Below are 127,880 nucleotides of genomic sequence, written 5' to 3' on the forward strand. Positions count from 1 at the left end.
GAATGTATGCCTTTCTTACCCTTGTGTAGTTGATAGGCATGCAGCTAAACCTTCTTCATAGTTTTCATTCATTAAGATGCCAACCAGCGAAATTCTACTCCCCTGTTACGTTTTCCACCCTCAGCGATTATTGAGGGAGCACACGAATCTACAGCTTAAGCACTACAAGAACGGCTATGGTGGAATACTTTATTGATCTCCATACCTGTTCAGTGAAGCTTGTAATGTTGGGGAATCGCCGAATTTATAACGTGAACAGCATAGAATGGTTATCTTGAAATTTTGGTGAGCGCCATACCTGTAGAGCTTGCCATGTTTGGATTTTTTTTCGAGATAAAAAAAAAAAAAAAGTCGGCTATGAGAGCGGCTTTTATTGGGCTGTATGTGACTTGTTGTAGTCCTTCCGTTCGAGGGCGTTGTCATTAATTCTTCCCATCTTTTTACGAGTTTATTCAGTTTAGGAGAGACTTTGAACTGGAGGGGTTAAATACAGCCTTCATTGACCCATTCATTACCAAGGGAGTGGGGGTCTTTCTAGTAATTGGTGTAATTAAGTGAGAAGAAACTAAGAAAACATATTGAAGAGCTTAGCCTCTCTCCACACGGCTAGGTTAATTTAGTCTCATCCTTTGTAATATTCCACAAGTGAATGTGTTTTAATTTTGTATTCTCTCAGGTGTGTGTGTGTGTGTGTGTGTAACGTTATGGAGGATGCCAGATGATACTCGTTTTGAAAATAAAAGTTGTATTTCTTTTGAGCGTATAATTTTTTTCCGTTGGGTATGTAAGGTGTTTCTCTCTCTCTCTCTCTCTCTCTCTCTCTCTCACACACACACACACACACACACACACACACACACACACACACACACACACACACACACACACACACACACACACACACACAACCTTAACCCTCTTCCCCTCTTGACTACACAATCTAATCAGCACACACACACACACACACACACACACACACACACACACACACACACACACACACACACACACACACACACACACACACACACACACACACACACACACACACACACACACAACCCTAACCCTCTTCCCCTCTTGAGTCTTGACTACACAATCTAATCAGCACACACACACACACACACACACACACACACACACACACACACACACACACACACACACACACACACACACACACACTCACAAACCTAACCCTCTTCCCCTCTTGAGTCTTGACTACACAATCTAATCAGCACACACACACACACACACACACACACACACACACACACACACACACACACACACACACACACACACACACACACACACACACACAAACCTAAACCCTCATCCCTGTTTGATTACACAATCTTATCAGCATCTTTGTTGTACTTCTAAAGATAAGAGCCGACCTGGTTATCTGTAGTTTATGGGGTAATGTTATCTGGTGATAGAGAAATGAACGTATCTATATATGTTTGATCGTATTGGGTAGTGTGTGTGTGTGTGTGTGTGTGTGTGTGTGTGTGTGTGTGTGTGACAACCTTCGAAGCCTCCAGTTCGTAAATTTGTATTACTTATTTGCTTCGTGCACAAGAAATAGATCCAGCACTTTTACTTCTAATTTTTCCAATGGTAGCCGCAAAATAAAACAGAAATGTTTTAAAATCACGATAATGCATTTTCAGTTCATACTCTGTCCTCAAATAAAACTCGTCTGAAATCTGTTCAGGTCATGCTCCTTTGGTAATTGAAATTATTACGTCATTTTCCCTCCAGCAGAACCATGCAGTATCTGAACGGAGATGCATGCAAGGTGTCGGCCTGAAACTTGGGTCTCTGTCTTCTGATTTTACTTATGGGTTCTAAGTAGTGGTATTTTAGGGGAGATTCATTATTTGATAACCGTTCCTGTAATGTCAGCTTATTTTCGAATGTATGAATCTTATTAATGAAAACTTTCATTGTATGCATAAGGAATGTGAATATTCTTACGAAAATTACCCAAAACTATTATTATAAAGTGAAAGTCTGTTCAGATAATATGATTTTGAAGAAAACTCTCGCCTCATGCACGAGAGGGGTGAAAATATGCATTGTTTGTTTTTCTGTTAAGCTCTGGCATCTGTCGTAGTAATAATAGTAGTAATTGATTTGCCCCTAAAAAAGAAGGGGGCTGGGTCACCTCGTAGCCCAGTGCCACTTTGTCGCAGTGCTAGACTGCTGTGAATAATAATAATCTATCTGTTTATCTATCTATTGCCAGAATAATAATAATAATAATAGTGAATTCCACCACCAAATTCTACTGGCACCAGTATAAAAGTCAGTAGCAACAGCAATGAAAGTGGTTACTTAAATAACACCATATTGAGTCTGCTTAAGTTGCTCCGCATTGTTTTGGTTGGCACACACACACACACACACCATGCCTGAGTAGCTCCTTAACCCCACCACCACCAGATACGGAGGGGAGGTAGTGCCTGAATACAGAGCTGCTGAGGCCACGCACATGGTGACAGCTGACCTGGTGAGTCGAACGTTTATGTATTTGTTTTACTTTTCTGTCTATTTGCTTGGTTATCTGTTTATTTATATTTATCCGTTCAGTTTATATATTTATTTAGGTATCTGTTTATTTGTATTGCACCCTTTCAGTCCAATGGCATTATTATTATTATTATTATTTTCATGTTAGCTTTAGACTGGCTTACTCATCTTAGGGGGAGAAATTTTGTTGTTGAAAGGTTAATGGAGACTCTGACACCATTTTTTTTTTTTTTTTTTATAGGATTACTGTACTTGACTTGCATAGGGGGATGATTACGTAGGATATCTCTTCAACTCGTTCAAATCCCCCCATCCCTCAGGATCTGTGCCCATGACTCCCTCACCCACCCACTTTCACCCGTTCACTTCCCCACCCACCCACTCTTTCATCCATCCACTCCCCCACCCACTCACTTTTTCACCCATCCACTCCCTCACCCACTCACTCTTTCACCCAACTACTCCCCCCACCCACTCACCCACCCACATTTTCACCTATTCACTCCCACACCCACTCACTTCCCCACCCATCCACTCACCCATCCATCCACTCTTTCACCTATCCACTCCCCCATCTGCCCACTCTCATCCATCTGCTCCTCCACCCACCTACTCACCCATCCACTCTCACCCATCCACTCTCCCACCCACCCACTTTTCACCCATCCACTGCCCCACCCAGCCACCCACTCTTTCATTTGTCCACTCCTCTACTCTCCTACTTTCACCCATTCACTTTTACAACTCACCCACTCATTTCTCCATACCTGTTCCCCCAGAATGCAGCATCCCCCAGTGGCTTTAAGGGACATCTGGTGACAGTCAACTGGCTTTGGGATAGCATCAAACTGCAATGCCTCCAGTCCACTGCACCCTACACCTCCTAGTAAAACGATCGCTGGCCACCTGGCATTAAACTGCAGTGCCTCCAATCCATTACGCCTTTCATTGCCTGGTAATACAGCTGTTGGCCTTCTGGCTTCAAACTGCAGCATCTCCAGTCCACAACAGCCAACACATCCTTGAAGCTTGTTCCCTGTTCATTTCCTGATACCTGCTCCTGATATCCTTGTACCTCCCTTGGCCTCTCAGTACTTAATTATTTATATATATATATATATATATATATATATATATCCAATCCTACATTGCCCCATGAGGAGCGTAGGAGCCCGGGGCTAGGCAGTTGTATATATACATATATATACTGTATATATATATATATATATATATATACAGTAATTGGTTATTTTGTTAGTCTTCATTAACCATATATGCAGTAAAGGGCATACATCAGGGTTATTTAATTTGTGTGTAAATTATTTATCAGAAGAAAGGATGTACCATACTAAAGAAATTATTAAGTAGTGGATCATATACTCAGACTTATCAGTCCTTCTGAGTGAAAGGAATTTATTGGACCCATGGGTAAAGATAGTTCCTTTTCAGGTGTATAGTCTCTCCTCCTCCCCCATCCCCCACCTTTAAGCCATATGTATATTTAAATGGTGAGTACTGGTCACTACATAACTATGCCATCCCAGCAAGCATTTTAATAATGCTTTACTGTTAAAAAGTTTTCCTAAATATAGTTTATAGTCATGCTTTTATACAGACTGTGTGTATTACCTTTCAGGAACACTTTGATCTCCTCGTATGTACTGGCTAAGTAATGATGTTTATATTTTATGAAAAGACAGTAGCCAAAGTATTTGATGGTGTACACTGCTCAGAACTATTTTTTTTTTTTTTCTGTAGAGTTTGACTGAATTGTAATTCGTTATAACCATTATAACAGATCTGCTTCTGATATAAGCAAGTTTTTACTACTGTATATTGGAGTTTATACTATAACAGGCTACAGTACAGTCCATTACAGTATACTGTATAGGGAAAAAGTTCCAGTGTAATCACATGGAACTGAAATTGTAAACTAAAGCAAGCATAAGTAATAAACTGCAGTTGCAGAAAGAAATGCTTGTGGATATTACTGAAGCTGTATTAACTTTGGAATTGAAAAGTATACAGTACATTAAGGTTTAGCTTTCTCTCTCTCTCTCTCTCTCTCTCTCTCTCTGTCTGTCTGTCTGTCTGTCTGTCTGTCTGTCTGTCTGTCTGTCTGTGTCTGTCTGTCTCTCTCTCTCTCTCTCTCTCTCTCTCTCTCTCTCTCTCTCTTTTGTAATGTACATCAAACTGAGTCAGATACATGGGAACAATGTCAGGTAGTTTTAAGATGCATGGTATGACAGAAGTCCAGTACAGAATAGTCTGGTATAGGTGGGGTATATTGCTTGTGTGAATATTGATATTGTACTGAGATGGAGTACATCATGTGTTCCTATATTGTAAACTGGATATTTATGAGTTACTGTAAATTTTTTTTTCCAAGATGCATATTTTCATCACATGTATGATGTTTTATCATAGTAAACATTATCATACAGAAGTGTTTTGCAAATCAGACAGAGGATAGATAAATAAGTACAGTCAGATACTAATGTCATTTCACCTCTCTTGCCTGTCTTTCGTCACCGGGTTCATGGATGCTTGAATATGTCATAGTTTATCAAAGTGCATATAGTACTACCTTCCGTATATGTGTGACCTAGCAACTTTTTCCATTATGTCTGATTCAGTCACCTGTGAATCCAGCATTGAGAGGCAGAGGTGGGAGAGGCAAGTGGGCTTTAGTACTGTATTTGACTGTACAGTGAATATGCTTGAGCCACCATATGTACCATGTACCAGTAATACAAGGTGGGATGTTTTAGTACAGTAATGATAATGGAAGGTACGTGTAATTGTGCTACCTCCAATCCTTCCTTTCTGCTTCTAATATTGTTACCATTATTATTTCTCTCTTCATTGTTAGAACTTGTGATAGCACTCATTGTAGCTGTCGTTTTCTCATTTTCACTTTTTTTTTTCATGCAGAGTATACAATCTTGTTTCCATCATCCTCACTGTTGTTGCTTTCATTTTGCATATTTTTTACCAGTTCAGTACAACTTTTTTTTTTTTTTTTTTTTTTTTTTTTTTTTTTTTTCTCCATTGCTGTAACTGAAGACCTGATCAGATACATTTGCAGGTATGAACATCACCATCTCGGCTTTACTTCAAACTAGCGCCATCACACATCATATACCACTAGTACTGTATATATTAGATATGCTGTTGATTAGTTCAAGTCATTTTTTTCTCTCTTGACCTTGCATTTTGGACCACACTTTACCCTACTTGTGGGTGGGTGGGTGGGAAAAAAAGGTAGGATGATGACAGTGATGAATCAGTATCTAGTTTCTGTCACCTTCCCAAAGACTTTCATTTTTCCTTCTTTTATTGGCATTTTTTTTTTTTTTACTCATAACTTAAGACTTTATGAGATATGATATTCACTTATGGTAACATCACCATCTCTACTTTGCTTCACACTACCACCATCTTCACACAAACTGACATCACCATCATGTGGACATCTCATCAGTTTCATCCCCATCCCTTTGCATTCCATTCCCCTTCCACAGATTGTTTCCCAGACTTCAAGGATGTAACTTTTTTTTTTTTTTTTTTTTTTTTTCCCCCCCTGAAAGTCCACCCTTCCCTCTAGCTTCTTAGTTATCTTAACATTGATAATACAGTATGTACTTTGACATGTCATTCCAAATACTAACAGATGTTTCAGGTCGGTTGCTACAGAATTATGATGTAATACATTTTTTTCTCTCTTGGAAACTCCCCCTTGTATAGTATATGATACACCCTTGAACCCGACACCCTTTTCTTTCCAACACCTTTACTCCTTCAGTACACTGTACCATGGTGTATTTTTTGTTTGCTCTTCCTGCCATCAGACTGTTTTATTTAGTTCAGTGGTGTAAAGTAGGAACTGGAGGGATTTGATACAACTTTCATTAACCCTGTTCCCAGATTATTATAATCTAGTTGTAGCCTGAGCAAATATATAAAGTATTTCATCATAGCAATGTAGTTAATTCTTTATACAGTATTTCCTTTCTTCAGGCCTTCCACTGGTCTTAATTTTTTTCTGTCTTTTTTTTGTCTTCCGTCTTAATTACCTCAGTTCCTCGCAGTAACATACCTTTGGGGACGAGAGGGAGCCTTATTGATTAAATTTACAGAATATGGTTGCAAATCAGTGGCTGTCATATCATTAACAAAACTGGTATTCAGAGTACACTACAGATTTTAGCAGCAAATATAAGCAAAAACACTAGTTTGCTGAGTATTAAGCATGGAAAGTGATTTGTATAAGACTTGGGCCCTAGCTGTTCATCATCGTTAACTTTTGTTTTGTTTTGTTTTGTTTTATTTTTGGTTAAAGAATTTTTACACCCACATGTCTTTCCCCATAGAAAATATCTCGGTGCTCCTCCAGATCTTGTCCTGTATACCCATATCCCTCCCACAGCTTTAACCAATTTTATCCCTTCTTTATTGTATCCCATGTATGTACACCATACTGTATAATCAACATGTATGCTTACATAAATGGCAGTTTATTAGACTCATATACTTTTTTTTTTTTTTTTTTTTTTTTTATGTGTCCGACTCTGGGCATAGGCTTCACAGCCTGCTATCAAGGCCCAGCAGTCCTCCTACATACCATACACCTCTACATGTCACCACTTCGGCGCTAACACCCACCGTCCATATTGAACACATGCTCGGGCTGTCTCATACAGGACTGGTGTATTGGTATTAGCGGGGGTATTTTTACGACATGTCTGTACAGGTGTGCTTTTTTTTTTGTGTGTGGTTGTGTTTATAGTAAATATGAGTGAGATGCAGGTTTGCAAGTGTTGTACCATAGTCTTAAGATGATTATTGATATGTGTGAATGTATTTATATTGTTACTGGTGTGAACTGTATTTTCGATGACTTTTTTGCAGTTGAATAAATGTGTTTGACAGTGGTTTAAATTTTTTATACAATGCCTTGGTGTCATGGTTTATACAGTAATAGAAGATGCTGGATAAGGGTACCTTCATTGGTAACACTCATACCACTAGGCAACCCTGCAGCCTCGTAATACAAACTTCTCGACTCCCTTTTCATCCCCAGAAAAGGTAATGGTGGACATTATAAGCCTGCAATATTCCAGGGACACGTTCAGAGCCTGGGGCTACTACAGTAACAAACAGATGATGGAAAATAAGTCATCATCCCAACTCAGTATCCTATATTCATGTGGAGTAGGGACACTGAAGATCCCACACTGATTCTGAGCTGGTTCATTCGTTTTAAGATATCCTTCACCTGTAGCGAAGGCTGGGCCATACATTACCCCGGTGTTTGGGAACACTTAAGTAACCACTTCTCTATGACAGTTCAATGGGAAGGGGTTTATTGAATTTACTGTTGCCTGGCAATGCAAATGTCCCTCAGCTCCCTCCCTATCATAATAAGTCTGCAATGTTCCAGGGACACATTCAAAGCCTGGGGCTACTACAGTAACAAACAGATGATGGAAAATAATCATCATCCCAACTCCATATCCTATATTCATGTGGAGTAGGGACACTGAAGATCCCGTGTTTGGGAACACATAAGTAACCACTTCTCTATGACAATTCAAAGGGAAGGGGTTTATTGCATTTTATTGTTGCCTGGCAATGCAAATGTCCCTAATCTCCTTCTCTATCTCCTGAAAGGGGCATGGTGGACTGTAGCATGGGGGGAACCAGCCCGCAGCTACTGAGTTCACATTCAAGTGAACCTGGGGTTATAATTGCTGCTACTGCTGCTTTGTAACAATACAAGAGTGCTAGAAATAATCAGCCTCCACTTTTTTTTTTTTTTTGCCAGAAAATTGAAAATCTAAATGCTAATGCATTTTATTTAATTTTCTTTTTTTATACATTTTATGCAGCAAATTGAGAGAGAGAGAGCAAGTTTTCACTTTAATATCATATAACCTTGCGCCATATACTAGTAAACAAACAGGCGTGAATTCAAAACAAAGAAGAAGAAGACTGCCAAGTTGTGTGCTGGTATCGTGACCAAGCTTAACAAACTGTGAAAAATAACCAAATCTAGACCATCAAGACATTGGCTGAAGTCATCCAGGCATTCACGAGGAGAAAGGAATATAACCATCACCACGAAAAGAGGCTATGGCGTCGCCTGGCATCCGAAATCTGTACACAACAAACTTCAGCCAAGCTAGCTCCCCAGACGCAGCTTTATTGGCAATCGGCAATAATGAAGGGAAAATTGCCTTGTTTGAGTAAGGATCTAAACAGATAATTTCATTAAGGATAAGGAATATGGGTTTAGGAGCCAATACATTCCCAGGTCTAGTGCAATCTGTCTATATTGGCAAATTTGTAGTTTGTCAGTGTAGTTTACAAACTCAGTCTCAGAAAATACTGATTTTTTTTTTTTTTTTTCTTGCTCCCAGCAAAGATTATTCATTAATATAAATTTCTTTTCTTCTATGGAATTTCCTTTGCAAATTGGTCTGTTACTGGTATTAAAAAATGCAGGTTTGGGGGAGGGGGCAGAGCTCTCCCAGTTAGGTATCACTTGTGATAGATGGCAATGCCAAAATCAAATTAATCACACAGTAAACTATTGAGTGAAACAGTTTTTAACTTAAAAAGTAGGTGAGTGGACTTGTAAATCTTTATCTCATTGTCACCTGGGTCATGTAAGTTTTGCTTTGTGCTGCAGCTGTGATTTCAGTATTTATATTGTTTTAGTATCATTTTCTTTGCTAGTCAGCAATAAACAATTGTAACTTTTTAATGATAGTGATATTTATCAGTGTGGTGGTTGACAGGGCGACGTGGAAGTGATTTGTTTGTGGCCATCCCGTATATAGATAGAAAACAGCACTTCAGGCTTGAAATATCAGTTCTGTAACAGATAGTATCATTTGTTGTTTGACTCAGCTGTACAGAAAATGTTTTGTAATGTTAAGGTTTCAAATAACCTTCTGTTTCAGTTATCATATTTTTGGTACTTGCCTGTAAAATCATCCTTTATTTTTCTTATGAATTTTTAAAGAAAATGTTCTGTACTGTGGTAAAAGAATTATATAAAGAATAAATGAATCACCTGCTTGCTACAACTGTACATTATTGGTATTTTAAGTTTTTAAACTTAAAGTAGCAGACATCATCAAATTTGTGACATCCTGGATACAACCTTGTCAACCAATTGGAAAAGGAGGAAGAACGATTCTGTGTCACAAAAAATTGCTCGTTGTTGGAGTCCTAATTGTGCACTTGTAATTAATGACCATTCCTAATCATTGATCTTCATTGCAAAATTCTGCTGGTCACAGTTTTAAAAAATACAAGCAGGAGCCCTTTGCATATGCGAAGATGTAAACTGCCTAGTTAAAGGTGGAACATTTCTAAAAACAAGTGTTGACTTCAGCTGACAATGACAAGATGCCATGCCAGTAATTGCCAGTTATTGTAGATGCTTGATGTTTAGTTATTGTTAATGACCTAAAGCAACGTTGGGTCTGGTTAGTACTTGGATGGGTGACCGCCTGGGAACACCAGATGCTGTTGGCATCCCTACGTGTCAAGTGGGGTTGGTGGAGGATTAGTGCCCCTCCCTGTAAAACAATTAACTCTAAGCCGTTGGCCACCCCGTTTGGGATACATGGCGTCTGGCAGTGAATGAAAAAAAAAAAAATTTAAAAACAAGTGTTGACTACAGCTGACAATGACAAGATGCCATGCCAGTAATTGCCAGTTATTGTAGATGCTTGATGTTTAGTTATTGTTAATGACCTAAACTAGGGATTAATATTTGCTTTAGAATTCATGTTGATAGAGTATGGTCTGTATGTGGGGATTTATGGGCAAGGTTGAATGATGATCTGGAGCAACTGGATGGAGTTTTAGTGGAGTGATTGATTAACTTAAATAAAAAACTGGCGTGGCAAATGCCAGGAAGTTCATTTTAAATATTTTTAAAATTCAACATGTACTTAATAGTAAAAAAAATGTGGCATGAAATGAGCACTTGCCTACCGTATACAATATTTTTATAGCAGCGCAGTATTGTTACTATTAACCATATGGTACATTTTTGTTACAGCCTCTCTGGAGTGACAGCTAGCCAAGATACTGGCATGGGTGAGAGGCTGAAGGGTCCATGTAAGGTGATTAGTGCCCACAGTGATGCTGTGTATGCTATGGTGGCCACTGACGCCTTCTGTATTTCTGGAACAACTGGTCTTATTGCTGTAAGTTTTATGGGGGTGCAATGATATACTGAATTGGCACTTTTAATTGGAGAATATTATAATTTTTATCACCAGATAGGTTCATACACACCAAATTATCTGAACTCCAGTCAAAAACTTGTGTTTAATTTAACTGTTAATAAAAACTCAGGATTCAGAACAAAGAGTTGTTAAAGGTAGCAGAAGTGTTTTGGCATTAGTTCAACAACATGCCACCACAGACTTCTAGTTTGTATAGATATTGATTTATCATGCAAATACATTGATTTTCACTGTAAATCAGTTTTTATGCAAAACAGAAGTCTGTCAAGGCATATTGGTAATGTAAAGGTGAAATATTGACTAGCTTTAGCACATTTTCACTCTGAATCCTTATTTTTATTATGGTAACAGTTAAATTAAGTATAATTTTTTGACTGGATTTCGGATAAGTAGATGTGTATGAACCTATATGGTGATAAAACTTTTAACATCTTCCTAATATAAGTGCTGATTTGGTTCCAGTTCAGTAAATGACTGATGATTCGGCATTTTGTTGCACTGGTTTTATGGTGCTAAATCAATTTTACGAGTTATACAGTCTTTGCTTTTAATTCTCAGACTCCTGTGATTCACTCTGTGTGGAATAAAATCATCTGACAATACCTGTAATAGAGTACAGTATTAGTGCTGTTCTGATCTTATAAGAGTAAATGATGACATTGTAAATTCCCAGGCTATTATGACTCACTAGGCAGATTCCATAATGGCTGAATGGTCCATGTAAGGTGATCGTTGCTCACGGTGATGCTGTACATCCAAAGATACCCATAGTCGTTATCTGTATTTCTGGCCTACATGGCTATATTTAAGTAAGTTTTGTCAGAAATGGCACATGATCATGTTCCATTTATTAGTGAAATTTCCCCAATCTCTACATTTAAATCTCTCAGGCTGCTATGATGCTTTAAACTCTCTCAGGTTTCTGTGACTCACTGTTAGCTGAATACAATCATGTGGTATCAGTTGGAATTTACAGTACAATAGTTATATTGACCGTGACATGGTTAATGGTGACAAACATGAACATAGTACACTGTAATGCATCTTTGCATACGGTACTCAGATTAATAATACTGCAGTTGTTAAGCAGATTTGCTCACCCAAGCTGCCTTTCCAGGGTCGGCGATGGTCAGAGATGCAACAACCACAGAGCCAGGCAGCATGGACAATCTCACTCGAATGTGATCAAGCAAATTTTGGGGTAATGTCCTTTGTTGTCACATGGGCATATTTTTAATGGTCAAGAAGGCTGCCTAGTAACTCTTTTTATCTTTTTATTTCTGTAACTAGTATGCTATGAGTAGTACATTCTTGTTTGTTATACCGTATATGAGATTTTGGTCACTATGAACAGACCTTAAATAGCACAGAGGAGAATAGTAAAATTTAATCACAGTACACACAGTACTGTATGTCATTATGAAAGAGAAACTAGAAAGCAGAGTTGATGAGAATATTGCCTATAGTTTAACTACACTCCATTAGGAAAAGGAAAGCATATTTAGTCCCTTTTAAAAGTGGCATTTCTGTATTTCATTATTTAATTACTGAATTAGCACCTTTTATTCACTTGAAGTTGCCTGTGTCTCATTGTAAAGCTGTTTTAATGTCAGAATATAGGAGGTCCTGAAGCTACTAAACTATGATGTCAGTTTGTCAATATCTGTTATGTAAAATTGCAGCTCCTTGATAGTAGTTTTGACTAATCCCTATTGAATTGCACATATTTAAGATTATTTATTTAGTTGATATGTCTGGATAAGCAAAGGTTTCCCAGATGCATTGCCCATCATTTCAGTTTAGTTCACCGTATGCCTTTGAATTCCAGAATTTATATTGCGTTGTAAACTGAAGATGATCTTGAGCGGGGAATCATTTGCAGTTACTGGATTGTTGATGCCCTTGTAGGTAATATTTTGTAACAGCTGAACTGTGGTTACCAGATAATATTCTGTAAATTTTAGAGTCTGACTGGTTAAAGTTCAATATTAATGTAAGGGTGAATATGGCAACAATAATGCTCATAGTAGTAAAAGTTCTATCTGTTGCCAGACACCTTAATCCCGTAAAGGGTGGCCACAAACAAATCGCCTCCATGTCGTCCCGTCCCCCGCCATTTCACTGCCCTGCTCTGACCTCACACCCCCCTCTCTCACATACCTTTCCACTCCATCCCTCCATCTCTTCCTTGGCCTCCCCCTCCCTCTTCCCTCCTGCACCTCACTCACATACACTTTCCTCATCAGTCTCTTGCTCTCCATGCTCTCCACATGGCCAAACCACCTCAGTGTGTTTCTTCTAACACTTCCTATCACATCCACATCTACACCACAACACTCCTTCACTTCCTCATTTCTCAGCCTGTCTCTCCATGTGACTCCACATGCTCCTCTCAATTAACTCATTTCCACATCTGTCACTCTTTGATATGTGTCCCTCCAACAATGTCCAAGCTTCACTTCCGTTTATTAGAGTTGGTATCACAATACTGTCATGCAGGAACTTTTTCACTTCCATGCTCACTTCCCTGTTTCTTATCACTGCAGACACCTGAGGTAAACAGTCTCAGCTATGATGCTGCGCGGGGTGTTATTTATGCAGCGTGTGGAGACTGGAGGACACATGTGTACGATCTGGAGACTGGTAAACGTACGCAGACTTTAGAAGGGCACGATGATTATGTTCATGATGTTGTTAACAGGTATGGTTCTGGTTTTTAACTTGAGATGTGTTTACAGTATGAGATGGCTGTTAAATCTCCATAGTTAACAGTAGAGCTGATATGCCAGCTTATCAAATATCTTACAGCAATACATGTATAGCAAAAGTTATGATATTTTCAAATATATTACATTACCAGCGTATAACAATAAGCTTAAAATATTTCCAGTGGAGAGCTAGTGGCTAGTGCAGGAGAGGATGGGCAGGTGCTGGTATGGGACGCCAGGGCAGGCAGGGAGCCACGTCACCGACTCACACCCCATACACACTCACAGCTGGCCCGGCCTAACCAAGGACGTTTTGTATCATCACTAGACCTCTATAATGACTGGCTGGTGAGTCTACTTGTATCCCTTTCCCCTCCATTTTTTTTTTCTTTTATGGCTTGAATAATGAGTGAGAATATGGGCCATCTAGCTGAACAGGTTTTGGTTTGTTTCTCCTGTATGCTTTTTATTCTAACTTGGCCAAAAATTCTTTTTTTTTCTAACTTGGCCAAAAATTGTCATCTGTCCATCTTCCATGCTGAGTTGTAATAACAGATTAATGCTAGAATGTGATGCTAGTCACAAAGGAGGCCTGTGGAAAGGATGTAGAGCAGTAGTATTGTCTCAGTCTGCCACTGAGCCATGTGAAATAACTTGCATGAGGGCAAAAGTCAGGGTCTTTTTTTTCTTTTTCCTGGACCTTACCTGACCCCCCTCCAAGGGTGGGCAAGTGGTATGAATGATGATTATGATGATGTGTAGCTATGCAGGGGAGGTCTTGATTATGTGTCTGACATTAGTTGAAATGTACAACATTGTAAAGTAGGTGTTTTGTAGCCGAATGGTCAAGTGAGGACTGATTGTACTGTATGTTGCAGGTGTGTGGAGGAGGGCCAAAGCCAGGAGTGTTCCACCTGCGTTCACTGGCCCTGACCACTGTGCTGCCCCTCACCAAGCCCACCATCCATGTCACCAGATTCACCCGTCATGCCGAGGGTGGGGACAGGGGTGGTATTGTTGTAGCTGGTGAGTGCATGAAAGTTTATAGTATTTACCAAAGGCATCATTGTGCTAACAATTTTCCTTTCTTTTTCCTGAATATTAATAGTGCCCTCATATGGGAAATATGGATAGAAGAATGGTAATTTTAATGATTCGGTAATGATGCTGTCCATGCAGCCTTCTTGATAAAGATAGGGGAGAGTGATGATGGTTCGGACACTTTTTAATAAAATATTTCCTAGAATTCAGGTTTAAGCAGTAGTGTAATCGTGTTTATTTTAAAATGTTGCTTCATCATTTGGGTCTTCAGCCTGGTAATATCAAACCCTTAGCTCATTTCAGTTTTGAACTATAGTTAACGAAACACAAGTTTCTAAATCGTTCGATCCATCCCTACCAGTGGTGATGGTTCAGACGGAAGGGTGGGATGGTTCGGCCCCGTGTATTACTTGGCACATTTTTAAAATTATGGGACTTCCATTTGGGAACTACTTACTGTAACGTTTTTACTGCTGTTGGTACTCTTAGGTATTTATTAACACCAGAGGATTTTGTTTATCAGAGAAATTTTAGAAGTCAGAGGCTCAAAATATTGCCTTAGATGACCCTTTCTGTTGCATTTGTTCACTAGGAATTTTATTTAGGTTAACACCAATCAGTCTTGTCCAGTCAAGGAAGTCATATCAGTTTGAGTCATGGTTCTAAAGCTTTATTCCTTGCAGGTGTGACTCCACACTTGTATGTGTGCAGTATGGCGGGGATGGTGACTGCTCAGCTCCCGTCCTCATCTCCCTGCATTTATACCGTCAATGTTACAGAGAAACCTTTCACTGTGAGTTTTTATCGTTTTGTGTTCCAGCATTATGTTTAACCCTTTCAGGACTATGAATTTATTTTCTGGCTGCCACTCAGATGGTTTGGTATTGTTTATAGGAGACATGTTGTAGTTCAGGGGTTAATTGAGATTATATCTAACCCCCCAACTCAAAAAAGTCTCATAAATTTACTGATATCCTGTGATGGCAGCAAGAACATAATATTAAAGACTTCATTGCTGTGAAATAGTTAAAATTTTCTAGTTACTTTATAAATAGACTGCATTGATTCCACACACCAAGCTGCAGATGCTGGGGGAGGGGGGGAGTGAACAAGCATTTCCAAGGCTACATTATAGTATGAAAATGTATCTGATGTAGTGGTGATTTGTACAGCCAGGGATAGTAGGTCAAATACTCCACCACTGCTCCTTTTCACTGTCTTCCGCTGGTGAACATTAGCAAGATGAGAGAGATTGTGAATGTTATTCTGGTCTTACAGGATGCTGTTTGTTATGATGCATGAGGGAGAAAATAAACTGATGTGCCCCTAGCATGAAGTACAAGCAGTAGTGTATTAGAATTAATGTCCTCATCTATATCTTTATTTGTCTGTACAATAACTATTCCTTTCACTTTGCTGATGTTAGAATTGGATAGTGGTGTTAAATATTGATATATGGTATATTTAAAGTTCTGTTAAGTTCAGCTCCATTAGGTCAGGGTTCACCTGTATAGCTGTTTTGAACCTCAACCAACTCTTGTTCAAGTCACTGTCCACAAACACCCAGTAACTAGTATGTTAGGTTTTTAGTCAATCTCTTGTCTCTTTTTCATCAAACCTGGTCCTCTTTCCCATACATGCACTGTTACTCAGGTAACTTTTCAGATGATGACATATGGAGGTGCAAGTACAAAGGTTGATGTATGCTTCAACCTGAACTACCGTGACCACACTGTCTCTGTGCTGGAGGAGTGAGCACTGGGTCTGTGTGTAGCCTATACAATATTACCTTGCATCCAGTACCAGGGATCATCCTGAGTGGCTGTGACACTAGGTATAGTATTAATATAAATAATTCAGAAATGTAATTGCTCTTAAAACATTGAAAATTAGACCACAGTGTAGGATTTCTACCATTTTTTGTTTATATTAATAAGAAAATTGGTAAATGGTTCCAGCTACCTTCTGGTAATAATGATAAAAGTTGTCTTAATTTTTGCAATATGATATGTCTCCCACAAAGTGAATAAAATTGTTTGGTGGTAATAAGAGTAAAATATAAGACATTATCATATGGAAAAGGCTAACAGATATAGTTCCTAACTCAGTGACTTCAAGAAGTCATTTCTGAGTTTTTTAATACCTTCTGCTCAGTATTCTATATAGGAGTAGAAAGATGACATCATGATGAAAGGGTTACAAAAAACAGTTTGCCATATAATGTAATCATCAAATGCATCAAAGCTTTCATGATATTAGCAATAAGCTGTTATGTTTGTTAGGCTTTTCTGAAAATTCATTCAGTCATATTGACATAAACTTTTTTAGACTAACAAGTCACAAAATTCACTTTATAAATGGCAGTGTTCTTTGTTACCATAGTTATTTTTACTATGGTACCTATTTATTCCATATTATGGTATTTTAACAGCTGACTTTTTTAATAATATTAATGACTTGTATCTGCTTGACTTTCAATAACCTACCATAAACAGTGTTGTGTGTGCTGCAGCATACTAATGGCAGATGTATATTGATTAGTGAAGTATGGACATCGTCATAGAGAAAAACTGCATGTGGTATTTTAACCCCTTTAATAATGTAATTTTTACTTAATTATGAGGACACACTTTTTGAACTTGAGGGGTTAGTTATAGCTTTAATTATCTGTGTACAGCTAAATATGTATCCCATTTTAAATAAAATAATTTACTGGTAGCCTGACACACACACACACACACACACACACACACACGAACAGCCGGAGAGAGAAGTCGTCCCAGGCATCGCTCCTAACCTTGAGTAGTTTCAGGAATTTTGTCTGTCCTGTCTCCTAGGGTCTTTCTTTAAATTTAAAATAATGAAAGTTGGTAGACTACCAAAAATGTAAAGATTTGTTGGCAATAGTATACATGAATGTTTGTGGCTTATTCGGTAACAGCTGTTTAGGTACTTTACCGGTACGTTAAAGATGGCCGAAAATGTAAACAATGAGGGAATGGAATTTCAAGGATTTGATGCTAATACTAATGTCATGGACCTGGTGAAAACATTAATTATGAGGATTAGTGAACTCGAAAAAAAGTAGAGAATCTAGTGATAAAGGATGTGTCAGGAAATACGGAAACCACCATACAGAGTCTAATCCAGTCCAACGAAACAGCCAATGAAGAGATTAAGAATTTGAAGAGGGAAAATGTTGAACTGAGGAGGAAACTTGAAGAGAGTACTAATAAAACGGAGAAGGTGAGTAATGTACTAGAAGAACACAAGGCAAAGTGGGCACACGTAGAAGAAGAACAGAAAGAAGTGGTCAGCTTAAGAGAGATCATCCAGGAAGAAAGGGAAATGAACAAGAAAGAAATGGAAGAAAATGTAGTGAAAATACTGAAGAAAAAAGAGAAAATAGTGAGAGAAACTGTAGAAAGGAACAGATGTGTGGTAGTATTTGGAAACAGGGAAGAGGAAGAAAAGGTTAGGTTCGCAAGACTCGAGAGAGACACAAACATGGTGAGAGGAATATTAGGCAAGATTGACCCCGAAGGAGACAAGTGGGTAAAAGAAATTGAGGAAGTAAGGAGGATAGGGCCTTATAAGAAAGGGGAAACAAGACCAATGAGAGTCAAGTTTACATCAGAAAGTGTAATAAATGAGATACTTAAAGTGACCTGGAAATTAAGCAAAGAGGCGGGGATGGAAAATATTATAATAAGAAAAGATCTGAATGAAGAAGAAAGAGAAGTTTTAAAATCATTAAAGGAAGAAGTAAAGGAAAAAAATGATAAGAGGACAGAGGAAGAACGTAATACTTTTTTTTGGAGAGTATTGGATATGAAAGTAAGGAAATGGTATTTAAGGAAATAGAAGTGAAGGAAACTAGGGGGGATGGTTGTGAAAGATCAGAAGTTGAGGAAGTGGTACGGACAGAGAGTAGGAGAGAAGAGGGTATTAATAATGTCAAAAATAATTTGAAGGTGATATATACTAATGTTGATGGTTTCATATCGACAAGGATCGAAATTAATGATTTCTTGAGAGAACATGAACCTGATGTCATGTGCTTTGTAGAGACCAAATTAAGAGAAGATATTGATGTTCATTTGGGAGATGGTAAATACAAACTGTGGAGAAAAGACAGAAAAGAAAAAAAGGGAGGAGGAGTGATGATAGCAGTGAAGAACAACATAAATGTAGATACTGTGGAAATGGGAGAAGGCAGGGCTGAAGTGATATATATGAAATTAGAAACTGAAGAGAATGTTAAGAGAGATATGGCGGTAGTGTATGTTCCCCCAAAGACGAGAGCATGGAAGGATGATGAATACCATGAGATGTCAGATATGGCTAGCTACTTGCAAAAAATAATTGAGAAAAGCAATAATATAATTTTGGTGGGTGACTTTAATTGTAAAGAGGTGAACTGGGAGGAATGGTACTCGGGAGGCGGCGAGGATTCGTGGGGTACTATGTTATTAAATATAATAATGAATAATGTGATGACGCAGTGGGTTAAAGAAGAGACACGGTTTCGAGATGAGGACACACCAGCAAGGTTAGATTTACTGTTCACCAAAGAACCCGATGTAATAGAATCATTGGAATATCTCTGTCCTTTGGGAAAAAGTGATCACGTGGTCATTGAGTTCCAGATGTTAATAGGAAACGTCGAGCCAAGAGACGAGCTTCATAGACAGGGAAGATACAACTTTGGCAAAGCAAATTTTACAGGATTGAGAAACTTTTTTGAAAATGTGGATTGGAGAAAATTCAGAGAAACAAGAGAGATACAGAGGAAGTGGGATATCTTTCTAGACCTCTATAATTTGGGAGTGGAAAAATTTGTACCAAGAGTAAGAGGGAAAGAAAACAGGAAAAAGGAGTGGTTTAATAGAAGGTGTATGATAGCCAAAAAAAAGAGAGATAAGGCGTGGAACAATTGGAGAAAGAGATGTAACGACAGAACAAAGGAAGAATATAAAAGAACAAGAAACGAATACACAAGAATATGTAGGGAAGAAGAAAGGAATTTTGAAAAAGGTATAATTGACAAATGCAAGGATGAACCCAAACTGTTTTATAGATTTGTTAATGGCAAACTGAAACAAAAGGAAGGAATCACCAAGCTGAAAGTAGATGGAGAGGTCTTTAAGGATGCGGCAATGCAAGCAGAAATAATGAACAAACGTTTCCAGTCAGTTTTCACTAAAGAAAAGGAGCTTGTGGAAGGGGAGGGAGTGATTAGAAATGTTCCGGTGATGAAAGATATAAAAGTGGAGGTGCAGGAAGTGTATAAATTATTGGAAACTCAAGATGTAAGGAAAGCCCCAGGACCTGATGGAATTTCTAATTGGGTACTGAAGGAATGCAGAGAACAACTGGCGGATAAAATTCACAGCTTAATTGTATGCTCACTGGAAGAGGGGAAAGTGCCAAAAGAATGGAAGAGGGCAAATGTGGTACCAATTTACAAGGGAGGAAACAGGGAAGAACCCCTGAATTATAGACCAGTGTCTCTAACCAGCATGGTCGCAAAATTGTGTGAGAGAATCCTGAAAGACAGATGGATAAAATATCTGGAAGAGATGAATATTTTGGCTGAATGTCAGTTTGGATTCAGAAGTGGAAGGTCATGTGTTTCAAACTTGTTGAGCTTTTACTCAAGAGCGATTGATGTGGTACAGGAGAGAGATGGTTGGGTGGATTGTGTGTACTTAGACTTAGAGAAGGCCTTTGACAAGGTACCTCATAAGAGACTAATGTGGAAACTAGAATATATAGGAGGACTAAAGGGGAAACTTCTGGAATGGATGAGAGACTTTTTGAGAGACAGACAAATGAGGACAGTAATAAAGGAAAAGATGTCTGGATGGAGGGAAGTAACAAGTGGAGTCCCTCAAGGCTCAGTGTTGGCGCCAGTAATGTTCCTGATTTACGTAAATGATATGGTAGATGGAGTGAACAGTTATGCGAGTCTGTTTGCTGATGATGTAAAGAGCTTGAGGAAGATAGAGGTTGAGGAGGATTGTATAATACTGCAGGAGGATTTGGATAGGATACACAATTGGAGCCGGACGTGGGAAATGAAATTTAATGTAAAGAAATGTAAAATATTGGAAATGGGTAAAAGTACCAGGAGACCATCACTGAATTATTTTTTGGGTAATGAATTAATCACAAAAAGGAGAGAAGAGAAAGATTTGGGAGTGCTGGTCCAAGATAGTTTGTCACCAGAAAAGCACATTAACAAGATAATTGGAGAGACTTATAAGCTCTTGACTAACATAAGAGTAGCATTTCATTATATGGATGAGGAAATGATGAAAAAATTGATAGTGGCCATGATCCGCCCCAGGTTAGAATATGCAGCGGTAGTGTGGTCCCCACACAAAAAGAAAGATATAAACAAGATTGAGAGAATACAAAGAACAGCAACCAAGATGGTCCCCAGTCTGACAGACCTGTCATACAGAGAGAGGCTGGAAAAACTGGATTTGCCTTCGTTAGAGGAAAGGAGAAAGAGGGGAGACATGATTGCGGTGTTCAGGACCATGGTGGGAGTAGATAAAATTGACAAAGAAGATCTGTTGTATGGGATAAGAGAGCAACAAGAGGACATGGAATGAAATTGAAAAAGTCAAGCTGCTTGAAGGATATCAAGAAATATAGCTTTCCTTACAGAAGTATAGACTTATGGAATAGCCTGGACAAAGAGATCGTCCAGTCTAAAAACTTAAACGAGTTTAAAGTTAAATTCGACTTATTGAGAAACAGCGACGGAAACCCACGAGCATAGTACATTCCGTGTATATCACAATTAGGTATATTCTTAAATATTTGGAACGACTTAGACAAAGAGGTGGTGCATGAGAAAAACATTCATGTGTGTAAAGGTAGACTTGATAAATGTGGATATGGAGACAGGACAACACGAGCATTGCTCAATTCCTGTATACTACAAATAGGTAAATACAAATAGGTAAATACACACACGCACACGCACATGCACACACACACACACACACACACACACACACACACACACACACACACACACACACACACACACACACACACACACACACCGAAGGACTTATAAGTGAAACCACAAAAATGAGGGAGAAAGGTGTGGAAGAACAGTGACTAAGACGTTGGATGAGGCATTTAGGGACAAAGTAACCTGCTAACAATTTTTCCATGGCCTTCCCGTGCCAGGAGGTGTGCAGGGGGTAGTGACGGATCAGAAAATTGGAGGATGTTAAACATCCCAGAAACTACATTTACTGGCAGTTAACAAAAACTGACAGAGGGATTTACAATACTGAAGAAATATAGATATTACTGGAATTGCAGTACAGGTATTTGGATTTCAAGAAGGCATCTGATGGAGTACCACACAAAAGACTTTTATGGAAACTGTACAATCAAGGAGGAATCCTAGGTAAACTGTACGACTGGATGCAAGATTTTCTCAGTAAAAGGGAAATGAGAACAGTATTAACGGGAGATTACTCATCATGGAGAGAAGTGACAAGTGGAGTTCCACATGGCTTGGTGCTGGCACCAATTATTTTTTTAGTATATATAAATGACACAGACAATAACACTGGAAATGGAAGCTACCTAAATATGTTTGCTGATGATGCAAAAATACAAAGGAAAATTACAAACACAGACTCTTGCATAGCGCTACAAAAGGAATTAAATAAGCTTCATGAATGGAGCAATAGATGGCAAATGGAATTCAGTGTGGACAAACGTCATGTAATAAAATTTGGTAAGTGAAAAAAGACCAGACTGGGATTATAAGTTAGGAAGTTCAATCTTACATCAGAAAGGGAAAAGGATTTAGGAGTGATTATCAATAACAGACTATCATCAGAGTAATACTTTTACCACACACACACACACACACAAAAACTAGAAAAATTGTATGCAGTTAAACTTATGCAAATTTTTCTTGCCTTTTATCTAAATATGTTTCTTGGAGATCCTTATGCATTGTATCTCGGGGGCGCAGTGGCTCAGAGGTGGAGCGTCGAGCTCATGGTCGGAAGGTCAAGAGTTCAAGCCTCTCGCTGGTCACCATTCCGGGAGTGGTAGTGCGCTCCTGTAACCTAGCAGGGGTACATGGCCATAGTTGCCTAGCTCTGGGATTAAATCCCTTTATTTGTTTATTTATTTATGCATTGTATCTTCTACTGATGTGTAATCCTGTGTAAATGTTTTGCCTTATGCATTGTATTTTCCATTGATGTGTAATTCTATTTGTAAATATTTTGCCTTATGCATTGTATTTTCTATTGATGTTTAATTCTGTGTATTTTGCCTTATTTTATTTATTTATTTATTTTTTTTATGTGTCCGACTCTGGGCATAGGCTTCACAGCCTGCTATCAAGGCCCAGCAGTCCTCCTTTATACCATACACCTCTACATGTCACCACTTCGGCACTAACACCCACCGTCCATATTGAATACATGCTAGGGTTGACCTAATCCAACTGAACCCAATCCAACCAAAGATGACTAATCCAACCAAGCCCTGCCTAAAGTGACTTAAACCTAGGTTGATATTGGCTATCTATTCATTAAGAATTACATCCCTATGAAAGTCTACAGATGTCACACTCAAAGCTTTGCCTGTATAGGTGATGTGTGTGTGTGTGTGTGTATGTGTGTGTGTGTGTGTCTGTGCTTACATAATTGTATCTTTACAGGAATGAGTCAAGCTTGTACTGTCCCGTGTATTAAACCATTTTTATCATACATATCCGTAAATTTATGAACAGTTTTGGCACACACTATTTCATTCTGTAGTGCATTCCACTGATCAGTTGCCCTGTTTGGGAAACTGAATTTCCTTACGTCTTTATCACCTCTCTTTTTGTAGTTTTCTACAGTGTCCTCTTACTGCTGCTTCCCCATAGGTTATATATTCATTTATGTTTATTTTCTCCTTTCTTGTGATGCATTTATGTAGCAAAATCATGTCTCCTCTTTTCCTTCTTTCCTGTAGTGTTGGTAGATTCAGTTTTTCTATTCTTCATAGCTTAGATCCCTTAAGCTTGGTACCCATCTTGTAGCTGCACTTTGTACTTTTTCAATCTTATCTATGTGCATTTGAGATGAGAATTCCAGACTACTGATGCATACTCCAAGGTTGGTCTGATGAATGATGTTATTATTGTTCTCAGCATGTCTTCATTTATATAATATAGGAATTTTATTCTCATATTAGCTAGCAGTGTGTGCATGTTCTTTACTTTTCATTGATGTGGTCAGCCAGTGATAGTCTGTTATTGATAATCACTCCTAAATCCTTTTCCCTTTCTTATGTGTGTAGGGCTGAACTTCCTAACTTACAGTCCCAGTGTGTGTGTGTGTGTGTGTGTGTGTGTGTGTGTGTGTGTGTGTGTGTGTGTGTGTGTGTTTTTTTAATGTAACATTTGTCCACATTAAATTCCACGTGTGTGTGTGTGTGTGTGTGTGTGTGTGTGTGTGTGTGTGTGTGTGTGTGTGTGTGTGTGTGTGTGTGTGTGTGTGTGTGTGTGTGTAACCAAGCCCACTCTAACTATATCTAACCTCACATAATCTCACCTAACTTCCCCATACCTAACCTAACTTACTCCAACCCAACCTAACAAAACGCAGCCTAACCCTATCTAAAGCAACCTAATCTCACCCATTCTCACTTAACCTAACCATACCTAACCTAACCCAACCCAGCCAAGCCTAAAATGACCTAATCCAACCCAACCTAACCCAGCCCAACCAAGCGTAATGTAACCCAACCTCAACATATCTAAACCGACCTATTCTAACCCATTCTAACCTAATTCGTCTATACCTAATCCAACTGAACCCAACCCAACCAAAGATGACCTAATCCAACCAAGCCCTGCCTAAAGTAACCTAAACCTAGGTTGATATTGGCTATCCATTCCTTAAGAATTACATGCATGTGAAAGTCTACAGATGTCACACTCAAAGCTTCGCCTGTATAAGTGGTTGTGTATGTGTGTGTGTGTGTGTGTTCTTACCTAATTATTCTTACCTGCTTGTATCTTTACAGGAATGAGTCAGGCTTGTACTGTCCCTTGTATTAAACTGTTTTTTTTTTTCGAACATATCATTAAATTTATGATTTATTCCGGCACACACTATTTTATTTGGTAATGTATTCCAATGATCATTCACCGTATTTGGGAAACTGAATTATGTTACGTCTTTATCACCTCTCTTATTATGTATTTTTTTGCAGTGTTCTCTTCCTGATGCTTCCCCATAGGTTATATACACATGTCTATTTTCTCTTTCCCTGAGATGTATGTATACAGCATAATTATGTCTCCTCTTTTCCTTCTCCCCTGTAGTGTTGGTAGATTCCGTTTTTCTAGTCTTTCTTTTCATCTAAGATCCTTTATGCTTGGTACCCATCTTGTAGCTGCACTTTGTACTTTTCCAATGTTATCTATGTGTTTTTTGAGATGAAGATTCCAAACTACTGATGCATACTCCAAAGTTGGTCTGACTTCTCAACATGTCTTCATTTATATATGTGAATATGCTACCCTCATATTAGCAAGCAGGGTGTCCATGTTCCTTACGTTTTCATTTATGTGGTCAGCCGATGATAGTCTGTTATTGATAATCACTCCTAAATCCTCTTCCCTTTCTGATGTGTGTAGGGTTGAACTTCCTAACTTATAGTCCCAGTCTAGTCTTTTTTCCTTTTTACCAAATATTATTACATGACATTTGTCCACAGTAATTTCCATTTGTGTGTGTGTGTGTGTGTGTGTGTGTGTGTGTGTGTGTGTGTGTGTGTGTGTGTGTGTGTGTGTGTCACCTAGCCCAGTCTAACTGTGTCTAACCTCACATAATCTCACCAAACCTCCCAATACCTAACCTAACCAAACGCAGCCTAACCTTATCTAAAGCAACCTAATCTCACCCATTCTCACTTAACCTAACCATACCTAACCTAACTCACCCAGCCAAGCCTCAGGTGACCTAATCCAACCCAACCTAACCCAGCCTAACCTAACGTAATGTAACCCAACCTCAACATATCTAAACCGACCTATTATAACCCATTCTGACCTAATCCGTCTATACCTAATCCAACTGAACCCAACCCAACCAAAGATGACCTAATCCAACCAAGCCCTACCTAAAGTAACCTAAACCTAGGTTGATATTGGCTATCCATTCCTTAAGAATTACATGCCTATGAAAGTCTACAGATGTCACACTCAAAGCTTCGCCTGTATAAGTGGTTTTGTGTGTGTGTGTGTGTGTGTGTGTGTGTGTGTGTTCTTACCTAATTGTTCTTACCTGCTTGTATCTTTACAGGAATGTGTCAAGCTCGTACTGTTCCTTGTATTAAACCATTTTTATTGAACATATCCTTAAATTTATGAATTGCTTTGGCACACATTATTTCATTTGGTAGTGCATTCCACTGATCAATTGCCCTATTTGGGAAACTGAATTTCCTCACGTCTTTATCACAGTAGCACAGAAGCAAAAATGATTTCTTCTTCCTGATTAAATGTGGCCTTGGTATGGTTGAGGAATGGTAACACAACAGCCATTGATGACATATTCACAGAAGTGATAAAATGTAGAGGATAGAGCACAATGATCTGCTTACGAGAAATATGCCATAAAGTTAGAGTGAAACAGTTAAACAATGTTCTCATGGTTGTATAGTATTTTCACGATACACCAATCCTGTGTGAGACAGCCCTGGCATATATTCAGTATGGATGGTGGATGTTAGTGCCAAAGTTGTGACATGTGGAGGTGAATGCCCATTAGAAGAACCTGTATGGGGCAGTCTTAGCATGTATTCAATATGGATGATGGGTGTTTGTGCCAAAGTGGTATCACGTGGTGATGAATGGTGCTTAGGAGAACTGCTGGGCCCTGGGGAATTGGCTGTGAAGCCTGTGTTCAGAGTCAGACACATAAAAAAAATCAATGACTGAGACAATTTGTTTTATACTGAATGAGTTATGAACCTAGAAATGTTTGTAGCCATTCATCCATCATATTGCTCCATCAGGGGTGTAGGGATCTAGGCCTAGGCTATTCAGAAGAGTCCAGACATAAACCCCAACCATTCCTTGAACTTAAACCCATATAAGTCACTTCCAGTTGGAGTGCCATAACCCACTGGACCACAAGGTGTCTCTCATGAATTGAAAAGTTGAGGGGAGGAGGTTTTGCAGTCACCACCACATTTGTATCATACAGATTGTGACTGGCGGAAAAAAAAAAAAAAAAAAAAAAAAAAAAAAGCATAAAAAGTAATAACGACTTTCACTGTCACATTTATGCTCCAAGTCCCTATTTCTGTGCTGGGGGTAAAGAGACCATGCCAAAAGGTCTTATGATTGGCCTGGGAGTCAAACTTGGAACTTCTTTTACAGCTCTGATAAGACTACAGAAGAGAGAAGTGGTGATGGAGGGGAGGGAGAGAGACCACTGTGCTATTCCACCAGGTTCTTTCCTCTTGGAAAGTCACAGTGAGGGCTAAGGGAAGGAATGGAGGAATAGGAGGAAGCAGGTGAGAAAGAGGGATGGAGTGGAAGGTAAGGTATTTTGGGAAAGTGAGAGAGATGGGGTTACATTCCAGGATCCTTCCTGAGGATCCTTCAAAGGTGTGTTATACGCCCCTTCCGACCCATGCACTCAGGAGACATATGGTCCCAGCAGCTTTTTATTCTCATTGAATGCTCGGGAACACAGAAATGGTTCTAACAACTCTGCAAGGATAACTGCATCATTGTTAAGGTCAGTAACTTAAAATTGCCAGTTGATACTCCACAGTTGCTCAAAATTAACAGTCCAACCCAGCATCCATGCACATGTTGAAATAAAAGGGACAAGAACAAAAGAGATGTGAAAGGCAAGATAGGCTGAAATTTACTGGGACGTTATCAGTGTCATTATGCATGAAAGTGGAACGTTTGAACCCTCTGACCTTTTAAATAAATGATTCAAGACCATTACACAACAATGGCATTACACTTTATGACATATTTACAAGTCCTGAATCTTTAGGAAGTTCAACACGGATTCTGCCTGGATGACCCTTCCCTACGTGGTGCTTGTCATGTCGGCCCATTATGGTACATCGTGCTATTGTGTACGTACATTCACCATTGAGGGAGGATGATAGCCAGAAGTAACTCTTCCCATGCAAGTTATATGAATTTGGAAATAGTATGTGTAAGGAGAAAGTTCGTAAAAGTATACCGGTAAGTATATTTTACAAGTTGCCCATGATTGCTCTACCGCATCACGACCGATTTTGTGATTTCTTGAGTATACCATTCAGAGGTCAGTTGTTGCGTTTTCTTTATGCTTTAGTATGACTGTTGAACTGAAATATCAAAATTTTTCTGCATCCGTTACTTATCTGTTTGAGTGACCATCAGTCCGTCACATTCTTGTAAGCAAAGGAGGTGGTGGCATCCAAAAGTCAAAGGTAAATTAATTGCAAGAAAAGACACCTTTAACACCTCTGCCAATATCTTTGCCCAAAGATAACTTTAATTACTTTAATTCCCTCTTTTTCAGTAGTGTATGTATGCTTATCAGAAATATCAACAAAATATCAATACCGACATAATAATAATATATTCAGTTTTCATTAACAAACTGCAATCGTCAAACATATTCAAATATTCATCACTTTCCCGCCGTGAGTGCAGACGACATACAAACAAATCCCCACCACCGTCCCGTCGGATGTGTAACACCCCTGCCAAATCTTTGTAAGTTTACCAGTCGTAACTGAATTCCCCCATCATTTGTTGAACAGTCGAGCGTATGGATGTGTTGTAAGCTTGTTGTGGTTGGTTTGAAGAGTATGAAGTGTCGATCTCGTTCCCAAAGTTGAGTTGTAAAGGCCATGCGCCATTTTGGGAGCGAGACTATTGTTTTCATTCACGACCGAGGACGTGGTGCTGGAAGAGTTGTTATACCTAGGCTGTGGGGAGAAGTCTTATGAATGGAATAAAAATATGATCTCCAAATTCATATATCCGTGGGTAAATGCTGTTAAAATGGGGCACCAAAACTTGATGAACTGTTCACAGTCAGTACTGTATGGTTGGGTATTGTAGCAGTTTTGGATATCAGCGCGTGGAGATGGTTAACTTTGATTAGATTACCGGTAGTTTATGAAGACTGACTTTGAATATATCAGGAAATGTCACCAGAATAAACCTGACAGTGCAAATCTACCGTTAATTATGCCAGTCATATAATTTTCACGTTGCAGTTTACTTACCGACAAAAGGTTTAGCATCAGGTGGTGCTATATTTGGAGAATCTGCAGTTTAATCTGCTTTAGACCCTACTGGTGAATTTTTATTCCTCCCGTTTGTTTCCTACATTTTTCTAATTGGTGGTAAATAACTTAGGGCGACTTGGTTTCTTGGTTGTTTTTACCCATATTTTGCTTTCCCATTGCATGTTTCTTGGGCACTGGCAAATGCTTAATAAAAGCTACCCATGTCTCTTGGTTTGGTTAGGTTGAGACTTGGTTAGATTAAGTAAGGTTAGGCTAGGTTGGTCAGATTGTTAGGTTAAGTTACACACTTTATGGAATAGTGCTGCCTACTTCTTTAGCCTGTATCATTCTTTTTCTGTGCCTGCCCTCCTCTCTTCCTATTTCTCCCATCTTTCCTGTCATTTCTTATCATTTTTCTTTCCTTTACAGGTGGCTTTACATTGAGTGACAAGCCATATGGTTTCCTGTAAGCCAAGAAACCATATACAACGCTGGGTGGTAACCATATAACCAAACAATACGTGCTCCCTACGTGTCAGCAAGTGGGTTGGTGGAGGGTTAGTGCCCCTCCCCGTAAAACAAATAACTCAAGAGTCAAATGGCCACCCCTTACGGGATTATGGCGTCTGGCAATAGATAGATAGATAGATAGAAGTTGGGTTAGGTTATGGATATGTAACGTAAGGTTAATGATAAATTTCAGTAGGTTTTAGTAAGTCTGCTATTGTGCTTCAGAAAGAAATGCACTGGGAAATCTATGAATATAATACAACAGGAAAATATATTCAGGCAGTCATTTATTACGACAAAAATTATTAGAAAAATAGAGCAGACAAGTACAGCATATAGTATTGCCCGATTATATTTTTTCGTGCAACTTCCACTCAATTATCATCAGTTTAGTGTCGATATCTTGAGCTAGACAGGTTAATGACTGCTATGTCTAACCCTGCTGCTTTGAAGTCCAAAGCTGAATAAAATCGTGTAGAGACAGCTAGAAGGAAGTGTAAAGTACAGTATGTCATTGTATTGAAGGGAGTAATTGTGACAGTTATGTTAAGAAAGAAACCACAGTAAACCCTCAATACACAGAACCCTCTTTGAATGAATTTTGGTGTTTCACAACTACCTTGAGGTGGCTGAATGTTATGCTTATTTAATGAATTTTCATTCGGTAAAGGAATAGATGTGCAGGAAACACCGACCAGTGTGGCATCCCTACACACACACACACATTTCTGGATCCAGCAGAATGCCACATCAGTCTCTGGGTGACCAGCATTGTGAGAGGAGCCATAAATAGAGTATTTATTCTGAAAAAGAGCCATTTAGACCTAGCTGTATGTTATTGTGTATGATTGTATGGCTGAGTGACGCTAAATTTTTAATGATCTTCAGTAAAAGTCATGACGCCTGGGAAATTACTGAACAGCATGTTGTTCATCTTTAACATCAAAGGTCTGGTATCAGTTACAGTAGTTTGTTATATTGAGGGTGTACTGTACAACAGATGGTGGGCAGCCCAGATCTGTTATCATGCCAGCCCCCTAAATGCTGATTTGTATGGTAATCATTGAGTGCTAGAATTATAGTACAGTAGTTAAAGTACTAATTGATAAAATGTACTGATGTAATTTAACTGATATGTTATGCCAAGAGGTAGTTCAGTCAGCATAACTGAATAAAGCATCCCCCAAGGACAAGTGCAGAGCCCTCCTGAGGGTCTGTACTACTGATATCAACAACATTGTCTGATGAAGAATTTCAGTGATTTATTCACCCATAGGATAGTACAGTTAGTATACTTTTTATTGCTTGCAAATCATATTTGGTATATTTTCATTGGTTTTTCCTCATTTACAGGAAAAATGAGCAATCCCATAAGCTCCTTCATGGTTAGAGGGACTGACGAGGTCCGGGAATCAGCTGAATCATCTCTCTCAGATGGAGCTTTTCTGTCTAGCCTGACCTCATACAGCCCCCAGACCTCACAGTTCCTTGTTGGCCAAACAGGGCAACTCATCAATCTTCCTGGAACTGGTGATGGTGCTGGGGGTTTTGTGTCTGGGACAGGGAAAGTTATTCTGCAACCTGGGCCAGATGATTGCGGTAATGGGACCACCGAGAACGTTATATCAGGAGTTGAAGGGAGCACTGATGGGCAGTTCCTTTCTGGTACAGAGAAGGTGGTATGGCGAGCTGGTACAGAAGCAGGAGGCACAGGCAACTTTCTCTCTGGACAAGGGAGAGTCATAATTCAGGCTGGTGCAGAAGATGAAGGCAGTGAGGGAACATTCCTCTCCTCTAATGAGAAGGTGATCATGCAAGATGACTCTGCAGAAGGAGTTACTCAAGGTCCACTTCTCTACCTGGATTCCACAACTGGCCTCCATGTGTTGGTTCATCATCTCCCAAACTCAATGCAGAATAATGTTGGCCCTCAGGTAACACTTAGAATATTGTATTCTTTCCTGTTATTGTACCTACTTCATTAAAATTGTTTACATATTGGTGACTTATTGGTTTGGCCCTGTAGAGATGATGGAGAGAGAGAGACTACTGAGGAGAGTGTATATAAGTGAGAGGGAGGGGGAGACAAAGGATGAGATGGAGGGATGGACTAGAGAAGTATATGAAAATGAGGGGTATAAGTTGGGGGGAGGACAGGGCGACATGGAGGGAATTTGTTTGTGGGCATCCCTTACGTGATTAAGGTATCTGACTGTGGATAGGTAGATAGATAGATCCATAATCCAATTCATTATTGCACCATCAGGAATCTGGTTTATCAAAGGTGAAGGTTCAGTCCTGCAATGAACTTCATGCACACTGCTGGAGCTAGTAAGTATGAAGATACAGGTATTACTCCTTGTTTATCATCATTGCAAGGAGTTGCATCTTTCCAGTTAAGTCATAAATATGGCTATGTAAACTGTTCTTCCTGTGCTAGTTGTGTAAGGCACCCATCTTTGATCCAGGTGGTCTACTTTAGTTTACTTTTGCTGCTAACTAGTTATTTATTCAACATAGGAAAGGCTTCCTACAGCTCATTGAAGTTAATGAATGCAATATCTAATCCCTTTAGTATGACAGGTTCTAAGATGAATAAAAACAACAGGGGATAGCAAGGATACCAGTAATGCAAAATATATCCAATGACTCAGTAGGTTAAAGAAACTTGTAATGTCATAGTTTTAACTCTGCTTTTATAGGCAGGGCAGTTCATTATATTTTAACTTCATGTGTAGATTGTTACAGTTAAGATTTTACAAAGGTTCTGTAATACCAATAGTTTCTTTGATTTTGCTGTTTTTTAGTGTTCAACCTGTGGACTGTCTTTTTCAGCTCACCAAGTGTTTCTTTGTAGAGTGAAGATATTCACTGTTCATTTTAGTTTTTAACATACAGTAGTTTACCATATTGTCCTCGGTTTTGCTCAACTTACTGTTTGTTTCCAGGGTGAAGATGGATCAGAAGAACAGTTTGTAGTGGTGGGAGCACTGCAGTCAGAAGAAGAGCAGGCTGGTGGGGTGACAGAACAGCCCCACCACACCCCTCTCACGTCCCATCAGCCATTGAGCCAAGGAGACACCTGCCATGTTACTGTTGGTTAGTTGCCTTTCCTCTAACTTTCACTCTGTTGAGCACCACCTCTCCTCCTCTAAACCTCACCTTCTTTTTCTAACGGAGACTCAGCTGTCTGAGGCAGCTGACAGCAAACCCTTTTCTGTATCCTCCTACTTTCTCTATACTCATTTCAAAGCCAAAGGTGGCTGTTGTGTATATATACGCAACGACTTATCTTGCTCTCGTGTTCCTGAACTTAATTCTTCTGAATTCTCTACACTCTGGCTTCGCCTTTCCTGTCATCCTCTGACAAATATATCTGTGCTGTTTACTTATCCCCTAATTCTACTGACTATCAAAAATTCTTCGACTATCTTACTTCTACGATGGAACACATTCTATCCATTTCTCCTTTCTCTGAAATCTCCATTCTAGGAGATTTCAATGTTCACCACCACCTTTGGCTCTCCTCTCCTTTCACTGATCCACCTGGTGAACAAGCCTACATCTTTTCTATCCTTAATGACCTAGAGCAGCTTGTACAGCACCCTACCCGTATCCCTGACCGCCTTGGAGAGAGCTCCAACATACTTGACCGCTTCCTCACAACTAATCCTTCTGCTTACTCTGTTAATCTTTTCTCTCCGTTGGGCTTCTCCAATCACAACCTTATTACCTTAACCTGTCCTATCACTCCGGTACAGCCTGTGGACCCTCCAGGGAAACGTCATCTGTGGCATTTTGGAGCCGCGGACTGGGAGGCCCTCAGGCAGTACTTCTTTGATTTTCCCTGGAATGATTATTGCTTCCGTGGCCGTGAGCCATCTGTGTGTGCCTTGTGCATTACGGAGGTTATTCTCTCGGGCATGGAAGCATACATTCCTTTCTCATATCCTTTGACTAACGCAAGAAAGCCTTGGTTTAATCACGCTTGTTCTAATGCTGTCTGCAACAAGGAGAGGGCCTACAAAAGGTACCGGAGCCAACCCACCCCTGAATCACATCACCTTTACGTTTCTGCCCGGAATCGTGCTAAGTCTGTTCTTCGCTCTACTAAAAATAATTTCATCCATACTAAATGCTCTCAACTCTCCAACTCGAATTCTTCCCGCTCCTTCTGGCACCTTGCCAAAAATCTTTCTAACAACTTTACCTCATCATCCTTCCCTCCTCTTTTCTACTCTGATGGTTCTGTAGCTATTTCTTCTACTGATAAAGCAGATCTCTTCGCACAGACTTTCTCCTCCAATTCCACCTTAGACGATTCCAGTGCTGTTCCTCCATCACTTCCCCCCTCTGACTTCTTCATGGCTGACATTAAAATTTCTTCAGTTGATGTATTTTCTGCCATCACTGGCCTCAGTACTAACAAGGCATATGGGCCTGATGGGGTCCCTCCTGTTGTTCTCAAGAACTGTGCTTCTGTGCTTACACCCTGCCGAGGCAAACTCTTTCACCTTTGTCTGTCAACTTGTACCTTTCCTTCTTGCTGGAAGTTTGCTCTCATTCAGCCAGTCCCAAAGAAGGGTGACCACTCCCAACCCTCCAACTATCGTCCAATTGCTTTAACGTCCTGTATTTCAAAAGTTTTCGAGTCAATTCTCAATAGAAAAATTTTAAGGCATCTTTCCTATCACAACCTTCTTTCCGATCGTCAGTATGGGTTCCGTCAGGGACGCTCCACTGGCGATCTTCTCACCTACCTTTCAGACTCCTGGTCATCCTCCTTTCGGGACTTTGGCGAAAGCTTTGCCATTGCACTTGACATCTCAAAGGCTTTCGATCGAGTCTGGCATAAATCTTTAATTTCCAAACTGCCCTCCTACGGTTTCTGTCCTTCTATCTGTGCCTTCATCGCTAGCTTCCTTTCTGGTCGTTCTATAGCCGCTGTTGTAGACGGCCATCGTTCTTCTCCTAGATCTGTCAACAGTGGTGTTCCTCAGGGCTCTGTCCTATCACCAACTCTCTTCCTTTTATTCATCAATGATCTTCTAAGCTGTACATCTAACCCTATCCACTCATACGCTGATGACTCCACCCTTCACCTTTCCATTCGGTTCCCGCAATGCCCATCTCAACAGTTGCTTCAACAAACAAGGGATGAGGCTATGGCACACCTAATGTCTGACTTAGCTCGTATCTCTGCCTGGGGTAAAAATAATATGGTTGTCTTTAATGCATCTAAGACTCAGTTCTTACACCTATCAACCCGACAAAATCTTCCACAGGTATACCCATTAATGTTTAATAATATTCAGCTTAATCCTGCATCATCCTTGAACATGCTTGGGGTTTCATTTACTCGGGACTTATATTGGAAAGATCATATTACATCTCTTGTAAAATCTGCTTCCAAGAGATTGGGTGTGCTAAGCCGACTCCGCTCTCTCTTTACCCCTGCACAATTGTTGACTCTATACAGGGGTTTTATCCGCCCCTGTGTGGAGGACAACTCTCATGTGTGGGGAGGCTCCCCACATACAGCCCTTCTCAATAGGGTGGAGTCAAAGGCTTTTCATCTCATTAACTCTCCTCCTCTTACTGACTCCCTTCAACCTCTGTCTCTTCGCCGCACTGTTGCATCTTTATCTCTTTTCTGTCACTACTTTAATGGTCACTGCTCCTCTGAACTGTCTGCTTGCATTCCTCCACCTCTACGATGGGCGCGTAGCACCCGTCTGGCAGCAAACTCTCATCCCTTTTCTGTCCAACTCTCTAATGCAAGAGTTGACCGTTACTCCCAGTCTTTCATTTATGCAACAGGTCAGCTCTGGAACTGTCTCCCTCTGTCTGTATTTCCTGCTGCCTATGATCTCCGGTCTTTCAAACGCAGTGTGTCCAGGCATCTCAAAATGATCGGATCTTGAATTTGGCTCTCTATTGTATTTTGTTTTTCTCTTTGAGGGAACTGTTACTGTGGGCTCATGGCCTTTGGTTCCTTCTTCCTCGCTTTAAAAAAAAAAAAAAAAAAAAAAAAAAAAAAAATTAACGGTAATTACTCTATTTACTTACTTGGTGTGTAGTGTTTGGATGGCAGCCTTCCATGGATTTGATCTTCAAGGGGTGACAAGACTTTTTGGTCATGCACCGCCACCAAGGGAGGTAGGTTGGTCATCAACCCCTAAATGTACTTGACTGTAGTAGCATCCTAAGGTCCCTATAACTTGATGGGGTAAAATTAGATTGACTTACTGTTTTAACGGTACCATTCCTGTTTTACCACATTATGTGGCAGAAGCTGTGATCCCAGTAGCAGAGGTTAGAGCAGGACTCAGAAGTGACGTTGACTGTTATCAAAACACAAGATGTTTTAGTCTTTAGAGCTGATGCAAATTTTTTGGCACATAGTTAGACATTGATGATTTGGTGGCTCAGTATTGTATGCCTTCTTCAGATTAGTAAGCATGTTATTGTTACTTTCAGAAAACATGTTGGGATCTCACATTGTGACAGCTGCAGGTAGCACCTCAGAGTCTAGTATTACTGCTCACCAAATATTTGAGGCACATCTTGACCCTGTGGACCTTCATGCCACAGTGTCACACCAGGAGACCCCAAGAGGTTCCCAGAAGTCCATTACCACCGCAACATCACTCATCAGCATCGAGCGGGGGGCAAATGATGGCATAAGTAATAACACAACAAGTGACACCCTGATGGATTGTTCTGAGACCCCTGTGTTGACACTGCAGGTGCCCGAGGTGAAATCAGAGTCAGTTGAGATCAAAGAGGATATTTTAAAAGCTGTTCCACATATTAGTCTTGAAGATATCATTGATAAGTTTACAAGTGGACCACAGGAAGATGTAGATACAAATACCCATTGTACAGCTTCCTCTGATGCTTCCTTCCCTAGTATAACTCTGCTAAAGAATGCCTCACTTGAGCACCAGACATCCTCCCAAGACCTATTATTGCAGCACCACAGGGCCTCAGAGGACAGAACACTACATCACCAAAGGACATCACAAGAAACAAGAGGACAACATAGATCAGTGCAGAATAATTCACTTCAACATTACCGAGGATCTCAAAACATAGTATTACAGCATAGAGCACTAGACAACACCACATCACACCACAGAAGAGCATCCCGAGAAACCAAATTGCAGTACCATAAAGCAACACAGGACACATCACAACAGCACAAGAAGTCTCGGGGTTCACACCAAACACCTAGGCAACCAGCTCAAGGAATCTACTCAGCCAGGCCTCTCGCAAGTCTCAGTGGGAAATTGTATGAGAGATTGAGTGTCCGTGTGAAGGTTTTAGATGACCACCGTGACTTGATATCCCATACTGGCATACAGGGTAGGGAAGATAACAATGAACAGGATGGCATTGATGAGGAGAGCCTGTATGATGTGGTGATGACATACAGGTGCAAACTCTGTGCTCAAGTGTTCGAGGAAAAACCAGCTCTACTAAAGCACTACAGGGAAGTCCACAAACCGGTATGTTTTGTGCCTGATTTCAGTTTTCTTGAATGACAGCTGTTATATAATTTACCAGTATGATTTTGTGCTTGATGGGTAAAACAACACAACTTCCAAGTGATCCTGATCAGATTTGACTTAATATTCACATTGTCCACTCAAAGCCACCTTTTTATGTTCATTCTTAATTCATAATTTACCTCTCACCCTCCATCTTTTAATGGTATTACAGATGCTTTTGGTGTGGCTTATGGATCACATATATTAATATGATGCACTTCAGAATTCCAGCAATTGTGGTTGGTCACATGAGCTGCAATCCTGCCTGTTTATTTTTCAGGGAGGAACAGTGAAGATCCGAGTGACAACATCAGAGCAAAGAAAATCATCACTTCAGATGCCAGCCAGTCATCCTATTGCAACAAAGACATCCACCAACACCCAGGTTGCCAGCATCACTCACAAGCTGGGCACTGATGGCCAGGAGAATGAGGCACCAAGTACAGCACAGTTTTCAGATTTGTGTTCTTATCCACCCATAATAGTATTTTTACAGACTTTTCTCGTCCCGTCTGATGTTACTATTTAATCATGATTTTTTTAGAATTTACGAATTACTTTACTTAAAAACCTTCATTAGGTAGTTGATTTATGTGTGAGCTGTTATAGTGAAACTGTATTTCCTTACACATTTATCATGTGTGTGTGTGTTTGTATGCATGCATGCACCACTGAAAAAGAGATTAAGATAGAATAAAATCAAACCAGAATATTCTAAGAGTTTTATATTACTACAGGATGAAGTGTGATGGAACAAGTACAGAAGCACTAGATGCAGAAGCTTAACAGCCCATTGGGTAATGCATTGGTGTGGTGTGTTGTGTGAAGGGTTGATTTTGTATGGTGTGGTGTGATTTTGCTGAAGTCCAGAGGAGTAGAGAATTGTGCCTGAAAATCAGTAGTGAGACAGATGGATAGAGATTCTCCTGCATCTAAAAAGGGACTGCAGGTGAAGAAAATAAACTGTGGTTTAAAGTACATTGAAACTGAAGTCTGCATTTTATTCAAAACTTAGTTGCTGAATAGGGAAAAGTTTTGTGTGTGCACCTCTGATGCATCCATGTTTATTGTGCAGCATTTGTTTATTGGTGTCCTTCCTGGATGTGCTGATGTATCTGTTTCAATGTTTCTGGATCCTACTACATCCCATTAGTAGGCGGGAAAAGGGTACAACATGATGAAATCAGGTAGACAGTGAAAGACTGCATTTGCTTTTTTTTTTTCTTTCTTTCTTTTTTTTACACTTCCTAATTGTACTGTCTCCTCTTTTTCTTTTTTGACAGGAGAACTCACAATCATATCTTGCGGCTTCTGCTCAAAGGACCTCCTTGGGGAGAGAGAGTTCCAGGAGCACGTTAATAAGGTGCAGGTGATGAAGTTATTATTGTACATTTGCTCCTATATTATGGTGAAGTATCTCATCCTATATTATGGTGAAGTATCTCATCTTAAATGTCGGGACCAGCTGTCTAGCCCCGGGCCCCTACACTTCTCATGGGGCAGTGTAGGATTGGATGATAGATGGATTATGGTGAAGTGAGGGGGGTGTGAGTTGGGAGCAGGGGAGTGAAATGGCGGGGGACAGGGCGACTTGGAGGCGATTTGTTTGTGGCCACCCCAAACGGGATTGAGGCGTCTGGCAATAGATAGATAGATAGATAGATTTTATTTATTTTTTTTCCTGATGTCCCCAGATTATTATTATTATTTTTTAACTCCTTCAGTATGATGGTGACTATTTTCAGCTTATTTTTGCTACTAGTTGAGTAGGAGAGACCCGTAGTAGTGAATGAGTTAATGAAGGCTATATCTAGTTCCTCCAGTTTGAAACATCATTTTACCTGAATAAAATCATGTGAAAAGAGCAAAACTGAAATGAAAAAGTCGATTGTAGTGAAGGGATTTAGGAGAGGAGAGATCGCTGGGGCAAAACGTTTTGACATTGTAGGGAGTGAAAGTGGCAGTACAAGGCAGTTGGTCCATTATGACTGCATGTACATTAATTATATATTTGGGGATAGGGGGAACAAGGAATACCACCCATTGCTAAAGGAACTTGGACTTCTTTCCAGTCATTACACTGATATTCCTCAGGAAGACAGATGCTAAAACACATTAGTATGGTTGAGAAATACAGTACTCATAACTCTAACCTTACAGTTGTTTGGTACATCAGACAGTCTCATTGTGAGGAGGAAGTTAATGCAGTCTGCCAGATAGATCGTTTCGTTTCGTTTTTAAAGGCTCCAACATGCTTGCAGGTGTAGGCCTTGGTCACCTAATGGCGGCTCTCCACGCTGCACGATCCATTGCAGCCTCCCTGTTCAGTCCCTTAACCCTAAGGTCACACTTAATGACCTCGTCCCATGTCTTTCTCGGTCTACCCCTCATAACCCCACCCCCAATATTAACACTTCTCACCTTCCTCACCCAATTATCATCCCCCATCCTCTCCACATGTCCAAACCATCTCAATCTACCCCTCTCCTCATCACAACACCAATACACTCCAGTCCCATCCTACCTCTCAACTCTTCCATTGTAAACCCAGTAGTATACATATCACACTGAACAGTAATTATTCAAGAGGTAGGTTATACTCATACAGAAAAGAAAGCACAAGGTTCCTGTAGTTTTGGGTGGACATGCTTTGTGTATTGCAGACACTTACTGTACAGTATCTCTGAGTGAAATGCTTGTGTGTGTAAGAAGTTAAAATGTAGTTATGTATTCCAGTCATGATTGACTGGCAGCCATGAAGTGTTGTAAATGGTTAAGATTAATTAGTCTTCAGAAAAGTTTATTACATTTATCTGTGTATATCACTGTTCTTTTAGAGTGCTTTATTTTGAAAGTATGAATGATATTTAAGTGGTAGGTGGGGGAGCTCACCATCCACTTGCTCGATGTAGTGCTGCTCTTGGGTTACTGCCCTTTCCTCCCTTCCTTCCCTCTACCCTTCTGTCCTCTTGTGTCTTTCTTTCCTTCATTCTTTCCTCTTCCTTATGCTTACGAGTGACTCTGCATGCCCTTTTCTACTTTTTTTTTTTTTTTTTTTTTTTTTTTTTAATACCATTCTGCCTATGAGTGACTCTATACTGAGTGACAAACCAAATGATTTCCTGTACATCATGAAACCATTTACTATGCTGGGTGGTAACCATATACCCAGACTATGGTGCCTGGTGATTTAGTGGGTAGTTAAAGCGCTCCAGTCGGATTGAACCTGTGTAGGTTTCCATATCCAAGGGGTGGTTGGGGTTTATTGCTCACGTATTGCCACACAGGGATGAGTGAGGCTGGTCACTCTCATCTTAAATGTCGGGACCAACTTGCCTAGCCCTGGGCTCCTACACTCCTCATGGGGCAGCACAGGATTTGATGATGATGAATGATATTTGAATGCATGTATAGCCCACTTCATGAGATGCTGCATTGATAGGTCTCCAATTTTTATGGTATTCAGCTCCTATATCAGGATACTGTTGACCTCATGTATAAGTGGGAAATAGATTTATTATGGTGATATACATTCCATATGGAATATTTTATGGACTTCAGGAGCACCCAAATGAGTCACTGAAGAAAGGGGGAAGACGAGGAGGTCCACGACATTCCCATGGGTGCCCCCCAAGTTACCCCTCCCAGCCAGGCCTCCTTATTGGCCACCGCAAGGCTCGATCCTACACGCAGGTAGGCCAGAGATGTGTTTATTTTTCTGGAGGGAGAGCTCAGAATACTATTCTGTATTTCTTTGTTAAATAAACCTGTCTGCAGTATCTATCTTTTGCACCCATGCCATGTATTTGCCTTGTTTCCACATTCCATTTTAAATTGTCAGGGGGGGTACCCATTATCCACTCATTTGATATAGTGCTACCTCAACATGACTGAGTTATTTAATTTTATATCAGGAACTTATGTATTGATTTGGCAGATAGCCAAACCCCCAAAGTGGCTTGGCATCAGCAAGAACAAGCATTTGTACAATTGGTGATTTAATAAAGAAAAACACTTCTATGTTGAGACAGTATGGACACATCCAAATACTATACCTAGATAAGGTGCCAAATAAAGTTTTTTGGGAGTAGGATTGCTGGAAGATGTAGACCATATATAATTGGGAGGAAAAGGGTGGCACATTGTATTGGAGATGGAGGTGAAAGGGGACTGATGGAGTTAGAGAAGCATGTAAAGATAAAGTAACCTGGAGGCAATTCTGTCCTGGCCAAAAATGCAAGAATCTGCATCAGCAACTATAGTAAGAAATAGAGGTGCTTCATCATACAATTTGCTTACTGCTCTCCTGCCACTCAGCACATTATGCAACTCATTGTACTTGTTTTCTCACAGACACCTCAGACATCAAAAAATGTTTGAACATTGACATTTTTAGCAGATTTTTAAAAAGAAATAGCATTATCAGTGTAAGATGTAGAGGTGTGACAAAAGTCCAGTTTTTTATGTATACAAATTTTACTCAGAATCCTGTTAAGGGAGAACATACCGTGTTGAAGAATGGAGTGGGATGGTCATTTTCTCTGTACCTTGAGTGATGGGTGAAACAGCTGAAAAATGGGAAAGCAGCTGGGGTTAATAAGGTGTATGCAGAGATGATCAAGTGTAGTGGAGAGAGTGGAATGAAGTGCTCGGAGATCTGTAAGAAGGCTTGGATGAGTTAACTGTGCCTGTAGAGTGGAAAAAGGCAGTGATTGTACTCCTTGTACAATGATAAAGGTGAGCAAAGTGAGTGCAAGAATTATCTTGGCACAAGTCTGTTGATTGTTGTAGGGAAGGTACCGGTACAATAAAACCCTGATATAACAGACTTCAGTAGACCAGAATTCGCTTTTATCGGACTCGAGGAGCTACCGGGCTATATTCCTATATATTGGAAAAAGTCCAATAAAGCCAGAAGCAGTCCAGACTGCCTGACCACTTCAGCTATTTTCAACACAATAAGGTAAATAAAAGACATGTTTATCAGTATACAGTACAGTATTATTGTGTATATTATACCATTTGATTAATGTAGTGAAGTTATAACACAGTACAGTACCACAATGGTAGTCAAAACAGTTTAAAAACCGGTCATGCGATCCGGACTAATATCTGATGTATCAGAAAAAGTCCTGATTAGCAGGGGGAAGTTTGGATTTCGTTTTTATCGCAATTTCGCCTTTTTCGGAATGGTTTGGGCCCCAATTAGTCCGTTATAGTGAGGGCTTACTGTATATGGAAGAATTATTATCGAGAAAATAAGAGGGATATTAGAAGTCCTAGTGAGTGATGAGCAGGGTGGCTTTAGGAATGGCAGAGGATATGTGGATGAAATATTTACAGCGACACGGTAGTGGAGAAGGCTTGTGAGAAGGACTGTAAGGTGTTTATGGCATTTATGGATCTGGAAAAAGTATACGACAAAGTAGACAGAAAAGGATTGTGGAAGGTTTTTCATATATACGGTGTAGATGATAAGCTGCTAGGTACTGTCAGTTTTTATGATGGTAGTGAGGCATGTGTAAGGATAAATGGGCATCTAAGTGAATGGTTCAGTGTCAGTGTGGGCGGCAACAAGGTTGTGTGATGTCCCCATGGCTAGTCAGTATATATATATACAGTATATATATATATATGGATGGGATAATGAGAGAAGTAAAAACGTGAGTAATGGAGAGAGGGATGGCACTGGTAATGAATTGTGATGGATGGAATATCCCAGATTTGTTGTATGCTGATGATGCAGTGCTACTTGCAAATACTGGACAAGAGCTTGGTAGACTAGTGCAGAGTTTTGTAGATGTCTGTGAGCATTGTGCCTTGAGAGTAAATGTAGAAAAGAGTAAAGTGACGGTTATTGAGAGAGAAGGTGACTCCCAGTGTGTTGTTACAGTTAATGGAGAGAGACTGGAATTGGTGAGAGAGTTCAAATACCTGGGTATAGTGATAGAAAAGAGGAAAATGTTCAAGAGAAGTGGAAAGTAGAATGATGCAAGAAAGGAAAGTAGCTGGTGCTATGAAGGCCATGATAAGAAACAGAGGCTTGAGTGTTGCAGTTGTGCGAGGCTTACATGAAGGTGTGTTAGTGCCAACTTTAACATACGGATGTGAGGCTACGGTATGAGATGAAAATGAGAAGTCGAGTGTAAGTGCAATGGAGATGGGACTGCTGAGAAGTGTATGTGGAGTACAGATAGTGGATAGGATATGGAATAAAGTGATTCATGAAAGATGTGGAGTGAGGAAGTCTGTGGACACGAGAGTTGAAGAGAGTTTACTGAGATGGTATGGTCATGTGGAGAGAATGGATAACAATAGAATGGTGAAAAAGGTACAGTATATCTGAGCGAATTTGAAGGAGGGAGGAGGCGAGGTAGACCAAGAAGAAGGTGGATGGATATGGTGGATGAGTGTGTGAGGAAGAGTGTTACTGTATGGAAGTTGATGAGGCTTAGTGACTGACAAGAGATTGAGCTGGCTGGGTGAATTTTGTGCAGAGAACTGCATGACCAGGGATTTGGCACCCCTTTTTAACGTGACAGTATTTGGATTGGCTATATCACATTGGTATATGTGATATTACAGAACGTGGTGAAATTTTTTTGGCCTATCATTATTTTGAGGATGTGAATGATGATTGAATGGTAACATCGCCCATTGAATTGAGCAAAATTTGACAGTCTGGACGTTGCTACTCCCGATCCCGCCCTAGGGTGGGAAATGAGGTCCAGATGATGATGGTGATGATAGGCACCAACATGGACCCTACATGTGGTGGCACTGTGCACCTTGGTTGGAACGAAGCAGCTATTTTGTCTATCCAGGAGCCAAATCTTGTCATATTTCCCTACTCCTTGCCATAGGGAAGGATACTGGTTCGAGGGAGAGTCTTCCATAAGGGGGTGCCAGTTCCCTACACAGTGTACTGTATGTGCTGTACTGTGCCCGTAGTATAGCCTTGTTAAAGCACTTACTTAACTCTGGTTGACAGGTCTGTTTGGCCAGACAGGCTGAGATTAAGTAGCAACAACAAAAATCTTGAGTGAGGTGCTAGGATAATATGATAAGCAGTTGGAAGATGCATTAGGTCTTTCTTTTGTACTAGTCATTTTGAAAGGGACAGTTTTTGCATGCCCCCAGCCTTTGGGTCCATCATTCTTTGCATAAAAATATATTGGATGTCATAAAAGCAAATTTATTCTTAGCAGCAGGATAGCGCAGAAGAAGGAAAGGATCAAAGTGACGGGAGAAAGCGAAGAGTTCGAGCTCCCAAAACTCTCCATGAACAGTACTGGCTGCAGAAACAGAAGGTCAAGCCAGTGTGTTCAGATGATGTTGAGAAAAGTCACAGGTTTGTATTTGCAGTGTTGTTGTTGTTCATGGTAATAAGCCGATATGAGCTTAACTTCTGTGATATGATTAAATTATTTGTTACAGTCAAATTATTTTGGGCTGCATTGTGGAGATCTCTTGTAGCAGGGGAATTACCGTAGATAAACATAATCTGCTTTACCTGTTCAGTACCATGAAGTTTGATTACATCCTTGTTACTGTCTGATGATTTTATCCAGCTTAATGGAAATATCTTGTTGCGAAGGGATTAAAAGACATAGCTGCATTAGCCTTGTCTGCCCTCATATACTAGGTCTTTTCAGAAAGTATCTGACCTTAGGCTCTAAAAAAATAAATAGCTAACCTGTTGTATTAGGACACTAATTCCCCTCAAAGTAAGCCCTTTCTGACTTGACACACATAGCCCAACATTCTTTCCACTGCTTGAAACCTTTTTTTAGAGTCATTTTTTCGGTATCCTCTGCAGGTGCTTTGTTGCATTTGTGATGATCTCTTCTCTTGTCTCAAATCGGGAACCCCTCAGCGAAATTATGAGCTTGGGGAATAACCTAAAGTCATGTGGAGCCATGTCCGGTGGGTAGTGGGCCTGCCGGACCTGCGGGATGTTCAGCTTGGCCAAAAATTCATGAATCAGTTGAGAAGAATTGGCAGGGACATTGTCATGGTGCAGCTTCCAACTTGCCACTTCCCAAAGGTCTGGTCTCTTCCACCAAACTGGGTCATGAAGACAACGGATAACGTCAAGGTAGCAATATTTGTTGATGGTCTGACCTTCTGGTGCATACCAGTTTTCATGATGCACAACACCACAGTACCCGAAATATACTCAACGTGCATTTCACCTTGCTGTGGACCTGTCATGTTTTTTTTGTCCCTAGGCCACCCTGCATGCTTGCACTGAGATGACTGTGCTTTGTTTCTGGGTCATTTCCATACACCCAAGTCTCGTCTTCAGTGATAACAGGTTTCAGAAAGTCTGGATCTCGATTTGCACACTCCAGTACATCTTGAGCAACATTCATCTGCAGAGCCTGTTGTTCACATGAAAGGAGTTAGCTTTAGAATGAACTTGGCAGCAACTCTTTGCATACCCAAATCATCTGTTAAAATTTCATGTGCTGATCCATCGCTGATTCCAGCTTCAATAACAGTGTCTCTGATGTACCATGACCACATTGCAGACTTTCTTCACGTTTTCAACACTCCTACTTGTTGGTGGCCTCCCAGGACCTGGATCGCTCTCGACTGACATTCGGCCATTTTTTTAAGCGATTGTATCATTCCTTTATTTGCGTTACCCCCTTGGCTTCATTCCCCAAAACTTGCTGGATCTTCCTGATAGTTTCAGCTTCAGTATCACCAAGTTTTTTAAAACTTTGATGCAGTAACGTTGTTCTACTTTAAAGGTCATCGTGACGAACGCAAGTACGCTACGGGTGTATGATGCATGATCATGAACACAGGGTGACTGACAGCCACTGAATCATTCATGGTGGCTGCCATTAATCATGCATGTGCACGAAGGTCCTGCACTGTTCTACACAAAACCCTGCCCCTATCCTCCAACTAGTTGGTGAGAAAAATGAGGTTGGATATTTTCTGAACAGACCTCGTATATCAGAGATGTTTTTCCAAAATATCAACACTTTTTCCAGATAATTTGTACTGTAAATTGGAAACAGTCCTATCATCCTTATACAGTAATCCCTAGATTATACGACGTAATAGAGCCAAAGGCATGTCTTGGGTAATGGCTCTGTCTGGATAATGGACTTCTCCTCTGACCCCCATTTGTACATAACCTAACTTTGAAAGCCAGTGTAAAAGACCACTATAGCACATTGTACAACACTTGTTCCTGTTGTTTAACACTGTCTGGTCAAGCAGACCTATAAACCACAACCAAGCAATTACCATGGTCAAGTAGACCCATCAACCACAGACATGCAATCACCACAACAGGGCCATACCCTTCAGTAACATGAAAACATGAGAAAAAACAGCTACACAAGAAAAATGCAGTGGGCACACAAAACATAATGGTAAAATGGAATAAAATCTTGGGAAAATAGTATAAAATCATGATGCAGTACAGTAAGCTAGAATAAAATCAACACACAATTCAACCATTCCGCATCAGTCTTACCCTGGATCTCCCACATCTGAAGAATCAACACTACCCTCTTCCTTTTCCCTGGTAGAGGGGCCATCATTACACACCCTAGGATGAAGCTTGCAAGGAATAGCAAGGCCTGAAGCAGTTAGGGAATAGCCCCCAAAACCACCACGTGAACTGCCATAACAACAGTCTGAGAGGAGCTATTTACTACACTGTCACCGGACAGGAACTGGGAATGAGTGAGGGGGCCTCTAGCAGACGCTGGATGAACTACCCAGCCAGACATGGCGACGCCACTGAGCTATTCCTGCCTGGCCTGGGTGAAAATGTTTGTGTGGCCATAATTTCCTCCTGGACGCATGCACTTTGTCCGGATATTATGAAAAAATGTACGAATAATGGTTTCAAACAGGCAGATCACAGTGTCCGGGTAATGGTTTTCCAGATAACTGAGAGATTACTGTAGTTAGTAACGGAGCTTTAGCAGATTTTTTTTTTTTTTTTTTTAATTGGTATGAACATATTGGCAGAAAGAGTGTAACTATAAGAGGTTGCTTAAAGTGAGGGATTACTGTGTTAGTGTGAGTTTTACGCCAGGTACCCCTTTTTCTGGATAAGGGCTAAGGCGTTGCCCCTGGGTAGAGGACTTTGGTTTGGAGCGTGTAGCATTATATGACCGGATGCCCTTCCTGATGTCTACCAATGACTCTTGGGTGGATTCGATCCTCCGACCCTTCGGTCAGAGCGGAGTGCTCTAACCCACTGAGCCCCTTTATGACATGGCTGGTATATGTGTTAGGTCAGAAGAGAATGTGTGCCGATGTGCCACGATTGAGATTCACAAGACTGGAGGCTTTCCTGTCAGCTGAGTGCTGTTAGGGGTGTAAGGTAATCTCATAAGGCTTAAATTATTTAGGACCATTTTCATAAACTCTTGTGGTTTAAGTCTTGCATAAGAAGGCAGGAGGGATTAGAAGTGGTCTCTAATAACTCCTCTGACCCAGTGATGTACCTGCACTTTGTGTTTTTTATAGCCAGTGCTTTATGATTATATTCAGTTCAGGTGAGGCCCCTTGAGGTTTATGGGGTATAGTGAGTATACCCTAAAACTATCATTTTCTTCATCCCAGATGTCCTGTTCAGCCATGCAAGTACAAATTCTCCAGTGCTGAAAACCTGTGGCTGCACCAGCAGTGTCATGGGCGAGCGGATGGAGGGGAGGAGAGAGGCTTTGTGTGTCCACACTGCAGCCTCAGGTTTGACAAGGTAAGGCAGGATTGAGGAGTATGGACCTGTGTTTAAGTTAGGTAAAGTGGGTAGGTACAGGCAGAGTTCCTTCGGACAAATTTCCTCTGGCAGTCAATAAACCATTGAAGACTGCATGTTGCCTGTCTGTATGTGAAGTTGTAGGATAAGCACACAGTCGTCATTGTAGATATAGACAGACAAATAGATGCTCTTGTGCCCTGAATACCTTCTTTTACCTAGTACAGTATATTTTGTAGATATAAGTGGAGTGTCCAGTTTGGAGAATTTTGTAAGTTTTCTTTTATGCATCCTGCAGTAAAAGAGGATGGAGGTGTTGTTGCTGATCAATCCAAGTCTGTCTAACTGAGCAGAGCCATGAACTGCAGGCAAGCAACTGCCCGTGTGACCATCCCGTGTGGTGAACCGATGTTCCCTGGCAGCTGACAGCGCCTTGCCACAGTGAGGCTTGGGGAATAGTGTGGAGGTTTGGTTTCTGGGTGGATGCCACATTTGTGTCTCCATCCACTTAATAGGGGCACCATAGTAAGCCCCACTTCATTCTGTAATTTGGTTATATGGTTACCACCTGGTGTTGTAAATTTGTTTCTTGGGTTACAGGAAAGGATTAGGCTTGTCACCCATTGTAGAGCCACCTGAAGTGGAAAGAAGAGTAATAAAAATTGACAAAAAGAAAAGGGAAGGGGAGGAAGAGGAGATCAGATACTGAGATCAAATGGGAAAGGGAAAGGAAGAAAAGGGCAGCACTTACATCAGGTGAGTGGATGATGGTCTCCACCACCTACCACCATGGGCCAAATTAGTGTGAAAGAGATACACATATATAAATGCATCAGTGTCCCATTGTTCTTAATTATATTTGTTTGTGTTTTCTTTCATCAGTGGGTGATGTGCCAGCTGCACCTTTGGAAGAGTCACACTGTGGATGTGGACCTCCTGACATGTGGGATCTGCCTCACCTACAAGACCTGCACTCAGCAGCGCTTGTTAGTTCATCAGAAAACTCACTCAGATGTCCGTGAACACATTTGTAAGGTTTGTCTACATTTTTGAGATTGTAAGTAGAAAAAACAGATATATAGCACATAACCCCCCCACCACCACCAACAACGAAAAAAATGTTAACTTTTTTTTATATACGTATATTAATAGTTGGACACCATAGAGTGAAATCCTGTGGAGAGACATTAGTTAATTTTTACATTTTACATGAATTGTAATACAGTGAGTGATAGACACAATTTTTATGTGTTGTATATCTCTGTTGTGTAGAGTGCTGAAGAGAGGTGAGATGAGTGATAATAATGAGGCTTGCAGTGTGCAGCACATTCTTATGAACTCATGTTGGTGTGTAGTAGATTCTTGTGACCTTCATGTTGCAGGTGTGTGGTAAGGGTTTTCGCCAGCTGGCCCAGCTGCTGAATCACCAAGTGCTGCATATAGAGTCCCCTGCTGACTTGCCAGCTTGGAAACAGAAGGGATACTGCAGCCAATGTCAGCGTTGGCTTGGAGACAAGAAGACACTCAAGGCTCATATCAGTGCTGTAAGTTGGTGAGCCACTTTGATCTGTCTGTCAGTCTGCTTATCTATCTACCTAGTTATCTGTCTGTCTATAGCAAGACGCCTTAATCCCGGTTGGGGTTTCCACAAACAAATCATATCCATATAATCCTGTTGTTTGCCATCAGACTGGGTTGGATGCATTTTCTGTTTCTGAAGCCTAATTCGTAAACACCTTACTAAGAATGTCTCCTCTGGTTAAAATATTGGTTAGGAAGAAGAATGTAATAAAACAGACATCCTAACAGAATAATGGAGATTGATTCTAATTCCTTAACTCTGTGGGGTCACCCCGAAGCTGAATGAAATTGTCTGGCAGTTAGATGAATTATTGAAAGATAAGAAATACAGTAAACTCTCAATTATCCATCGTCACAATATCCAGTGCTGCTAGCTCAGCTCTATTAAAGCAATATCCAGCAAAATTATGCAAAATCTGGCACTGAAATGGGATGTAACCGATGTTTCTATGCAATATCCAGCGCTGAGGTGTATCAACCGGCACATAAGTGGTAGCCAACCGGCACTGTATTGTTGTATTACTGTATAGTATCATTATATTATTGTATTTTATGCTTAGTTTTCATCTTTTACTAATGGGAAACCTTTTAGGATGGAGGGTCAGGATGTATAGTAACACAACATCCAACTCAATGCCGAATGTTGAGCTGATGGGGGGTGCTACAGTATGCAGTATCCAGCATTTCATGTTATTCGGCATAGGGTGTGGCTGAATTACAACGGATAATTAAGAGTTTACCATAATCATTCTGAAGGGATATAAAATTGGAAGGATGAAGATATACTGTACATGTACACAAGTCCTGATTTCTGATTGTTCTGATCATTAGATGGGGTATCCTGCATGCCGTTTTGCAAAATGCACTCAGTGTAAGGTAAAGACACTTTACTTTCATTGCGGGTTTCAGCAGTAGCCTATGTAGAAATTTGGGCTTTCATACTGCTTATTCCCATGGTTCTCTTAGCTGTTACAATAATATCCTAGAATTCACCTACTTGCAATGTCATACCTCCTTCTTTTCCTTACTTCTTGGTTGTCCCCCACAGGTACATATGAAAGTAAAGCCCCATGCCTGCCCTCACTGCTCCTACCGCTGCTCCAGAAAGTTTGACCTCAAGGTACACTTAAGGTAAGTGTGTGTTTAGGAAAAGCATTTAAGTAACAGGGAATCCTTACTTAAAGTATGGATATTTCATTATTAATATGATCTGCATTAATAAATATTTTCTTTAAAAACTGGATTGAAGTTGAATTACTGTTTTATTAATTTGCTCTTGCAGTAATAACTGCTTTCATTAAAAGGTGAATTTAAGTCATAAGTTTGTGTAATTCATGCTATGTCCCAGTAGGTATAAACCCCACCCCCTGAACACCAAACACTTCTTAATCATTCTTCAGCACCTTGCTTCTGTCTGGGAACATCCTTGACAATGAGTAATGGCTGTGACGGAACTACCTCCATAATATAAGTAGTATCATCATTGTCATCTTAATCCTAAATCCTCCATACTCTTCTCAGCTTCTTGGAAACTGGTCCTACAGTCCCTCCCCAAATTCCTGCTGCTGCTGTCATTTTAGTAACACTCCAAAACATCTTTCTGTCAACAAGTACATAATCATTATTGTGCATCCCAGTCTTCTCACCGGGTTTCAGTATACCATGTAATTTTTTGTACATCATCCATCCATCCATCAGCCAATCCTATGTTGCCCCATGAGGAGCGTAGGAGCCCGGGGCTAGGCAGTTGGTCCTGACATTTAAGATGAGAGTGACCAGCCTCACTCATCCCTGATGGCATTCTGTAAGCATTAAACCCCAACCAGCCATTGGATGGAAACCTTCACCGGCTCAGTCCGATTGGAGCGCAATAATTACTCACTAAACCACCAGGCGCCAAAATTTGCTAATATGGTTGCCACCCAACGTAGTAAATGGTTTCCTAGTGTACAGGAAACCATTTGGCTTGTCACTCAGTGTAGAGTCACCCACAGGCAGAAGGAAGAGAAAAGAATGAAGGAAAGAAAGAAGAGGGAGTGTAAAGTCCCCCGTAGGCAGAAGGACGAGGAAAGACTGAAGGAAGAAAGACAGAAGAGGATAGAAGGATGGAGGAAAGGAAAGGGCAGACACCCGAGAGCAGCACTACATCGAGTGAGTGGATGGTGAGCGCCCCCACCTACTGTGTAATTATATTTACTGTACATCCTCATGCTTAGAATACTACTCACTCCACATTTGAATTCTTCCACACATCATTCTGTAACATACTCAACCTTTATTCCTTGTGGATAGCTATTCCACTGTGCTCTCCCTCTCCTAGTTAACTGTACCTTAACTTGGCATAGATTTTTGTCCCTTCTGCCACTTATGGCAGACTAAGAAGCTACCCTGGCTCATCATCATTTCCACAGGACTCCTTTGTGACTAGCATCACTGTCTAGTACAGTAATCCATTGTTACAGCTCAGCATTCAAGGTGGAGAGAGAACAGTTTTTAAATGTTTGTTGGGGTTCATTGCTCACAAAATGCCACTCAGGAATGAGTGAGGCTGGTCACTGTAATCCTAAATGCCAGAACCAACTTGCCTAGCCTTGGGCTCCTGCGCTCCTCATGGAGCACCACAGGATTAGATGATGATGATGATTAAATAAAAAGGGTTTAACCACATGCATGCCAATTCACGATATCCAGTTCTTCCCCAGACAGCACAGTGGCGAACGTCCCCACAAGTGTGAGCTGTGCGGTTGGCAGTGTAGTGACCACAATACTATACGACGCCACAAGACCAGACACCTTGGTCTGAAAACACTTCGGTGCCCCTACACCTTCTGCATGTTTGAGACAAGGCATGCATCCTACTTCAAGCGGCACATGACACGGAAACATCCCAATGCTGATGTTATATACAAATGTCAGGTGAGATTTCTCATGTGTTCTTTGTAAACAGGGAAAGGAGAAAATGACTTAGAAGGTAAGAAGACGGATAAGTATCTTTGGGAGTGGGAGCTTTTTGTGGTTGCTCAGTCCTTTGTTCCTTCTTTTATTGCATTGAAAAATGAGAATGGGAAGTTTGAAGTGAAGGGAGGAAGGAATGGTGGACATTTCTAGAACAACTTAGAACTTATTTTTTTTTGTAGTGGCACCCTGGATGAACATTTAGATTAGCTTAGGTACCTTGCAGCATACAGAATAGGTAAACAGCATAGCCATCACACTACACTACACCTTTTGATGACAGATGAAACACACACACCTGCAAACATCACAGTTCATGTAGCACAAATGGGTTATATAGATGTACAGTCAGTTTACCTTCTGTTCAGGTGTGTCTACCTCACACTAATGGCATGTCTGTCATCTGCCTCCCTGATGCATCTTATTGAAGAGCATCGTCTATGGGCAAAGAAACATATCACATAACCCCACTCTTAAGTATGTTAACTAGCAGAGGAAAGAGAGGTAGAAATGGTGGAAAATAAATAACTTATGTCCCTCATTGTACATTGTGTTCATTTTGCTTATTTACAGTATTTAGTTTTCAGAATGTAATAGTGGTGAGTTCAGTATTTAGCTACCATTCATTGGTTGAAGTAGCTAGGCATTTGCTTGGATTTTGCATACCATACAATTGAGTTATTTAATGATTACATGGCCACATGTAATAGTGTAATCAAACCAAACTGGATGTTATTTGTATTAAAAAAAAAAAAAAAAAAAAAAATCAGTAAAACACTACAGAATATGGTTGCTGCAAATAACAGTATGAAAGGTTTGTGTGTGTCATGACTATATTGTGCCTTACTGGTATGAGATTGTACCACTGGAATGAAAAAATGCCATTGTTTTGACCATTAATTTTAATAAGTGACCAAAGTGGGTACAAATATTATCATGGAATTAGTGTGTTGAATGGGTACAAATATTATCATGGAAATAGTTTGCTCAGTGGGTAAAAATATTATCATGGAATTAGTCTGCTTAGTGGGTACAAATATTATCATGGAATTAGTCTGCTCAGTGGGTACAAATGTTATCATGGAAGTAATCTGCTTAGTGGATACAAATGTTATCATGGAAGTAGTTTGCTCAGTGGAAAAAAATATTAGCATAGAATTATTCTGCTTAGTGTGGTGTGCTGGCAGAGGGAGAGAGACAGGTGGTGAATGAGTGTCAGTACTTCAGTGTGGCTGTAGAAAAGAAGACATATATGCAAAGGAAATGGGGAGTAGAGTGGCTCAGGAATGGAAGGTAGTTGGTGCTGTGAAGGCATTTGGTATGAAATGAAGTTCAGAGTAGGGAGACCATGAGACAATTGTGTGCAGGTGTGTTAGTGCTTACCTTATTGTATGGGTGTAAGGATTTAACATGGTATGAATGAAAATTCTGGAGTCAGGGCAGTGGAAAATTGGACTCTTGAGGAATGTGTTTGAGTGTGTGTAAACTAGAGAGAATTAAATAAAGGAGAGAGAGAGAGAGAGAGAGAGAATAAAGTAAGGAAGTCTTGATATTAGGATAGAAGGTAGTGTTCTTGGATGGTATAGTTATAGAGAGCATGGATATAAGTTGTATGGTGAAAAGGGGTTTCTGTGAGTAAAAGTCAGGTAGGCCAAGAAATTGAATGGATATGGTATACTCATATTAGTGTGTGAGTTTGAGATATGAATGTTGAGACAGCAGATAAATTACTGGGGGATCAGTATGTTTAAAGATGAACATGACTAGGTTTGCACCCCTTTTAACTTGGTAGTCAACAGTTTGACACCCCCCCCCCCATGGGTGTCTGTGAAGTGTATCTAGGTGGGGATATAAGTAAAGTGCAGATGAGTTTTAAAGTTTTGCTTGTGAGGTTAATCTAAGAGTTTGAATGCTTTAGTGGTGTGTTAATGACTGGGTTGCCAATTGGATAGTTCATTGGTTTTATGCTTTCATTTCCTTTGTTCTTCATGTCTCATTGTCAAATGGAAACCATTTACCACGCTGGGTGGTAACCATATAACCAAATTTTGGCACCTGGTGGTTTAGTGGGTAATTATTGCACTCCAGTCGGATTGAGCCGGTGAAGGTTTATATCCAAGGGGTGGTTGGGGTTGATTGCTCATGTAATACCACTCAGGGATGAGTGAGGCTGGTCACTCTCGTCTTAAATGTCGGGACCAACTGCCAAGCCCCGGGCTCCTACGCTCCTCATGGGGCATTGTAGGATTGGATGATGGATAGATGGATGAAATAAGGGTAGGTTGATGATGATAATGGTGGATAAAATCAAGATACATTTCTTCATTGTCACTTGTATGAGTTACTTGACAACTTTAGACTGATGAGTAACCTTTATCGCTTAGATCTGTTCCATGGAAACACCTCAAGTGCAAGAATACATAGCCCACTCCCTCATCCATGAGAAGCAGATGATATCAGAGGCAATCAGTGAGAGGACTGGGAAGATGTCTGAAGGTGGCGAAGTGGTGACTGTAGACAAAGACACAGGGACAAAAGGGAAGGGACCTGAGAGTGTCGTTTTCAGCTCCTTGAATGCCCGTGACTCGAAACTGAAGGTCATCCCAATCAAACTAGAGTCATTACAAAGTCAAGGAACACCAAGTACCACCAAGAAACAATCAGCCATAAAACGCCACAACCATTTGGAACCTGAGATCAAAATTGAAGAGGTGTCTGTAGGTGAACCCACAAAAGCAGATGCAAATGCCTCCAGTACGACTGTAGCTACAGATGAGACAATACTTCGTATGGAAGGGCAGAGTGAGGGACTAGTAACCATTCCACAAGTTGTGATGGCAGGGGATGGGCAGCAGTACCGATATATCATTGGTATCTCACAGGGGGAAGACTCAGCCCCACGGCATAGATTCTTTGCCATCAATAAATGACATTAACAGCTGTAGGAGGTAAGGTTGGTATTTGTTCATATTTTCATGAGCTTTCGTGGTTATATTTGACTGCAAACTGTACAGGCTTAGACATTGTTGTAGATTTCTTTCATCATATAAATGTTATTGAAATTGACAGGCATTGAATGGAACTATTGGATTACAGTCAAGACTCAGTGTTCACAGGAGTATAATTTTGGGTCACTGCCATGTAAGTGGTAAATCAAGGCTGTTGCAGGATGTAAATGCTGTATGTGTAAATAGGGTTACATTGGTTTTGGCCTTCCAGGCCAAGTGGAATGTATTTTCTCTCTCCCCTTGAAGAATACTAACGAGAACTAGTATTATTTTAGTAGGAGGAATTTTTTGAAGAACAATGCTAGGATAAGGCTCGTAAGTTGCCAGGACTACCACCAGCCTTGTTACAGTGTTTAGGGCAGACACTCTTGATCCTTATGGCTTTGTTCTTTGATTTATTATTAATATGCAGTTATGTATCTTGTTGTAGACAGATTTATTGGGTTTATTTGATTAATTGGCCATTTTTCCTTTGAGTATACCGTACTGTATTGTGTTCTCACTTGTTGCATACGTGGTCCTTCTAAGGTCATTGTGAATGTGATGAACAGTATGTAAATGTCAAGTCCTGACTGAATGATAATTCTTTTCTAAGTCTACAAACAAATGTAGCATCATTGTACTGTTTAAATTGTTCCATTCTTCAGACATATCTCATAATATAGTTTTGGTATACCTCTTGCTAAATTACTCATATGGTATATTGGTATTAGATCAAATTAATTGTAAATTTCCTGTTTCATACATTTCATTGTCATGTTTTATAGGTTTGTAATTTGTTCTTATAACTAGTAGTTAAACTTAACAGTAGGTAACGGTGTATCAGTGCAGCTAATACTGTAATAATTTTTTTATTCTTGTAGGCTTTGAAATCATTGTACCATGTACCTGTTAATTTTTTTTTCTTTTTATTTACTTTTTATTGTCCATATGTTAAAAGAGATTTTATGTTACTTATTTATTATGTGTTTGTTATTTGTTTTATGGTAATGTATACAGTTTTCAGGGAGGATTTCAAAAGATAACACAGTAGTACTGTGTGAATATTTTGTCAAACCTTCAACTTGGTCATATCTGTATTTTTGCATCTTAGGTATCATATACCGTACAGTACTGTATATTTTCACCCAGTAGGAGTCAGTATATCCTGTACATTGTATAGCCTCTGATAACAGTATAGATTTTATATTTATATGTATAGAAAGATGGAACAGTGCTGTACAGACATGGGGCATTTTAAGAAATAATAGTTGTTTGGGTTGTAGCAGTACAGTACAGTATAGTTTAATTTTTTAGCTGTAATTATCACAAAAAACAGAGTAACAGATAATTATCTATTACCTTTTTGTAATAGAATTATCCAAAAATATTCTTGTTGTTACTGTTGCCTTTTAAACATTTTCTGTGAAATTTTTTTTTTTGAATGTGGTAAACATGTGAAAACCTTCATGAAGCAAATACATTAGGCTCATCAGTAACACGGCTAATTGGTCAACGTCAGGACAACTAAGAGCCTTTGGGAAAAAATGGCTCATTGGTTGACACCCTCTCCTAAGTCACCGTCACCCACAAGCTTGCTCAAGTCACCTCAAGCTGGCCTTAAATGTACCAAACAGTGATTAACACAGTTAAAAGCACACTTTCCTGTAACTAACCTGAAGAAAAGTTGGGAGGTGGACCACTCCATCAACCCACACCATATCCCAGACCACACCATCAACCCACACGATATCTCAGACCACATCATCAACCAACACCATATCCCAGACTACACCATCAACCCAAACTATATCCCAGCCACACCATCAACCCACACCACATCTTAGACTACACCATTAACCCACACCATATCCCAGACCATGCCATCACCTCACTCCATATATACCACCACACCACACCATCACCTATATAATCACCTTACACCAGTGAGTCTCTGAGTAGTTATATGGGCCTATACTGTGGGATATGTACCTGTGCGGAGACAGAAAATGACCTTCTGTATTTGGCCATATTTGGTTCTGTGTCCACCATTGCAGTGGATCTGACCACATCGTAACTTCTAGAAAGAAACCAACTGCCTACCGTATTATAGGCAATAAGCGTAATGGGAAAGTACAGTATGTGAATTGTGATTTGAAATATGTATAGTCTTTTAATTTGTACCGTAATGTTTTTGGGTGAATTACTACTGTTGTCATACTCTGCATTATTTTATGCTGGCTATTGGTGTTCTGCTTTATTCAGCTGCAGAAATTCCATAGAACCTATATATATGAGTATACTGTATATAATATATGATTGGCTGAAGAGTGTAATTGTAAATGTGTATAAAGGGAAGGGTGATGTCCTGGAAAGAGGAAATTATAGAGGTATAAAGCTTTTAGATCAGATAATGAAGGTAATGGAGAGAGTTTTAGAAGGTATGATTAGAGAAAGAGTGAATATTGATGAGATGCAGTTTGGGTTTATGCCAGGTAGGGGGACCACTGATCCTATATTCATTGTTCGACAGCTTCAGGAAAAATATATTGGTAGGAGAAGGGATCTTTATTTTGTTTTTGTTGATTTGGAAAAGGCCTTTGACAGAGTCCCTAGAGAGGTGGTGAAGTGGGCAATGAGAAAGCTTGGCTTGGAGGAGTGGCTGGTTAGGGTGGTTATGGCTATGTATGTGGGTGCTCACACACAGGTAAGAGTGAATGGAGATTTGAGTGATGAGTTTTCCGTGAATGTTGATGTGCATCAGGGGTCAGTCTTGAGTCCCATGTTGTTTATCATGGTACTTGAAGCCCTTTCACGTGACTTTAGAAACGGACTCCCATGGGAGTTGTTGTATGCTGATGATTTGGTGTTGATTGCGGAGAATGAAAGGGAGGCGGAGGAAAGGTTTAGGAAGTGGAGAGATGGTATGGGGCACAAGGGCTTAAGGGTAAATGTAGATAAAACAAAAGTGATGATTTCTAGGGTTGGTGGCGGTACTGTCAAAGACGAAGGAGAGTGCCCATGTGCAGTTTGCCACAAGGGCGTGGGAAGTAATTCCATCTTGTGCGGTGTTTGTGATAAATGGGTGCATAAGAGTTGTAGTGGTATCAGAGGTAGACTGCGGGATAATGCTGATTTTATGTGTATGGTGTGTCGGGGTGAGCAGGTGGAGATTGTTAGACGTGAAAGGATTGAACTTGCTGGTGAATCTCTTGAGTGTGTGGAAGAGTTTTGTTATTTGGGAGACATGTTGTGTGCTGGAGGTGGGGTTGGAGCTAGTTCTGTGGCTAGGGTGAGAAGTGGTTGGAAGAAGTTCAGGGAGCTCTTGCCTCTCCTGACATTGAGAGGACTCTCCCTACTTGCTAAGGGGTCTTTGTATGCAGCATGTGTTAGGAGTGTAATGCTGTATGGTAGTGAGACCTGGGCAGTGAAGGAGGAAGATATTCGCTGGCTCAGACGTAGAGAAATGACAATGATTAGGTGGATGTGCAGTGCGTCCCTGCATCCAAGGCCTGGAGAGGCTGGGTTTACGGTGGAAGAGTTGAGAGGTAGGATGGGACTGGAGTGTATTGGTATTGTGATGAGGAGAGAGGTAGATTGAGATGGTTTGGACATGTGGAGAGGATGGGGGATGATAATTGGGTGAGGAAGGTGAGAAGTGTTAATATTGGGGGTGGGGTTATGAGGGGTAGACCAAGAAAGACATGGGACGAGGTCATTAAGTGTGACCTCAGGGTTAAGGGACTGAACAGGGAGGCTGCAATGGATCGTGCAGCGTGGAGAGCCGCCATTAGGTGACCAAGGCTGACACATGCAAACATGTTGGAGCCTTTAAAAATGAAAACGAAATATATATATACTGTACTACTATAACTGTTGCTACATTTAAAGCAATACAGTACCAGGCCAGCCTTGCATAACATTTGTGCCTCTTTCTTGGGCTGAGGGTGAGCTTCTACGGAAATACTTGGGCATGTCTGGCATGTTCACCAAATTGTTGTGCCACGTATTTGAGCCATGAAAAAATTGCTTAAAAAAAAAAAAAAAACACACACACACACACACACACACACACACACACACACACACACACACACACACACACACACACACACACACACACACACACACACACACACACACACACACACACACACACACACACACACACACACACACACACACACACACACACACACACACACACACACACACACACACACACACACACACACACACACACACACACACACACACACACACACACACACACACACACACACACACACACACACACACACACACACACACACACACACACACACACACACACACACACACACACACACACACACACACACACACACACACACACACACACACACACACACACACACACACACACACACACACACACACACACACACACACACACACACACACACACACACACACACACACACACACACACACACACACACACACACACACACACACACACACACACACACACACACACACACACACACACACACACACACACACACACACACACACACACACACACACACACACACACACACACACACACACACACACACACACACACACACACACACACACACACACACACACACACAACGTCATCGGCCCTGAATCAGTTGTCTAACAAATGATGCGTTGGCATATTATCGTCCCAGAATAGTGTTAAAAGTAATCCAAAAGGACTGTATTTCCCACTTACACAAGTACAGCAATAGCTGAAAGCTGTAACAGTTATAGAAAAATAGATAGTCTAGAAATCCAGTAATATGCCCCATGCTCAATACTGTACTGCATTGTGCATATATTTTATATGATTATTTTTATACTATGTAACTGAGTGAATTCTGTAGGAGTGGTTGTTGTTGCATGCAGCTAATATTGAGAATATGTTATACTCCATGTACCCAATTGACAGTTTCATTCACATTTACCAGTCTTCATTGCAAATTCATTTTTAATATAAATATTGATAGATTTTCTCAGTCTTTTCAGTCAGTCATTTCTATAGCTTGGATATTTCAATTTAGCTGGAGAAAATATTTACATATTCTAAGAGTCAGGGAAATTTTGGTAAAAAATGAAACCAATTTTTTTTTTTTTTTGCATTTTTATTATCCCCATAAACATTCCTTGTGTATAACACTTGTAGGTTTTAATACATCATCATCGTGCTATGAAGGCCTTAATAAGAAAGAAAGATCTTGAGTATGGATGCCATAGGAAGATTGCATGGGGGTAATCGAGGTTTTGGCATACCACGTATGCAAAAAAGTCAGTAAGAGTGGTGGAAATGGGACTGCTGAGTAATGTTTTTGGCAGTCTTTATTCGCATTCTGGCTATAGATGAAATGAAGCTACGAAACTGTTAGCCTTACACGAAATGGGCTCGGCATGACCCCCCAATACTAAGAGGAAAAAACAGATCAAAGCGAGTAATATCTTTATAATGGCATCTTCTGCGAATTGGCTGTATTGTACTCGGTATCTCTGTTATCACGGCACTGGAAAATATACATAACCAGTAAAGAAACGAGAGAAAATATTACAGTAGATTAGCACGACGAGTTGAGGGGATCTGCGATAATCGTAAAGACTTCCATCACCCTGCCGTCAGCGTATCCTATCAGTCCTGTATAGGTCCAGCCGTTATTATATGGTTGGAAATCTCACGCAGCCTGCTAGTTACACACGCACACACACACACACACACATATATACATATATATATAGATAGATAGATAGATATAGATATATATACAGAAATGATTGTTTTTTAATGCCGAAAAACCATATCATTAATTTAAAAAACTATTGGAGCGTTCGTCAACTCATACTGACTGAAGAACACGAACAGACTTTTTTAAAAAGTGGAATAATTGAAAAGTTTTAATTTTTAAGTGACACTGCATAGGAAGACAACTGAACGCAATTTGTGCTCAGCCGAAGCCTCTAATGACATCGATCGGTAGCGCGAACGTCAGGGCGCGTGCACCGGGGTTGCCGATTGTATTTTACGCAAGCATTTTACTACCATATGTTTTACCCTGCTGTCCTTCTGAGCGTGTACACCGTAGTCTGAGTTTTGTTTAATGAATATTTTCGTAAAGTGGGGGAGTTAGTTCGAAGTAGAAGCCGTGTGGGGGAAAAAAAATAGTTTAGCTTCTCGTAGATGTGAGCGCTGGGAGATAAGGTGGCAGTGTGCGAGTGAAACAAGTGAGAGACGGTTATGTCCATGCGTCGCCCAGCTATCCTTACGCTGATGAACCAGTAAGGGCATCACGGGAGGTGCTGTAAGAGAAATTTGCCGCACGTTTTAAAGAAATTATGTGGATATACTTAATGCTCCTCTCCGTCTTCGGTTTCCAGTCCCATGTGGCCTCCCTAAGGACTTGTCAGCCGGTAAGAACGCTCTGGAATGTTTTATGCAGTTTACAGCCTGGAATGAAGTGATCGTGCCAATCATATCACCCCTCACTTGATGCTTGTAGTCTTCGGTAAGGGCAGTTCGCTTTGAAATATTCGCCTTTAAATAGAAATCACATGAATGAGGAATGTTGATGGTACCTGCAGCTGAGTGCTTGCCTAGTACATTTCTTTCTGGAATGTCAAACGCAATATGAGGCATGTTTGTAATATACCCCATGATCGGCAGGGATGCTATGTAACAGACTTATCCGACGGTAACTGGAACAATAAGCGTTGTACTAGAGAAACTTAAAGAAGGACATATCCTTCCAAGTAGAATGTAAAACAGAGAACCTATCAAATATGATAATGTAACCTACTTTCTCTTCGCGATTTATGGTGCATTTGCTCCTCAGTTGGCTATCCAGTACCGTACTTACACATGGTAGTAGCCTATGCATAAAATAGGTCAGTTCGATTAAAAGCTCGTTCTTATTTGTAGGTAATGTTTAGCTCAGAACACGATGCAGGATTTTACCAACCAACCATAAAGTGAAAAATCCAGTGTTAATGACCTAACCTAACCTAACCTAATTTTGCTTTTAGTCAGGCAGAGAAGCATTTTTAGTATCAATGCATATTCTTGTCATCCCCAGACAATGGTATGAGCATTTTGGGTGACTTATGAACTGGAGGGGTCACATACTCTTCACTAACCCCGTCACAAAAGATCCATCCCAACTTGGAAAAAAAAAAATCTTAGTGGTAGCAAGAATAAATTACATGATGTATATTACTTCCTTGGGATGAAAGCGTCAGGCACTTAACGTTTGAATCTTTGTCATTGTAAGTATATTTCCTGTTTTGCTGCAGATCAGACCCATAACACACACACACACTTGAGAATCGAAATTACACAATGCCAGGTATCATTTTATCCAAAAGTGATTTGATAGAACTACCTGTTATACCACCTGTATATTGCAGTATTTCCTGTGAAGTCAGTTATTTATCACATGAACCCACAGAGACCTTGAGATTTCGATCCCTACAACTGAAGAATTTAGTCTGGCAGCACCCTAAAGAAAAGAATAATTACCGGTACGTGGGTTGTGTGAATATTTACAGGTAGAACTGTTTCCACAATCTTCTAAGCCCTAAGGTTAACGGTCGCTCTTGTACAGCGTAATGTAATTTTTTTGTTAATGGACGTGTTTTGGTGTTTTTGTATAATTAGCTGATATTGCAGTATGACAGCCGTTGAGAGAGAGAGAGAGAGAGAGAGAGAGAGAGAGAGAGAGTCCTTTATGGCTAGTATTGACGAAAGGGATTGGTTCCAAGCGGATTGGGGAAAGGGAGAGGAGGAAGAGCTGATAGAGACTATGTAAAATATAAATGTAGAAGAGAATTGATATAGCTGATAGCAAATAATGTATATATAGTACATACGGCAAGGTGAAAAAAAGAGAATGAGGTGGAAGGATATTATGATGACAGGGAAAAGGAGGAATGGAAAAGAAGATCGATAAGTAGGAGGTGGAGAGAACGATGACAACAGGTGGGGGAAATGTGAATGGGAAAGGATACGTAAAATGAGAGAGAGAGAGAGAGAGACTGGGGAAAATGTGAATGGAAAAGGATACCTAAAATACGAATGGAGAGAGAATGTATGCTTAGAAAAGAAAATGGAGGGAGAGGGGTCAGTATGACTGCCACATGAGACGATTATCAAAATCATCTTCGATCACACACACACACTAAAAATGATGGAAATAAGAATAAAGTAAGAAAGACATTATCGTGGTGAAGAGGCTAGGTGATGAAAACAAGAGACCATTTAACACATGGAACACCTAAACTCCTTCAGCCTCCATTGATAAGAGATATCGCATCCCACACCTACAGACAACTCTGTGTGTGTGTGTGTGTGTGTGTGTGTGTGTGTGTGTACGGGCATGTGGGAGAGATCGAAGATTTGATAATCGTCTCATCTCATGTGGGCGTCATATTGACACCCTCTCTCTCTCTCTCTCTCTCTCTCTCTCTCTTAAATGTATCTGTCTCTGCTTCCTTTTTCCATCCCTTCCTTCTCTCTTCGATCGTATTTTTCTTCCATCTCCATCATTATTTGTCCTCCTTCCCTTCCTTCCGCTCTCTCCATCCTACCTCCCTCCACTGTTTCCACCCTGTTCCTGTGTGTGTGTGTGTGTGTGTGTGCCCTTATATATCTCCTTTTTTCGGCCTCTCGATCCTTCCCTCATATTGCCAGTAACTTCCTTTCGCTTTTCCCCATTTTCACTCCTGCTCCATCTACTTTCCTTCCTCAGTATCACACTCCTATCACATCCCTCCTTCCTCTTCGTCTGCCTCGCCTTCCCTTCATATCTCCCTTTCCTTTCTTTTTCTTCTGCATCTCCTTTCCCCCCCCCCTTTTCCTTCCTTCCTCCGTCCTTTCATTTCTACCAACGTTCTCTACATCTTACCATATCCCTCTTTTCTTTCCCTCCATTTTTCTCTTCCTCCTTCCCCCCTTCCTGCGCATCATCCCACGATTTTGTTCGTTGTGACAGTAGTGACAGCTGCATGGAGATAATAGTTTCCTGTAATGATAACGCTTAAGATTAACCTCTCTCTCTCTCTCTCTCTCTCTCTCTCTCTCTCTCTCTCTAAAGATATGGGTTTAACTATCAGTATCATCAATTATTTACCATATTTATTCTTTCTGTCACCTAGCAGCTGTAGGGAGACCTTTTGTAGTAAAGGAGTTGATAAGGAAAATTATCCAAGCTTTGTAATCGCCTGGATGTAACAAGAATAAGCTACATCATCTAGTCGCAGCTATTTATAGAGGCAGCAGAGTTGACATCCACAGTTGTCTCTTGTGAGTTAGGTCAAGGTTGCATCATACACTGGCAGACCAATTCGTTTGTCAGATGCTTTGTAGTCTAGTGGTTAAAGGTGCAACTATAGGGACAAAAAGTTGATGCCCGTTGAATCACTTTCATCCAGACACATCGTATCAAAGAACATCATTCTTGGGCAGACATACAAAGCCCGACTTAGCTTAGAAATGCGAGCGAACAAGTAGTTAGGTGAAATACATTATGATTTCGCCAAAATTTCTTTTCTACTTCTCATTTTCCTTTGCTGGCTAAGATTCCTAAGCGTTTGCTCACAGATATACCCCAAGTGTAAAGTAGATCCAGTAGAATAGCATATGAACTTTTGCCACTGTACAATGGTGATTGATGGGAAGCATTTTCTAAGTCCCCCTGGATGAAATGTGGGATTAGGTATCAAACATTAGGCAGACAGATAGACATACTGTAGATAGATATGTAGATGGATGGCATATGGGATTGGGTATCACACAGTGGGTAGTTTTAAATAGACATACAAATAGATAGGTAGATGGATGAAGTGTGGGACTGGGTATCAAACAGTAGGCAGATAGACAAATAGATGGGTAGATAGATATGTATCGTAATCGTGTACAGTAGTTATTTTGCAGTTCAGCCTTCGCAAAAGCCTTAGCTATCAGTGTTATGTAGTGAAACCTAGAATTTAGCAAGCAGACTATAAGCACCCATGAACAGTAACAGGCGTTTAATATCGTGAGAGGAAGCTGGTATCTTTGAGATGCCGAGTTCGTTAGCTGTTATCATGGTGTTATCAGGTGTAAATTGATAGTGTGTGCCAGTAACCAGACACTCATATTTCATATTCCCCTTATCACACTTATTTGGCGGGGTAGACGTGTATCAGGAGTTAGAGAGAGAGAGAGAGAGAGAGAGAGAGAATCATTTGGTAATGAAAAAAAATCTACCGGTAGGTTTTGTATATACCATAATAGCTTTATGGGTATATTCTACATTTATTCCGTTACACACTTTGGTCTGGAGAGAGAGAGAGAGAGAGAGAGAGAGAGAGAGAGAGAGAGAGCAGGAAACAGATTAACCTTTAGCCATAAGAGAGAAGGCAACAGAGTTGACAAGAAATCAGACTAAGAGATAGAAGGCTTTTAATAATAAAAGCATCACTGAGAGTAACATACTGTTATATCCAGAGAGATAAGTTATCATCAGTATGACCTTCCAATTGTAACTTATGGAATACTTCCCAAGAATGTAAATTAATAAGAGTACTGAAAAAGGAATGGGAAGGATAATGGCACATATAGGTATTACAGTATGAAGGGGTTAAGAAACATCACTTACAAGGGAACAGGTGAGAATAGAAGAGATACACAGTATTTAGTTATCACCACAACTGAAAAGTCAGAAATGGACAAGGAGAAGATTGATTTTTCATAGAAGCGTAAATTTCAGTAACAGACAGGCACATAATTTTGTTAGCATATAGGTAGGTTACAAGACTCCATTCATTGCTGCTGTACTCACTTGCAACTATTTGACTACATCATCCATATATTGTACCGGTACTGTATATACAGTACCCAGTATATGAAACAACCAAGGTGACAAAACACATCCCTATCTTACTCGTACATTAATGTTAACAGGATCACAGAACTTCCTCCCAACTGTCACACAGGCAATGCAACCTTTATAAATGGACATTGTTGTCCACAACAACTCCCTCCTACATGATATACAGTATTCTTAATGCATGCTATAATCCTTCCCAGTCATCAAGGTGTTTATATTAAACTAGGATTCATGATCAAAAGAAGTTTATGAAGAGAACTGAGTGTGTATTGAGTGCAGGGAGTACAGTAAATCTCTGTATGCTACAGAACAAGGCTGTTCAAGAAGTGCAACCTCTTAATCTTCATATGCAATTACCGTACTGTGTTGGTTATTTGGACAAAATAGAATAGCAGTGTAAAGCAGTCTTACACAGTAACATTAAGCAGCCTTGGCATGTCTAGTGATGTGATTTGAATAACCCTTTCTGCTTACAGGAAGACTTCCACTATGAGTTCACTGAGTGTGACAGTGCAGGGGGCCGGTGGCGGGTGAGTGTGCCGGAACCTGGTGTTTGTCAAGGAGGAGTGTCCAGCCCACCAAAGCGCACTGAAGACTGCAGTAAGTTCGTGTTTTATTTAAAGCAAAGCCTGAGTTAGAAATGCACATGCAAGAAAAAAACAAACTTACTAAAAGAACTGTTGTATACTGTACAGCTGTATATGCACAAATCTGCAAGGATGATACCTCAGCCAAAGAAATATGTAAATACTGGTATGTTACCCTTTTGCTTATGGTATTTTTTTCCCTTGTAAGTGTTTTCTTCTTTCAGTGAACACAACTTGTTAGAAAACCTGAAGCAAGTAACTATAGGTGTGAGTAATGCCATTCTAACGTGAGACATAGAAATTTATGCACAATACAGCATAGTCCATTTGTGTGCACAGAACAAGAGCTTTTTACTGTTACACTTGCCAATAACCACATGCACTGTAATTTCAGGTGCACCACCACTATAGTCAGTCAAAGATTCCTAACCCCGTTCAGTTCTGTTAAATGGCCAAGAATAATCAGACTGGTTAATAAGTTTGACTTTCCAGGGAGACTTATTCTTGCCTCATAGCTAAGGCTCATCACATTTCATGCAAGCATAGTTTAGTATGTATGTTGTGAGTGGTCCAGTTTAATCACATAAACACAAGGAATAGCCATACCATAACCTCTGTACACTGCACTGAAATTAAAATCCGGTCCCACTATTTTTTCTCCACAGGTGTATCATGTGACCCTGGATGGTACTTTGATGTTTCTGAGCTGGTGTGTGCAGTGTGTCCAAATGGCACGTATTCATTAGGGGGTGGTGTTCATTACGAGACCTGGGACCGTCTGCCAGAGGGGTTTAGCTCCTACACAGAAGCATTTCGTTCTGCGTTCTCCGTGAGCAGACGACATGGGGAAGTCGACTGTAGTGAGTAAGTTCTGAGAGGGGATGGCATTAAGTTTTGGGAGAAGTGGATTTCAGTGTTTAGTAGCGTTTGGAGAAATAGATTATAGTACTGTTTTTTGAGTTCTTCAGGAAGGGGAACTGTAATGAGCAAGTTCTGAGAAAGCACATGGAAGTAAGTTTTTGGAGATGGGAACTGTTTGGTACGATCTGGAGGCAGTATATTGATTTCTTGGGGAGAGATTTTAGTAACATCAGGAGTGGTACAGTTTTGTGTTCTGGAGGAGGGTAACAAGTACTGTACAGATCTGTCATGCAATACTTAAAGTTGCTCAAAGTTGGTTCATGATTAAGATGCATTTAGACTGATATTTAATTTTAGTTGAGTGCTCATAACAGTTTATAAAGTTGTTTTGAAGTCAGGATTGAGTGTTATCATATTTGATCTTATATTCTCTTAGCCATACACCATAGATACATCTTAATGCATTGCTCACAGCTGTTTTGATTTAAGCAGTACCTTGCTTGCCTACATTCTAGGCATATATGAAGATTCTTGAATGTTAATGTTAATCAGGATATGTATGTTATCAGTTCCTATTTGAATGTTTAATGCTCTAGGATTATTGTGGGCCCTAAAATATATATCTGACTATTTTGCACATTTGTTCTGTTTGGAATATAAATGGAATGGGTGTGAGACCTTCTGTATATTATGCATTGTGGTATCAGGAACAACAGGTTATATATTATGGTATGTGCAAAAGACAGCACACTGATTGAAAATTAGTTTTTGTGGTAATGAAGCTTTTAAAGGGAGTATAGAGTAGATTGTCAAATACAGAGGGGTAGGAGGAGCTAGATGAAGGTAGTGAGTGGCGAATGTCATTGAGGTAGTTGTGGCAAGTATTGCAGTAAATTAAAAGTGCAAAAATTTTCAGTAAAGTACTATGCTGTATAGTTTAGTGAGGTAAATGAATGGAAAGAATGTTATTGATAAATATGGTACAGTATATGTGGCCTTTGTAGATTGGATAGAATACCATAAGAACTATGGAAATGTCATGAAGGATGTGAAATAGGGATAAGTACTGTATTGTTTAAATGGTCAAACTGTGTGTGCCAGAGAGAAGTCACATAGAGAACAATTGTGACTAGAATAAAAAGAAATTCTTGATAAAGCATAGTGATAATAGATCATAGGAGTACATGAGGAGTGCAAAGGATACATTAATGATTTCTGTATGTGTGGATGAAAAGTACAGTAATGGGTAGAAATAATGCCAACAAATTTAGATGACCTCTTTTAGCATTGTTTTTCTGTGTATTAATCAGTTGAAAGACTGGATGAAATGGGAACTAGAATTTTAGAGGTGTTAATTGTCTTAGGCATATGAGGAAAGACTGACTAAGAGGGTGTATGTAGGTGAGGTGGAGGGAGGGAGAGGAAGGGGTAGACCGAGGATGAGGTGGAGGGATGGAGTTGAGAGGTATATGAGGGAGGGGGGGGTGAGTTGGGGGGAGGGTAGTCAAATGGTGGGTGACAGAGTGACTTGGAGGCGTTTTGTCTGCGGCCACCCTTTGCGGGATTAGGGCGTCGGGCTATAGATAGATAGATAGATATGAGGAAAGAGCCAGGATTTGAAGGACTTGAATGATTATATGGTTCATTTCATCAGGCTTACTGTCAATAGTTTTCTTCATTTCCTTGCTTCTGGATTCTACCTTATATGTTTAGGTGGGACTAAAAGTCAGGATGATGATAATGAAGATGATGGTGATAATGATAGTATGTAATGGTGTTTTATTCTGCAGTGTGGTCACACCACTTTATCCTATCATTGCAATTTATGGTACGCATGTTATCAGGTGTGGTTTTTAGATCTTATCATTAATTTCACCAGATATGGATGGCAGACAAAGGGTGACTATCTGGCCAGCAAAGGAGGCCAGTGTGCATCAATCTTGGTGTACACGGTGAAACTGGTGAAGCCTGGAGCTGTGCGTTACACATACCAGTACACCAATGAGGACATCATCTTTGAGTTTGAGGTGTGTGTGTGTTGATAGTACACTAATGAGAATATTATCATAGAGGTGTATTTGGTTACAGTACATGAACAAAGACACAACTACCCCAAATCATCCCTTAACCTCTTTGCAAGGCCAAGGCAGTGAGGGCCAAAGCTTGGATGATATGGATGACTGGAACAAAGATGCCATCAAACTGAGTACAGTATATTGACAATATTGGTTCTCTGTACATAGCTTCAACAACTACCCTTTAGCATTCCATAACCTATTGTTTGGCCCTGGTTGAGAAGTGCCAAAACTAAGACGACCAAAACAGCCCCAACAAAGACGTCATCACACTGAATGGAGTAACAGTATCAGATAAGCTTGCATAGCTTTCATAGTTACTAGTTAAGCTATTTGTTCATAAATCTTACTGCAGGCCCAGGATGAGGAGTGTCAGAGCCTGGATGATGCAGATGACTACAAGTTCCCCAGCATCACAAGAGAGGGCCAGTGGGTGACGCGCTCAGTCAAACTTAAGTCCGGTCCCAATGTACTGCACTGGAAAACCATTGGAATCGAGACCCGGGGATCTCCATCTCGCCCTGTCCTCATCAAGAGCATTCAGATCAGTGGTTCGTGTTTGAACTTATCCCTTCACAACAATAATATCGTTATTCATGTTATCTCCATGCAGTTTTATTCAGCACAGGGGAGACATTTCACATTGATGGGGATTAGATATAATCTAGCTTTTATTAACACTTTATTACTAGAAGCCTTTCGTAAGCTGAGTATGCTGTAATTGTTTGGTGGTTGTCTGAATAAAATAAAACAAAATACTGTATCCCATCTCATGCTGCCTAGACTGATGCTGCCACTAGATAACATGTACCTGTACCCCATGTGTACCTAGCCTAGTTTATTGTGCTTCCCAGGTGTGGCTCACTCATCTGAGTGCTCGTTGTGTCCTGAGGGAACTTTCAGTGGCCCTGGAGCCTCCCAGTGCCAAGAGTGTCCTGAGGGTACCTATGCCCCACGGGGAGCCTCGGCCTGCCTTCCTTGTGACCCAGTGACTGAATATGCTCCCAAGGGTTCTGCCACGTGTCTTAGGCGACCACCCTGCACCTCACAGGATTATTATGAGATAGATTCTGCTTGTGATGAGAAGAACCAGGTGACTTATGTTAGAGTAATCTAACAGCATACGCTCAGTTTCCTGTGACTCACTTGTAGCTTAGTATAATTGTCATGAACTGCAAATAGATATATGAGAAAAAGCAAACAAAAGGGAGTTGGTAATGACAGCATTAACAGTCAGTCACTTGTAACTCACTCTCAGTTAAGTAAAAGTGTGTAACATTACTGTGAGTCAAATACCTTTCATGAACGTGTTAATATGATGTACAATCTGTCATTATATGTCAGGGATGTGTTTCAAAGTTTCACATTTCATTGTCATATAACTGGTACCATAAGCTGGGGAACTAGTGTGTCAGCTTATATAGGTAATGATGGAATCTTAATATGCAATGTTGTTTACTGTAAAAGTCTATCTATCTATCTATCTATATACCTAGGCTGCTTCCCCCAAGGAAAGGGAGGTAGCCGAGACAGGACGACTCACTCTCCACTTACTCATCCATTCAAACACATTCATTCGCATCTTAGCTCCAAAGGGGAGAACGGACAGATCCTCACCACATCACACCGCACAAGGGTCAACTGCGCAATGCAATCAGTGACATCCGCAGCAGGGCCCGACAGCGGAACTGGTTTACCCCTGCCACATCATAACAGACCCATCCCCTTACCCGCACCTGACCTGACTAGCTGATCAGACCAAATGCGGGAGAATATCCCCTCAGGGCTGCGTCATCACTTATTCATTCACAATTTCTCTCCATTTATTTCTGTCACGCACTGTAAAAGTAAAAGCAAAATAAATGTGTTAAAAAAGACAACTTAAAATGAGAACTAACTCTATAACATTACTCTGAGGGTTAATTTTTATTTAGCTTTCCTGCCAATCAGAAAAAAAAAGAAAAGAAAAGACACCTTATGTATGTTAAAAGCTTACTGCATAGCATTACTATGGGAATCAGTATTTATTTAGCTCTCCCTGTGGGCAGACCCGTGCAGTGTACCGGTGGGTGGAGCCTCGAGTGTGTCGGGAGCAAATGGAAGGTTCTGTCTCGTTGCCACCTTCAGGGGAACTCAAAACATGCCCTCCCTGCAACCCTGGCATGCACTACACCACAGGCCCTGGTAATGCATATAGTATCATGAGTTCTATGACTTACAGACTTTGTATGGTGTTTACTCTTGCAGTACATTTCTTATGGGCACTATATTATGTGTTCATTATTTCTTGCAAATAATATAATTTTTTTTCACTATTGCGTACAAACATTGTACTGGCTATTCAGTATCTGTTTCAATAAGACTTTCTCTGTTTCTTTTTTGAGTCACAGGCCCAGAGGTTATCCTATGTTGTTGTCACAAAACTGTTTTTAAGTCTCCCTGTCACAACTCCTCACCACTCCCTCATGCCATTCCAAGCATCCCTCCATCAAGAACTCTTCCATTTCATTTTTCCACCTCAGTCTCTGGTCCTTATTCTCCCATTAGCTTTATTTCAATAAACTTTTTCAGCTTTTAACTATGTGCATTCCATGCATCCTAAAGATCATAGCACAGCACAGTAGGTCCTCAAATTTTGTGAACCCTAATGTTGTGAATTCCTATTTTGCAAGGTACATCCAAAAGATACTCATTTTAAAAATTTGGGCGAAAAATGAGCGTTTTCACACTACTTTGCCATGCAGAAGAGTGACGTCATCGTGTCTTAATATAAATACAATGCTATATGTGACCACACACAAAAAAGTTTGAGTAAGTAAATTGTAGTAAACCCTCTATAATTCGGGGGAACCCTATGTTGGATTATCCAAAAATCCAAATTATTGGAGCTCATACTTGCCCCTATCCCCAAATCACACCCACACTCACTAAAACATGGCATTTTCACAAAAACACTGAACAGTACAGTATATTATTACTTTATACTCAAAGAGTGCACAATACAATATATAAAATAGTGTCAAACCTTGATAATGAAGTCTTGCAACACAGTAGTAGAGTACAGTACACTTAACTGTACCGAAGGTACTGTACAGTTCTTAAAAATTACATTTATTACTGCACTTGTCACTACAAAAACTGTTCATATCCACTTATCACTGGAACCCTTTTTGGACTTGTCTTGCTTAATTCAAATTGCTATCTGAATTAAAATTATTTGTCTGGTGGTCAAAAAAGATCTGAATTAACCGATTTCTGAATTATTCCGGTTCGAATAAGAGAGTGTTTACTGTATATATATATATATATATATATATATATATATATATAAAGGTGCTAGAAAAATCTAAATAAGCCTTCTCCATTTTCAATGCTGATGTAGCTCCATTTCACGCATCCAGTACTACTTTCATTAGCAGGCCATGTACTCTATACATTGGAGGACTTGCCTCAGTATGCGTGTGTGAAGTTGGTCATATGTTTTTCCAGGTCTGTAAAATGTACACTTATTAGCTTACATGGCCAAAGCATTGCTTTCATATTGTATGCTGTGCAGTACAGTACATATTGTGAATGCTTTTGTCTGCTTACAGTGCAGTTTTGTGAATTACATGTACTGTAATTTGGTATGAACATTAGAGTGATGATAAGATGCACCCACACAATTGTGCATATTACCCTGCTTTCCTTGACAACTCTTTTGATGTCAGGATGCGTGTTCTGTGGGCGTAAGGAGCACAGTGATGGCGTGTCCCCATGCCGGCCCTGCCCTCCCAGCACTGCCCCCAATTATGGCTACCAGTACCAGTGGTGGACTGCCATGCCTCCCAATATGGCTGCCACATGCATGTCTGCTGATGGTAAGTCAGGGTACATGTAGTATATACAGTTTTAGCTATCTTTTTATGTATTGTATTAAATTTATTTAACGTTACTAAAATATGCCGTTCATAGGACAAATAGTTAACTACTGTATATACTGTATACATTTTTTTTTAGCATCCTTTGATGCATCCTAAACAAGTTTCTTTTGTACCAGAAGTATTCTGTGATTCTTCATCATTACATCCATATCCATTTTGATAGTAGGTGGTGACTTTTATCCACTCACTTGATGTAGTGCAGCCTACTTCTTCCATTCCCTTTCTCATTCTGTCTCTGTTTGTTTCCTCTTTATACTTCTTACTTTCCTTCGTGTCACTTTTTATTACTCTTCTTGCCACTTCAGATGGCCCCACACTGAGTAACAGGCTTAATGGTTTCCAGTAACCCAGGAAGCCATTTAAAATATTGGGTGGTAACCACATGGCCAACTTATGAGAAGTGGAGCCTGCTATGTTGCCCCTGTTAATAGGGTGGACATATGCAATGTGGTGTCCATCCAGGAATCAAGCCTCCAAACTATTCCCCACACCTTGCAATGGCAAGGCACTGTCATCCACAAAGGAACATTGGTTCACTGCACCTGACAGCCATACAGGGGCAGTTGCTTGCCTGTGGTTGATAGATCTGCTTGGTCAGACAGACTGAGATTGATCATCAGTAGCAACAACAGCATCCATATCCATGACCTTTTCTTTTGTCTTCATGCAAGATTGTATTGATTTGTTTTTGTTTCACAGCTTCAGGAATAAAACTCATGTTACTTACATAATATAAATTTTTTCTTGCAGATATGGGTTGTAGTGATCTAGATGGATGGCAGGTTGGAGGGGATCATATCCACTCTGGGAGGGGCCATGCTGACGATGCCTACCTTGTCCTCAGCCTCAAAGTACATCCTGGATTGATTTAGCCATGCATTTAATTTTACACACTTCATTTAGCTGTTAACTTTTTTAAAGAATTAATTTAGCTATGAATTTAATACTTATGTGTAGGATTGATTCAGCCTTGGATTTAATAATTGGATACACAGTTGATTTAGTTTTTTTTTTTTTTTTCCCCCCCACTTAGTGTACACATAGCTTTAGTATTTATGTACAAGATCGACATAGTCATGTATTTAAAACTTGTGTACTGTACTGTGTATAGGTTGGAGGATTCAGGGGCCGTGAAGGATTTGTAAGTGGTCGCCCCATGGAGGTTGGACGCATTTCATTCACGTTTGAGCTCTCCTGCACCTCAGACTGCGAGTTTGCCTTTATGGAGGTATGTATGTGAACTGGAGACAGTACTTGGGGTATACTTTGACCATTTTAACTTGGCCTGAATTTTCTGTCACCATTTTGATCACTGAGCTGTTGTAAGAGATTTATACTGCGCCAGAATATGATGCTAGTCACAAAGAGGTGCAATGGAAAGGTGAATTATTGTCTCATTCTGCCAGAAAATAAGCTGGGGACGAAAAAAAAAATTCTGGGAAGTTAAAGTGGGTGAACTGCTGTACAGTACATAAATTCTTCAGTTGATTAGTTACAGTCATGGAAGTTTGCAGAGCTTAGATTTTATTAATTTATTGAACTTTTTTTCTCTCTATGGTTGTCAAAGGTACTCTGTTTGATGTTCTCAAAACTATTACAGATTGCTGGACAGTATTTCAAGACATACCTGATTAACTATGATCATCATAATTATCAAGTGCAGTGTACTTTTGATTTTTACTGCATTTTTATGTACAGTACTTCATTGTGGAATTTAGAATTTGTTGAGGGGAATTAGATAGATAATGACAATTTGATTGAAATTGCATTTTTAATAATGATACATTTAGTCCCATCAGCCCAAGATCACCTCCATTTTGTCTTACTTAATTTTAGATTATTTATCCACTCTAGACACCTCCTCCTGGTGGATGGATTAATAAAGACTGTTTTTAACTTCTCCTTTTTGAAAATTGTATCGGTAGTTGAATAAAATCATTTGAAAATATTAAAAACTATACACTAAAAAGATGACATTCTCAAATTCAAGGGGTTTATTAAGCATTGCAAACTCTATAATGAGATGATTAATTAATGCCTATCCGTCCCAGGCATCAACCAAGAAAGGAGTAACTGTTCTGCAGAGGTGGACCGGAGCTCAGGCTCGCTTGTACTACAGCTACCTTATCACACGCAATGACTCCTACACATTCTCTTGGGCATTCCAGAAGGTTAGAATTCCTCTTGTTTAAGGTTATTAACTGATATTCTTACTGGGTTTGTGGTAAGCAATACATGAGCTCTTAGACAATCCAAAGAGTTATTTATTTATTTTTGATTTTTTTATCGTACTGAATGGAATTTTATACAGTATTTGTAAGGCAGTACAGTTATACTGTATTGTTTGTTGATGGTCTTGGATTAAACCCTTTAGAAATTGTTTTGGTTTATGGATTTATCAGATACAAAGATTGAACTACAGTATTTTGATGGTTACGCATATTATTCATACTTGATTGCTCATGATAGAATTAGGATACTATCTGTATGTATTACTAGAGTTATTTTGAGTGTCCGAAACTCATATTATTTAAGCTGTTGGACTTTATCATTAATGACTTACATTTCATTCATGTGTATATACTAATGCTGTTGGTGTGGTGTTTATCACAGGTGTCTTGGGAGAAAAGCTACCAGAAGACAGGCTCCTCTCGTCTCTTTGATTCTGACATGGCCAAAGTATTCAACATCAACGTGACCAACACTATTGATGGTGGTGCATCCTCCTGCCTCCCTTGTCCACAGGTTAGTTGATCTTTTTATACTATTATCAGACTGATTTTTCCATAAATCCTACAACCACCCAGAAAAAAAGTTCCAGAATAAACAATAAATGATGTACCGTAATGTCCCCTGAATTATCATGAAGACTAAGCTGCTGATTAGCTCTCATGTGAATATACATTAATATTATGGAGCAAAAATAATATGCAATTTAGTTTGAAACCTCTGTTTTGATACTGTTTAGAAATATTCCTTATATATTGTTACTAGATTTTTTATCAGTAGAGTCATGATCATCCTTGAGGTCACTGTTGTTAACCAGTACTGTATATCCACTCAAACAGTACCATCTTTTATCACCCTTCTCTGTGAGGCATTAGTTGAAAGTTGCTGTCTTAATGTTGCCCTGGGGATGACAACTCTTTTGGGTGAAATGTTACGTGAACTCTTTAGATATTAGGACACTACATTTCAGTGGGTCTTGAAAATTTATTCTCATAACAATGATTTGTTCTTGGAGGAAGGACAGGAGGAGGAGAGTGCAGAGTCTTTCTCTTTCTGGTTTCTCCCATGAAAGGCAGATCTTGAGTGTAAGAGGAAAATTATCATAGGTTATATCTGGTGTTGCAAGAAAGACAAGGAGAGAGCAGAATCTTGCCATGTGTCCTCTTTTCCCTGTGAAAACAAATAAAATTATGACAGGGAATTGGCTGTAATTACAGTATGTTTGTAAATCCCACCCCAGGCCCCGGCATCATCAGGTTGCATCCCGTGCCCTGCTGGCCACTACATCCAGCGCAACACCACCGAGTGCACCCACTGCCCCCCTGATACTGTGGTGACAGACCCACTGCCCTACGGCCCTGAGGCCTGCCTGCCCTGTGGCCCAGGGCTCACCGCACCGGACCACCTCACCTGCATCGTACAGTGCCGTCTTGCAGTCGACAACAACACCTATGATCTCACCAACATCAGCAGGTTCAGGATGATATTAAACACACTTCAGGCAGCACTCATTAACCCCTTCCCTCCAATGACAGGCATTTAGTTCGTGCCATTATGTGACAATTTTATTCAGCATAAGAGAGACATTTCTAACTGGAGATTTTACATAATAGACTTCATTAGCCCTTTCCATACAAGATATCCTTTCCAGGCTGAATAAAATCAACAAGAGGTAGCAAGGATAAACTAAGCTAATATTTTACTACATTGCAATATAAGGGTTGAGAGTAAAGTGTGGGTTTCAGATATCACAACTGTTTCCATCGAGTTAGTACTGTAAATTTAGGGTAACCGGCAAATCATCTTTACAAATACTTTAGAAGTGACACTTTAATGAACAGTTTTTCAGTATGTATTATGGAGTTAATATGAAAAAATATATAGATAATTAATAATAAGGACTTCGATTTTAGTAATGAAATTGTACGTTTCAGTAGATTGCCCCTGTAGCAGGTTGAAGTGCTCAAACTGAAGGTTTACAGATGTTAGTAGTGTACAGGTCAGTTAGAATGGTTCTTCCTCAGTTTAATGATCTCAGTGATTAGTAAAAAAAAAAAATCAGACTAATTCAACACAAGGGGTAAGATGGGACTAGATGTTACTGTTTTCTTTTTTTTTTTTTTTTTTACATGACTGAAGTTCTTTTTGACTGCAATTAGAAAAATTGATAATCTTTGTTAATGGCCACGCTTTCCAGGATTACAGCATCTGGCTGTAAATAAAGAGACAGGTAGATGGAATAAGATATAACTTGTTCACTATGAGAGATTTCTCCCTGTCTGAATGGAAGCATTTAACAGTAGAAGAAAAAAAAGTCATTGTATTGAAAGGGTTATTCTTGTGGCATCATATACCTACATTTCCAGTGCAAGGAGCATGATGGGCAGTACACTCTTTACTTCCTCGGGCACAAAGTTCTACCACATGTTCAACATCTCTCTGTGTGGCAACACCAGCGTCACCTGTGCAAATAACGTCACCTTCATGGAGGGCGAGGCCACCTCAGTTAGTGACTTAAATTCTTCATAGCTTTTATTGTTTTTATTATTATTTCTAAGTCTGTAAGGTGGTAGAAGGTGTAGTAGGTCAAGAATAAGGTGGGAGTATATGTTCAGTGAGTGCTGGGGAACTGACAGGGACTGCATTGGTTGAATTAGGTATGTACAGAGAAGCACACTTTTTAGTTTGATATTGGAATGATTATCTGGCAGGTGTATATGAAGTGTATATAGAGAAAAATACAAATATTATCTGCAGATGGATGGAGAGGGTATTGGTGGGTCAAGCCAGGGTTAGAATGCAATGACTGTGCTTTAATTTCATTCTGCAAACACCAGTTTAATTTCATTCTGCATAACACCAGTGCATTTTATTGAGGGGAAACAAGACCCCTGGTTTGAAGATGTTAACCTTTTCATGGATGGCCTGAAGTTTTTGGGTGGGCAGTTCTGTTCATAGTGCTTTCCTGATTATGGGAGACCTGACTGATAGCTAAGCAGCTTTTTATTCAAAATATATTTTCCCAAGTTCTGTAATGCAGTTTGCATCAAAATACAACTTCAGGAGGTATCTTTGTGACTCAGATCATGTCCATATGCCATCTTGAGGTATGTTTTGTGACGTTTGCATCACCACATCTTCAGGAGGTACCGGTAATGTTTGTGATGCAAATTACAGTACATTATAGCTGATGAAGGCTTAAAATTTTGTGTGTGTGTTATTTGACCATCATGTTGGGAATAAAGGTGGTATCAGCTGGGCAGGCATGCACTGGCTACTATTTTCGAATCTCAAAGTATCTACCACCAGATAATTTTATTCAGCCTAATCAAAACCTCTGGATTGAAAGTGTTAAGAGCCACCCATACTTCCAGATTGTGTCACGTGTGTGCAGGTCAACCATCGTTCCAGGGATGGAGGGAGCATCGGTGGGGCGGGGTGGGAGGATGCGAGCAGTGGCCACCCAGTCAGTCACTCTTGGGGATCACTTGGTTGGGGTCACAACCAACGCCACGCTCATGGACATCACTGTCATAGATGAATTCAGACAGTCTAACTCATCACATAACAAAGATCTTCACTTTTTCTACACCACCCCAATGTGAGTTACCTTTGTCTGCATTTAGGATTCAGGACACGGATTTACAATCAAACCTTGGATAGTTCTGTAACCGAACTAGTATATCACCAATTTTAACATTTTTGCCGCTGCTGAACCAATACCGATATTTGTCCTCTGGATCGAAAAATTGGATAAAAACAACGCTGGTATACTTCTGGAGGGAAGGGGGGTCTTAATTTTTTACAGTAAGAAGTCGGTGTGTACTGTTGTTGATTAGCTTCTTGCACACTGTTGTGTAGCTTAATGAAAGGTCAGTCCCCCTACATACCATCTGTCTATAAGAGAGAGTGTAGTGACATTGTTTTCCCACAAAGCAGACAACTCTGGCTGGATAGCAGTGTGTCATTCACTGGGAAAACTGATGTGTGTTATATGAATACATGTAATCAGCTGAAGTGAAAGAGTTACTGTATGACAGTATTGTGATACCAACTCTGACATATGGAAGTGAAGCTTGGACCTTGTTGGAGGAACACAAGTCAAGAGTGAGAGCAGTGGAAATGAGCTATTTGAGAGGAGCGTGTGGAGTCACATAGAGTAGAGAGACAGACTGACAAATGAGGAAATGAAGGAGCATTATGATGTGGATGTGGATGTGATAGGAAGCATTAGGAGAAATACACTGAGGTGGTTTGGCCATGTGGAGAGGATGGAGAGTGAGAGACTGATGAGGAGAGTGTATGTGAGTGAAATGAAGCAGGGAAGAGGGAGGGAGAGGCCAAGGATGAGGTGGAGGGATTGAGTGGAGAGGTATATGAGAGAGAGGGGTGTGAGCTGGGATCAGGGCAGTGAAATGGCGGGGGACAGGGTGACACAGAGGCGAATTGTTTGTGGCCACCCCTTATGGGATTAAGGCATCTGGCAATAGATAAATAATAATCAGGTGTTTACAAAATTTAGTACTGTAAATATTGTGTCTTATGTTCAGGCATTTAATATGTCCAAAGAGAGATTTCATAAAGAACATATGTAGCTAATAAAGTAAAAATATATGAATTACCATAAGTACTGCCTGTAGTCAGAATGAAGTTATTCATGTGTGTACTGCTTCCATACCTTTAAATATAAGTAGGCCTGCTAGAATAATTGAAAGGTTTCTGGTGAAGGAAACCTCACCATTGTTAGTCATAAAAAGCACGAATGTGTTTCTAGAGCTGTCATAGGAGTTATTAAAGCACCTTTTTATATACCTTTACACTATAATGTTACCATCACCTCTCATTTCCACCCTGCAGGTCAACCCGGGCATGTCCTGATGGCCGCACAACCACTGTGACCTTGCGATGCGACCCAGATGAGACAGGACAAGGCCGTGTCACCCTGCCCCGCCAGTGCCCTGATGGAACCTGTGATGGCTGTAACTTCCACTTTCTCTGGACCTCTGCTCATGCCTGCCCAGAGTGCCATATGGAGGACTTGATGTAAGTTCTGGCTTAACTTATTTTTAATCAGGTAATGTATTCTGTTGGCATATTCATGTACGTTCACATAATTTTATTCATTTCAGGGGAGACAGTTAGTTGTCTGTTGCTGGAATGAAGGTACTGTAGACAGTTACAATGATGCTGATACTGATCTCATCCTGAATGAGGAGTTTCACCGGAATAGGGAAGGTTTGGAGTCAGCGGATCCAGTGTTTGGCCCTTGATTGAATCTGCTCTTGTGAGCAAGGCAGTTGGCAGCTGGGGAAGGCAGTGGATGTCTTGGTTGACTGTTGAAATGTTGCAGGCCTAAGGAGATAAAGGAGTGGGTTTAGTTTTTGCTCATTTTATAAATTAATTTATGTATGAATGTGTTGTTCTATATGAGTGACTGAAGAGTGTGATTGGAAATGTGTATAAGGAGAAGGGTGATGCCATGGAAAGAGGAAGTTTTACAGGCATAAAACTTTTGGACCAAGTAATGAAGGTAATGGAGAGTCCTGGAAAGTATGATAATGAAAAGAGTGAATATTGATGAGATGCTGTTTGGGTTTATGTAAGGGAAAGGGATCACTGATGCCATATTCACTGTCAGACAGGAAAAAAATATATAGGAAAGAAGAGGGCACTGTACTGTACTTTGTTTCTGGTGATCTGGAGAAGGCCTTGACGGAGTTTCTAGGGAGTTGGTGAAGTGGACAATGAGAAAGTTCGGGATCGAGGAGTGGCAGGATAAAATGGATATGGCAATGTATGAGGGTGCTTGCACCCAGGTGAGAGTGAACAGAGGATTGAGTGATGAATTTTCTGTGAATGTTCGCGTGCATCAGGGGTCAATCTTGAGCCCATTATATTTCATCATGGTTTTTTCATGCTGTCTGTCATGACTACAGAACTGGACTCCCATGAGAGATGTTGTATGCTGATGACTTTGTGTTGATTGTGGTGGATAAGAGGGAGATGGAAGAAAGATTTAGGATGTAGAGAGTTGGAATGGGGCACAAGGGTTTGAGACTGCCTTAAATGAGGGTAAAACAAAAGTGATGATAACTAGGGGTGGTGACAGTATTGTCAAAGCAGAGGGAGTGTGGCCATATGCAGTGTGCCACAAGGGTGCAGGAAGTAATGGCAGCGATCCTGCTTTATATAACTGTGGAAAATTGTGTTATTAGAGTATATGATGATGATATTGATCCCACGTTATGTGATAGTGATATTATAGCGATAATAATTCACCATACACCATATCTCTTGACTCAGAGTGGTGCATGGTGAGTGTGAGGGTGGACAGCAGAAGGTTCATTACATCACGCCCAACCACTGCCGTGCCCCCTCTGGCATTATGCCCCACAGACACTACGTACCCTGCGTCACTAGACTGCCATTCATGGTAGAGGTGAGGCCGTTTTGCTCCGTGATTCTTCAGTTATTAGTTGTTGTGGAAGGTGCAGTCAGTCTTCATTTTGTGTCACTCTTTTCTTAAATGTTTAGACTGAATAGTCTAGTCATAGACTCTTAGACTTCTGATGGGGTAGTAAAAGAATGGATGATGGATGGTTGTGTTTAACGATGCCAGTAGCAGTTTTGATTTAGATACATGTACAGTATATGGTAATTGCAGATGATTGTGCTGAGCACTGTGAGTGTGGCCATGCTTCTCTGCCTTCTACTCTTCTGTCTGTGGAAGAAGAACCAGCGTTTGGAATACAAGTACATGAGTCTTGTGGCTAAAGCTTCATCTAAGGTACAGAGATATCATAATGATTTGTGTACCATATTGTGAAACAAATGTTTGCAAGATACACTGTGTATGAACAGATTTACTTATTGATAGATCTGGAAGAGCTGTCAGAAAGTGAATCACATTTAATACATGTAAGTATGGAACTTAACCTGATGGTGATGGGGATGGAGAGATTACAGTATTGAATAGTAAAGTTAGCTTGTACTGTATTACTAAAAACAGTAACAGTCACTCCCGTATTACTCCCTCAGTGTGTCTGGGGCTAAACTGCTCCCTTTATAGTGAATAGGGCTAAAATACCCCCTTCAGTATGTACAGCTGTAAATTACTTCATTCATAGTGTACAGTATTAACATTTCAGAGTGTATGGGTTGAAGTTGCCCATTTCAATGTATGTGGAGCTTGGATATTCTTTCAGATTTCCTGTAAGCCAAGAAACCATGTACAACGCCGGGTGGTAACCATATAACCAAACCATGTGTGCTCCCTACGTGTCAGTAAGTGGGTTGGTGGAGGGTTAGTGCCCCTCCCCGTAAAACAACTAACTCAAAGTCAAATGGCTGCCCCTTATGGGAGCATGGTGTATGGCACTAGATAGATAGATAGATTTTGTAGATCTGAATGACCCTATCATACAGCATAGTTAGACCTAAATTGTCCCTTCAAAGTTTAGTGGTCTAAATTATGTACCTCTTCAAATTGCATGAGATTAAAGTATCCCTTTCAGATTGTTTGGGTTTGAATAACTGATAACTTAAACATGTGCTGGGTAACACTTCTTTGTTCTGTCCACTTTAATAAGGGCTAAAATTGCCATATCCTTCCCGAGCTGTAGCAAAGGATTAACTGTAGAATATAGTGATAGTCATAAAGAAAGTGATGGTGGATATAGTGTCATAATACTCTTATTCTGCTGTTGAGCAGTGAGAAGCATGCAGTAAAATGAAATTTTTTTGCCAAGTTAGGGTGGATAAAGAAATTCTAAATGTATGTTGTCATTTTTATCTTATTTATTTATTTATTTTGTGAAATGTAATAACTGAATATTGGCTTGTTCAAGTTCCATTGCTACCTGTACAGGTTATTTGCCCATTTTGCCCATTTGACAGTGCCAGTTTAATATTTTGGAATACATCACAGACAATTAACAAGGACTTATAGTTCATTCACTGTAACTAGGCAGAAATTTGCATCCTTTTGCTCTTTATTTCCTGGAAGTTAATGGCAGAATAAGATAATACAGTATTGTGGCTCTACATCCCTTCTGAAGCAGCTATTCATAACTAGCATCATAATCTACTATTAATGTCATACTGTAGCTCAGTATTCAAGACAGAGAGATGGCAGTTTTGTACCTAGTTATAATGAACAGAACAGTGCAATTAATTTAACTCTCAGGATGGGATGATGGAGCTGCCTCGGCCTGAGTCGTGTGCCCTGGATGATGGAGAGGAGGAGGAGGTGCAGTACTCCAAGAACCCTCCCAGGGGCATCCTCAGCAAGTTCAGACAGCACAAGGTGGCAGTGAGTACCATAGCACATTTGTTCTAACCTGAGGAAGATCCCATACCACTTTCAGCCCAGTTGGTTGCCAGATGTAGTTAGATTTGAGAGCTGATGTGATTAACAAGGAGACTCATTCGTGCCTCATTACTAACAGTTGTCAGATTTTAATGCAACTGCTTCTTTGTTCCGTACTGTACTGTGTTCTAGTTGTGCGAGTGACACAGTTTGATCAGATGATGACAGGCTGTCCCAGTATTAGAGACAGTATATCACCCCTTTTTAAGTGATTTGCTGTTATTGACCCTTCAGTCCAGTGGGTCAGTTTTTATTTTATTCATGCTGTCTCCAGATGATTTTGTTCAACTTTGGGAAGACCTTTATTAGTGAAGGGGTTAATGATGGCTGCATCTAATGCCTCCACTTTAAAAAGTCTCCCCAAAGCTGAATATAATAATTTTCTGGTAGCAGTATGCTAATATAATAAAAAATGTCATTGAAGTGGAGTGGTTAGGTCCACATTAAATTTAAGAAGGATTGCCTTCTAAAGCTCAGTGTTACATTGAAAGTTAATTTCACAGGCCAGTATACAAAATTACAGCACCAGTGGTATTGAAAATATGATGCTGTATTTTGGAATACATCCATCAGTTATGATACCTGTAGCACTGCCAGTAGTAAGTTACAGGAATAAGATGGAATTGTATTTATTTATTTTATATATATATGTATATATATTTATATATACTATTTATATACAGGTGGTCCCCAGCTTACGATTGGGTTACATTCCGAGAAACTGTCCGTAAGTGGAATATTTTAAAGTAAAAAATGCTTATATCATAGCCTGGTCAAGCCTTCCAACCCTTTTAACCATGCTTAGAATACTTACATTAGCCCACAGTTGGGCAAATTCATTAATGCAAAGTATATTTTGTAATAAAGTATTGAAAATCTTACATTATTTATTGAATATTGTACTGTAAGTACAAGATCGTAAAGTCGAAAGTTTATAAGTTGACTGTTTGTAGAATGGGGACTGCCTATACAGCATATATATATATATATATATATATATATATATATATATATGTTCATTCATTCATTCATTGCCAGACGCCATGTATCCCAGAAGCGGGGTGGCCAAGACTTAGAGTTAATTCTTTTACAGGGAGGGGCACTAATCCTCCACCAACCCCACTTAATACGTAGGGAGCTTATATATACTGTATGTATATATATATATATATATATATATTTTATTGCATTAACTACATTATGTTGAAGGTAAATGCTTTTGGTGTGTCCTTCATTGATCTTAGCTGTTTGTACATAATGTTGAAGGTACAGTATATGCTGTTGTTGTGTACCTCATTGATCCCAGGTGTTTTCTCCTTCAGCCAACTGAGGGCCGAGGGCTGCTGATGGAGTCTGTCACCCTCACCTCCAAAGACCCAATGACATGAGCTGTCTGCCATACATCAGCCAGGATGTAGAATTTCATTTCTTCCAGTTTGCCTCAGTTGCCCCTCTGGGATGGGGAAGGAAGGTGGTGCTTCATTTATTCTAGTTTACCTTAATTGTCCTTGGGATGAGCAAGGAGGTGGGGTTTCATTTATTTTAGTTAATTTAGTTGCTCTGGTAATTGGGGAACAGAGATGTGGGACAGGTTTGTGAATCAGATTATTTACTGTATTATGGTGTTCAGTTGGGAAATGTTATTACAGTAGTTTGGTGGTGAGAGGGAGAGATGAGATTTTAGTAAGTTGTGATATTTTCTGCACTAACTCCTTGTTACAAGTTGCCTTGTTTGATGTTCTTTTTGGGTAATAAGTCCGTAGGGAAAAACAGAAAAAAAGCCCATCTAAATTCTGGTGCATCCAATAAAACTGATTTGCCAGATTCCCCCAAATTACAGTACCAGCAGTGTGAAAAATGTCATAATTTTGGAACCCATCCCTGACATACAGTAAGGATTACCTGTTTACTTACAAAATGTACTGGTTTGATAATTACTGAGAGCCTGAAAACTGCCTGTAACATGCTTTAGTATAGACAGAATTACTTCATATGATCACCCACTTTGTTTTCACATAATTGTCAATCCCTTTAGCTTGAGGACATATTACAGGTACTCATTTTATTGTTGCCACCTCAGACAATTTTTTGCTCAGCCTAATTTTTAAAAGAACATTATATAATGAAAAAATACATCTTTGAGCTGTTGAGATTAATAATTCTGAGTATATATTATTGCTTTATCATGATGATTTGTTACAGTTAGCTACAAGAATTGCTGTTTTTGTTGCAGAGTAAATATGTATACAGGCATACAGTACTGTAGTAATTTTGTTTATGGTTTCTTCATCATAAGTTATAGTACTTTTCCAGAATAATTGCTATACAGAGTAGTAATATTGTTTACTGCTTGTTCATCATGAGTTACAGCAGTTACCCATGAGAGTTGCCCTATGTATACACTTTTGAAACCAAGCGCACATTTGGAGTCAGGACAACATCAGGTTACCGAAGCTCAACTGAGGTGTTCCCCGTAGTCTTGAGTGGTAGTGTTAACCCCTTCTTTATGAAGTCTTGCCTAAGCTTAAGAAAATCATCAGATGGTACGGTAGTTAGAATAAAATTTAGAAGTTATCAGTGTGTTGAAGGGGTTGGTAGAGATTTATTCACCTTATAACTACAAAGATCTGTTTGAATAAAATTGCCAGGTAGTAGCAAGAATATTATAGAAAAGGCATTACCATACTGAAGGGGTTATAAGTGTAACAGGCCTGTAATGACATTTTTGAAGTTCGAGCCATGTAGAAAATGGCCATTGATTTTATAAACTCAGTTTTGTGTTCATTGAATGGGTGTGTTGATTACTGTTTATGCTTACTTAATTTTATAGGGAATTCTACAACCATGTTATTCTTAATTCATTGCAGGTATATGTTTGTTGTTATTAGCCACAGTTAATTTAATGTTCAATAGGGTCAGGTCGAGCTTCATATTCTAAAACTGCCAAATTCTGCTGGTACCTTTGACCCTTTATAACCATACACAGATTCTTCCCTCCGCTAGCTTGTTGTATAATTTTGCATCAGAAGAATGACTGAAAGTTTGTGTGTGGATCATCTCATTGTCATACATTATTCAGTTCTTGCTTAGATGTGTACATTATCATACTGTTGTAAATTTAAGGTATCAGCCGTACTTGAAACTTTGTATGATGTTTCACTATTTAGCATTGTATATAGGTACATTTCTCCTTGATCAGGAAATACAGGGAGAAATGGTTCTTGGTGTAAGGTGTATTCCAGAATTAAGATTAAGTCTTTCATCTTGGTTATGAATACCAAAACAGTAAGTTTATGTTTTCCCTATCTGCTCTTGTATGAAGAGAAAAGAGGATGTGCTCTTTGAGTGATACTTTCAAAGTTATACCGAATGTTTTATCTTCTCCCATGCCTTGATAGCGTCTGCCATGGGGGAATACTCTCCCTTGGTGGGTACTGTTAACTAATCACACTCATGTGTTACTTTTGTTGCATTATTATTCATTGGAGTGTCGTTTGCATCATAACACTCTCATCCACAGTTATTACTGGCAGTCCACCATGGTCTTTTGTGATGCTCACAGTAATACGGCTTTTCTTTTGTCACAGTACCAGCTTTCAGTTTGAGTCAGTTGTTCAGGGGTTCTTCACAACAGCTGATACTTTGTTTTTACTTGTCTGTACCTGGGATATTGATGCTTGGACATCATGTGTTCAGATATTATCACCTTTAGCCGTTTGTTAAAATGCTAGGATTATATTAGCAAAGATGTCCCCTAGTATTATTAAACTCTGACACCAGCTTCAGTAAAACATGTCACCAAACTGCTGGAAAGATTCACTTGTGAATTCTTTTGTGATCTTTTTATAGGATAGGGAAATGTATCAGCCTGACTCATGGAACTGTTTAGCAGAAATACCCAGGCAGGTCAGGATCACATGGTTGTTTGTGTTGATGCATGTACACTTGATGCTGACGGATTTTGTTAAATTGTTTAGCAGGAAGATGGTCTGTGGAATGCATCACAATTAATGGTCATAACAAGTATTGGCTGTAAAGACAAGTATATACAATACATGTAGGGTTATGTCTGGAGAATGACTGGCATAATGATGGCAGGGCAGGTCCCCCACGTGCCAACATTGGAGTAAGTGTGCTGGAGCATTCACGTGACATATGAGGTGTGATCAGCAAGTTTTGATAAATTTCACCACTTTGTCATGAGTAGCCAGTGATTTCTGCCATTGCTAGTTGTGCTTGATCCACTCCTTTAGTTGTGAATTATCATTGGACAGCACAATACCACATGTCGATTCACTGTACTGAAAGTAAGGTTAAGACTGTAAGACTCACCCATCAAGTTTTCAATCACTAAGACCTAAAAATTCTTGTTGAAATTGCAATCAAAGGTCAAGCTAGGTTTTTTTTTTTTTTTTTTTTTTTTTTAAATATAATGTGGAAGGAGTTGTGCCCACATACAATAATTTCTCCCCAGATGTACTACTTTTAAAGCATCTTTATACCTGGAAGTTTTTAAATTTTGTATGAAGTATTGAAATGCAAAGGGCATGAGGAATAACAGATGGCAGCTTCACTACAGTGGTGCACCCAGCTATGCAGCATATAATTACCAGGCAATGTGTGGTTGGAGGGGGTGGGGGGAATACATTTATCCACCTTATTCACCATATTTAGCACTGTAAAACTTATGGTTTTTCCCCAAACAGAAATTTGAGAGGTAAGCACAGTGTTTGGACATGACTGAAGATGTCCAGTCTAAAATGACAACTGTCCTGTGGGGCATCTGTAATAACTGAAATGAAGCTTAACTAATTATTTGCTGGTCTGGCCAAGATTCGATCTCAGGCCCTTGCGCTTCACACGCGCGCACGTTACCACTGAGCCAAAGAAAGGATCCCCGTTTTGTCCCTACTTAACGCAGGCATGCTTAGACCCCATTACACATCAAGAAAGAAACGCTCCAGCAATGTTTCCATCAGTGGTAGGAACGTTGGAACAAGTATGTGGATGCAGGGTGGGAGTACAGTACTTGAAGGGGATAAGGTATCTTTCTTATGATCATTTAATCTGAGTGCAAAGTGTTATCAGAATTTATCACACCTCATTTCTTATCTTCTCAGGTTGGCCCTGAAACTAGTTATCTGTAACAGACTTTACTTGATAAGAGGGGGGATGTGTTACTATAAATTTGGTTTTGCTGTTGTTCAGACCCCTTTAGTAAGGTCATAACAGTAATACAGGTAAGTCTTATATGAGATTATGAATGGGTTCAAGAAGGAGAACCATTCAAGTCATGTATTCACGTTTAATTTCTTTAACTCCAAATATGGAGTTATAACTGAAGATTTGTATACCTGAATAAGATATTATTGCCATACTGTTGCCTTACTCTATGTGGCAAGCAGTTTGTCAGTCCATTGACTAGATGTTTCTAAGGAATTTTGCCCATCATTTTTCAGGTACATACTGTATTTCCCTGAGTGATTATAATGATGAATAATGTAGGTTTCATTGCAGTGGATGTTGAAGGAGCTGCACTGGTATATGTGTGTGGAACTATTGAACATGTTTTGTAATGGAAGGTGGGGTGAGCAGATATTGGTAATGTTTTCAGTTTTATACAATAATACTTTTTTTTTTTTTTTTTTTTTTTTTTTTTTTTTTTCAATAATTGCAGTAGAATCATAGCGAAAGACTGATATTGCCAAGTTGATGATGTACTGCACTGTTTCATAGCTTGATTTACTTATAGTTCTTTCTTAGGTAGTATGTAGTACAGTTGTATCGAAACTGTTTTGTTACCCCTAAGCGCGTGGGTAAAATGTGTAAATTAACAGAGTGTCTTAATTATCTGACCTTTGGTTACTGAAATAATGTTCAGAAATAATTGTTAAACATTGTGGTTGTGTGTACTGTAGCTTTTTCTTTTAGTAAGTTAGAGCAAAGGGGGGCTCTGTTGTGTTTTAAGATTTTGATATGCTTTAAGTTGCATATTTTATAAGTAATCTACAGTATATATTGCGTGATGAGTATATGGCTAATCATTAGTCTTAAAGAACATTATTTCTAAGCACGTATGTAGTTATATATATATTTATCATGTTTCTGTTTCTTGCTTTTTCATCATAGCATGTGTGTGTGTGTGTGTGTGTGTGTGTGTGTGTGTGAGAGAGAGAGGCATTAACATATACCATTGCTTGTATGAGGGCTTTTGCAGTGGTATGCAGTGAAACCAAATATACTTTGTGATACATATATATATCCCTTGTCAATGGAGTAGAGCAAGATTATTTTTAGTTGTACTGTTGATGCCATAAGATGTAGTGGTGTACTGAAACATTGCAGTAGCAGCCTTCTGTAAACGGAGTTATTGAAATGAAATTAATATGCTTCCTTCTTGCCATCATGTAAAGTTGTACCAGTGCATTAAAAGCAGCCTTTGTGGATACTCTCTCACTGCTAAGTAATTTTTGTAATAGTGCATTGAAAACTAGCATGTATGGCTTCCTCTCACTATACCCTTGTCCATTGATAGACTGTGTTGCAACTTTTGAATGGGAGAGAGTATAGATTGCTTATTTTTGTGACAAAGATAAAAGTTTGTTATATATAAGGTGAGTTATTGTATATGTTAGCAAGACATACATGAAATATATTACTGTATATACAATTTATATGAATGTATTCCATATGAATTAAAGTGAATTGGTAAATCTGCTGTCCTGTTTATACTGTTTTTTTTTTTTTTTTTTTTTTAAGGAGTACAGTATAATGCTACCTAGTACAGTACTTGGTTTTGTACAGGTATTTGTGACTTCAGTCTAAAAATTAGGAAGAATAGACATTACCAGCACCTGTGAATATATGCATACATTTCATTCAGTCCATAGAGAAAGAGGTAATTTAAAAACTTTGTCATTGAGAAGATTAATATTCACTAAGTAAGTCACAAGCCATTCTTGCATTTTATTTTATGTCATGCATGCCTAGCTTGAGAGACTAAGGTATTGTTCCTGTTCAGAAGCTTGAAATACTTTATGACCACTGGCATCACAACTTGACAATATTTAGGTAGTGGTGTGAGATGGAATGTAGAAGATAAGAGCAGGAAGTTCTGGCTGGTTTGACAACATATGGCTGAATATATTGGGATATGTCTAAATATTGTCTAAGTCAGCACCTGTCATTTTAGCTTGCATATATTCATGCTGATTATACATTAGAAATGTATATTACAGCGTGATGCTCTTATTGGCATTTCTTAGGAGTTGGTAGGGGACATTGACAAAAGTTTTAATACAGGTATTGACTAGATATAATCATTCACAACTCAGATACTGTACTGTAATCTGTAAAGTTTCAAAATAATGCGTATTCATATACAGTTTATAAATTTTTTGAGGTGTCCCTTTTATCCACAGTTTAGGGACAAATTTTCATTTTAACAGGTTGGATGCTGGGAAGGCTCATTCCTTAATAGTTGTTTTTGCTGAAATGAAAAGTTATAAAATTTTCCAGGCGCAGTACTGTAATTTCATTATTAGAAATAATTCATGATGCAGAAGTGGTCATTAAGATTGATAAAAGCTATTTAAAACACAGATTTACCATCAGGGATGTGGTTTTAGAAAGTACTCTTTCACAGGGAATGTTTGTCATTTTAGACATTCCAACCAATGATATACAGTATTTATGGGAAAAGGGGGGGGGGGACAAGGAGTATGTTAAGTGCTTTGTACTGTCATAAAATTATCTATCTATCTATCTATACCAGACGCCTCAGTCCCGTTTGGGGTGGCCACAAACAAATTACCTCCAAGTCGCCCTGTCCCCCACCATTTCACTGCCCTGCTCCCAACTCACACCCCTCTCTCTCATATACCTCTCCACCCCATCCCTCCATCTCATCCTCGGCCTTCCCCTCCCTCTTCCCCCCTCCACCTCACTCACATACTCTCTCTTCGTCAGTCTTTCACCCTCCATCATAAAATTATGATTACTGTAATCACTGGTCTGCCAAAAGTAGGGGACATATGCTCCCCATTCCCTCCCCCCCATATCTGTGCCTGATGTGTAAAAGATCTTATTCTTCCACCCATAATGAAAATCCAGGCTTATTCTTTGGAAACATACACTGACACTATTTTTCTTCATATGTCATTAGCATTATTTTCCCTCATTTTCATTCTTTTATCATAGTTTGATACCTGTATTATGCAGCATTTTAAAAAATACTTTAAGACTGCATTGCTTTATGAGCCCTGTCAAGACCTAAAATATCTTAGAATGGAAATGAATTGATATAAGCTGTTGTAGTAAACCCCAGTTTGCATAATTGTTTGGGATACAAAAGTGCCTCTCCCCCCTTGCTCAGACCCCCGATCTGCTCCCCTGTTCCTAACTGCAAAAATGAAATTTTTGATAAACTGGTAAAACATGATAGTGGAATTTCACTGTAGTTGTATTTATTGCAATTATTTTTTTTAATGGAACATTTAAGCTTACTTATAGCTACTTTAACTGCTGTTTTATTTACTTTTACATGTTTTATAGTTAGGATTATTATAGTTGCTTACATTCTGATGTATGAAAAGGAATGAATACTGTATATTAAAGTCATGTATGTTTGAAATATATATTTCTTTTTGTACAATATTCTCACTCAGGTCTGTAAAGGTAGCAGCTTTGATTAGTACACATACGAACCGGAAAGTTATGTTTAGCTTTAATACACGAATGTTACAGTCCTGCTGCCCATTTGTAACGCAACTGTTATGTAGTTCTTGTGATGTTAGATCGAACTCAGCTAGTGCTGAGGTTAGTTCAGTGGTTTAAAACACTTTCCTAATAACCTACAACTTAAAATAAACCCATATTTCTAAGAACAGAGAATGTTAAAAAAGAAAAGAAAAGAAAAACCTGTAAAATTAATATTGAACGGGCTTGAGAAACACTATATATATATATATATATATATATATATATATATATATATATATATATATATATATATATATATATATATATATATCAGTTAGTAAAGGCCCAACACTCAGGGAATCGTGGTCCCTGAAAGTCAAGCAAGAATGCGAGACTGACAAGTTGCGGCAGTTATCCTTCAACGCGTCCTTGTCCAACTCGGGGTAGAAAACGGACACATCGCATGTAAGGAGGTGGGAATCATCGTGGTCGTCGTGAAGGTAGGTTGTATGATTGCATTTTAGTAATGATTGTGGATAATGAGATGTATATGTTGTTTGCATAAGTGGGGTAAATCTGTGATGATGTAAAATTATATAATTGATCAAGAAGTCCAGTTATGAATGGCTAAACTGGTGACTGCGATCTGCTACCAATGTTTTGGTTATGTGCGTGTGTTTAGAAAGGCCCGCATCACAATTTCAGTCTCAAAGACCTATACTTCTGGGTGGAGATTGCATTGCCAGTGAACAGAATGGTCTTGGATGGTCATAAATTATGGGCAAACAGAGATAGTTTCACACCGAGTCCCGTAGCCGGAGAACTTTTCATAATGGATGGATGAGGGATGTTATGGAAGGCAGAATATTTCGTACACGGGGACAGTGTGAGCTCTTGTATTTTGTAATTCCCTGCATTTATCTTTTAAATCCAGTTGTGAATTTTAACCTAAGTACTTTGATCCTTTGATTTCATCAGTCATCATACACAATAAGTTCGTAGTCACTAATATATGGTTGAAGTGTGTACAGTTGAGATCTCAGTATTGGGAAAACCTCCAAATTGACTGGGTTGATTTTGGTCTGAAAATATATTGATGGTAGATTTTTAAGTGTGTCGCGAAGTTTGATCAGTGAGAGCAGTGTTATTGTGTTGGAGAAAACCTGAAATAAACCTTGTATGCATTCAAACGATAAAACTTGCAACACCTGTTTTCACGGTTTATATATTCCATCTCCATTCTTCCCTAAGCTTTTTTTTTATTTTTATTTTTTTATACATTGGATTAAACCTTCACTGTACAGGAATCACTAATCCTGCAACCCAAATTTTCGCAGAATATGCTTTCCTGCCCCAGCCTTATTGCCCACATTCTTTATTTTCTTTGTACATCCCATCTAGTCATTTGCTCACCACGCCTCTTTCTTCACCCTTCCCCTTTGACGGTTTCATGGAGCGATGCACGTCGTACGGACGACTAACGCACATTTTATTTAGTGCTGTTGTTACGTATCACACTAACGATAGTCATGCCTCATGAAGTGGATCTTTAGTCAAGGGAGAAGGGTGACCCCTTCCGATCAACCACTCGTGACTGCTTCCCCCCCCCCCTCTCTCTCTCTCTCAGCGTGATGTCAGTACCCCTGCCCATTCTTTAACAGCTGGAAATGATGAAAAACAATTAACTGTCATTCTTTCATACCTTAATTGCCCCTTTGCTCTAGGGGTAAGGGTGGAGTTCAATAGCTCCTATGATAATAATTCAGTTATATAATTATCATGACTGTTGTTCGTTAGTTGGTTTATTATTTAATTTGTTAGTACGGCATACCAATGGACAGAGGTAAATACAACGCTTTGGCATGTACTAGCCTGATAAATCATTACATTTTTTCTTTCTTAACTGTTGATATTGCTGTTAAGATTGTATTCGGCATAAGAGAGACTTCTCGAATTGATGGGATTAGGTGTAGTCCTAGTGTTAATCCCTTCTGTATGAGACCATTCTTGAAAAAGTTCGCCTTAAGTAGCAGATATAATTAATTATCGGCATAGTGTGAATCTTAACGATAACGTATATAACCGTAAATTTAGATCTAAAATCGTGAAGGGGAAAGAGTGCTCCTACATTTTGACGGACATTTATGGATCGCCTGTGAATACAAAGTGCTGTTCGTTATAGAGGCCACACACGCAAAGTGTTCTCTGTGTACTTAAATTATTGTAAAAAAACAAGGAGGGGGGCTTAGTACGAGATTTTAAGTTTTAACTACGGTTAATTCTGTATCGCTGCATGGAAAATTAGTATTATATGTTTTATTGTGAAGCTTAACCCTGACGACGAACTTAGGCCTGGTCTGCCACGATACATTTTATCCCTGGAGCCAAAAGGATTTTAAATTGCGTTCGTCAATTAGGCGAGAAAGGGACGCGTGTTTTGTCCGTAGCGCCATTAGGAGAGGGTGGAGCGGTGAAGGGCGGGGCGTGAGAAATGAGTCGCCGCTGGGTAGGGTGTTTTAACCCTTGCAGTCCGGGAAGAAATTCAGCTTTTTATTTATTTGTTTATTGTACCCTTACCTTCAGGGCAGTAGATTGTTCTTGGTGGGAGGTTTCGTGACACCCTTTTCTTTGCGATTTATTTAGCACACTGGATCTTTTTTCTCGCATGTTAATATCGTTTTAATGTTGACACTGCATCAGTAATATGTATCTATCTTTTGGCAGACGCCTGACTCCCGTAAGGGGTGGCCACAAACATGTAGAGGTGCATGGTATGTAGAGGACTACTGGGCCTTGAGTGCAGGCTGTGAAGCCTATGCCCAGAGTCGGAAAAAAAAAAAAAAAAAAAAAAAAATCGCCTCCATGTCGCCCGTCCCCCGCCATTTCACTGCCCTTCCCGCAGCTCAGAAATTCAGAATACATCGCTAAGAAGTGCTCGACGCCTCCAAAGCGACGTCATTTTTCATTATAATCAAGGTATCGGGCGATTTTCTACAGCTTTCGGAGGGATTTCTGTTAGTGAAGTTATTCATTAGAGCTGTAGCAAACTCTTCAGTTAGGTTAGTCTTCCCTAAGCTGTGTATAATTGGTGGTAGTAAGAATAAAAAATGCACCATGGGACTGAATTTCCGCCTTCTTTCGATGTATAATGTTAATTTTGTGAAGCCCCCCCCTCTTTTTTTTTTGAATGCCCAGTGTTGAAGGATGTTATATACCTAGTTACGCATTTTATTGTTCTGTGTTATTAATGGCAGGTTTTTGTATGATCCTGTTGGAATATAATAGATAGCCCTATTATTTCATCTTGTGTTGAAGAGATACTGGATTTCTTCATTTGTAAAGATGTAACGTTTGCCATTCATTGCCTGTGTACACTTTACATTTTTCTTAAATAGTTTTCATGTGCAAAGGTTTCACATAATTATATTTGGCTTGATGAATTCAGATCAGTCTTACCCACAGTCCTCGTGTTAAGTTTAAAGAGGACAGCAATTTGTGTAGGGCGCCTTGACCTTGCCTGTAACTGTACCCAAGACTTGTGTCCGCCATCTCATACCCCCCTTTATTGTTTTATGTGTAGTGGCATTGGCGGACACTTCATAATATATCCCCTGTTTTGGTAATAGGAATAAGAGAGAGAGAGAGAGAGAGAATAATATTACGTAGCATTAGCTGTCTGGGTCACATTTCCATAGTACAGAATTTTTATCGAAACAAATCCTATAGTTTAACATAACATTCTAGGCCATTTATCCATACTGTAAAATTCTAACCTACAGATATAGTCTCACTTAGCTGCCCAGATCACTTTTCCATGCTATAGATTCTGGCCTAGACAATGCAAAATATATTAAAAGTGAAGAGGGGGATTTTAACACCCAAAGAGATGATTAATTCCCTCAGTACATGCGAGTCCCTTTAAGTACATCTATGGTACCGCCGAGGAACTAGGCCGTGCTAGCTCTGAAGGGGTACATAGGCTTTCAATCTTCTATGTACAGTGGCTTATGCAGACGATTTTAGATGGCTTTGTAGAAGGGCAAGGGAGCGGGCAATGTTAATCTAAAAGCAGTGTAGGTGTTGAATGGAAGATAATGGGTGGATTTTCTGTATTAATATAAGTTTTTGTCTATTATTTTATACCTGTAATTTATTTTGCATTTCTATAGTTTTATTTTAGGCTCTTCAACCCGAGGAAGTCCTTTACAGTTTAATTCTGACTCGTTTACTATTCTATATTATTTTATGTATTTATTTATGTATTTATTTATTTATACTTTACTATTTTTGCCCCATTAACCCAAGGGCGTCGTTTACAATTTAATTTGGACTCTTTTACTACTTTTTTGTATTAATTTACGTATTCATTTATTTTTAATTTACATTGCATTACTATATATATATTCTTTTAGATCTATTAACCCTAGGACGTCATTTACAGTTTAATTCTGACTGCCTTTAACGTCAGATGATTAGATTTTACTGAGAGGAAAATTTTCACACTGGAGGTATCTGTTTACCTTTCAGATAACTCCTAAGCTGAGTGAAGGCAGGGAGAATTTACATATTAAAAACGTGTCGTGGTACTGAAGTGGTTAATTACAGGACTGGTCTTATATAAAGCGATAACCCATGTATTACGAGGACCTCCCCCCCACCTCTCTATCCGTTTCTTCTCTTCACCACACGATTATAATGAGCATCAGAAAAGGCCCAAAGAAGTCATTGAAAGCTCCATATCTAACCCCTCCAGTTGGAAAAATATCTTCTCCTCCTCCTCCTCCTCCTCGAAAAAATGTCTCCTCCTCCTCCTCCTCCTTCTCGTTCCCCTCATCATCATCATCATCCAGACCTCCAATAATGTCATTTTTAACCCTTCAGCCCGAACACATATATCTACCAAATTATTATATATCTATTTATATGTATGTACGTATTTATTTATTTATTTATTTTGTTACTGTCGCCCAATTACCTGTATGCTGTATATGGTAGTATACTAAGAGTAATCAAACACTTGTTATTTCCAACCATTTATTAAGCAAAAATACAACATCAATTGCATCTTTCTGCTCGCCAGGGTTGCCCACATACACACAGAAGGGATTGCTAGGTCGCATTTTTGTAACAGGAAGGCAGGTAAAAGTAATTCTAATAGAAAATAAGTGCGTTCAACGTGCTCAAACGGGAACACTGCAAATCTCTCTCTCTCTCTCTCTCTCTCTCTCTCTCTCTCTCAACATTTTCAGAGAATCGGGATAAAATGCCAATGCGACTTAAAATAAAAAACACATTACTATTTATAAACGTCTTCTTTAATCTCTCGTCAAAATAAATGACCCAAAATATAGCATCAGAAGAGATTATATATATATATATATATATATATATATATATATATATATATATATATATATATATATATATATATATATATATATATATACCAAACTTCAAAATTAATGAGATATTTTTTCAGGATTTTTAAGGCATTGAAAATATTTACCTATTGTTAAAAAATGCGACAGATTTGGCTGTTGGAAGAAAATGTGAAGAAAAAAGGCATAACTACGGTATTCTAAGATCGATCGGTAGTTCATCTTCCTTTAGTCTTCAATATCAGGGCTTTGGTAAGAACATCAGTGAAGGGAATATGAAGAAGTACAGAAACCAGTATGTAAGATCCGAAAACGTGTGTGTGTGTGTGTGTGTAATTCATCGGGTCGGTCAGGATCACTTGATGGTTGTGATCGTCAGCTTTTACCCTCCCGGAAGGGAGCTGAGAGCTCATATAGTCCGATCTAAGGGCAAGGCTGTGACCTTCACACACGCACACACCTGTCCCCTTGCTCGAGGGGGACAGTAACCACCCACTTCGTCAGTGAAACTTTTCGCAACCTGAGCGAGGCGCGAACTCCCGTCCTCCAGTTGGCAAGCGAGAGCGTTACCACTGCACCAGCGTGTGTGTGTGTGTGTGTGTGTGTGTGTGTGTGTTTGTTCAAATACTTAAAATATTTATCTGAAACCCAAATTTTCCACCAAAACAACAAATTTTATATACTTAAAGAAAGAGAACGGTCTGAAGGGCATAATTTCATCAATAAAAAATGCACAGTTCATAAAAGTAGGGTTTAACAATGGATCTTACTAAACACTTGGTCTCTGTGCAAAGCTATCTTCTACGTTTTAAGCTATATCCTACTAGCCATCATAAAACTACAAAAATATAGTCTCTAAGCAATCTAACAGTATGTGCTAAGCTAATGTACTACCCTATGCTGTAGTTAGTGTAATGTTTGATGTAGCTGATAAATTAACGCAATATGAAGATTATAGAGGGGTTGATAAAGATCTATTATTCTTAAGTACGCAGACTATCATATCTTCAGTACGGTATCGTCTATAATTTTATATTTTAATTAGACGTCAAGATAATTTTATTCTACATCCAGACTATTTTTGTTCAAGTTTGGAGCCTTGGGCGGAAGGTGTTACTGAAGTCGATATCTGCCCCCTCAGTTCGAAAATTCAAAGGTAACGAAAATAAATTTAAATAGAAAGATTAAAGTGGAGAAATACGTACAGAGAGAGAGAGAGAGAGAGAGGTGGAACTGAAGGAGTTACGGAAGTCGACGGGAACCTCACGAAATCCGATCTCATGGATTCATGGATCGGTTGATGGATTTTCTTATACGAACGTAAACACTCGCCGCCGCGTCACTTTGGCACTTGTGGGTGTCTGGTAGGTGTAGAGGAATGTGTGTGTGTGTGTGTGTGTGTGTGTGTGTGTGTGTGTGTGTGTGTGTGTGTGTGTGTGTGTGTGTTTTAAATAGACATGTAAACTGGTGGGTAGATTTATTTGTTGGGCACTAAGTAGTTGTGTGTGTGTGTGTGTGTGTGTGTGTGTGTGTGTGTGTGTGTGTGTGTGTGTGTGTGTGTGTGTGTGTGGTGTGTGTGTGTGTGTGTGTGTGTGTGTGTGTGTGTGTGTGTGTGTGTGTTTGGATTAATGTATGCAATTCTCTCTTCATCTGCACGCTTAAGTGAGTAGTACTTAAAGTGGTCCAGGTAAATCATAAATCATGTATAATTAAGTTTAAGGATTTATTGTTATGATTTCTGTCGACAATTGTTATTCAGAGGCTTTTTAAAACTGGTGCTTGAAATGCATGTCTGTTGTTTATTATACTTCATGAAATGTATTTATTGTTGATATATATATGACGCGATTTGGCCTTCATTCCAGATCTTAGATAACTTTTGCCTCTTTAGCTGGCAGCCAAGAAATCAGTTATATCTATTACTAATTATCTCTTCGTATTATCAGGCCATCTTATATACCTCTTTAAACTTACGTATATTAAGGTTCAGAAACGTTTAATGTAAAAATTTGTGAATTCAATTATTTCCGTGTCTTGCGCATCCGTTCTACTTGCGACAAAGTCTATCTATCTATCTATAGCCCGACGCCCGACAAAGTACATGTAGAATTAAACGTTTACTTTCGTAGTTATTTGAAAGTGTACATCAGACATGTCACTAGCTACTTCACCAACAATGTCTAACCAAAGAAATACAGCACGCTAAGAAAACGGAATCACAGAGTCAAAAATAAACAGATGTATAGGCAGTAGTGAGGAAGAATCAAATGACACAAACAGTAGGCTACGGGAAAGTCATATTATAACCTCCCTTTATACACACAAAAACACATGCACACGAAACAAAGCAGCAGGATTCAAAAAAATATATTTCTATCTTTAATTAATGTCATCTATCCTTATCTATTGGCAACGTCACCACAGGCAACCTTAAAAAAACGTTAGGTACCGTGATTTAAATTCATCTACTCCCGAAAGTTGATCTCCGTTTGGCCGAAGTAACCGTTGGAGGATTCGTAATAGTTCGGTGAGTCTTCGCAAGGGATGGAGTGTTCGGGGAAGTCACATACCAAAGCAACCTGTGGAGAAAAAAAGCAAAAGCAAAAATACATTACATACCAAAGCAACCTGTGGAGGAAAAAAGAAAAGGGCAAAATACAGTACATACCAAAGCAGCCAATAGAAAAAGAAGAAAAATATTGTGTTGTTTGGTTACATATAGAGATCATACAGAAATTTCGGTCCTCTCGATGGTCTGAGCCGAATAAATTGTAGTTGACTAAGAGAGTATGAAGGTTGCAGAACAGGAGAGAGAGAGAGAGAGAGAGAGAGAGACAGAGAGAGAGAGAGAGGCGAAGGGGATTAATGGTTACACAGAACTGCAAATACATTCTTCACTAACCTCAACCTTTCTCTCTCTCTCTCTCTCTGACCACAACCGCCCCTGGAATGTCCGGCACAGATGATTCGGTAATAACCCAGCATTACCGAAAGCCGCGTCGCTGCTTGGTGGTTTCGGCGCTCACCAGCTGGGAGGGGTTACGTCAACGAACCATATTGTGCATTTCGGCTACCACTCACTCGGCACCTTTCGCGTGGATTTAGGAGACTCCATATATAACCTCTTGTTAGTTTATTTCTCTTCTACGATCAGCTTTCATGGAGACTAATTCAACCCTTACGAGATGCTTTAATGTGATTAATTTTGCTGAAGAAGCGATGTTTGGAGAGGTAAATAAATCAGTATCGGTTAATAGATGAGAATATATATGCATAGCTTCTGCTGCATTCTCTCTCTCTCTCTCTCTCTCTCTCTCTCTCTCTCTCTCTCTCTCCAGACTGGTACTAAACTGAGTGTATTGTTTGTCAGGTAATTTGCTGAGAATGCGATGTCTGTGGTTTGTGGAGGTAACATCGTAAATTGAAGGTTTCCTCCCTCTCTCTCTCTCTCTCTCTCTCTCTCTCTCTGCAGGTATTAATGTTAAGATCTATTAAAAAAAGACAATTCAATTTTCACATGAATTAGTACCCACCCTGAAGGCACCGCGGTTCTGGAAGCAAATGCATTAACCACTGAGGCATCGTCTTTCACAGTGGTTGCTATTTTCCCCTTTAAAACCTGCATCTATTTCCCTCCAAGACGTGTATTTCCCGACAAAAACCTTAATTTCCCGACAAAACCTCAATTTTCCCTGATAAAAATCTAAATTTCCAGACAAAAACCTAAATTTGCAGACAAAAACATCAATTTCCCGACAAAACCTTAATTTCCCGACAAATCTTTTATTTCTCGACAAAAATCTTCGAAAGTTCCCGACCAAAACAAATGCTTCTGTCTCCCGCGGGTCGGGTTGGAGTGTTCGGCACTCTCGCTTTCTTTCGGCCCCTCGAGCGACCTTGTTGGGAGCATCTTCACTTCGGCTCGTCCCACTGACCCACTCCTCGCTCTACCGGTTTCATGGGGAGGGGAGGGGAGGAGGACTGGGGAGCGAGGGAAGAGAAAGGAAGTGAATGGTAGGAGAAAGTATGGAATATTGGGGAAGGGGGGAACTGAAGTGGAAATGTAGGATTATATTAAAAAGATCATTATACCTCGGAATACTTTAAATAACTTGACGCAATCTGAAATAATAACTTACCCTTAATATGACCTGACTCGACCTGACCTAACCCGAAACGTCCCCAAAACTGCCCTAAAACATGCGAAATACCCCCAAATAACGTCGAAGGGATCCACAGTGCTGGAGATTGACCTAAAATGACCTAGATTAACCCTGTACGCCCCAGACTGACTCGACCTTGACATGACCTGGCTGGACCTGACCTGACCCGGAAGGTCCCTCAAAACTGCCCTAAAACAGATGTGAAAAGTCCCATCCTCACGCCAAATGGATCCACGGTACCAAAGATTGACCTAAGATGACCCAGATTAACCCTGTACGACCCGGATTGACCCAGAATTGATGTCTTGCTATAAGGGTCCCGTGGTTTGTTGAAATGGAAGACTACTTACATACGGAAAACTGTTTGGCGTCTTCGTAATGGTGTCAGTAATGGAAGATTTGGCACCCAGCAGTAGTGAAAGATTTGGCACCCAGCAGTAGTGAATGATTTGGCACCCAGCAGTAGTGAAAGATTTGGCACCCAGCAGTAGTGAAAGATTTGGCACCCAGCAGTAGTGAAAGATTTGGCACCCAGCAGTAGTGAATGATTTGGCACCCAGCAGTAGTGAAAGATTTGGCACCCAGTAGTAGTGAAAGATTTGGCTTCCCGCAGTAGTGAAAGATTTGGCTCCCCGCAGTAGTGAAAGATTTGGCACCCAGCCGTAGTGAAAGATGTAGCACCCAGCAGTAGTGAAAGATGTGGCACCCAGCAGTAGTGAAAGATGTGGCTCATTACTAATGCAAAGTGCCACAGACTAACCCTTAATGCCAGAGTCTGACCCCAAACACCCCCAAACCTTCCCAGTGTCTCGGACTTAATCAGAACATATCCAGATACTCCAAAACTTCACCAGACAAACTCAAAGTGCATCTCATTAACCCAGGACACTCAGAACACCCCAAACTGACCTGACACACTTAAAACTATCCCGAAATACCCAAAATTGACCAAAATCGCCACAAACACCCCAAAACCAGACTAAAGTTTCCCAAATCTAAAAAAAGGCCCCCAGACAGAGCCAGAACATCCCAAACAGACCAGAAATGCCCCTAAAACTGACCTGGTTGAAGACAGAGCCGAGACCGCAGATGAAAGACCACATCCTGGTCCTGACGAACTGGTCTGGGTCCTCGTAAGGGTAGCAGATGTGGAAGATCCGGCACCCGTTGGACACGTCGGCGTAGTACCCGTAGCTCAGGCCGTCGCAGCTGAATGGGGGAGTGGGAGGTGAGTGGGGGCGGTGGAGAGTGGGGGTGACGTAGCGGGAAGAATATAAAGAGTAGGGGAATAAGGGTAGTGGGTGGGGTGAGTCGGATGGGATGTAGTAAGGGTGTGGCAGGGGTGGAGAATGTAGGGGATTGGAGTGAGCTGGAGAGATGGAGTGCGTAGGAGGGATGGAATGCGTAGTGGAATGGGGGTTGTAGGTGGGAGAGTGGAGGATAGAGTGAAACGGGTGTAGAGAAATGAGATGGAAGGGATGTGGAGGGAAGGGGGAGTGGAAAGGGTGTAGAGGGAAGAAAAAAGGTTTAGATTTTTTTTTTTTTCATAAATAATAAGCCACAGTATGTAAACTTGCTAAGACCCCCTCTAAAGAAAACGGAATGCATTATAAAGACGGATTTTCTTAGCGGAAGGAAAGACAGACCAAGAAAGACCATCCCATTAAAGACCAACTGTGTATATGCCGAGCTACAAATTAAAGTTAACTGAGAACTGAACGGAGAGAGAGAGAGAGAGAGAGAGAGAGAGAGAGAGAGAGAGAAAATAAATGGGTAGCCAACTGCCCCCCCGCCATAATGGAAGGGTCACGTACACGACTGCGAAGAACTGCGTGTCGGATCATATGTGGCTTTGAAGATTTCGTAACGCCTCTGCCTTACCGATTTATTCTTGCAGCTCATTCTCCTCTCGTGGGTAATGGAAACTATCGATAATGAAGTGATATAAATAACGTGCAAGATAATGTTCGTGTAATGTGCTAATTTAATCACAAAAGGAAAGGGGTTACGCAACCTATGCCGCTCAGAATACGGCTCATGGGGAGAGAGTGATGGAACATTGCAGCGATGAGAAAGAAACAGAGAAAGAAGTGAGAGAAGGGGAGATGATGGAGGAAACGTGTTTGACTCCACACTGTTTAAGATGATAGGAAGTTGCCGAGAGAGAGAGAGAGAGAGAGAGAGAGGGAGAATGGTATAAAATTTACTTATATACAGTATATTTGGAAGAACTGATGACCTATTTTAGTTGTATCATTGCGCGTCTTTCAGATCGCCAGTCCTTTATCCCCCCTCGATCCTTCTTACATATACTAGTACAGTACAGTATATTGATGTCAGACTGGCAAAGAATACTGAGGTTAAAGACAGGTGGTTGTGGTAAATGTGGAAATAGTGAAACTATGAAAAATATTAAGAAAATGGGGAAGGCTGACAAAGTGTGATGCTGCGCAGAATTAGGGAAATATCGAGAAATACATGTTTAAAAAGAATGGAAGCAAAACAGAAGAGGAAAATGGGAATAATTGCGGGAAGTGCTCTGCGGGGGAGACTAGCCTAATCAGGAAGTAAGTGGCCACGCCTTAAATATTGCTATTAGTGGATGGGTGGAGTGAGGGTGGACTGGTGAGAAGTGGAAGGAGAGGAGTTGGAGAGGAAAAATGTAGGACGAATGAAGTGGAAGTGGATGGAAGATAAAAAAAAAAAAAAGGGGGGGGAGGGGAAGAGGAGAGGAGGAAGGCAAGAAAGGATTAAGAGAGAGAGAGAGAGGGGGGGGGGAAGATGGGAAATGAAGAAAGAAGCGGTAAGAGGAAGGAGTTTTACAGAAAGGAAGAGAAGGATAATGATAAGAGTAGGGAGTGGTAAAGGAGGAGGAGAATAAGGTGGAACATGAAAGTTGGAATGGAGAGGATGGAAGGAAAGATAGAGGATTAGAGAAAGGAAGGGTAGAAGGAGGAAGGAGAGGTGGAGCAAGGAGAGAGGAGGAATGGATGAGACGTGGTGAAGGAAGGAGGGAGAAAGGTTGAAGTATTTAGCAATACTGAGCAACGCCCAAGTGGTTATTGAGAGAGAGAGAGAGAGAGAGAGAGAGAGAGAGAGAGAGAGAGAGAGAGAGAGAGAGTAATCAAGACCACAGTGTAGAGACTCCCTACACTGTGATCAAGACCGAAGTAAAAAAATGAGAAAAAAATCTCAAACTCACGATAAGGAACCGCAGTAAAGAAATCACGTACACCCCTAGCGCCGCAAACCACCATGTAAAAACTCGCTAATGATAGGTAATATACGCTAAGGCAAGAGAAAGGCGAAAATGCTAGCTAGCGGTGCACGACAAAACTTCCTAGCAACATCTGCGCAAAGTTAACCACAAATCACTATTCCCGCTTATAGTTTTAAATGTTCTTTTATTCATGCGTTTCGTTTAATAATTCTGTAGTAAATATTATCAGAACTAAGTGAAAGACGTGATTATTGTAGTGGTAGTGGATAAAAATTGGAAGCTATAGAAACAATTTACCGGTAGGAAAGGTTACGTTCATTATTTCTTTAACGTTTCTAACCAGGAAGAGCTTAAAAAGTTTGACATAAAGAATTTTAACTCTCCTTTGTTTTATCCCCACTGATTTTGTCCATGAAGCGGAAAATATAGTGTGGAAAATTAATGTTGAAGACAATATATCGCAAGCGCTGCCAGGATCCAAGTGAAGCAGCGTGGCGATGTTTACATGCATCACACGTCTTCTGGGAGGGCTGTCGGATCAGTGTTGTTAATGTGATTACGGTGTCAGTGAAAGTGGTGATGCCTTGTGACTTATGAGGTGATTGGGCCAGCTTTATTTAGCCAGGCGAAGATGTAAAGGTAAGCAGCGAAGGACTTGTATTAATGTGAAGTTGAGGTTATGAGAATATTTAAATTTTGCAGTCGCGGCCAGTATAACGAGGCTGTGTGGGAGACTCTGATTCGAAAAGCATCACCAGGAGCTTCCTAACAACGCCCACTTTTCTGTCATTTGTATTAGTATTCTCATTATTTTGTACTCGCAGCAATGCTTTCATTATGTACGAGACTGATTTTTTATTGTTCAGTTGCTTGTTTGGGCTTTTCATTGTGTATGAAATTGATTTTTTATTGTCATGTATAATTGCTTTTTTTGATTGTCCTGTATATTTCTCAAGATATTAATCGTGGGAGTTTGACACGTAAATAATTGTGGAGCAGATGTATTTTAGGCTATGAAGGAGACTTCTATGGTTTCAAAACAACTTCTATGTATTAAAAACGTTTAGATTGCCGCACTTCTTCCCAACCCGCTCTAAGCGAGATGAATCGGAGTGTTCCCCACGCGCTCGTAAGCAAAAGCGCATCGTAGTGCATTGATTGAATTGCATCTTCTTACTTATATCGTATCTTATCTTTAAATGAGCATCGATCTGTCTGGGTGCAGCACCATCTAAGTATGATTGTACGATTATGACTAGATTTATTCAAGAGACGCCAATTTGAGTTACGATGGCGGTGTGAAGTGCGTGTTTTCTGAATTATCGCCGATTATCCGTTCTCCCAGGACAAAAATTGATAGACCGACTTGTTTTGTGCTCTTGAGTTAGTTTAAAAGGCCCCGTTACGTGAAAAAAAGTGGATTCGGGAAGTGGTATTGAAAGATATATACGCAAATACTGCGATGCACAGCGAGAAAAGTTTTTAATAACACAATTTCAGAAAGAGTGCTCCTTCTAACCATAGTTTCCAACGTTCTGGTATCAGTCTCGGTAAAAACTTCGTAGATGCTTAAATTGGAACACATACACGTATTATTGAACATCAGTGGAATATTATAGCTACATATTCTCGCTATTGGCCTTCATTGTCAATAATGTGTGGGCTATTTTGTAGTCGCTGTTAAACGGACGCTTTGCGGGGAACGTTACCATTATTTCTTCAGAGTAGCGTCTTCTGTTTACCTCCCATTTACTAAGGTAAGTACCAACGTTAGATGAGGATGGGTAGTAAAGTTAAGTTAGGTTAAATTAGATTCCATTCGATTCATAACGACGTTTTACCATTATGCAGTTAGGCGTAGGTTAAAAAAGATGTGATTCGATGCGATTCTTAACCTGACGTTTTACCATTTTACAGTGTTTTTAATTCATACCATGTTTTTTCTCAATTTCCCTATATATTGTGGAGGGGATGGTGTACGGCTTGAATGAACGGGTTTTTAATAAAATTTCTGATGATACCCGTAATGTAGACTAGAGCCTCACTTCGTTTTTTTTTTTTTTCTGCGTTTATATGTTACGAATTTGTTTTTGATTACCTTGTTGCATTTATACAGGATTTGAGCTGAACTTGTCTTTTGTTCTGATCAGCCTTTATCCAGTCTGTTTTTACTTTAGTGTGTGTGTGTGTGCGCGTGTCACTACACAGACAAATTTGAAGCTGGCATTTTTCATTTTTTTCATTTTTTTTTTTTTTTTTTTTTTTTTTTACTGAAAGCATGTTCAGATCTGTTTACATGCTAGGTAAATTAATGCTGAGTATACCAGATAATATTGTTTGGTATCGGGTTAACAAAGTCAGGTTAAATTTATTATTGACATTGCATTTTAAACGTGCAGTTGATAACCATATTTGTAGACTATTTTGAAAATCGAATACAATATCGTTTTTAGCCCTTTCATTGTGGGTTAGATGTAGAATTCATTTACTCTGTCACTTAGAGATTGTTTTAGAATAAAGAAATCGTCAGGTATTAGCTAGAACAAATTTAAAAAAAAAATTAACGTAAGATTATTCAAGATGTCGTAGGCAATAGGGAATTTATAGAAAGTGGAGCGAAGATTGAAGATGTAGGCAATATAGAATGTATAGATAGTGGAGCGAAGAGGATTATAGATGGTGGCAGTATAGAATGTATAGAGAGTCAAAAGGAAAAGATTGAAGATGTAGGCCTTATAGAAAGTGGAAAGATGAATTTAGGCAATATAGAATTTGTAGAAAGTGCAACGGAGAAGACTAAAGATGTGGGCAGTATATAGAAAGTGGAACGGAGGCGATTGAAGATGTAGGTAATGTAGAATTTATAGGAAGTGGAACGCTGCTGTCTTGGTCAGCAATCGAACTTTCCCTTTTTTCACCCGGTAGTTCGGTGACGTATCTAACTGTCCATCCCAGCTGTAGCCCACCGTAGAGTCGACAACCATACAGCGGGAGACGGCAAAACCACCCTAACCCTCTCCCCATCAACCGTTGTCGGGGGAGGGGTGGGTTGCGCAGTGGTAAGGTTTGTTTATGCCATGTTACGTAAGGGGGTTTTATGGTCGTTAAGAATGTCGTAGTGGTGGAGATGATTTAGGAAGTCGGTAAAAGTGGCCTGTGTCGTGGTCAGAGTGATGGTAGTCATAATTATCGACGGCTGGGTAGTGAGTAAGAGGTAGCTGCTTAAATTATACACGTGGAGGAGGAAAGTTGTTGGTTTGAGAGCAAATTTGTTAGTTATCGTAATTAAGTTGATTTATTGGATTGTGGGTGAATTTGGCTGTAAGTCAACGTGACTAAGGCGTTTATTGTAGGTAAATTATTAAAGTGCGTTACTGTGGCTAATGAGTTTGTTTAGTAAATACTGAGCTGATTATAAATTAACGAGTCGAGGAGCTTGTATTTAGTCATATTCTTAAATCGTTAGTAGAGAATAATTTTGAGTCTAGCGATAAGAACTAAGTTATATTCAGCAACCAGTTTAATTATTCGGTTTAAGTATCAGCACTTTATCTTACAGACATCTGTGTGGGTGATAGCTAAAGACGGTTCGTAAGTCAGAGTTGTGATTTAGGTATAAGTGATGTGAAGTGGGGTTTTCAAAGTACACTATGCTGTTTGTGAGTAATGTAGTGCTGGTAAGTTATATGATTAATGGTGATCGTGGTTTAGGTAACTAGTAGGAGTTACTTAAGGAATTACAGACCTACATGATAATATATAGGAAAGTTATGATTTGTATCCTAAGTTTTGTTTGTAAGTAAAGCACGGTTTGTAAGTTAAAAAAAAAAAAAAGTTATGGTCGCTGCTGGTCTTGTGTTTGAATTTTAAGCATGGTTGTCTGTTTATAAGGCTGGAGAGATTTGAATAGAGCTAAGGAGAATACAAGTACAGTTTTAAGTGAAAATTTAGTCTGATTTGAATCAACAAGAAGTCGACCTAAGTGCAGTTTCTAGTTAAAAGTTGCAGAGTTTAAGTACAGTTAAGGAGAAGAGTATAAAGAAAGGTTGAAGTCTGAAATTCTCCCAGAAAGACAAGATACAGTAGAATGTTTTGTTTGTTGCTGCATGCTACTGTCTTGCTTTACTTTTCACCATAGGGTCCATACCGTCTCATTTCACGTTGTTTTGGTCGCTTTAGTCTTGTCAGGTATCAGGTCGTGCAGGCTGTCAGTAACTTTTTTTTTTTTTTTTTCCCTGTTGTGTGTGTGTGTTTCCCGTTGGAAACATTTTTCCGTTAGTTGTCTGCGTTTCTGATGGTAACATTTTGTCGTGTTTTACATTAACATTTTTGTATGTGCTTGTCATTAGTTGTTGTTCTTCGTTGTTGCTGGTTGTGGCTGCCGGTGGTCGTTGCCTGGTCTTGTAGTCTTTGGTGGTCGTCCCAGAAGTCCGCAATACCTTCATGGAACCTTAGGAAATTACCTGAAAAGTCTATTGTAAAAACTGAGTGTAAAGTGCGAGTAGCCTGACAATTTTTTAATCTGCATACCATATTGAATTAGGCAGAAGTTTTGCAAAGTTAAAAAGAAAATGCTATCTACTTTTATCTTACAATTGCCTGACGTTTGGTACATTAAGAAATAAAGTAGAATGATACAGAACTTTTGCTGATTATTCGGGAAATAGCACTGTAGAAATTGAGATGGTAAACTACCTGTATCCTAAACTGATTTGTCATTTACCGGTACTTACCATATTAAAGTTTCGAAGATTTGCTGTCAGCAGTGCTAGTTGAAGGCAAGATTAGTTTTGTTTGCATATCTGTTTTTCTGTATCTACCCACCTGTCTGTTCCCTGGCATTTGTTAATAAGAAATGGATTGTAATGGTGTCACAGAATTAATTAACTTGTCCAGAAGCTAATCATTAAAGAACTGGTGTGAGTAGTTTGATAACCTTATTGATAAAAAAAAAAAAAAAAAGGTAATACAGTTTCTCTTGCTATTTATGTATTTTTCCTGATGTCTGTACAGAAAAAAAAAAAATAGCTAAGAGAATATTGGTACCGGCACTTGTGTGATCTGAAAATTGTCACAAACTAATTTTTAAAGTAACCGATACCCTCCCTGCGTTGAAATTTTACTTACCTTGTCAGGTCAAAAATATCTCTGGAGATACCGTTACACCAAGGCTTAGAACAGAATACTAAAACGGAGCTTGGGTAATAGCCGTAATTAGTACCAAATTATATGCTCTAAATACGGTGGTTTAATTACTTAGAAATTTTGCAGAAATCTGTTGGAAATTGATTTGATAAATCATCTGAAAGTTTACCACTGTAATTGATATTCTGACATTGATAGTCTAATTCCAAAGTAAGTTCCCAATTTTTAAAATTATACTGCGATGAATATGAAAACGCTTCTCACCAGGGTTTATTTTTGACTAATCCAATTTTTTAAATTATACTGCGATGAATATGAAAACGCTTCTCACCAGGGTTTATTTTTGACTAATAATGTTATTGGTCAAAAGTTCAGTAATATTAAAATTATTGCTTAATATCTCCAGAATTGCAGATTTCAGCAACTTAGACTTATTAGCCTACCATGCTTGAGTTGCGTACTGAAAAGAACAACAGGCCTAAAAATCCTCCCATAAGGCTCAGTTTCCTGGTTTATGTTTTATGATTTTGACCCCAACGTGAGAAGTATTAAGATGTCTGATGGTTTGACATCCTGAATGGTAGCAAAGTCTAGTCATGTGGGCATAATAGGATGGTTTTTGCTAGTCACTTATTTGTACTGCGCCCCTGTGTGTGTGTGTGTGTGTGTGTGTGTGTGTGTGTGTGTGTGTGTGTGTGTGTGTGTGTGGAATAAATGAAGGCCTGTATAAACCGAAAGTAGATATTAATAGTAAAATGACCTCCTCCTCCTCCTCCTCCTCCTGCCACAGTTTATACTACTTCTGCTACAACTGCTGTTTATGCTACGTCTGCCACTTCTACCATACTGGTTATTTTTCTGATACTAACACTACTCCATGTACTCAAACTACTACTGCTGCTGCTACTACTACTACTACTACTACTACTACTGCTACTACTACTACTACTACTACTACTATTCCTCTTCCTCCTACCACTCCATCCCCTACAACCAACCTGAATCCCGTCACAATCGGTCCTCCATTGATAACTGTGGCGTTGGATGGCAGTTCGTAGTCTGATGGTGAAGAGTCTGCCATAGCCACTGCCAGCACGGCCGCCGCCACTGCCACTGCCATCACTGCTGTAGGGGAGGAGGGGGGTTAGATGGGTGCGGTAGATAGATGGATAAATTGGTAGATGGATGGGTGGCGATAGATGGATAGATAGATATAGATATATAGGTATGTAAATTGGTTGGTAAGCAGGTAGATAGATAGTTGGACAGACAGATAGCGAGTGATGGGACGGAAAGAGAAAAGGTTGGCAGGAAGGGGGTTTGAGAGAGAGAGAGAGAGAGAGAGAGAGAGAGTATGCCGTCAGGAAAGTGCAATCAGCTAAATTTAGCAAATAAAAGTGTAACTGAATTAGCGAGATATTGGCGTACATACATATATACAGGTATTGCGTGTGTGTGTGTGTGTTTATACATTTAGTTTACTTCTCTGTACCATTTTTATATCAGTGTGTACCTCTCTGTCACATTTTTTTTTTTTTCTGGCAGTATCTTCATTCTGTCTCTTCTCCCTTTTTCCTCTATTTCTTTATTTTTTCTCAAGGTCGATATGTAAGCTACCATTTCACGGTGAAGCAAGCGTGATGGAAATAATGAAGGAGGGAGAGAGAGGAGGAGGAATATTGATGAATGGACGGAGAAAAAAAAAAAGAGCAAGTGGGGTAAGGAGGAGGGGGAGGAGGAGGAAGAGGTACTGAAGCATGAAAGAGGAGGAAGGGGGAGGAGGAGGAAGAGGCACTGAAGCATGAAAGAGGAAGAGGGAGGAGGAGGACAGGAAGTTAAGGAGGCGGAGGAAAAAGAGGAAGAGGAGGAGGAGGAAGGAAAGAACGGAAGTTAGGCTTATTAGTAGGAAGTGGAGCATAGGAAGAGAAGAGGAAGAGGAGAAGTGAGAAAGAGGAAGAGGAGCAATGACGGAAGGGAAGTAGAAGAGAAAAAGAGAAAGAGGGAGAGATGCATAGGAGGAGGAGAGGAGGAAGAGAAGGTTAGAAAGACAAAGAGGAGTAAAAGAGCAGTGGAGAAGGAAGAGAGGAGATTGTAAAAAATAGGATTTGTTTTACAGAAGGAAGAAGCGAATTGTCTCTACCTTACAGGCATTATGTGAGCGACTTAATGAGGTGAAGGTTTTTATTTTTTTTATTTTTTTTTCGGGGGGGGGGGTGGAGTCCGGAATATGGAAGGCTTGAGTGATCCTTGAATGGAGATTGTGTGTGTGTGTGTGTGTGTGTGTGTGTGTGTGTGTGTGTGTGTGTGTGTGTGTGTTCGTGTGTGTGTGTGTGTGTGTGTGTGTGTGTTCGTGTGTGTGTGTGTGTGTGTGTGTGATACGACCCATTTATAACACTAGGCATTGGATTAGGGAAATAGTGATAATGACAGCAGAGCGAGGAAGATGTAAGATAGACAGACAAATATATTAGTAATAGGATTATGATGAAGATAAACAAAGAGGGAAAAATTTAAGGTAGATAAATAGACTGATATATGTTTGTATCTACCGTACCTATATGAGAGAGAGAGAGAGAGAGAGAGAGAGAGAGAGAGAGAGAGAAAGAAAGAGAGAGAGAAACATTACCTTGGCAAGTCTGCTTCTTACATCTGCCCCCCCCCTTTTTTTTTTTACCCCTCTCTCTCTCTCTCTCTCTCTCTCTCTCTCTCTCTCTCTCTCTCTCTCTCACCACCCATCCATATATCCTTTCCTACTGCTACCTACCTATCAAGCTACTTTACCATTTTAAAGACCAGTCAGCCTTCCAGAGCTACTGCCTGTTATACTCTCTCTCTCTCTCTCTCTCTCTCTTTCTCTCCCCCATCCTCTGACTTCGGTCTCCCTTTCCTCCTTCTCCCTCCCTCCCCTCACCCTGCTTCCCTCCCCTACCCTCCTTCCCTCTGTTCCCAACCCCCACTCAAATTCTTCTTCGGTCTCCCCCTGCATCCTCCCTTCTGTACTTCATTTCCCCACTCCACACCTTCTTGCCTATCCCACCCTCATTTACTTCCCCTCACCTCTCCCCCCTCCCGTCCCTCCCACCCCCATTCACCTCCTCTCCCACCGTTCCTTCTATCCTCCCTCGCTCTCCCACTCACCTCTCCCTCCCACCTTCATTGTCTGCCCCCCTCACCTCTCCCTCACCTTCACTATCTCTCCCCTCACATCCCTCCCCCCTGCCCCCTCCCCTGCCTCCCTGCTGATCCTCACTTGGACAGCAGCTAACTCACTTCCCAGTATTGCTTAAGGACCCCCTCCCCTCCTGCCCCATTCACCGTTTTCTATCCCTCCATTCACCTGTTTCTCCCCCACCCCAGCTCTCCGTTTTCTTATCTCCCCACCCATCCATCCTTCCTTGTTTTCTTCCTACCATTCCCCCCTCCCCATTTCTTGCTTCCCCCCTTCCCCTCTCCTCCCCTTCCCTCTCCTCCTCTCCCCCTTCCATAACTTCCCTCCATGCCTCCCGTTTTTCTTACTTTCCCCCCCTTCCCTCCTCCTCTCTTCTCACTCCTCCCGTCCCCTCCCCTCCAGTACCTGCATTCTTCCTACGTGTACCACTAATTTATCCTCTCTCTCTTTCTCTCTCTCTCTCTCTCTCTCTCTCCAGTACTGAGTTGTAGGGAGATAGTCACACTAGATTATGGGGCCAGTCACGAAGAAGTGTCATGGAAAGGATGTAGAGCCAGAGCATTCTTTTACTCTGCCACTGAGCTACGTGAAATAAGCTGCAAAAGGACGAAAATTTGGGCCAGGTCAAGGTGAACGAAGAATAATGAAATGAGATTACAATACGATTAAGTTAGTTCAGCAAAGTGTCGTTAAATTTTGACACAGATCTGAAAAATTGTAAAGAATTTGTCAGCACAGAGTATAGATTAGGGGGTTGAAAATTAGTTGATTATTTCATCTTTTCTTCTATTATTCTCCTCTGTTGGCTAAAATTCCTAAGCTTAGTGGGGAAGGAGGAGGGGGAGACGGAGGATGAGGTGGGTTCTGAGGCCGTAAATGATTTTTTGTGATACGATGCGTCAGGGAGGCAAGTGACGGACGTGCCCATAATGTGAAGTAGATCACAGCGGAATACTATGGCCAACTTCTGTCCCCGTCAGTACATCTTTGGCTTGTTTTCTCCTCTGATGCGTGTCCCTACTGGTATCAAGAGTCTTAATCCGGGTTTCCCCGCTTCGACAGTGTGGGAAACGGGGTCAGATGATGATGTGACTTGTTGCTTTGTGTTGTTTGGTGATATTGTTGCTGTTGTTTGTTTGGGGGTATGGTCATGTTGTTGTTCTCTTGTTTTTGTTGTTTACTGTGTTATTTTTGTTGTTATCTTTGGTGGCATTGTTTTCTCCGTGGTAGTATTGTAGTACGGTAGTAGCAGTAGTAAGAGTTGTTGTTGTTACCTTTCCATAGCAGTTTTTCATGACATGCGCTAATTTGTGTAAATCTCGAGTTATAGTTTAGCTTTCAGGATGGAGAGACGGCAGTTTTGGGCCAAATTAGAATGAAATGAGTATAGTGTGCAGTTTTTGGTGCAAACGCTATGACGTCACCCAACCTGCCTTGCTTCTTATAAACCCCCCCATGGAAAAAAAAATGAAGGTAAAAAAGTGTAACCCTCACGTCCACCACACTGAGGTACACACCGCCATACACGGAAGAGAATAGAACTGAATTATGCAGTTGTTTTTTGTGATAAAAACCTTCGCATGCTCACCTCTACAAGTAATATGCATACCGGATTAGAGAGAGAGAGAGAGAGAGAGAGAGATGCTGCACCGGCCGTACGATGCATAAGCGGTCACATCTATTGTTGATTCACGTATTCGTTGCCTTGTTTTCATACAGGTGTTTAAGTTAGGTCGTCTTCAGACGCATTCATCCAAGTGAGGGAAATTCTGGCCGTCAAATTATGGCTAGCTTAGATGTAGTGAAATTATTCTTTACATTCTTTACTTCCAGGTGTTAGTTTTGTCGTAGAAGGAATACCTGGTGTCTATTTCGGTGTCTGTAAACCATCAACTCTCAACGGAGGCATGACGGCTGAATTTGCCCATGTTGATGATACAGAGTGCGGACGTGAACGTTTTGCCGTGTGGTTGCTCTGGTTAGGCAGTGAGACCAATATGTTGATTAGAGTGATTTACTGTTTTATTAGACTGTGATCTTCTTTCATCATAATCATCACCATCATCATCATCATCATCATCACCACCACCACCGCCACCAAGAACAACAACAGCAGTAGCAACAAAACAACAACAACAACAACAACAACAACAACAACACACACACACACACACACACACACACACACACACACACACACACACACACACACACACACACACACACACACACACACAGCCTCTCGTACTGAGGAATCTCTCTCTCTCTCTCTCTCATTCAAGTATGCTTTAGGTGTATCACAAGATTGCCTGCATAAAAACAAGTAAAACAACTAAAAAAAAATAAGACCAAAAAAATTAGAGTTTAGGCAAATTTATATCAGTATTCCCACGCGGAAGGCGCCCCGGTTCCCATTTTTTTTTTTATGTATATGTATATATATATATATATATATATATATATATATATATATATATATATATATATATATATATATATTTGTTTTTTTATGTATTTATATATTTGTTTTTTTATGTATTTACATGTTTGTATTTTGTTTTTATATATTTGTTTTTTTAATTTTCATTTTTTTCTTTTTTTACATAAGGTTGCATGTTTTAAGTTTATATGTTTATCATGTATGTGCTCTCTCTCTCTCTCTCTCTCTCTCTCTCTCTCTCTCTTATATTCCCTTTTCTGTCACTGTGTACCTGTTTATGCGGCTGTCCCCCTGTCTGTCAGTCTGTCCCGTTACCCGTCTCCCTCTGTCCCATTATTTGTCTGTCTTGTCTGTGCCGCTTCCGTTAGTTCGACAGCCTGTTTTAATTTCTCTTATGTCTGTTTCGTTGTTGTCTTCTCTCCCTAGCGATTTACTTTTGGATATGGGTAGTTAATATCCATGTGTACGTTATTGATGCAAAGTATGGCGATACTGGTAGGATTTATGTAACGCAGAAGAGGACAGTAAGGTGTAATAAGCAAAATAAATCGCATAGGAAAAGATGTTTGAGATCCTCCCTAACCGACGAGAATGCGGGCCCTGGTGTTTTCAGAGTACAGTGTCGATTTAACAACCAATGATACTTGACTCTAACCACGAGACTTGAGCTTATTGAATTTCACGAAACCACGATTTAGTATTCAATTTGCGGGAGTTTGCCAGTTCCATGAGGCTAAAATAAAAGGACTCTACTACTTGGATGGGTTTTACAATCGACCGTCTATCACCATTTCCTGAGCGATTTATTTTGCGTATTACACCTTACTGTCCTATTCTGTGTTATAGAAATCCTTCAAACATGGCCTTACTCTGCCTAAATACCCTTCAAAATTATATAACCCAGCCATAAGTCTTCCACCTAGGGCAGACCGTGTTTCACATTCACCGCTAGTCAAAGGCTTTTCTTCTCATCCACCTCACGTGACAACACCACCTTCCTTCACATCCACCTCACGTCACAACAAGCACCTTCTCTCACATCCGCCTCACGTCACAACAAAACACCTTCTTTCACATGCGCCTCTCGTCACAACAGACCTCATTCCCTCACATTTATCTTACGTCATAATAAAACACTTTCTCTTTCATCCATCTCACGTCATAACAAAGCAATTTCCTTCTCATCCATCCCACAACAAAACATCTCGACGAAACAGCCATCCTTCCCATCCCCCATAGGTCACAACAAAACATCTCGACAACACCGCCTTCCTTCCCATCCACCTCACGTCACAACAAAGCCTCCTCATTCATTACACCTACGCACGTGCCAAAACCCACGCTTTAGGCGGCTTAAATACACGCCTTGATATGTGAGGTAATAAATCACATCCAGCAGAGTTACCTAGTAGTCTTGTTCGTTCGTTCTGGTCCACGTGGTGTTTGATCTTATACGGCAAAATAATAATAGGCTGTGGCTTGGATTTGTGTGTTACTTTGCTGTTGATGTTTTAGTTGTTATTCGTGGCGTTTTATTATTTATTGTTTCCTCTCTCTCTCTCTCTCTCTCTCTCTCTCTCTCTCTCTCTCTCTCTCTGTCAGATGCGTGAAATGGTTAATCCTTTGGTTCTGGTGGCTTTCCCAGAGATGACGCCTTGTTACCTCCGCCAATGGGGTTGTTTTTTGCCGGCGTTGGTTTGTCTGTTTGTCTGTTAGGAGGATTACGGTACCAAAAGAGTTATGAACGGATTTTGCTGAAAATTTTTGGAGGGGTAGGGTATGGCCCAGAGAACAATCCATTAGATTTTGGTTATGCCCAGCAATTTTTCAAAGGATTCTCTACCATTGCGGGATAGTGGCAGTTTCAACATTTTTGCGTCTAACTCGATAGCTAATGCCTCCAGTGCCGGCACAAAAATTACGAGGTAACATCTCCATTTTATCTGCCATGCACTCCGCTTGGCGTGGGTTTGCAATCTCGGTTTGCTTTTGTTTATTTGTGTATTTATTCTTGGACAACCCTGAGACGATTTTACTCCCATTATGAAAAAAATAAAAATAAAATCAGATATCTAAGGGGCCAATGAAGGCTCTACCGGTATCTGTAGTCCTTTTACCTAAACTTAGGCCAGTTTTTTTTTTCCCCCCTTTGCAGCTTATTTCAAGAAGCTCAGTGGCAAAGACAGTACTGTAGATCTACATCCTTCTTTTCCATGGCTCTTCTTCGTGATTAGCATCATATTCTAATGTTGATATCTAGTAATAACTCAGTATTAAAGATGAAGAGAGGGAAATTTTAAGCCAAGTCAGAGTAAAAGGGCAGCTCAGTGGCAGAATAAGACAATACACATCTGCATCCTCTCCGTAGCTCTTCCTCGTGACTAGCATCATATTCTAGTGTTGATTTCTTGTTATAACTCAGTATTGAAGATGAAGAGATGGCAGTTTGAGGCCAAGTTAGAATAAAAACGGTACAACTTCTGAAGTTAGAAAAATCTAAAATGTATAAAATCGTCTGAAAGTAAGAATAAAATGAAAAAAAAAAATCTTAATGAAACAGTCAGCATTTATCCCCTTTCTCATAAATGAAAAAATAAATCACCATAACTCACTTGCACTGTATGATCCGGCCATTTTTTCCTCTTGCTGGAGCCGAAGTCGAGTTTGCCTGCCTTCCTACCTACTCTCGTTCTGGGCACAAATCCGGCTCCACACGATCGAGTACAGGCGAATCCTCCTCTTTGGCGAACGATGAGAAGGGGAGAGTTCGGTTCTTAGTCGCAGATTCGGGTTGGAGAGTTCGGGTATTTACACAAGTCGGTCTAAGCAGGGGAGGGAGGGAGGGATTGTGTTGATTTGTGTATTTGGGGGATTGTGGTTGAGTGTAGATTGGTGGTATTGATTGTAGTTGTGATTGACGATGCTAAAGTTGATGGTAGTGGTAGATCTCAGAATGGTTGATGCTAGGACTGATGGAAATTGAGGATAGATGAATTGAAGGTATTGAAATTGCCGCCAGAGTTGAGATTGCAAGAACAGAAGTAGAAAGATCGCTGCAAGAGTTGATGGGTGGGAGTTGAGGCTGCAAGAGCTTGAGAAAAGTTGAAAGGGATTTGGCGGTGGAGAACTGGAGATGTAAAGTTAGGGATTGAGAATTGAGAGTTGGTGGTAGAGTTGAAGGTTTGCGAATATCGGTACAAGTGTTGACGATAGATAGAGGGTGGACGATAGAGGGAGAGCTGGGGGCAAAGAATTGAAGGAGGGAGGGAATTTAAGGGCAAAGGGTTGATGGTAAAGAGCTGCGAGTTGAGGATAGCAGAGTTTGTTGTTGTTGTTGTTGTTGTTGTGTTGGCGGATGAGATGTTGTCGCGGGGAAGGCAAGGTGGGAACTGCGAGGGAGGCACTGTCTGCAGCCCTTATATATACCCTCCCTTCACTCCCGCAGACAGGCACCTTCTCCCTCCCTCCCTCCTTCACTCACCTGGCGTACTCTTCTCACCTGGTCTGGCTTACTCATTTACTCATTCATTCATTTGGCTTACTCATCTTCCAGATTTACCCGTCGTACTTACCATGCCTAGTCATCCGTCTCATTTATTCATCAGTCATATTCATTCACCTTCCTTATTCACCTCTTATTTACTTGCCTTATTCACCTACATTCATCTTAGTTATTCACGGGCCATAATTAACGAACTCACGTCACTTATCTTACATATTGACCTGTTTTATTCAGTCGAGTTAGTCAGTTTGCTTATTAACTTTACTCACCAAGCATACTCATTTACTCACACCTGGTTTACTTATGTGGTCTACTCATTCACCTGTCTTATTCATCCACCTTTCTTACTCATTTTAATTGCCTGATTGATTTATTTTGTCCACCTGACTCACCTTACTCATGCACTTGCCTGTCTGTTACTCATCTGTTACTCATCTACCCCCTGTCATTCATTACTATTCGACCCTGACACTGACCTACATTATTCAGATGGTCTTTCTTACTCACCTAATACTTAATTGTTTACCTAGCTTACTCATTAATTTCACCTTTCATAGTCGTTCATTTTCCTCACTCACTTACCTGCCCTACTCACCCATTCACTCACTCACTCACTCACTCTCTCACCTTTATTAATCAGCTTTTTCTCATTTAATTATCCACCTGTTGTACTCATCCAACTGTAATTACAAACTTCATTCTCACATACCGTACCACTGACTAATTTACTCATTTGCTCTCTCTCTCTCTCTCTCTCTCTCTCTCAGTGCTAATGCAACTTCCGTGAAAATGAGAGATTCTGGGGAAACACAGGGTGAGGCCAAAGATCTGGAGAGAGAGAGGGATATATAGTTAATTTTTGTGGAATAATACCGAATCATAGAATATTGGCACCGTTTGGATTAGGGACAGGTGAATAGTGCCAAGTTTTGAATTAGTGCCACTTTTTGGGGCGGTGCCACTTCCTGAAAGAGTCACTTTTTTTATTTATAGGCCTATATTGCCACTTTCTTGAGTAGGGCCGCTGTCTGGAATAGTGCCATTTTTTATTAGTGCCATTTTTATTTACTTTCTTTAATTAGTGCCATTTTTATTAGTGCAGTTTTATAATTAGTGTCATTTTCATTAGTGTCATTTTTAAATAGTGTAATTTTTTATTAGTGCCATTTTACTACGGTAGTTCCATTTTTAATCAGTGCCATTTTTATTAGTGCCATTTTGCTAGTTTCATTTTTAATTAGCTAGTGCCATTTTTAGTGGTGTCATTTTTATTAGTGCCACTATTAATTAGTGCTATTTTTTATTAGTGTCATTTTTCTGTTTGTGCATTTTTAATTATTACCATTTTTACTAGTGCCATTTTGTAATTAGTGCCATTTTTTGGTAGTGCCATTTTTAGTGCCGGTTTTTAACTACAAGCGTTGCATATTTTGGAGTACACATTTTGGTTTACTAGCATTTTCTGAAACAATTTCTGGAATAATGCATTTTTTGAGGAAAATAATTTCGTGGCGTAATGCCATTTTCAGTAATAATTTTCTGGAATACAACCTTTTTTTTAAACTTTTTTTTTTTTTTTTTTTTTTTTTAGATAGCTAGCGCTTTTTTCCGGTTAATGTCACTCTATAGAACAGAACATTTATTTGGGGGGAGGGGGATAGTGTCACCTCTGGTATGGATCTTTTCTGGAATAGTGTCAGTTCTGGTACGGATCTTTTCTGGAATAGTGGTGTACCGTAATTCTGGAGGGCAGTTCCATCCATGGCGAACCGTCTATATTGAAGAGTGTTGTAGGACGTGGCGGGGGGTGTTATGGAAGAGCAGGGAAGGAAGGTGTAACGATAATTTTCAAAGTATTTCATTCCTACAGTCGAGATGGAAGCTGTGATATGTTTGTGGTGTGTGTGTGTGTGTGTGTGTGTGTGTGTGTGTGTGTGTGTGTGTGTGTGTGTGTGTGTGTGTGTGTGTGTGTGTGTGTGTGTGTGTGTGTGTTATCTAGGCTATATTTCTCTCTCTCTCTCTCTCTCTCTCTCTCTCTCTCTCTCTCTCTCAAGGTCAGTGACTCCTGAAGGACATAGGGACAATATAGGGACAGAAAACAACAATAGGAAAGAAAGCCAGCGCTCCAAGGCACAGGCGCTTGAGTCACACGAGAACACAAGCAAGTGCCCCCTCAAGCGGTGTCTGGGATTGCCCCTAAGTTGAAGAAAAAAGAAAATAGAGGCAAAATGCATGTTTGTGGCTGGTTTTGAAGGGAGGCGTGTTATTATTATTACTGTTACTGTTATTATTGTTATTTTTGTTGTTGTTGATGAAGTAGTTATTGTTCTTTTAATAATAATAATAATAATGAAAAGAATAATTATAATATGGAATAGTTTTTTAATCGCCTGAAGGTTACATATATGTCCCGGGACAAAGTTCATATACCTATCTACCTACGTATCTACCTACCTACCTACATACATACATACCCACATAAATACATACATACATACATACCCTGTAAATTTATACATGCAGACATACATACCCTGTAAATTTATACCTACATACATACATAATTTTATACATACGTACCGGTACATACCATCATTCATACAGATAGATAAATAGATAGATAAATACCCCTTGTAGATAGATAGGATCGTGGATATTAGTTTAAAATACAGTGGGACTTTCGTCTTCCGTGCCGGTGAGGTGGGGGTGGGGTGCAGAGGAGATGAGGGAGGGGTGCCGAGGAGGGGTGGGGTGCTGAGGGGGTGGGGGTGGGATGCAGTGGGGGAAGGGGGAGGGGGTCACAGCACCACAATTACCTAAATACCCATCCCTTCACGCTTACCGTCTAGAATAGCCTATAAATCTGCCAGTTTAGAGGTGCCGCTTGAACCTCTGTGTGTATTTATGGACGAGGATGACGGTAGGAAATTGTGAATGCATGTCTGGACCGTCATCATCATCATCGTCTTCTTCATCTTCATCATCATCATCATCATCATCATCATCATCATCATCATCATCATAGAGCTGAAGAGTAAGGGTCGTTTGCATATGGACTTGGGAGGCTCCTTGGCACTTCCTCCTTACTATAGCATCGTACTGAAATGGTTAACTCCTCCTATCTTCCCTCCCTCCCTTCCCCTCCTTCCCTCCCCCCACCCCCTCTCTCTCCACTTTCTCACATTCCTCCCTCCCGTCCTGCACATTCCACTCCTCACCCCATCACCTCACTTTCCCTTTCCTTCTCTCTCTCTCTCTCTCCCTCTCTCCTCACATTACTTTTCCATTCCTACCTTCTATCACACACACACACACACACACACACACACACACACACACACACACACACACACACGGGGATGCCAGCCTTGCGGTGCTTGGTTGTCGCGTCCTTGGCTTTATTATCCACGAAGAGGTATTTTAGTCACCCCTTTAACTATCCTCCGTTTTCTTTACCTCCTCTGTTATCTTTCTTTTTTCTTCCTCCATCTCTCCCCTTTTTCCTTCCTTCCTTCCTCCGTTCCCTCTTCCCTCTTGTTTTCTTTCTCCCACAACGCTTTGCTTTTTCCTGCTTCCCGCCTCCCATCCCTTTCTCCCCCCCTCCAGCCTCCTTTCCTTCCTTCCTTCCTTCTTTCCCTCGCTTTTATCTCCCTCATCCTCACCTGTTTACTCTCTTCCTCACTCATCATACATATCTCTCATCCTTGTATTTTCCTTTCATATTTTCTCCCTTTTTCACTTTCATCCTTTCTTCTCTTCCCTTTTTCCTTTCCCCTCTTCCTTTTCTCCTTTCTTTTTCTCTCCTCCTCTTTCCCTTCCCTTCCTCTCACCCCCTGTCTCATCCTTAGTTTTTCCATTATTCTCTCTCTCTCTCTCTCTCTCTCTCTCTCTCTCTCTCTCTCATCTTCCTCATTTCATCCCAATTTTTCCTTATCCTAATCTGTGAGCTGTAATGTCTTTTTATTTTATTTTTTTTAAGGCTCTGGGCATAGGCTTGAGTGTCCGTTCCCTGAAGCTCATTAGACCTCCTTCACGCCGCATTCCTTTACATTTGTGGTGTTTTAATTCCTGGTCTTATCTACATGCCCTTCCCCCTCTCCCCCTCCCTCATTATCTTTCGCTCTTGCCTTTCCTTCTGCATGCCAGGGAGAGAGAGAGAGAGAGAGAGAGAGAGAGAGAATCATAAGGACAGGTAGGACAAAAGGTTAACAGAATAAGAGGAGAAAAAGCAACTTAGAGAAAGAAATGGTGGTGGAGAAGGAGAAGAGAGAGGAGAAACAGGGTGATAAAGATAGTGAGAGGTAGAGGACAGAGGTTATCAGGGTGAGGACCATCCTGTCACCCTGTCTCCCTCACCTGTCAGTCACCCTGCTTTCTGTCTGTCAACTCCTGCCCTCCCTGCCTGCTCCTCCCTTTCCTCACCCTCCTCAACCGCCCTTCTTTTCTACCTCCCCCTACCACTCCTCCCCTCTTTTCCTCCCTTTCCTCACCCTCCTCAACCGCCCTTCCTCCCTCCCCCTCCTGCTTGCCCCTACAACTCCCCCTCCCCTCTCTTCCTTCCCTTCCTACCCCAATTCCCCTCCTCCTTCCCCCTCCTTCCTTTCCACCTTCGTCTTCTTGGTTGTGATGAAGTCATATTGTATTCTTTTTACTTACGTTAACATATCTATCGCTGTGTGTGTGTGTGTGTGTGTGTGTGTGTGTGTGTGTGTGTGTGTGTGTGTGTGTGTGTGTGTGTAATTCACCGGGTCGGTCACGATCACCTGATGGTCGTGATCGTCAGCTTTTACCCTCCCGGAAGGGAGCTGAGAGCTCATATAGTCTGAGCTAAGGGCAAGGCTGTGACCTTCACACACGCACACACCCGTCCCCTTGCTCAAGGGGGACAGTAACCACCCACTTTGTCAGTGAAACTTTTCGCAACTTGAGCGAGGTGTGGACTCCCGTTCACCAGTTGGCAAGCGGGAACGTTACCACTGCACCAGCGAGCGGTGTGTGTGTGTGTGTGTGTGTGTGTGTGTGTGTGTGTGTGAGAGAGAGAGAGAGAGAGAGACTGATTATCCTGTTTTGCTCTTTGTAATTGTTTAGTAATTAACATTGTTCTTTCTTTTTCAGGTTGTGTGGGTGAGTGGCAGACTGAAAGAGTGGACAAAAAATTATGTAAGTTATAGTGTTAAAAACAGATTGAAAAGCAAAAGAAAATAGAAAATAAGAAAAGCTATAGTGGCGAAGACTAATTAGGAAGGACAGATAATTACCAGAAAGATTAATTAAAAGAGAGAGAAAAAATAGACAACAAGAACAACATAAATAGTGCAACTGCAAAGACTAAGTAAAGGAACAATACAAAGAAAAAGGGCAAAGGAATAAAAAATCTTGTGGCAAAGACTGATGAATGGAGAGACAATTATCTTCTTTAAAGTGCAGAAGCAAAGACAGATTGAAGAAAAGTGAAAATGCAAAGAAAAGGACAAGGAAATAAAAAAGTGTGGCAAAGACTGATGGAAAGAAAGACAGTTTTCTTTTCGTATTTAAGGTGTAGTAGCAAAGACAGATTAAAGAAAAGTGAAAATGCAAAGAAAAAGGACAAAGAAATAATAAAAAAATATGGGGGAGACTGATGAAAGACGATTATCTTACTTAAAGTGTAGAAGCAAAGACAGATTAAAGAAAAGTGAGATAGTTATATAGAACATGTAATAAAATGCTTGAGTTTTCTTAATCTTGTGTTAAAAGACAAAGAAAATAATATGAGTGAAATTTGTAAGTGAAATGGCCAATGCGGAGACGAAAAGATGTGAAAAAATTGTAGCTAATGAGAGAGAGAGAGAGAGAGAGAGAGAGAGAGAGAGAGCAAGTTAAAGTGTGTATATAAAGACTGGCCATAAGAGAAATACTAAGAAAAAAAAAACTCTTAAGTGTCGCCTTCCCTACAGGCCAAATGAAGTGATACCTTAGTCGCGTGGAAAAAAAAAAAATCTCGTGAAAATAGTGTATTGTCATGGCAAGAAAATAAGGCCTCTCAGGATGGAAATGGAGGCCTTCAATTCCCAGGACGAACCAGCTTCCATGTGAGTGTTATTTTTCCAATTTTTGTTATTGTTTTGTTGTTTTTGAGCTCTCCTCCTCCTCCTCGTTATTATTTTATGAGAAGAGCTTTTACGGTAACTAATTATAAGTAGTAGTAGTAATTATTATTATTAATAAATATTTTTTTTGCTGTTCACTGTCATCTACGTAACATTTTCATATATATATATATATATATATATATTTGTGTGTGTGTGTGTGTGTGTGTAGGCTACCTGTATTGTGAGATATCAAGTATATGAGAACACTGTGTGCTTACTCCATTGCTGTTGTTGCTGTTATGTTGCATGGAGAAAGTACTGAATTCATCCTTTGCCACAACCATACCTGCCAGCATCCGATGTTCGGCTTTACAGATTATTACCACCCATCCTGCTTCACCTTTCCAGTCCATCCCATCCCTCCTATCTTCCCACCCCTCCAGTTTTCTACCTCTTCCTCTTCCCACACGAACATCAGACGTCCACTAGAAGTCTGTGAGGAAAATAATGGAAGTGGCATATATAAACGAGAGATGAATGGACAGATGACAAGCACAGTCGGATGGATGGATTTTAGGTTGACGTTATAAACACTCAAATAAATAAACAGATAAACAAATACTCGTAAACACATAATTAGCTACGTAGTTGACAAGGTGGTATAGTGTAAATATAAATACTGATAAAAGATGTTGATAAACTGATGGATATAGAAATAGGTTTTCAGGTGAACATTGAAAAATAAAGGGAAAAAGCAGACACCAAATACCGGTAAGCGATATTGATAACCTGATAGATACATACCGGTACCTGCTGATACATACATACCTGTTATATACAAAGAAATAGACGGTGTGATAGATACAGAAACTTGGAGATAGCTAGAACCGATAGATAGATAATGTAATAAAACAAAGATACAGAGACGAAAGGAGATAGGCTGACTAATAGATACATACCGTAATACATACAGTAACTGCTTGATAGGAAAGTAGATAGGCCGACCAATAGATACATTGATAGATATATAATTCCTTGAAGTTTGTTTTCCTTTGTTCCCAGTTCTGCGTGTATGTTTTTTTTTTTTTCGATTTTTTTTTCATTCTTTTTCTTCTACTAGTCTATAATTATGATGGTTGTTTCTCGGTCCTCCTTGTTTCGTTCAGGTTCATTGGGCATGGGGGTTTCTCTCTCTCTCTCTCTCTCTCTCTCTCTCTCTCTCTCTCTCTCTCTCTCTCTCTCATACGTATATAATTTTCCGAATATTACATATCTTTTTATAAACTTTGCAGTCCTGCTTTTTCATGCTTTACGCAGGCCTCTATAATTTGCTCTCTCTCTCTCTCTCTCTCTCTCTCTCTCTCTCTCTCTCTCTCTCTCTCTCTCTCTCTCTCTCTCTCTCTCTCATGTTCCTTGTAATTTACGCGACATTCTCGTTCAACTCTGTATCACATAAACAACACCCATACACCTGGGCAGGTAGCGTGATAGGAATCGGAGAAAAGGTAAGAACAGGGTGGTGAGAAAAATAGGAGACAAATTTGGGGAAGAAGGGGGAGAGGCAGGGGGAGATTTTTGATAAAAGAAGAGGGGAATATCCAGAGAGAGAGAGAGAGAGAGAGTTGGTGAAAGGAATGGAAACTTGTCAGTGAGAATGGGGTGTACAAGAGAATGAAAAAAACGGACATACAGAGAGACAGATAGGTAGGTAGATGGGCAGATATAAGTAGATAGATAGATAGATAGACAGAGGGGGGAGAGAGAGAGAGAGAGAGAGAGAGAGAGAGAGTGAGAGATGGAGAAAGGGTTAAGGAGAAGAGGCCTAAATGTACAGTACCCTATATTTTTCCTGCTTGTAGGCTGTGTACCTGTGCTTAAAGGATTTGCATAATATGTCTTAAGTTGCTTGTACGGTCTTAAGATATGTGTGTGAAGGTGAAAAAGGACTAAGAATTTTAGAGTG

The 127,880-nt window shown here is 40.1% G+C and overlaps 4 protein-coding genes across 4 annotated transcripts; 3 read left to right on the forward strand and 1 right to left on the reverse strand.

Moving 5' to 3' along the window:
* The first annotated feature begins 8,530 nt into the window (after positions 1–8,530).
* thoc6 (THO complex subunit 6) lies at positions 8,531–16,967 on the forward strand. Its single transcript, XM_080275754.1, has 8 exons — positions 8,531–8,786; positions 10,619–10,766; positions 11,926–12,009; positions 13,355–13,509; positions 13,699–13,864; positions 14,395–14,542; positions 15,241–15,350; positions 16,223–16,967. The coding sequence occupies exons 1-8, from the start codon at positions 8,674–8,676 to the stop codon at positions 16,310–16,312; spliced, it is 1,014 nt and encodes a 337-aa protein (XP_080131880.1). The 5' UTR covers positions 8,531–8,673; the 3' UTR covers positions 16,313–16,967.
* An 11,347-nt stretch (positions 16,968–28,314) lies between these two features.
* LOC145398613 (uncharacterized) lies at positions 28,315–55,331 on the forward strand. The gene is made up of 15 exons (XM_080271447.1): positions 28,315–28,343; positions 30,728–31,308; positions 31,718–31,723; positions 32,323–32,473; positions 35,855–36,885; positions 37,208–37,367; positions 38,211–38,290; positions 40,489–40,620; positions 44,136–44,278; positions 47,530–47,665; positions 48,548–48,700; positions 49,048–49,209; positions 50,295–50,377; positions 51,949–52,162; positions 54,586–55,331. Exons 2-15 carry the CDS (start codon positions 30,733–30,735, stop codon positions 55,129–55,131), a joined length of 3,573 nt encoding a protein of 1,190 aa, XP_080127573.1. The 5' UTR covers positions 28,315–28,343; positions 30,728–30,732; the 3' UTR covers positions 55,132–55,331.
* A 6,095-nt stretch (positions 55,332–61,426) lies between these two features.
* Positions 61,427–85,641, forward strand: LOC145404323 (endosome/lysosome-associated apoptosis and autophagy regulator family member 2-like). Its single transcript, XM_080275879.1, has 20 exons — positions 61,427–61,632; positions 66,563–66,686; positions 67,339–67,537; positions 69,414–69,561; positions 69,965–70,160; positions 70,464–70,702; positions 71,658–71,793; positions 73,320–73,469; positions 74,283–74,383; positions 74,644–74,760; positions 75,584–75,703; positions 76,146–76,277; positions 77,002–77,234; positions 78,128–78,266; positions 79,136–79,362; positions 80,619–80,804; positions 82,065–82,200; positions 82,426–82,548; positions 83,947–84,072; positions 85,452–85,641. The coding sequence occupies exons 1-20, from the start codon at positions 61,558–61,560 to the stop codon at positions 85,515–85,517; spliced, it is 2,973 nt and encodes a 990-aa protein (XP_080132005.1). The 5' UTR covers positions 61,427–61,557; the 3' UTR covers positions 85,518–85,641.
* A 15,031-nt stretch (positions 85,642–100,672) lies between these two features.
* LOC145404220 (U-scoloptoxin(01)-Cw1a-like) lies at positions 100,673–111,855 on the reverse strand. Its single transcript, XM_080275782.1, has 3 exons — positions 111,734–111,855; positions 103,432–103,579; positions 100,673–100,786 (listed from the first exon to the last, which is right to left on the reverse strand). The coding sequence occupies exons 1-3, from the start codon at positions 111,853–111,855 to the stop codon at positions 100,673–100,675; spliced, it is 384 nt and encodes a 127-aa protein (XP_080131908.1).
* Positions 111,856–127,880: the final 16,025 nt, after the last annotated feature.

This window comes from Coenobita brevimanus, chromosome 1 (genome assembly GCF_032717465.1).
Source record: "Coenobita brevimanus isolate Jiangsu-jjx chromosome 1, ASM3271746v2, whole genome shotgun sequence".
Taxonomy (NCBI): domain Eukaryota; kingdom Metazoa; phylum Arthropoda; class Malacostraca; order Decapoda; family Coenobitidae; genus Coenobita; species Coenobita brevimanus.

Coding starts and splice junctions, on each gene's coding strand:
- thoc6 (XM_080275754.1), top strand. CDS start 8,674: ATGGCGTCGCCTGGCATCCGAAATCTGTACACAACAAACTTCAGCCAA. Junction 10,767..11,925: donor GAACAACTGGTCTTATTGCT/GTAAGTTTTATG, acceptor CTGCCTTTCCAG/GGTCGGCGATGGTCAGAGAT. Junction 13,865..14,394: donor ACCTCTATAATGACTGGCTG/GTGAGTCTACTT, acceptor TGTATGTTGCAG/GTGTGTGGAGGAGGGCCAAA.
- LOC145398613 (XM_080271447.1), top strand. CDS start 30,733: ATGAGCAATCCCATAAGCTCCTTCATGGTTAGAGGGACTGACGAGGTC. Junction 36,886..37,207: donor ACAGGGAAGTCCACAAACCG/GTATGTTTTGTG, acceptor TTTATTTTTCAG/GGAGGAACAGTGAAGATCCG. Junction 37,368..38,210: donor CCAGGAGAATGAGGCACCAA/GTACAGCACAGT, acceptor CTTTTTTGACAG/GAGAACTCACAATCATATCT.
- LOC145404323 (XM_080275879.1), top strand. CDS start 61,558: ATGTGGATATACTTAATGCTCCTCTCCGTCTTCGGTTTCCAGTCCCAT. Junction 71,794..73,319: donor GCACTACACCACAGGCCCTG/GTAATGCATATA, acceptor TTTTGATGTCAG/GATGCGTGTTCTGTGGGCGT. Junction 84,073..85,451: donor TCAGACAGCACAAGGTGGCA/GTGAGTACCATA, acceptor TTTCTCCTTCAG/CCAACTGAGGGCCGAGGGCT.
- LOC145404220 (XM_080275782.1), bottom strand. CDS start 111,855: ATGGCAGTGGCAGTGGCGGCGGCCGTGCTGGCAGTGGCTATGGCAGAC. Junction 103,580..111,733: donor CCGATTGTGACGGGATTCAG/GTTGGTTGTAGG, acceptor TCCCCCATTCAG/CTGCGACGGCCTGAGCTACG. Junction 100,787..103,431: donor TCGGCTCTGTCTTCAACCAG/GTCAGTTTTAGG, acceptor TTTTCTCCACAG/GTTGCTTTGGTATGTGACTT.